A 139,366-nucleotide genomic window follows, 5' to 3' on the forward strand; every position below is an offset into this window, starting at 1 on the left:
GATTTGACATAGAAATATCTCCCACATGCCAAAACCTATAGTATAAATATGTGCGCAAATTTATTTCATTAAAAATCTTTTTTTTAATTTATTTTTACAATTTTACACCAGCTAGCTATATTTAAAATTAATTACGGTGGCATATCATTATGATTTCTCCCAAACACTCCCCATGTATAGATTTTATTTTCCTAATGTAATTTATTTCTATGTTGATTAGGGTTTTATATAGTAATATCTCCCAAAATCTATACTATAAATATATACGGAAAGAATTATTCCTAACTCTCTTACGTCTATTCCTAGTTTACTATTCATAAGCTGCCGTCAAAGTAATATGGAGAGAGATTCTTCCCAGAGTTGCAAGAAAGATTTGCGAGGAATATGGTTACCCCAAGAAATATGGAGAGATATCCTTGCGAGACTCTCGATCAGATGCATCATGAGGTGTTGCAGCATTTGTAAGTCATGGCGTGATCTTATAAAATCGGATGGTCTGCTTGCGAAACAATGCATGGCCTTCGTTCTTCAAGACGAGATGGGGTATGGAGTCGTTGATGAGGACGGCCAGCCACTTTTCCGATTCGACTTACCCTCTTGTCCAACTCCTCCTCACTATCGTTTGGTAATTAGTTCAGTTAATGGGTTGTTTTTTTTGGGGATGGATTGTATGATTATATTGATTTTCTTTTCATAGTCAATCCAATAACTTGTGAATATATTGAGCTTCCTCCTCAACCTACACATAGGTGTGTATATGGATTTAAAGTGAGCAAATTAAGTGGACAATATAAGATTTTATGTGTCGATAAATCTAGGTTTTGTCATGTGTATACTCTAGGAGGAGAATGTTCGTGGAGAAGGATCTCGGCACCACCGACAACTAGATTGCCTACAGTACCATCGTTGAGATTTACACCTAGACCATCACTTGTTTCTGCTACAGTTTATAACGGAAATATTCACTAGGTTGCTTTCGAGAACAATTTTTTGGTTTGTTGCTTTGATCTTGAAACAGAGCTCTCCACAAAACAGAGCTCTTCACAAGTTTTTCTCTTCAGCCCCTTAATAAGCAAATCTTGATTTATCCTGAGGATACACGTTTGGATTTATTAACTATGCATTTTAGAAGATCGGCTATGCTTATGCGATACATCATATCCGATTGGTAGTTGTCAAATTTGGAAGATGGACACATATGGAGATGCAAATTTTTGGATAATGGAATATAAATTGAATTACCAACACATTGTACCACTCCGATCAAAGTTTTGATGAATGGTGATTTGTTGTTTTGTGACGAATATGAATTATTCATCTACTCCAAAAGCACCAAAGCTTATGGGCGATGTAATTGTCTTCACCAATATTCCTATTATTACTTTCCTAGCATTAGTATTTACACTCCAAGCTTTTTCTCGCTCAAAACGTTGGGAATTCACAATGTTCAGTCATTATGTTTGCTTTAGGATTATTTTTGTACTTTGATAGATTTTTGTAAGTTTGTTTCATTAGGAAGTTGTTCTAGTTTTATAGATTTATTGTTCGGATTCAATCCAAATGTATCACAATATATACTTTATATTTTGTACTTTGCTTGGAATCGTATGTTGTGTTGTTTGCCTATATATCATAGATTGTTTTCTTATGTATCACAGATTACTTGCTTAGATTGTCATTTTAATTATAATGTCATCATAGTGTTCTGATTTCGTATTATTGTTACTTGGAACCTTGTGCTGAGTTGCAGGTTCCTTACGTATGTATCGCAAATATCACTTTAAGACGCCCATATTTCGAATTATACAATTACTATAATTAAAGAATGATACACAAATATTTAAAGATTCCATTAATTCCATTGAGTCAAACGACGTCGTCGCATCATAGAACTGGTCATTATCAGTCTTCACCACTTCCATTTTCAAGCAATTGACAGAAACCCTAAAGCTCGCATTTTCTCGATCTAATTTTGAAGATTACCAAATGGCGATGGCTGCTTTGAGGCGCGAGGGCAGGCGGATCGCTGCCCCTATCATTTCCCCCCGCCCTATCAATCCCCTCCGCTCTTCTATCGTGCCTTCTGAGTACGATTCGATCTGTTTTGCTTTCACTTATCACTCTGTATGTGGTGTTTTTGTTTTTGATGATAATGATATATATGCACTCGCGTGTGCGTTTGTTTGATTCCGCTTTAGCTTCAGTTTTTGGCTCTAGCTTCATTTGGATTTGTGCCATTCTTCGCCGTTGCAACCAATGTTTGGGGTATCTGATTTGTTCTTTATCGCGTTATTAATTGTGAATTTTTGTTATTTTTGCTGTTATGTTGGTAAAGCAGAAGATTTGGTGTCAATGTGGCACCTCTTGCAGCTTAATTGCCTACCTTCCCTGTCTCCGATTGCTAGTTTTTTGTGAAGCTCGCAGTTGTATTAGCCTATTCTTTTGTCATCTCTGGTTACCGTGTGTAGCTATGGGTAGTAGACATATAGTTGTTGATCTCATATGGAGAAAACTTTTTGGTTGATAATTTTGAGGGGTTGTGCCAGTGAAAAGAAGTATAGTATATATTTTTTCCTGTTTTACCGGGTTACACAGTTGTGAAATGTGCAGATGTAATGGGGTTCCTCACATTTGTCTCTTTGGCCTCATCTATTTTGTTGGGCCAGTGGCTTGTACCGAAGTTGGAAATCATTCTATTGTTGTTGTTTAGAACCTTTACTGAAGCATATCTTATATTCTGAATAATTATTCACATCTCAAATATATCAATGCTACGTGTATTCAGATCTTCTTGATGTTACTTGTTAGCCCGGGAAACATTACATCTAAGGATATTTTTTTGAAAAATGTTTAGTTTAAAGCAAAAGTATCATGCTCAAAGTATGGGGATAAGTTGTTTCTGATTATATATTGGAGGATAATGAGCTACACAATTATAGACCATGGGCATTGATGGAAAGGTTAAACCAGGATTTAACTGATACTAAAATCATAAGAGATAGATAGGTTCAAAGAAAATATTTGCGGATTACATTGATTAGATAAATTTAACAATATTGGACCTACGGGCCACATGTGACAGAACTTGCTGTGAATATTTTATAAAGAACATGTTACTCAAGGTGACACAAAGAATAATCGTTACTGTATATACCACTCCTCGTATGTTATTTATGGGCTATCAATTATTTCACTTTGTTTGCAATTGAAAAGTTATATGTAATATTCATAATCGCTTTTCACATCTTTGCTTCTGACTAAATATGCTCATGTCTTGCCAACAGGGATCAATCTTTCTTGGGAGTTCGATCTGTGTCAACTCAAATTGGTAAGATGACTCTTGAACCACTGATGATCCCATCAGCCAGTTAACAAAATATGACTTTTTTTTATGTTTGACTGAACTATTGTGATACATTTCCACAGTCCGCAATCGTATGAAGAGTGTCAAGAATATTCAAAAAATCACAAAGGCTATGAAGATGGTTGCAGCTTCAAAGCTTCGAGCTATTCAGTCAAAAACTGAAAACTCACGTGGTCTGTGGCAACCATTCACTGCTCTTCTTGGTGATCTTCCAAGTAAGTTTGTGTATAAATATTTTGGTTTCTGTGCATATTACAATGGCCTTGTTAACTTAAAGTCCATGGTGGCTTCTGCACATTACCTTGTCACTAGTGGAAACCGGGTAAATATAACCTTTCAAAAAAATCTGTATGGTGTGTGGGTGAATATTAATAGTTCAGTACAATTCTGTATCATCATATGTTTTCTATGTTTTGACAGCACTTGGATTCATCTCAAGACCATCACATTATTGTTTTTCTCATGGCATAACTTACCTATGACATTGAGCTGAAACAATCCTTAGCCACCCTAAAAACTATGTTTCCAAGCATTAGATGTCATTAAGATTACTTCCATCAGATTTTATGATTTGCTCATTAAGATTACTCATCACTGTTTGTCTCTGTCTCCACTATCTATTTAACATTGCCCTTATCAAAACACAGCTGACTGGCCTGATATATTTCCCGCATAGATTAATTCGCCTGGCTGCTAGCTTGCTCCTATTTAGTGCTTATCTTACATCCTTTGATCATAAAAGAAAAACCACAATACTGATTTGTTTCTATTGATGGTATACTCAAATCTCAAATTGAAATGCCTTTATCATCTCTTGGTAAACCCTTAAATGGCTCCTACAAATAAATTCTAACTTGTGCCTATTTCTTTAAATACAAGACCTCATTCTGTACTTTTCATGTCCACGTGTTTGAATGCATTAGGTGTTGATGTGAAGAAGACTGTTGTTGTTACAATTTCCTCCGACAAAGGTCTGTGTGGTGGTATCAATTCTACTTCAGTGAAAGTAAGCAGGGGTCTCAAGAAGTTAAATTCTGGTATCTTCTATCTCTCCTTTCCTTCCTTTTTTCCCTATTTGTACAGAGAAAATAAACCATAAGTTACGTGGTTTGGTTTAGGTCCTGACAAGGAATCCAAGTATGTTATTGTGGGAGAGAAAGCCAAGGCCCAACTTGTTCGAGACTCTAAGAATGATATTGAGCTAGCCCTAACCGAGTTGCAGAAGAATCCTCTAAACTATACTCAGGTTGTCTTTTCTCCATGCTTGTTTTGTCCCCCCCCCCCCTCTGGTAGATGCCTCTCCATCATATCAATCTTCCAGATTAGAGACTTCGGACCAATCTAATGCTGGAATTTGATTCTTGTTTTCTTGCCACTTCTTGACAGAACTTTCTAAATTTTACTGGTCTGTGCAGGTGGCCGTGCTTGCTGATGACATCTTAAAGAATGTAGAATATGATGCGTTAAGGATTGTGTACAATAAGTTCCAATCAGTGGTCCAGTTTATTCCATCAGTATCTACTATTTTATCCCCTGAGGTCAGTGATTGCATCGAATGAATTTAATGACAACTCATTTCATGAAAGTATACACATGCTGCATGCTAATTCCTTCCAATGATGGTATAGATTGTTGAGAGAGAATCTGAAGCTGGGGGTCAACTTGGGGAATTGGATTCTTATGAGGTCGAAGGTGCTGAAACGAAGTCAGAAGTGCTTCAGAATCTGACAGAGTTCCAATTCTCTTGTGTATGTTTTACCTTTTGGAATCTTATAAATATTGTATTCGACTGATTTCAACTTCCAATCTGATATTTAAACTCTTAATTTGTCTTTCAGGTTATGTTCAATGCTGTCTTAGAAAATGCTTGCAGTGAGCAGGGAGCTAGAATGTCTGCTATGGACAGCTCAAGCAGAAATGCCGGAGAGATGCTTGACCGCCTCACGCTTACTTATAACAGGTTTCATGCATCTCTCTTTGCATTATTATAAATACAAAGTGCAAGAGGGTGTTTGCTTTGCTGATTGGATGTTCATGCACCAAAACGATGCTAGCTAAACTTTCTGTTCGGGCATTGCATTGCTTATAAAGTAATCAAATCTTCGCCAACCAAACTAATTGCTCTTCTTTTTGTTTACAACCAGGACTCGTCAAGCAACTATCACTACAGAATTGATAGAGATTATATCTGGAGCATCGGCATTGGAGGGCTAATTCAGCAAAAGGATTCAATTGCTTCTCTACTGAGACATTGACGAATAATATTTCTTGTTTTGCACTTTTGGCGATCCCTCCATTTGAGGTTTCCAGATGCTTGAAATAATCCCCTTGCTACCTTTATGCAAGGGATACTGGTTTGTGCCTTTTAACTGTGAGAGGTCTTTTGTAATCTATTGTACTAAATAAAGTGTTCTTGAATTTCGATAATCTCCAGCATTTCATCTGCCTTTCAAAATACATCTTGCTTGTTTTCGACCATCGATATTGTGTGTTGGTGTGACTCTCGTAGAGTTCGTATTTTTTGCCAAAATATGGGGCTTGTACATACTGCATATAGTAAAGGCATAGCTTTAATCAGAAGTAATCACATGTATTATAAATACGTTATGGAATTCCATCTGAATTTTGATCAGTAAGAGAATTTTTACAAGAGCTCTTATGTAATGAGTGCATATTTTATACTCCATTTAGTTTTTTGAACATGTTAAAATGGGATCATGTATTTTACTCAAATTGAGGTAAAGATTGCCTTTGAAAAAGGGGCAGTATATTGAGTAAAAGAAATGACGCAATAACAATTGTCACATATGAAGAAAGTATACAATAAAGAGTGAAAACTGCCTTCAACCTTGTAAAGTTGTTTCATCAGGTTGCTAACTGTAATTTTCTAGGATAAATCCTGATTTTTATTAAATTAATCATAAATCATAATAAATTAAATAATTTATTAAGTTGACTTGAGATTAGCAAAGGAAGGAGTAATACTTTTTTCCGTTCATACAAACTATCTCACTTTTTTCATTTGGTTCTTCCACAAAAATTCATCTCAGTCATTTATAAAAAAAATTACACATTTTATTAATTTAATATTAAAATTATACAGTCCATAAATAAAGCTTTTTTTAGGAGGGAGCATTAAGTTGAGGTATAAATCAAAAAATTAAATTAGATTAGATTAAATAGATTCCAATTCACTTTCCCTTTCTTCTTTTTCTTATAAAAAATGGAAAAACTAACAATATTATTTTTAAAATAAAGAAATGAAAAAGTGGAGCTATATGGTTGGTGGGTTTAGAGCATCCACATGCTCTTTGGCATAAGCATGGAAGTGGGCTCGGATCCACTTTTATTCATTTTTTACACCCTGCTTTTCCCCAAGAGCACAACACCCACATCTATGCTCTTCCGCAAAGACATGCTCAAGGGTCTCACCATTCTATTATTCAATTTAAATAAAAACATTTCCACAATATTAGAATGCGTTAAAAATACCCGAAATACTAATACAAATTACTAAAAAATTAAAAATTACATAATTCAAATCCTAAAAATTAAAAATTACATAATTAAAATCCTAAAAATTAAAAATTATATAATTTAAATCCTAAAAATTAAAATTTACATAATTAAATTCATAAAATTAAAAAAACCACTACCCATGGCCGAATTTCGCCCAATGTGTTTGATTAGGTCTTCTTGTAGCTCAATGTGGGCATTGGTATCGCGCATTGTGTGTCTTGATTCGATCATCTCTCGCACCGTCGTACGCACACCTCGGCGTGGGAGAGACCTTGCGGTTGAGCTTCCGGCTTCATCCTCGTCGTAAAAGTTAGCCGCCCTCGGTCCTTCGTCGCAAGATAATACACGTGTACATGATGTCGGCAATATTCTTAGAGTACCACAGCCGAGACGGGGACTTCACAATGTTGAATCGGCCTTGAAGGACCCCAAAAGCTCTTTCGACGTCTTTCTGAGCAGACACTTGACGCTGCGAAATAAAGAATCTGTCTCTGGTCTTGCGGATTGCTGAGCGTCTTCACGAAAGTCGACCACCTTGGGTAGATACCATCGGCGAGATAGTAACACCATTCAAAACATCATTGAAGAGTGGTGAAGAATAGAGCACGTTCAAGTCGTTGTTGGATCCGACAATACCGAAATATGCATAGGCAAATCCATAGGCGGTAGTCGGCGATCGCTTCAAGGATAAACGTTGGGCCCCCGCCTTTGTGACCGCTTAAGTGTTGCCACCTCCAAGCATTCGGGCAACTCTTCTACTTCCAATGCATGCAGTCAATGCTGGCAAGCATACCGGGAAAACCGTGGACTGTTTCGTGAAGATGAAGCAACCGTTGACAATCTTCGATGGTGGGTGTCGTCGCAAAAAATTTTGAGGCATATGATTCAAGTTGACTCACCCACATGCAAATACTCGTCAAAGAGGTCAGCCGTTTGCCCAGTAGCAAGTTGTCGGAGGGCACAAGTACACTTCTGCAACGTCGAGAGACTTTGCCGACCAGTTGCGTCTCTACGTGATTGAAAGTATTCAACATGGGCGGACAATGTGTTGACAATACGCATAAACAATCGTTTTGAGATGCGAAAACGGTGCCGGAAGTAATCTTCCAGAAAAATAGTAGGCAACGAGTCTTTCATGGGCTCCCTCCCTGCACGAGGGATGTAGTGACGTTTTGATCTAGTTGGTTGAGGAGGAGGGGCGGGGGTGGCGGCGGCGACATAAGCTTCATAGGCGGCACAATATTGTTCATAGTATTCTTGGTCTTCGCGCTCGGCTTCCGCAATGATATCGTTGAGATCCATTTTTGAATTTAGAGAGGGTTTGAGTGAGAAAGGAAGATGTAGATGGGTTGTATGAAAAAATTAATGATGAATGTGTTGTATGAAAAAATGGATGATGAATGTGTGTATTTATAGATGATTTTAGGATTAAAAAATGTAAAAAAAATTTAAAAAACGGTAATAAAAAGGCTATATTTTGGGAATCCGAAATTTTTTTTTTAAATTTTTTGGGTATTATATTCGATTTTTTTTTTAAAAAAAGGAAATTACTACAGCATTGCCGTTGGTCAATAGAAACGCGCCACGTCGCCCTGCTCAGCGGCAGCCGGCATGTACATGCTCGATGTATCGAGCAGCACCGTGCCGTCGGCGTGAGCACAGTAACAAACACGGGTGTGTGAGTGTGTCGTGCCGTCCGCACGGACGCGATCCGCCCACCAAGCAGCAATGGGGATGCTCTTAGCATCATAAATTAAGAGAGCAAAGATCCCATTCATAATCACTCACCCTCTTCCACTGCAAGAGATCTACATTTCTAAGAAACGAAAAAAAGGGGTAATCTCTATTTCCCCAATCTCATTATTATTCGTTGAGATATTTCTTCAATCGGGTTCTTGAGCTTCTTCCTTTAATAAAAGATTCAATATTTTGGTATGTGAATACAATTCAAGGCGTAATTTGGTTTGAATTAGTGTGTGAGATTTTTGTTTAGTTACCACGAGCTGAGCTTGATTCAAACAAGCCTCTGCGGCGCTGCATTCTGCATTTTTCCTGAGAAAGTTTGATTCTTTATTCACAAAGTTATTATTTGGATTAAATTGTGCTCATTTTTTCCGTGTAGCGGATGGAAAAAGCCCTACTGAATTGTGTTTATAACTCCTAAATTCAGGAGCTTGTTAGAAAAAAATCATTGAAGGGGAATGTATTATCTACTGTTAGTGTTTGAGATTTTGAAAATATAATTTTCATGTGAATTGGCTTCTGCATCATGAGTAATTTGTCGATTTTATAGAATAAGGCATGAAGCTGAGCTATCCCGATCATTTCCAATGTAGCTATATGTATGTGGTTCTTATTTGTTTGGTACTTGGCTTGTGTTCCTTTTTTTCTTTTAGCCGATGGAAAAAGCGTATGTACTGAATTGTGTTTATAACTCGTCTTTCATGTAATAAAGTCAGGACCTTGGCGGAAATAATCATTGAAGGGGAATGTGTTTTGTGTAGTTACTAGTTAGAGTTTGGGATTTTTTGAAAAGACGTTTTTTCGTGTGAATTGGTTTGGTGGGGAGGGTCTAGTGCATCATAATTATTAATTTGCGTCGTGAATATATGAGCAATTTGATGATTTTTTGGAAAGAAAATATGGCATGGAGCTGAGCTATGCCAGCCGTTTCCAATGTAGCATCCCTCTCTCGTTTTATGAATGCATTTCCATGTGGTTCTTAGTTGTTTGGTTTAATGAGCATGAAGATTGTGTATGTTGATGGGCTCGGAAAAACATGTTTCAGGCAGTCTTAATGAGCATGAAGATTTTGTATGTTGTTTTTGTTTTTTTGGTGGTGTATGTGCTCACTTTTGATATGTTACGACAGATACTTTTGATGGAGAGTTTGATGTGTGCTCGGATCAATTTGACTCCGGTTCGCTCTCTCTGTGGTTGCAAAAACAACCCAATACACGTTCCTTTATTGGCTCCCAGAGTTACAAGGAGAATGTTGGTTTCTCCAACTGTGGTAATGGGAAGCCCAAAATCATTCAATTTGGTTGCTGCTTCTATTCAGCCAGTGGAGAACTCAGCAACGAGCCGTTTTGACAATACGTTACCTTCTAAAGGTACATCTAGACCTGGACTTTTAGTAGTCTTTTATTTGCTTTATGTTCAGATAGGTTTCGATTCTAGTAATGGCCAAAACGACTGCTTGAAATTCGGCACAAATTTAACGATGGTTAGTGCCTAATACATGATGTTATTAATTGCTTTGTTTTATTGTGTAAGAGATCCTTGATGTGTGGAGAAATGCCAATGCTGTATGCTTCGACGTGGATAGCACTGTGTGTGTGGACGAGGGAATCGATGAGCTGGCAGAGTTCTGTGGAGCCGGAGAGGCTGTTGCAGAATGGACTGCCAGGTTTAGTGGCTTTCTCTTCATTATCTTCTCGTTGTTTTAGTTTTGCCAAAAAAAGTTGTGAACCCAACAACGTAATCTGTATGTTGTTGGATTGACAGGGCAATGGGTGGTTCTGTTCCTTTCGAGCAAGCACTGGCTGCCAGATTATCTCTTTTTAGCCCATCCCAGTCCCGGGTTCAGGAGTTCCTCGAGAAGAGACCTCCAAGGTACAAATGTTTATAGTTCCGAAGCTTTGCTTTTCGAATTAATGTCAGATTTACTGGACAAGAGTCTATTTAGTACTACTCCACTAGTTTACATGTACATAAATTTCAAAGTAGGAGACAAAAAGTGCCATCGTTTTTTACGTCTCACTTGATCTCACGTACATAAATTCAAAATAGGCCGAGCTAATTAGTTTACCTTGCTGTGCTCGACTGCTCGTGCCATGCTTATCGCACAGCCTAGACTAACCTACTCCATATGTATTTATGAGTAAATTATGCACATTGCTATTACTTTTGTGAATGTTTAGAAGTAAACAACTTCCAAACATTCACCTCTCCTCTGATAATAAACGAGGCTTACTTGCTTTTCGTTGTGTAGGCTCTCGCCTGGAATTGAGGCGCTTGTGAAGAAGCTGCATGAAAAGAACAAAACTGTCTATCTTGTCTCTGGAGGATTTCGTCAAATGATAAACGTAAGTTGCTTATTATTTTAAGACTCATCTCTACTTTGCGTTTTTCCATTTCTAAGATATGTTCTACAAAAATCATTTTGAAGCCCATTGCTACACTCCTTGGGATACCACTCGAGAACGTATACGCCAATCAACTTCTATTTGGAAGCTCTGGGGAGTTTTCGGGTTTTGATCCCAAAGAGCCTACTTCAAGAAGTGGAGGGAAAGCCGTTGCTGTTCAGCAGATTAGGAAGGTCTGTCTATGATCTCACATTTTCTGCTTTCGATACTTCTGTCGTCTGTTTTCAGCCCTCGTCTCAAAACCTTCCCATTCCGTTTCCAGGCCCGAGGCTTCAAGTCTTTAGTCATGATTGGAGACGGCGCAACTGATCTTGAGGTGAGAAATATTATATCTCCCTAATCACGGTTTGACATTCTAACAAAAAAGTTTCAAAACATACATAATTAAACTACAAAATTAAACTTCACATATGAAAAGATTTACATGTCTCTGTTAGATTTTGTTAGCGTCTTTGGTTTAGGAAGCGAACGACGTTGCTTCGATGTTAACTCATATTTGTGTTGAAATCCCTGTCACCTTACATCATATGCAACCTTTCCCTGACCAGAGATTGAATTTTGGTTAATTTTTGTTAGTTTTGTGACAATCCTTTCATTAAAATGACTATAGTTAGGATACCTAATTTGTTATTGGACCCGTTCGGCTCCCACTATTGCTCATAATTAGAATTTAGAGGTCATGTTTATTCTTATCTCGGCCTGTCTCCTCAGTGCTAAGATTACATAGTATATCTGCCTGTCTCCACTAATTTAATCGTAGATAAAGTTGGTTTATCCTATATTGTATCTCGGTATTTCTTAGTCTAGTGCATCGAATGTCGCCATTATGTATAGTTCATGACTTCTATGTTAAAAAAGTAGTTTATGCATTAAATCATTATTTTCCCTATATTTGCATTTATATCTATATTTTCCTTCTTTCTAAAGCATATTTGTGTATCGTCGTATTTATCGTCTTGTGTTCATCGCTGTTTCAGGCTCGGAAGCCCGGTGGGGCCGACTTGTTCGTATGCTACGCCGGAGTTGTGCTCCGAGAGCCGGTTGCAGCTAAAGCTGATTGGCTGGTCTTCAATTTCAAAGACTTGATCAACTCACTAGACTAGTCATGGTTGAATAACCCTTCATTTTCTATTTTATTCATTTTTCTCTTTTTCATTATTCTACACTTATTCAGTGAGTTTCCCTATTGATGTTTTTATTCTTGCATATTTTGTCTGATTTTTTAGCCATAGTGAAGAAAATTTAGGTCCAGTTTTTGGACAAATGAATGTGATATTAGCTTATGATGATTGTGTTGTTAGCAGAAATAAATCCTGATGTTATATGATCTTGGACTAATGAAAGCTCAATTTGTTCATCTTTATTATTTTATTCATTTATTTGAAGTTATAGATAACACAAACAAATCAAGCTTTGAATTTTATGAATTTTGGAAAATTATTAATAATATTTTTAATATATTAAAATTAAACTAAATTTATAAAATGAAATAAATTAAGCTATAGGTGAATATCATTTATTCTTATATTGAATCATAAAGTGTACAAACAATTTATTTTTGTTATTTTAATACGTTTATAAATATTAATCACTTTTGTTTACAGACACTATCCCCAATCATATTATCAATAAAATATTTATGTATTTACATCTTTTATCATATGCATTCATATTTTTTTATATGGTGAGTTAATTTCTTTATTCTTAAAATCAGTATTTTAAAACTGGTGTACCCATTCTTTTTATAATATACTAATATTAAAGAAAGAAAGGTGAAGGGCACGTTTAAAAGAAAAAAAAGAAGCAAAATACAATGTGGGTGTCATGATTCGATTCATAGCCAACTTTAGTTGTTGGAAATTTGGAATGAAAAAGTTGCTTTGTGGTCTCATTATTTGGTTGGACTCTTTTAATGAGATCGACATGTGTATATGTGGGGTTGGTTTATTTAATTCATCAATCAATTCTCATGATTTAATTCTATTTAATTTTATTTAATTTATGTCGAAATCATAGTAATTCACTTTCTTCTTTAATTGTGCATTAACTGTAATTCCATTAGTATATAAACATGCTTAATTAATAATTATATTTGAAACTAACACACTTCTTTTTTTTCTCTACTGATGCAAGAGGTATACCAACTCGGTTTTAAGTCTAATTATAGTTCCTTATTTAGGTTTAATTAGTCAAATATTATATGTTTTTTTCCTTAATTATTGTGATTCTATTCCTAAATTTACAAAACATGATATACCTTGCATGATATTTTTAACATTACAATAATGAATCCAGATTATTCATATAGATATATTTAGTATTGTGTCATGCACTAGTTGTTTGGTGCACCCATGTAAACCGTAAGAAATAAAAAAATATATTTCATTCATTCATAAAAAATCTAAATTCTTGAGTAGTTGAGTTTTAATGAATAACTAAGTATCACTGCTATGTACAGATTAATATATTTTTAAAACATTAATTTTCAATTTTAAATTAATTAAACGAAATTAGAATCAATATTAACAATTAACAATATGAGTAATAATTTTTAGTTATATAAGAATAAAAAATCTATACAAATCAACATTGAAGCATAATATATTTAAAACAAATCGCATAATATAATGTTTAAACATTAAATCATAGAGTAGAAGATAAAAATCTATTTACTACAATAAAGAATTAAACACAATGGATAATTACTCATCATTTTTAAAACTTCTTTATACACTACATAAATTTTAAAATAAAAATCAATCTCATCATTATAAACTAAAACCTTCAATTCCTCACAATTCGTCACTCTTCAATCGAACTCATAGATAAAATAACTCGTTTGTCATCTTTAAAGCCACCAGCCTCACCTAAAACTACAATAAAATAAGGAACAAAAACAATTTGCAATACACAAAATCAAGAATCAATATGTATTAAAACGATCATCCGTAGAGCAAAGCATAAGATGAGACTCATGAAAGTACACAATCAAACAATTAACACCACATGCATTCGATGAAAGGACACAAAATATTTTTGTTTGGAATTCTAATCAAACGTTTAAACCAAATTTAAATGAAATAGTAAAACCTCACACTCACTCCACTTAATCACACGTTTAATGACCTTTAAATTATATATATTTAATTTAATACTGTATAATTTTTTAAATTAAATGACAATCTTGTAAATTTCTCCAAAACTCCCCTTTTATATATTGTATAGATTGACAAAGTATCATGCAGAAAATTAAAAAGAGGGAGAAACAAATAGTGAAAAGTTTTCATAAAAAAAATATGATTAATCTTGGTGGACAAACTTAAATGAAAAAAACTAGTACTCCTACTTTCTTCCTTTCATAATAAAAGTTATTTTTGACATTTTTTTTGTTCCATAATAAGAGTTATTTTTCATTTTTACTACAAATAAAAGTAAGTTTTACAATATACTTTGTAGGGGTATATAAAAGTGAGACAAATATTATATATTAACCTTTTCCATTATTTTTCCTCCCGTTTCTTTAAACTCGTGCCGAGTCAACTATGAGCTTCTATTCCGGGAGGAAAAGTAAATATCCATATGGTTAAAGCCCAGTGGGCCTACTTCCGCCTTCATCTCATTATCTTCTCGGCCCACTCTCCCTGTTTTTCTCTCTCTCTCTCTCTCTCTCACACACAGTCACACACAACATTTCTACCTCCGTCACCAACTATTCCCATTGTCGCTCTATCCATTTTTCTCATCAATCCCAGTCAAAGCTCGGTTCAACTCCTCATTTTCCTTTTTTCCAATCCGTTGATTGTTTTGTCTGCGTAGATTCGTCGCTTATGCCTTTGGATTAGATGTTTCAGTTGGCAGTTTATCGCGCGGGATTAATCTCTTTCAATGTTATTGCCGATACTTCAGTTTATGCTAATTCGAGAATTTTCGTGTAGCTGGATGGTCAGTTTATGAAAATCTAAGCTGTGGTTAGTTTTTGGCTTTAATGCTTGATGTGTGCGAGTTATTGTGTTAATCATGTTGACTCGTTTGAGGATTTGGATTTGGGAATTTAGTTGAATTTTGATGTGTGGTTTGTTTGACCTAAGCTACATTGGATTTGGCTTTGTTAATTTAGTTGGTGTTGATGGATTAGGAAGCTGAAATATTAGGGTAGAATTTGTATGGTGGTTTAGAAGTTTGTTTATTTGGGGAAAATGGATGTTTGGGTGGTTGCTGCAGCTGCTGGTGCTGGTTATGTAGTTCAGCATCTTAAGAATCTCGGTAGGGGTAAGAATAAATGGGTAGATTCGTCGTCTGAGAGTCGTAATGGTGTTAGACCTCAGTCCTCCCGTAGTAGACACAAGCTCGGGGACAAGACGGGTCCATTCAACAGTGTGTTGTCGAGGAAAAGTAATGGGGAGGAAATGTCCAACAGAGAAAGAGACAAGGGTTGTGAAGCTGTTTCCGACCTTGAAATCACTTCTACTAGTGGATTTGAAGATGATAACATGATAATGGGAAGCTCTTTAGCTCAGAATCCGGACGTTGAAGACACTCAAGGGGATTTGGAAAGTAGATTACCTTTAGACAGTAGTGGAGGTTTTACTAGTGATATGTCACCTCGTCGTTTATCAAGTGAGATAGTGTTTTCCTCTAGTTCTAGTAGGAGAAGGAGAAGTGGCCTGAAGAGTCGGAGATTTGATAGTCAATCCATAAAGGCACAGACTTCTCTCCAGAGTTGTCTTATGGCCCAGTTGTACGAGGCATGCGATGAAAGTGAAGAATATGCGCGCAATTCATTGGGGAAACCACGTTTGAGGCCATTTCTTGTCACTGATGGAAGTAGGATAATTAGCACAGCACCGTGTGAATCCCTCACTGAACCAATTGGAACAGCAGGAGGGGAACGGTGGGTAAGGAAGGATGGGTACTCACAAGTAAATTCGACTGTATGTGGCATTCCAGCACTGCCTAATATCGAACCTGCAGAGTTTGGGAAGAGAGCTAAAACTAGAGAGAAACAGAAGCATGGGTTTGAAGGAATTCACTCTAGCAAAGCTTCCCATGGTGATCACCACGCCAATGCACAAGGTGGTTTTTTATCGAACCGTTATCTCAGTTTCTGTTAGTGATAGAGAATAGGCATGTGGTTTATCTTTTAGGAGAGAATAGATTCAAACTTGCTTTATTTAACATGGTTAAGATTTAGTTATCCTTATTGCCTATGCTAATTCACCAATGGATTTCTCACTTTGTCAAATTGTTTTGTTATTGCATACTGCTTGTGGAATTTATAATAATAGAGCATTTTTATGCGATCTACTTTGAAGGATCAAAGCCAGTTCAGAACATTTTGTTTCATCACTATGGTTATGAGAACTGCTGCATTCTCCATTATGTAGGAACTTTTAAAGGAACTTCTGTCATGGTGGAATGAAATCTTGTTTTATTTTAGTATATGAATTTGCAGAATATAGCTTAATAGGGACCCTGTTCTAATTGTGACATTTTTTACCAGAAGTATTTGATTTAGTAAATAATCCACCATTCATGTTGCTATTTTAATGTTTGAAAATGTTATTCCTAATATCCTTTTCTTTATCAGGAACATCCAACAGGGCTCTTCTTTTCTATTTCGGCCTAACGTTGGGTGTAGTATCTTCTTTCATGGCAAACAAACAAGAAGTCGAACGGATGAAAAGCTTGTTGAAGCAGAATGAGAATCTGGTCCAAGATCTACAGGAGGAACTTGAGATGAAAGATTCCTTAACTGTAAAGGAGCTTGCTACAGATAATTACGAATCAAATGATGTACATAATGATTATTGCACCGATGATACAGTGCTTCCTTCATCTCTGAAAGAGAAATTTGATGAAGAATCTTGCCATGAGAAGCCCGAGGAGCAATCATTATATGCAATCGAAGCAGAGCTTGAAGTGGAGCTGCAGAGATTGGAATCAAGCATGAACTCATCCAGTTTGGAAGGGAAACTTTGCAATCTATCAGGGGTAAGCGCGTACATTTGTTCCTGCTGATTGCTGTCTTTGATCGAATAGTATGTCAGATAATATTGGTTCTAGCATCTTTGAATTTTAGATATTCTTGTGTAATATTTGTTGGATGCAGTCGATTGCTAACATGGGGTTTAAGATTATTTCTTCGGAGTGGTTTTTGACAGTTGTGTATTGGGGCTTAATATATTGCACTTTGCAGTTTGATCCAGACTTTGTATCAGATTTTCACGAGGGAAAGTTGAGGTCTCGCTCGTTTGCTGCCGAGTTTCATGGTGAGAGTGATGAAAGCCGAAGCTCCACCCCACGCTCTTGCCCGTATCCAGTGTCCCCTAGAGAGCTGAGTTTGCGTCTGCATCAAGTCATCCAATCAAGACTAGAAGAACGGATAAAGGAGCTTGAGACGGCGCTTCAGAACAGTCAGCAGAAGTCGAAGTACATGGGATCCAAGCATGTCCATCCCTGGGGGGAGCTATCAGGCTCTGGAACACGAAACTCTTCTACACGCGGCAGCCCAATTGCTAGAAACGGACACGAGCCCATGGATGAACCTGTCGTCATCAGTTTATCAGGGGAAGCACTGGCTGCCTACAACGAGGCCTATGACGTGTTCACAAAGGTCTCTGAATCAGACGAAGAAGATTTCCAAGCTGGGTTCGAGAATGGATGTCATGCCGAGCATGATTTGAATGAGGTTCAGGAAACAGTGCTTGATCAGCGAACGGAGGAAGATCTTTATTCCCCGCAGAACAATGCCTTGGGCTGCAGAAGGGACGAAGGCGAAGATTGTGACGAGGACGACGAGATAGAGAGACTGTTGATAAAGCAAATAGTAGAGAAAGCCAAACAAGGCTCTCCTGCAGTTTTGAAAGCTCAAAGAGAATTTTTGTTGTTGGATATTGAAAATGAACATTGACATAGAAGAGAAATAGAGAGGCTAATTTGCATAAAGTTTAATTGCTGAGTTTTCAAAGTTGTTTTCTTGCTTGATTTTTAAAATGATCATTTGAAGAAAAAATAAATAAAATCCAATCGATTTTTAATTTTAATTTTTGTATTTTAATTGCTTCCTAAATTAAAATTTAAATTAAATTACAAAATAAAATTGGTGAGTTAAGTGTAGCTTAAACGAGGCTCGTTAACATTGCAGGGAAATAATAATATTACTGTTAATAGTGTTTATTTTGATTCGAATATAACAAACCATCTTTACAATACAATCAATGTGATAATAGTATTTATTTTAATTCGAATATAAACATATCTAGTCAGTATAATCAAATCTTATTGACTTCAGTAATTCAATTAAAAGAAATTGCACTTAAACTGCTGATCATATCTTTTGATGAAACACAACCCATAACCACCACCATAGCCGCCACCACCACCTCCATTGTAGCCGCCGCCTCCATAACCACCTTGTTAAGAGCCTCCTGCTCCTAACGTCGATAACTCCGATCGACAAACGTCCAGCGCCCTTAGTACAGGGTCGGCGGAATCCCGAAGGGGCTGTGCGCGAGTTCTACTCGTCGGGCAGCGCAGCTTCTGGGTTTTCTTGATAGTGAAGCAACGAAAATAGGCCAAGCAATATTCTTATTATTGAACGAGATGATTTTCAATAATACAAATCTAAGCCTATTTATAATACTAGGATATATGATAGGATATGGTGAATCCCTAATATTTCTAAACTACCCTAATATATATAAACTAAATAATATAATAGAAGAGGCTCGTATCAACTCTCCCCCGGTTAAAATCCACCTTGTCCTCAAGGTGGAAACTACGAAGCAACAAAGTGTCGAACGCAAAAGCTTTGACGAGGTATCTCTGCCTGGATCAAAAACCCACCGAACAGTTGGATGTGTTACTTCACCTTTTCCATCAAAAATCATCAAGGTAGGATCCAAACAGTCGTCAAAATTGAGCGCTAATACGTGGAGCTTGTCGACACATCCATGAATTCCCAAACAAGTCGTGTAATTTCGCGGCGGGATCATCCGTGCGTCGATGGCAAGCAACGTAGGTCGATGAATCCTTATTGCAACATCACTATCACGCAAATCTCCAATTTCACCCAAACCATTCTCAATAACCTCTTGGGATGTCACTCGAGCAACGACAACCTTCTTTACTTCCCCCATGGAATCACCCTCTTCTTCGTCATCTAACGGTGATTCGTCCTCACCCATGATATAGGGGCTGCACGGCGAAGAGATCACGATGGGTGGAGGAGGTTCATCTAACAATCCACCCTCTTTTCCAGCGTCGTCGTCGGGGCTGCAAGACGGGGCTGGTTGGGGAAGATTCGAAGATAGGACAGCAGTTGTAGAGGGCGGTGGCGCTACTGAATGGCAGTGGCTCGTCATGCTCGAGCGTTGTGGTGATTGGAAATCCGACCTGCGATTGGTGTACTCGATGGTGCGTTGTCGTGGTGGAGCCGATGAGATGTTGGGGGGTAAACCCAACGGCACAAAAGGGACCATGGTATTTCTCGATGGATGATACGTCATCTTTCGGAGTGGTGCCGAAACATTGGGCTGATCAAGATCGGGCTCGGGCTGCAGTGATCGGTATGTAGGCTGCTTGGCGCGGCCATTATGAAGATGTTGGTGTCGTCTCGGATACTCCTCAAAACCCTGTCGCTGACGGTGGTCTATGCGATCGTCCCACCCCCCTTGATCCCAATTGTTAGCAATGGTTCGCGGATGGGGTTGGTCGTGAAAGCGCCCCCGATACCTCGCGTTAGGATGTCGTGGAGGAGTTGGTCCCTCTGCGAGCGGGAGCGGCGATGGGTCTCGCCATGGTTGTCTTGTACTTCGATGTTCTCCCCGGTCGGAAACTGGTTCAGGTCGTGGCGGAGCATATGATCTTCCGATACGACGATCCGTGGCATCCCACTTGTTCTCCCACTTATCAAAAACAGCCAGGATATGATCCAGCTTGGCATGAATCTCTTGGTCGTGTGCGGTCTCTGCTGTTCTAGGAATCGTCGAGAAGCTGTACCTGTACGGCTGGTCGAGCGGCTGCTGTGGGTGGCCGAATTGCGAAGGCTCTCCTCCCTCGGCCTTCCAGGCTGCTGGAACCCGTTTGGGGGGCGGTTGAAAGCTGTTAAACCCGCGTGGCAACGCCTTGCGATAGTGAAACTCTAAATCGGGCCGCGGCTGTGTATGCTTGTGAACGAAATGGTGATGGTGATTGTGTGTCATGATGACAGATCGAGGCGTTGCTGTGCGCGGAATGTTTTCCGTCGGGCAGCGGTGTCGCTTCGGTTCGAGATGGTGGGAGGGTCAGCTCTCAATGAAAGCACCAGTTGTTAAGAGCCTCCTGCTCCTAACGTCGATAACTCCGATCGACAAACGTCCAGCGCCCTTAGTACAGGGTCGGCGGAATCCCGAAGGGGCTGTGCGCGAGTTCTACTCGTCGGGCAGCGCAGCTTCTGGGTTTTCTTGATAGTGAAGCAACGAAAATAGGCCAAGCAATATTCTTATTATTGAACGAGATGATTTTCAATAATACAAATCTAAGCCTATTTATAATACTAGGATATATGATAGGATATGGTGAATCCCTAATATTTCTAAACTACCCTAATATATCTAAACTAAATAATATAATAGAAGAGGCTCGTATCACACCTCCTCCTCCACCATAGCCACCACCTCCAAAGCCCCCACCACCGAGTCCTCCGCGTGGCCTATCATTTGCATAGTTGACCTTCACTTGACGGCCATGGAGTTCCTAGAGGTAATCGAGAAGAAATTATGAAGATGCCAATGTAAGTAGTCAGATTGAGAAACTAGAACAACCTAACTGTTAGAGAACATAGCATTGTTAACAAAACTGCTGATCCAGAGCCTGAATGGCAGCTGAGGCCTCCTCAGCAGTAGCATATGTAACAAACCCAAATCCTCTCGATCTCTGCGTTTCACAATCAAGACTCACCCGTGCTGCATAAAGACACAATTATCTTCAATCATTTTACCAATACAGAAAGATGAACATGTCAACTAAAACACATAATTTAAGTCTCCTTACCAAAGACAATTCAATAAGCACAACCTGACGTTTTTCCTGAAGAACAACAATTAAGAATGCCTATTTCAAGAGTCATGCTATGAGCTTACCGCAAACATATACTATTGCTTTGAGCATGCAAGCAAAATGCATCAAATGAGTAAGAAAGATGCGATTACAATTGCAAGAACCTATACAAATCAAGAAAGTTCCATCGAGGCAGAAACGCAGTGTACGGTACAGGTTTAAAAATTGTCTAAAGCCTCTCTAAGACTGTTATCATCCGTCTGAGGTGGGCTAGGCTAGATTGATTTTAACTGTTTCTATACAAGTTTATAAAAGTGATTTTTTTTGTAGATTAGTTTTAAGTCTAATTGGACAAGTTGAAATGATCAAATCTCGACTTGAACAAGAATTTATTTTCTTGAAGACAATAGGAGTAACTAGAGCCGATTACTTGGTTGGGGTTTCGATGAATTGTTCGCGGTTTGATATTCTTGTGGATATGGTCGTGGGTTGTTTCTAAGTTTATGAACAAGCCTAACTGGAACCTCTAAGTGTCACCAAGTCAACCCATACTCGCTTCATTTCTCTTATGGGCTAGGCTAAGTTGGCTATACCTAGTCGACAATGCTATTTTTAATTGCGAATGCACCAATAATTGCTGTGTTCCATCCTAAAACTAATTGGTGATAGGAGGAGAGACCCATGTGATTTATATACTAGTTTCAGTTTTCTTTTAATACCGATGTGGGACAGTTATATGTTATTTTTCTAGTTTCAATTGCCAACAGTTATATGTTATTTTTCTAGTTTCAATTGCCAACACCCTCCCTCAAACCCTTCAAGGTGAAGGGTTGGACTTTTTTCCTGATCGATTGGACAACTGGCCCAATTTTTTTTCGATCGGTTGGACCACTGGCCCAAATTTTAAGCCCAAATATACTGTTGGGTCAGTCATTTTTTCAATTTTAGCCTAGATATACTGCTGGGTCAGTTAAATTTGACCAACCCGCTTTGATACCATGATAAAAATCCATGGGTTCCATCATAAAACCAATTGGTGATAGGAGGAGAGGCATATGAGATTTATATACTAGTTTCAATTTTCGAGGTGGAACAGTTATATATTATTTTTCTAGTTTTAATTGCCAACCGGGCGGGTGGGGTGAAGGCAACATCGATGGAGGTAGGAAGATGAGAGAAGAATATGTGTAATATGTACACGAGTGCATTTGTGTTATATCCAATCCATTCCCATCAAATTTGTTTTTTTCCTAAGAAGAAGCGGGCAAAGCCGGATCATAAATTAACGGACATAAGAAACACACAACTATAATCTCGTTCGATTAATAATTTTGCTTTTAAAGACTACATTAATCCTAAAATAAATGATATGTATTGTTAATGTGACGTTTCAAGCTAAAGTCACATTTAATTTTTTATAAAATGTCTTTTTAATCATATTTTATTGGATCTCGATATACTAGTATTATTTTATTTTATTTTACTTTACTTTATTATCTTTTCAATTAGTTTATTAAAGTAGTATTTTATTAATTCTTTACAAAATGAAATGCATATATCTTTATAAGTGGGCCGGCCCATATTAAGCAACATTTTATATCACTCTAAACCCTAATGTATACATACTTCGTTTGCAAACCGAATTTCTGCAGAGATCTACCTAGCAGTAAATCATGGTAGATGTCTTCTCCATTGTCTCGCGATATCTAGTTTTCTACAATGGCGTTTGTGTTGTTTGTTACTAAGGAATTAGTTGTTTCATCGCCTATTCATTTTAGCAATTTTCCGGAATTTCATCTTCGCTGGAATTTTTTTGGTAATAGTACTTTGTTGGATTATCGGAATTAGGATATGAACAGAAAAAACAGTTTGTATGCCAGTTTCGCCGAACTTGATGCCTCCGATTTATGTCGATTTTGTATTGGGATGGAAAATTTATTTAATACTACTATGTTCATTTTCGGTAGTTTGTGAAAGATATACTTGTTGAGCTGCTCTGTGAATAATTATTTTCATAGTTTAGATTTATTATCTGTTTGTTTTTGGTAACGATTCTGTTAATACATTCAGTGCAATTGTTCATTAGGCTTTTACATTGCTACCAATGCAAATTTATAGTATTGATTTTGTAAGGGGATTTTGTGACTAGTGCTGATTTGCTTGGGATGTCATGATATTAGTTGTGATTTCGGAACATTGACTTTCATTGTGAAGAACATGTCCTTGACCGAAATTAGGCATTCAATGCAGAAGATAAACTGGTGTGTTTTGCACAAGGGTTTAATAGCCATGCCTGAACAATATGCAATGTTTTGGATGTTTAGTTTAGTGTATTAGGTCTAGGTGGGGAATTGATCCCTTGTCCGTCACTGTTCTTGTATCGGCTTGTCATAATGCAACTTTGTTGTCTTGCTCTGAATATTCAGGGAAAGATTGATTCAATCTTTGCTTCTTAGTGTCAAAATTTTTAAATGGTTTCTAACTTTCTGTGTAGCTGGAGCTTGAGTTTTGCAATTCAGGATTTCTATTCGGCTTTTGTTTGAATATCGGTTATTAATCAATTATGATTTCAAATGTGCAGGTGAACGTTCCAAAAACAAAGAAGACTTACTGCAAGTCAAAGGAGTGCAAGAAGCACACCTTGCATAAGGTCACCCAGTATAAGAAGGGAAAGGACAGCTTAGCCGCTCAAGGGAAGAGGCGTTATGATCGCAAGCAGTCAGGCTATGGTGGCCAGACCAAGCCCGTCTTCCACAAGAAGGTGAAATGTTCATTCTTTGGTGTTATGTTTTATCAAACTATTATGCTCGGTAGCGACTAAGATAATGAAGTAAATATCATTGGCCCTCAATAGTATGATTGTGAACCGGGCATGTTAATAACAACGATTCTTGTCTAGGCCAAAACAACCAAGAAGATTGTGTTGAGGCTGCAGTGCCAGGGCTGCAAGCATGTCTCCCAACACCCGATCAAGGTATGTGCCCTTTTACACACATCTGCTCTGATGCATCTCTCTCCTCCTCGTGCTAATGGGGCCTCGTTTGCCATCTTTTCTTTGCAGAGATGCAAGCATTTCGAAATCGGTGGGGACAAAAAGGGCAAGGGAACTTCCCTCTTCTAATTTGGTAAATGGAATCGTTGGATTTGCTTTGTTATGTGGGATTATTATAGTGACATTTTTGTGTTTTTGCTTATAATGTTTGGTGAAATATGAGAAACATCATGTAACTGACATTGGATTAGTTTCTGAATTTATTCTATAAGTATTCAGCATCATTTTTCTTCAACATTTTGTTTGTTTGCTTAATTTTTTTTGTATGGGCATTTTGATTAAGTGCATTGGGTGAGGTTTTAGTATTATTTGTTAGAGCTTGATTTCACAAGTTTAACAAATTTTCAATCTTGTAAAGTAGTTGAAAAAGGTTAAAATTATCTTTCATCTCAATATTATGCAATTAGATGGGGTATTTAAACATAACAAAACATAATTAAAGCCTGTCTACATTTGTTTTACGACACAACTAATATGATTATAACTTTTGAAATTCTTGTTTTTATCATTTATGTATATCTATAATCTTATAATGATGAAGCGTAGGTTAGATGAAAAATGTTTTTTCCACAATTATTAGGCTGAGAGTTCGCGTTTATTTCCAGTTTGTCTTAGTGCTGTAACTCAGAAAAATGTGTATTTTATAATCTTTTTGAATCAAATTAGGTATCTTTTTGAAATTTATTATATGAGTTGACATGTATCATTCATTCTTCATAAGTTCTAATTTTACAACCCTAATTATCAATTTGGAGTATTCCCAATTGCAAAAAAAATATTTTATGTCTAATTTAACTGAAAAAACACCCTCAATGGCTAAACCGAGCTGGCCTTGCTTAAGCTAAAAACGGCCTAGTCTGGTGGAAAGCCTTGACCGATCAAATTTGGCCTGTCGAGCCTGGGTGAAATAGTCCGGTTCGGCCCGAAACAACGTTTAATTTTGTTAAATCAGGCTGAACGGGATTTCTAGGGCATGGAGAAAAGTGCAAAAGACAGATGATGAGCCCGGGTGGGAGACGGCTCCATGTCTTACAGTCCGTACGAATCCGTACTGAAATCGGGATCGTACTGGGTGTTGAAGTCGAAGGGCTGATATTTATCAGGGTCTGTACCCGGCTACCGTGCACCACCACCGAATATCGGACTATTAGGGCTTGGGTAATCACCTAGATTCATTTTATAGTGTAAAGAGAGAATGAAAGAGTGAATGGAGAGTGAAAGGAATGAATGCAGAGTGTATATATATATATATATATATATATATATATATATATATATATATATATATATATATATATATATATAGAGTCTCATTATTCACAAATCCACTCTTAAAGACCAAACTAGAGACCAAATTAGGGCCCTTAGATTTAGGGTTTAATGGATGAGATTAGACCATGCTATATTAATTTTGCTCCTTCATTAGGTAGACAATTTACTTCAATGCAGGGGTATTTCGGTCAAAACATATATGAGCTCATCTCCTACCCCATCTCATCTTCTCTTATTTCCTCCGTCTAAATCTCTCCTCCATCCATCTCTCTCTCTAAACAAAATTGAAATCCCCAGAACTCATCTTCCTCAACGCATTTGGCCCTCCTTCGCGGTACCGCTGCCGTCGCCGGCGTGAGCGGCATGTGCCGCCGTCACTCTCACGGCTGTCACGCCCCTTCAGCGCCGTCATGTGAATTTGTATAATCTTTCGCCAATCTCCTGATCATCCTCCCACTTTATCAATGGCTCCATCTCTTCATCTTCGCCGCCGCCTGACGACGGATCTGGATAGCCGGAATCCGATCAATGTAAGGATACTCATACGATCCACAATATCCCATCCCCTTGCACCAATCATGAAATCTCGAGAGCTCCTCCGCCTGCACGGCCGCCTTCCACGCAGCTCCGGTAGGGCATTCAGATCAAATTCTCCAAAACCTTATCCATCTCCGCCGCGTACCAGCTGATACTATCGCAGATCACGTGCTTCATCGCCGACCGCACCAGGAAGCTTCTCGAAGCCGCACCAACCGCCCAGCAGCCTATGGCATGATCGATTAGACTCTGAACCTGAGGCATAACTTCAATCGTGCTCGTCAATTTATCTGCATTGTCTCCATTGGTAGAAATGAATGCGTGTGTGTCTAGTGCTTCGTCGAGTAGCCTAGCGTAGGATTTAACAAAGGTGGTGTAATCGTCGGAGGCGGAGGAGGTGCTGTCACTGAAAGTGCAAGGGTAGAGGGATGTGTTGCCGTCACTCTCACGGCTCTCATGGCATTTGAAACGAAGTATTTGTAGAAGAATTTGGAGTCCTACTGGATGAAGTAAAAACCCAGTATAATGAAGTATTAACTTTTTGGAATGAAGTAATAAACCTACTGGAAGAAATTGTACTATTATTTATAGTGAATAAAGTAAAAAACCTTGTTCAATGAATTTGAAAGAAACATGTGTTGAATCATGTGAAAACCTTTGGAATGAACTAAAATCCTATTTGAATTAAGTAATGACACATTTGAATAAAGTAATAAACCTACTGATATAAAGTAAAAACATGTTCATTTCCAATTTATTGCGTAATGGATGGAATGAAGTAATACACTTACTTGAATGAAGTACAAACGTACTAGAATGAAGTAAAAATATATTCATTTTCAATTTATTATGTATTGGATTGAAGTAATAAACCTATTGGAATGAAGTAAACACCTACTAAAATGAAGTAATACCTACTGGAAATAAGTTCTGCACTGGTATTTTTTAATTTATTAGTACAATATGTTATACGTCAATATTAATAGTCATTTGATTCTTTTCATTTCTAATATTATTAATTCATTATATATTACTTCATTTAGCCAAGTTATTACTTAATTCAGATAGTTCCATCACTTCATCTATTAGTTTGTAATTTATTACTTTATTTATTTGTTTTTTGACAATATAATGATACATTTATTTGTTTGTAATTTGTTACTTTATTCCAGTAGTTTTGATACTTCATTTCTATGGTTAATTACTTCATTACATGTGGTTATAACTTCATCAAGTACGTTATTTAGTTCATTACAAATATAATTTTTCGCAAACTATGCATACAACACGGTTCAATTCATATTACTTCATTACTTGATGTTATTACTCCATCAAGTGCGTTATTTAGTTCATTAAAATTATAATTCTTTGCAAACTACGCAAACAACACAGTTCAGTTCATATTACTTCATTACTTAAGGTTATAACTTCATCAAGAGTGTTATTTGGTTCATTACATTATTAATTCTTCGCAAACTATATATACAACACAGTTCTCCATCCGTTCTTCCCCACTCTGAAAAATTCCTTCAATCTACCGCGATGATTTCCACCAGAAATCCTTCAAAATCAAACCAGATGATGATAAATTGTTCTCGAAGCTTCTCTAGCCCGAATCAAGCAATATATGCATTTCTTTTTCGAGCAATTCTCTCTAGTAGTATTTTATTTTCCACTGGATAACAACTAAACAATACGAAACAAGAAAGAATAAGAAACACATACAAAGATTAACACAACAAATCATGAATTTATTATTAGCACAGTGGCAAACAAACGATCTCGATCCATCAGAGCCGCAAGCTCCACCGGAATCTAAGCACCTCTGGCAGTTCTGGTTATCCGCTGACCACTGGATCGAGAATCCACCTCGAATAGATGTTCGCAATAGTTCGGCCGATGAATCGGGTGATAGATTTGATCCCAAGCTCGTGGCTGCAGATTGAGTTACCCAAACAGTAACTGCAGAGCCGGTGCATGTGAAACTACTTATCAGTTCATGTGTTGTGAAGAAGCAAGCTGCTCTGCCACTGCAGTCAAACAGATTGGGCGTTTAGGCTTGTGACGGAAGAACAGTGCAGCCACCGTAATTGCATAATATTGATCTACCAAAATTACCCTTTTGTTAATAAAAAAATCAGATATTTTGTAATTATTAATAACCATTAGATGTGATTAATGGGTGGATGAGATTTGGTCTCTAGTTCGGTCTTTAAGAAGGGTTCGACATTGATCACAACTATATATATATATATATATATATATATATATAAATTTCGAAGAATAAAAAAAAAGGAAAACGCGTTGCATCGTCCGCGTCGCCCGCAGTGGGGCGGACGATACCGCGGAGGATGCCTGGTCGAAGGCCTATCGTCCGCGGACGAGGCATAGGGCGCGGACGATGGATGTGCCATCGTCCGCATGGCTACAGTGGCGGACGATAGTTCGCTCGATGCATTGGGCGGGTCCGCTACACTGTGGATGCCCTTATAGGTTAAATCACATGCATAAAAATGTGAAGAAATAGTACTAAATTACTACTAAACGATGCAGGTGATATATATATATAGTGTGCTGTTAGGTTGAGATTATTTAGCTAAATTGAGAAATGAGATGCAATCTCAACCACTAATCCACAAGATTAATGAAATGTCAACAGCTATCACATTATGTCAATACGGGGGTATAAGTGTCATTTCATTAATAATATGGCAAAAAAAAATAAAATTGTATTTGAAATAATTTTCTAAAACTCTCTCTAAAAGTCTCGCTGAAAAATCTGTTGATCTTCATACAATTCACACAATTGTGCAAAATCGAAGACCTTCAAAATCTATGAAGTATACAGAAGCTAAAGAATTTGAGCAATACCGTTTTTACCCCAAATTGAAGCTGAAGAATTTGAGCAATTGAAACATGAATATAGGAAGTAAACAGAAGCGGAGAAGACAATTGCGATGGCGAGAAGGTAGGGGATGAAGACGAGTGTGTTGGCGATTAGATAGGAGGAGAGGCGGTAGACGCCGCTGGAGGCTTCTCGAAGGAGGATTGGGCGCTCGTCGATGAAGATCGAGAGGGTTTCGGTGGTGGAGGAGAGAAGGAAGGTGAGCGTGAGCGTGAACGCGAAGAGACCTAATCGCTTCTCGATCCCCAATTTGTCTAATCCGATGTTGATGTATGCCGAGCACGATTCCGACTCCTACGGCTTGCAATGTGTTGGTGACGAGCAATTGCTTCGTTCTGTAAATGATTTTCCAGAATCGGAAGGATAGGAGTGTGAATTCGTGGATTCTCGAGCTTCCAGATCTGATTTTGTGTTCAATTTGAGGAGGAGGGATGGATTCAATTGACATATGCTATATACTGCCCAAAGAACAGTAGTTATTTTGATGTTGGTACATCTGCTGTTCAAATTTACCATGCTTTCTCTAGGTTAAGCTAGTTATTATCCATCCTTTTGTCCTATGAATATTGTTAGAGAAGTTTAAATGCAGTGTATACCATGCTTCCTTTGGTTTGCTTTCTTGAGTTTGGTCCTTGTTTTCATGTTCCATTGAAAGTGCAGTTTATTGAATCTAAATATTTCTATTTTCTTTAAAACTATGTTTCTTTTCTTAAAAATATTTGTATGGCAGAGCATGTTGATATATATTTGAGATAAAGGATACTAACATAATAAAGAAATCCTCATGTAAATTTTGGATGTTCTGTTTCTTGATCATAACTTTCCTTTTGTGATGTATCCCCTGCCACCCTCCACCATGTCATATCATTTTCCTGCTCCTGCTCCGGCTGTTCCGGTGGTTGGAGGTTGGTGAGGATTTCCATGGCGAATTCGAGGAGATCGAGCTGAGGGGGACGGTGAAGCCGTTGGAGATGAGGAAGGCTTCGAGGGAGAAGATGTCGCCGTGGTGGATCTCGAAGCAGCAACAGCAGCCGCCGCAGGCGTGACGCCGGAGCTCTTCTCCGTGCTGCAGTAGGTGAAGAGAGCACCGGTGTCGTTCCGGAGCCACTAGCAGTGCAAGGAGACGGCGGAGGTGGTGGAGCTCGATCGGATTCTCCAGGTGTTTGATGAATTGATTCAGAAGGTGTGTGTGTTTGTGCGTGTCAAAGTTTAGAGTGATTTGTCTGGCTAATCTAATTATTAAGATTCGATTTTTTTTCCAGAAAAAAATGTTCTTTTTTCTTGTTTATAGTGATGGTTGAATGTGTTATGTTTTTCTAGCAAATGTTTCCTTTCTTTTAAATGAGGGATTTTTTTTTGGTGGATTGTTTTTCTTATTCTTGAGCTGAAATTGTTCTTAATGGAGTTGTTGTCTTAGTTAATTCTGCTGATTTTTTTATTGGTCTTGATATTTTACCATAGGTAATCTCTCTCTCTGTTTGCCTCTTGAGCTAAGATTTCCATAGCTTCTTGGTTCTTGTAAGAAACGTATTGATCTATTTAAGAGAAAGAGTGAGAATGTTCTTGTAAGAAACGTATTGATCTATTTAAGAGAAAGAGTGAGAGAGAGAGAGAGTGAAAAACATCTTGATCTTATGTCAACTACGATGTCAACAACAAACGTTATTTATGTCAACTACGATGTCAACATCAAACGTTATTTATGTCAACCACAATGTCAACATCAAACGTTATTTATGTCAACTATTATGTCAACAACAACATTTTACAAATAATTAATGTCAACAACAAATATTTCCATATCAACGACCTATATTATTTATGTCAACAACAAGGTTTTACATATAATTCATGTCAACAACAATGTTTTACATATAATTTATGTCAACAACATTTTTCATAAAATTTATGTCAACGACCTATATAATTCATGTCAACAACAAACGTTATTATGTCACCGAGCTATATAATTCATGTCAACGACCTATATAATTAATGTCAACATGTCAACAGCAACATTTTACGTATAAATTATGTCAAATAAGAACATTTTACATATAATTGACATTGTATATATATAGTTGACATTGTTTTCGTACTCAACAACAAACATTTTCATGTCAACAACTTATATAATTTATGTCAAAAATAATATTTTAGGCAATATCACAACCACCTTATCTACACAACTCACAAATTCCAGCAACACAATCGAATTAAAAACTGCATCCATATATTTCACAAATTAATCGTGATGGTTGGACGTCAAATAAATCGCCTTCTCAAATTCATCTACATATTTCACAATTTCATCTACAAGTTCAAAGCGGGACCCACAAACCAGAAGTGAATCCATCCCCCAATGTCACGCCCGCATTTCCTAAGGATAGGAAGTACGGTGGACCGCGACTAGGGGAGAAATTAAAGAAGCGGGGAAGAAAGGGGAGAATATGAATATTTGACCCAAAAACATTTAATAAGGGGGAGTTCACTTCAAACATTGTACTAAGAAGACATTACTAAAGTTAATGTAAACAGAGTTAAATAAAAACAATGTATCGGATTACAAAGCAGCGGAAAAGACCAAAAGACAGATGATGCCGGGTATGACGACACGACACCATCCAAAAGACCAAGTAAAACACTCATTTGGCTTTCACTGCTCAACATCCGTCATCCCCATCGCCGCTCAACCTGCACATTAAGAAAACAACATGCAGGGCTGAGTACTTATTGCACTCAGTGGACACACGCCAAAATCATAGTTTGTCATGCCACATCAGTGTAACCTTGGGGTTTTAAGTGTAAGAAAAATAACCCAAGTACACAAAATATATTTCATAAATTCGACTGCGCAGTCATTTTCAGATATTGCCACCCTTATTCCCACCATCATACACTATCTGATCCAACGGTGACAAGGGGCGTGGCCACACCCCAGGTCACTAGACCGGCCAACTTGCTCTCAGATGGCTCCCGATCTCGTGTACACTAGCCTGAGGGTTCGCAGCCCAACAGACCCGAATTCGATTAAACATATGTGGTAAACCACTTCAGATAGGTTTCAAATCAAAACAATTGGCAAGACAAACAGTTCACCTCCATAAACATTTCCGGAACAAAGTCCGTATTTAAAGATAACCCACATAAAAGTAGGGTAGAAAAGCCCACCTCGATTGCTTAGCTTTTAAAACAGTTCCCTTCAACCACACTTTCCTCGTAAAAGATCACCCTTTTGAAAGATAAATAAATCATGATTAGAGTCAGGGTAGACGATGTTTAACGACAATGCATGATTCCTACTTGGATGACTTCAACATCTAGCACGTTACACGTATACACACTTAACAACATGTTATAACAAACACACAAAAAAACACGTCCGAAACACACCACGCACGCACCCGACACGCATACCACGTACCCAAGACGCGCACACGACACAAACACAACACTCAAACTCCCGGAACACCCACACTGCACAAACGGCTCACCTGGCTCGGAACAGGTTCGGGAAAAAGGCTCGGCGTCTCGGCCTGGCTCGGTACCTCGGCCGGCTGTCTCGGCCGCCTGTGTCTCGGCACCTCGGCCGACCATCTCGGCCGCCTGCTCGGCACCTCGGCCGACCGTCTCGGCCGTCCGGCTCGGCACCTCGGCCGACCATCTCGGCCGTCCGGCTCGGCACCTCGGCCGACCGTCTCGGCCGCCTGTTCGGCACCTCGGTCGACCATCTCGGCCGTCCTGGCTCGGCACCTCGGCCGACCATCTCGGCCGCCTGCTCGGCACCTCGGCCGACCATCTCGGCCGTCTGCTCGGCACCTCGGCCGACCATCTCGGCCGTCCGGCTCGGCACCTCGGCCGACCGTCTCGGCCGCCTGTTCGGCACCTCGGCCGACCATCTCGGCCGTCCGGCTCGGCACCTCGGCCGACCATCTCGGCCGTCCGGCTCGGCACCTCGGCCGACCATCTCGGCCGCCTGCTCGGCACCTCGGCCGACCATCTCGGCCGCCTGCTCGGCACCTCGGCCGACCATCTCGGCCGTCCGGCTCGGCACCTCGGCCGACCGTCTCGGCCGCCTGTTCGGCACCTAGTTTACACCCCTTTTCCTCTGACCCCCGATTCTCAAAACCTATACGACAAACACACCACGCATTCTACATCCCAAAACACACCCAAACACCTGGGATCATCCCTTCCAGACTCTCCACAAAACTGCCCTAGGCTGAACCCTAAAACTCTCGGCCAACACACACGAAACCCTCGAACCAAACACTGATTTTCCCGAGCCATCTCTTGGCCAAACACACCCACATACTTCACAAAACACAACACTCCGAAACACACCCAAAGCACATGAAAACATCTCCCAAAAACATACAATTCGTGAATCTGCGCAGTCTACTTGCAAAAATCATAATAAAATCATACGACATCCAATGAAGCTGAAATTTACACACCACACCGAAGACGCATCCAAGTTTATACGGTTAAAATTTCGTACCAAAAGGAGATCGTTTGCTCAGTCAAAATGGGGTCGGAACCCACTGTCAGTTACTATCAAAACATGCTTGACAACAACACATAATCACAAAACCTATTCAGCATCTAAACCTTCCCAAAAACGTCCTACATGCATGTTTTTTCGAATTTAACAAGGGTTAGGGTTTGGGTTACCTTTCCCGGATAGTTCAAACGTAATTCGAGCGGTTTACTTCTTCCTCCGACTCCGATTCACAACGAGCGAGCGTAACACCTTGAAGAATTCAAGATGATGATGAGGGGGAATGAATGGGGAAAGGTAAACCGAGAGGGAGGAGGGCGAAAGAGCTTACCGGTGAGAGCACACTTCGAGAGAGATGAGCGCTTGAGAGAGAGACCGAGAAGAGAAAAAGTATGGAAAAGAGGGGGGGGGGGGTATCGGTTATGAGGGAGTGGGGGAGGTTGAGAGATTTGTGGGGAGAGAGGGAGGGTTTTCGAAAAAGAGAGAGGGAGAGGGAGAGAAAAAACCGAGAGAGAGGGGGGGGTTTAATTTATTAATTAAGATATTAATTTGCTTTTCAAATAACCATAAAACTAAATATTCACACCCATAAATAACATAAAACAAATAAAACATACCACACCATATCTTAAACAAGATATTCACAAAAGCAAACACCCCTTAAATAAAAAAAAACGGACATTACACCCAATCACGATGAAGATGGAAGCGTAGGCGAATTTGTTGAGCCAAAACAGCAGCCCTTTCTTGCCGACATACAACCCCACCGCCTTCTTACTCAAGCTCATCGATTCCCCATCCTTCGGCGCTTGCTTTTTCGCTGCCGTTCTGCCTCTGCCGCCGTTGCCTTCCTCCTCCACCTTTTAATCTGATTTCTACGGTCTCCGCCTAGACCTAAGTAAATGTTTTCTTAGATTTAAGAAGATTTCAGCTTATTAGCTTCACACACAAAGAACTAATCCACAGGAAACTGCCACTCTATTCTAAAGATGGCTGCATATCACAAAACAGGCTGCTTGAAGGAGAAAGCTATAATTAAGTGATTAACTATCAAAATTCAAAGCTATGCAACAAGAAATCAACCATCCCTACAGTATTACTCTCCTTCAATCTTTAAAATCCATTTCCAGCAATGAAAGCCTTTCAATTTACACAAACAATACACATTTCCGTCAATCGCCAAACCACTATTCAAATGCAAAGCCAAACAAAAGAATAAAACTACTAATAGCTGAGAAAGGTAAAGCGAAATTGCAATCAAATCAGTGAAATTTCTCCGAAACGCACCGGTGAGTAAACCTTGCAGAAGCCAGCGGCTTCACGAAATTCACTCCATCACTAATCTCAGCAGCACTCAACATCGATTTCGCCACCGCAACGCACTCGTTCTCCTTATTACACACGGAATCGTCGGTGCCGCTGACATTATCCGGCGCCGAATATTCACTCACGCCTCCGATTCCGCCTGAATCGAGCTTATCAGACTCCGATCCTCTCTCCACGCCTTCAAATTTTACTCCGCACCCAGACTCGTCGGAAATTCGGTTTCACCAATCTCGATAGGCAGCTGCTGCACATTCTACGGCGTTCAGATTCTACCCAGGGTTTCAATTTTCATCTTCTTCTCGATTTTCTGTATTTTCTGATCTCCAATTCTCACTCTGATGGAGGAATACAATCATGAGATGAGAGGGAGCTCGAATTGGAGGTGCAATTTTGTGTACGAAAGCGTATGGAAGGAACGCCTTAGAGATGGAGAGAGAGATCGAGAAGTAGAGAGCAAGAGATGAGAGTTGCTGAATTTTAATTACCTTAAAATTACCATTATACCCTTTCATAATAAATTAATTTAAAAATATTTTTTGTGTGGCAAAATCTAGACCACTCATTTAATAAAAATGAGTGGCTGAGATTGCATCTCATTTCTCAATTAGCTTAAAAAATCTCAATTGATCATGGACCTATATATATATATATATATATAGTTGTGATCATATGATAACCCCTAAATATCGTAATAACCCTATAACTAAATCTGGACCACACATATTTCTAATCTTGCGGCTGAGATTCAAAGTTAGATTTACTTCATAAAAAAAAGGCGGAGGGTTAAAACTGTCATTTCGCTCATTTAATTTCTGAATTTTGCCAAATATCACGTAAATTGATAAAATGATATATGTTAGATTTATTGCATAGAATGATAGTTTTGCAGGATAGAATGATACTCTGAGTTGATAAAATGATACTCTGAATGATAAAATGATACTCTGAATTTCGCCAAATATCACGTAAAATGATAAAATGATAGGTTTATTGCATAGAATGATAGTTTTGCCGGATAGAATGATACTCTGAGTTGATAAAATGATACTTTTGACTGACTGATAAAATGATAAAATGATAAAATGATAGGTTTTTTGCATAGAATGATAGTTTTGCCGGATAGAATGATACTCTGAGTTGATAAAATGATACTTTTGACTGACTGATAAAATGATAAAATGATAAAATGATAGGTTTTTTGCATAGAATGATAGTTTTTCCGGATAGAATGATACTCTGAGTTGATAAAATGATACTCTGAATGATAAAATGATACTCTGAATTTCGCCAAATATCACGTAAAATGATAAAATGATAAAATGATAGGTTTATTGCATAGAATGATACTCTGAGTTGATAAAATGATACTTTTGACTGATAAAATGATAAAATGATACTCACATAAGATAGAATGATACTTTAGTTGATAAAATGATACCTTTGGCGGATAGAATGATAGTTTTGCCGGATAGAATGATACTCTGAGTTGATAAAATGATACGTTGGCTTATATATGTTAGGTTTACAGCATACAATGATAGTTTTGTAGGATAGAATGATAGTTTTGCCGGATAGAATGATACTTTGGCCTATATATGTTAGGTTTACATCATACAATGATAGTTTTACCGGATAGAATGATACTCTGAGTTGATAAAATGATACTTTTGACTGATAAAATGATACTCACAGCATATAGAATGATAGTTTTGCCGGATAGAATGATACTTTGGCCTATATATGTTAGGTTTACAGCATAGAATGATGGTTTTACCGGATAGAATGATACTCTGAGTTGATAAAATGATACTTTTGACTGATAAAATGATAAAATGATACTCGCATCATATAGAATGTTTCTGAGTTGATAAAATGATACTTTTGACGTATAGAATGATAGAATGATACTCTAAGTTGATAAAATGATACTTTTGCCTTATAATGATAGTTTCGTTATTTTTTAGGTCGAAGTATCATTTTATCGGCTGCGAAATTAAATGAGCGAAATGACAGTTTTACCCCTCCGCCTTTTTTTTATGAAGTAAATCTAAGTTTGAATCTCAACCGCGTGATTTTAAAAATGTGCGGTCCAGATTTAGTTATAGGGTTATTACGATATTTAGGGGTTATCAATATAACGCACTCCTATATATATATCAGAGAAAAACTTGAAGCACCTGATCAGCTCCAGGATCAGAAGCAGGCTTCGCTGAGCCAGCATTGTTGTTTCCGCCTTTTGAGGTCACAGCAGGGGAGGCAACAGCAACAGCAACAGGTTTCTCATACTGGGTAACGTTGGTCACGGTGTTCCAGAAGTAAAGATTTCCAGTATTACCATCAACCAGTCCTTTCCATGGTTTGGAATTCAAGGGTCTTCTGGTACACCAGCCATCTCAAAGCTTCACTCGACGTACTCTGCAACTAATCCAATAACCACATAAAATTAGTGTGTATCCGACAAATATAGCATCTTTTAAAGTAACTTCAACATATAATAAATTAGTGTGTATCCGACAAATATAGCATCTTTTAAAGTAACTTTAGCATACAATAAATTAGTGTGTATCCGACAAATATAGCATCTTTTGTTGATTTAAAGAACCCTCCACACGCGTTCTTGGTCCAATACAAGATTGGTTGTGCTCTAAATATTACCTTATTATCATTCACATAGTGAGAGAGTTGTTAATCATGGCTGCTTATGGAGCTCTGGTTTCTCTTATGCATATCATCGATACCCTCGAGAAACATCCTTCTCCTCCCATTTCTATCGACGAAAAACAAGTTCAATCCCTCACTCAAAACATTACCTTCTTGCAGGAGTTTCTTGATTGCTATATTTCCCCTTTTGCTGATAGCCACGAAGCGGATCCATTAGAGCGTCGCATTGCTGATGCAGTTTACGCAGCTGAGGATGTTATCGAATCCCGTATTGTGGATCAAATTCACAGTGGATCCACAATCGTTGAAGATCATGACTTCTATCACAATCTACAGAAAGTGATAGAAGAAATGGATCTGATCAACAAAGAGGTGAAGAGCATTGCTGTTGAAGCTCAGACCAAGCAGAAGCCCGTTGCTGCCTTCTCGGCGTCTTCTCCCACTGTGAAAGAGAACGTGATCGTGGGCTCTGACGAGGTGTTTCTTGAAGTTTTGGATAAGCTCACCAGTGATCAACTCAACCGCCAGATCATCCCCATCACGGGGATGGGTGGCATTGGTAAGACCACTCTTGCCATGAAACTATTCGAGAATGCACTTGTTAAGGATCGTTTTGATATTCGTGCTTGGACTACAATCTCTCAAACTTATAATGTTAGAGAAACACTTAGAGAAGTTCTTTTTCGAGCTAGTGGAGGAGATTCAAGTAGTGATCTGAGTGAGAATGAGTTGGGAGAAAAATTACACAAGTTTCTGTTCGGTAGGAGATATCTCGTAATAATAGATGATATGTGGAGCATAGAGGCGTGGGAGAAGATAAAAAATTTCTTTCCTGATAACCAAAATGGGAGTCGAATAATCGTAACAACTAGGCTGTCTGACTTGAGTTCTAAGTTGAACGAGACTTGTATAATTGGCATGAAATTTCTAGATGAGGCTAGTAGTTGGGATTTATTTTGTAAGACCGTGTTCGGGAAAGTAAGTTGTCCAATTGAGTTGGAGAAGATTGGAAAGAATATTGTAGCAAATTGTAAAGGACTTCCTTTATCAACTGCTACAATAGGAGGTCTATTGGCAAAATCTGAGCGCACAAAAGAATGTTGGGAGCGTATAGAGCAAAATTTAAATTCAATTGTTATTAACAGTAACGATGGATTTTGCTTGAAAATAGTGAGGATGAGCTATATCTATCTGCCGAACTATTTAAAGCCATGCTTTTTGTATATGGGTGTTTTTAAGGAAGATTACCGTATCCGTGTGTCAATGCTTGAGAAGTTATGGGTTTCTGAAGGATTTTTAAAACCAAGGAATGGAAAATGTTTGGAAACACTTGCGCAAGAGTATTTTAAGGAATTGGTTGATAGAAATCTCGTTTTAGTTGATGAATTGGGGTCTACTGGAAACGTTAAGTATTGTAAAATTCATGATTTGTTGAGAGATATGTGTTTAAAAGAAGCTGAAAAGGAAAGATTTTACCATGTTACAAGAGATGATCCTCCAGCCAGTATTAGCGAACGTCGAGTCGTTCTTAAAACTGCAGGGTTGTTAGGATCTTTGTCACATACTCGCTCCATAATATGTGAGTACGACGAAACATCAAGTGAGGATAAGACAGCAAGTGAGGATGATAAAGTTCTTCTGACTCGCAATCTTAGATTGTTGAGGACATTCAGGGCATATGTTTCTGCTTTTAACAATAATGATTATTTCCTAGAGAATGTGTTTGAATTGGTGAACTCACGGTACCTTGCTATCCGTGTTCATGATGAGTCCAGATTCTCTAGTTCAATTGGTCTCCTTTGGAATCTACAGACATTGATTATTCGTTCATCCCCTCCGAACAATCTTCATGTACCAAACGAAATTTGGAAACTGCATCAACTTCGGCATCTTGAATTTAGGATACGCGAATTGATTCTCCCAGATCCTTCTGGTAGTGAGGCTGTTGTCATGGAGAATCTGCAGACACTCAGAGGAGTGACGAATTTGTTATTGAATGAGGAGATGGTTAAAAGAATTCCTAATGTGAAGAAATTGCGTCTAACTCGCACTTCGAATCAAATGGAGGGAGAAAATTATCTTCATTGCTTGAGTAAATTGGAAAACTTTTACTTCTCCATCTTTCGAGATTGTGATGACTTTTTGCTGAGGATTAAGTTCCCCAACTCTATCAAGAAGTTGTTTGTTAGCGCCATTTATGCCACGGAGTTGGAACACATATTGCCTAAATTCGGTTCATTACCTCTTCTTGAGAAGCTCGTATTAAAAAATGGTGTCTTCAAAACAGGCAAGTGGGAAACAATTGAAGGCCAGTTCCAGAAGCTCAAGTTTCTACAGTTGTTTGGATGTAGAGGTCTAGTAAATTGGATTGTGTCAGACAGCTCCCACTTTCCACTTCTCCAGAAGCTTACTCTCGAATATTTATCCGAACTCGAGGAAATCCCATCTGAAGTTGGAGAAATAGCAACGCTGAAATCGATTTCGTTGGATAAGTGTAGTGAAGCAGCTGTGGCGTCAGCGAAAAAGATAGTAGAAGAACATGAGGATCTATTTGGAGAGCAATTAGACCTTCTTGTCATGCGGAGATAGCTTAGAATGCAATTTGGTAAACATTGTACTGCAAAAGAGGTAATAAACATGCATTGTATTTGTTTCAATCTTTTTTGCATTTGATAAACATTGCACTACAAAAGAGCATTTACATTGCACCTCATATTTCTGTCAGTCTTGTTTGGTTCCTCTCATTGTGGAGCTGAGTGAGGCCAGACCCGAGGGACAGAGAAGAGGGAGAATGGCCAGAGATTGGTGGCGGCGTGGAGGGAGTCGATGGCGGGGGAGGGAGATTCTTCCATGGCTATACATAGTAGCAAATAAATGGAAATATACACTGTGAGGGCATATTATGTAATGCACATGAATTAAGCATTAGAGCCTCTATAACGGGGCGCTCTATGCTCCGCCACATCATCATTCTATTCTCCTACCCTTTCACCTGCAGTGGGACGCCCTAAAGTCCGCCCTATAGTTTTAACTACTATTTTGTTAATTAATTTATTATGTTTTCAAATATGTCATGCAAAATTATAAAAAAAGCACCACGATGAAAGACAAATCCTACGTTACTAATTAAAAAACATTACAAGAGTTAGAAATAAAAAACAAGTTCACTATAGATAATAGGCAAATCCTACATTACTAATTCATTCTCAGCTTGCGGCGCAGATCATCGATCATCCACTTGAGGTATTCGGCTTTGCCCGGGTCCTCGCACTGTATGAGGGCGTGGTGCGTGTCCAACAACGTCCTCCGGTTGGCGGCCGCCACCAACTCCGCGTAGGCATGTCCCACAACCGAAGTCGGGGTCGGGGCCGGGGCCTGTGAGGATGTCGCCTTCGCCTTGCCATTGTTCTTGGCAGCCTTGCTGCCGATGGGACGCCGGGAGGACATCGGTGTGCCGGAACTCTCATCCTCGTACATCGGCTGGTTGAGGTCCATCGGAGTTGCACCGCTGTTGCTGCTCGTATAATCATCGGTGGCGGTGTTCTTCGTCCACTTCGCCGTAGCCGATAGGGGCAAAATCCCTCCTTGGAACTTCTGCTTGTCCTTCAAGAAGAGTTAGGAGCTGTAATGCTTGAAATCGTCGTACAATGAAATGTACGACTCAAGCGCTCTATCGCGCACATCAGTCAAACTCTCGCCGCTGCCCTGCTCCCTCAAGCACTTCTCGTACTCCGACGAGAACAAATTGACCTGCTTCTTCACCTGATCCCAGTGCTTGCGGAGCTGCTCCTTATGGCGCTTGTAGATGGCCGACGGCTTGGCCTCATTGTAGCGATCAGCGATGCGCTCACAGTACACTATTTGCTTTTGGTTGTTGGCAAACACCGGGTCCTCTGAAATATCGATCCAACCCCTCGTCAAGATGATGGTTTCGTTCGGGTTGTAGTTCGTCCTCCTTGGGGCGAACTCTTCATTCTTCTCCGGAAGAGGCAACTTTTGGGCCCTTTGTCTGTTTCGCTTCTTCTTGGTAGCGGAGCCGAGGCGGCAGCGGCGGCGGGCCAGAGGCACGGCGGGTGGGGCGGGGGCGCGGCTGTGGTATAAAATAAAAATGGCATGTAGTTAGAGCGTCCACTATAAGGTGGACGCGGCGGTCGCCGCGAAGGGGGGCGGTGGGGGGCGGTCGGCGGGGCGGTCATAGTGGGGGGGTGTCCGCCGCGAGGGAGGACGCGGCTGGGGGGGGGGAGGGCGGAGGACGAGGCTTCGCCGCGTGCGGGGCGAGGACGCGGCGGGAGGAGCTATAGCTCGCCTATAGGCGCGGCTCCTATAGCGGCGGACAACCGCCGCGGCGGTTGCATCCGATTTTGATTTTTTTTTTTACACTTCAATTCACCTATAAATACACCTCACTCCATTCATTATTTTCACAACATTCCAATACAACATCTATACAAATTTCTCTCACTACAATTTTGGGTCGGAAATGAACAATTCGTGGAGGGACAACTGGAATGCTCTGATTCAACAAGTGCAACACCAGGCCGCCCAGGAGGTAGCGGCCCGTTTGGCGGAGGATGCGGAGGATCCGATCCCTCGCACCATTACTCATCGACGGACAATCCCACGAGACCACGTCGGTGCTCACCAACGTCTAATGGATGATTATTTCGTGGATAACCCCCGTTATCCACCCGAGATATTCCGCCGGAGATTCAGGATGTCGCAGCGGCTGTTCAACTATATAGCGACGAATTTGGCGGAGCATTACCGATGCTTCACTCTCCGGCGTGATGCGGCTGGCCGGATCGGGCTGTCCACACAGCAGAAGTGCACCTGCAATCCGACAGCTTGCCTACGCCAGACCAGCGGACATGTTCGATGAATACCTACAGATGGGTGAGACGACTAGCCTCACGGTGCTTAGGCAGTTAGGGGATCCGGGAAATTTTCGGTGGGGAGTTTCTACGGAAGCCCAAACCGGATGAGTGTCAGCGCTTACTGGATATGCACGGGTCGGTGCACGGCTTCCCAGGAATGTTAGGAAGTATCGATTGCATGCATTGGGAGTGGAGGAACTGCCCCGTGGCATGGAAAGGCCAGTTCACTACTGGATTCAAAAGCAAACATCCAACGATGATACTGGAAGCCGTTGCGGACTACCGTCTGAGGATCTGGCATGCGAATTTCGGCGTGGCAGGCTCGAACAACGACATCAATGTTCTTCAGTCGTCGCCGCTCTTCAACGAGGAGTGCCGCGGTGAGGGGCCAGAAATCAGTTTCGTAGCCAACGGTACGCAGTACAGTAGAAGCTACTATTTGGCAGATGGAATATATCCTCGGTGGCCCGTATTCGTGAAGACTGTCCGCCAACCAGTAGGACCGAAGAAACAATATTTCGCGCGCAAACAAGAGAGTGCTATGAAGGACGTTGAGCGGGCTTTTGGTGTCCTCCAATCGCGGTGGGCTATTATACGGTGTCCGGCTCGAGTTTGGCACGAAGATGATGTCGCGACTATTATGTTAGCATGTATCTTATTGCATAATATGATAATAGAAGGTGAAGGATTTGCGGCAGAGCGATGGGCGCCGAAAGAGGACGCAAGTACAAGTCACGGTGTCGCCTCCGCGCCGATCCAGATGGGCGTACCACACTTCGCGGATATGCGCAGGACCACATCACATAACACACTGCAGGCGGATTTGATTGAAGAAGTGTGGGCACGTAGGGGAGGTGGTAGCGTTGTGTAAACTTAAATTTAATTTTAATTTTAATTTTAATTTGTATTTAAATTTAAATTTAAATTTTATTTTTATTTTAATTCGTATAGTCGACTTCTTTTACGTACGTATAGCCCGATAAATTTGTTCGTAATTACTTGAAACATTTTAAAAAATGAAAGTTGATTATAAAATTTGGGGGCTATTGGAGGCGTCCACTATAGTGGCGGAAATAGAATTTTGGGGCTGTTGACAAAAAACTGGGGCTATGAACAAAAAACTGGGGCGGGGCTATTGGGCGTGTCCAACTTATAGTGGACACCCTTACAACTTGCAATTAGTTAAGAAAATAAATAAATAGAATCATACTAGTAGATGCAATTAATATGATAATAGCATATTCTTTGGTATATACTATATTAAATTATTAAATCCGGCTTACAAAAACAAGGTGCGGAAAAGCGGAACTGTCAATACCACCTGTAAATATAATTGTCCGTTCGTCTTCGATCTGCTTCTTCTCACAAATCACAAAATTTCCTTAAGGCCATCCACAATAGGAATAGCCCAGCAATAGCCCAGCCATAGCCCAGCCACTGCCACATCATCAGCACTAAAAATCCTCCTGCCACATCATAAATAGCCCAGCCATAGCCTAGCCACATCATAAATAGCCCAGCCACATCAATAGCCATATCACTAATAACAATTATATAAAATGACATAATTAACAATCACACAATATACGAAATTTAATTTACGAGACATATACGGGAAAAGTTTAATAATACTATTAAAATTTAAAAAAGTACAATAATTTAAAAAAAGTACATTAATTTAAAAAAAATACATTAATAAAAAAGAGTGACAATTCACTGCTCGTCTCCGTCGTCGTCGCCTCCGTCGCCACCATCGCCGCCGCCACCATCGCCGTCACCTCCGCCGCCTACGCCGCCGCCGCCGCCACCGGTCTCCCTCCGTATAGCCTCCAACTCGTCCTGCAGGCTCATGAGCAAGGTTTGAAGCACGCTCTTCTCCACGGGATCCGTCGCCACCCGCCATTCGGCCATCGTCTTGATCAACTGAGCGCGCGTTTGGGCGCGAGCGAAGAATTTGAGCTCCTGGGTGGATTGGCCAAGGGGGGATGCCGACTGGACCTCCTGGGAAGCTCCGGCGTTCCCTCTCGCCGCCTGCTGAGCGCGCTTGCGCCCAATCGGGCGAGGTCGGCCACCGACCGAACGCGGCGTGGGGAACTCTTGCGTCGTCTCGGGGAGGTCGTGGGAACCTCCGCTGCTGCCGCTGTAATCGCCGGTGTAGTTCAGTCGTTGCTTCTTCGGCCAGCCAGAGTCGACACCTACTCCATGTAGTACCCGGGCACCTGACCCCATGGGTACATGTTGTAGTACCCGGGCACCTGACCCCATCCACTTCCCACAGGGATCGACGGAGTTTGTGACCCGCTACTCCCGGAACTAGGCTCGTTGTTGAGATCCATTTCCCGTTGTTGATCTTGAACAGAAAGAAAGATAGAGAGAGTACTCGTTAAAACAAGTGGTGCGAATGAAAATGACGAGCAAAGCGCGTATATATAGTGTTTCGGAAAAAAAAAAATAATTTTCGCGCTGGGCGGGAGCTGCAATAGCGCCGAAAGGACCGCCCAGCGCCACGCCACCGCCCAGCGCTGCGCGGTTTCTCTCTCCAGTCAGCGGCAGGGCGGCTGCAATAGACCGCCCAGCGAACCGCCCAGCGCCGACGCTCGGCTGGGCGGTCGCTGGGCGGTTTTTGTGGATGGTCTAAAAGTAGAAAAAAAGGAAACCCACTGTATGTGTTTTAGGTTTTATATTTATTCAAATATCTTAGTTATATTTTTTTATCCCTTAAAAATAGATTTGATGGAGTGCGACACAAATTTTAATAAATAATACTTATTGATATATTGTGAATTAAGAAAGTATCTTGCTATTTTATCATTAGTTAGTGCTAGTTGGGACATATATGTAGATTAATGTAGACTATATAAAGTGGAGGCTTGAGTTTGAATTTTAAGTTATACTGTACTAGTCTTTTTATCTTTCATTTTTCATTAAATTGTTTAATGTATTAAGTGATGAAAAATGGAGAAAGGAATATTTTTTTATTTTAGAAATGTGTGACTTAGAGTTGAACATTCATTAAACGTGTTATTTTGAATATGACGGAAGTTTATACTCCATATTTTAAAAGTTTAATTTCATATATATTTTTTCTACACTTTTCTTCTCCAATTAATAATTAAGTTAAATATTCGAATCACCTAAAAATGATTATATTAATGTGTGAGTGCTTTATTTATCTGGTTGTAATATTTATGAACTCTTACTTGTTAAGGTGACCAAGAAAGATCGACTTTTTATTCGCCTTTAGAAAAACCAAACCACATAAATACATAGTACTCCCCCTGTTTTGCCATAGTTGAGTCATTTTATCATTTCGGGAAGTTTCTTCATAGTTGAGTCATTTCCATATACGGTAACTTTTCGCTCTCTCTTACTTTACTCTCTCTTACTTTATTCTATATTACTTTATTCTCTCTACTTTATTCACTTTATACTTTATTATCTCTACCTTTTCCTCTCTCTTACTTTTTTTATTATTTATTTAACACACCTAACATTACTTTCTAAAACTCCGTGCCGAAAAGTTCCGCCTCAACTATGGCGAAACGGAGGGAGTACAAAATAGTAAGAAAAGAAAAGTAAGATAAGAAATTGAATAGTATTTATAGATATAAAGGGACCACAAAAAATTCTTGTGTTAGGTAAAAACAACAGCATTGATATAACAAAAAAACTATATATTATAATAAAGAAAGAAATTTATTGTTGGACAAAGCAACCAACAAATCAACGCCTAATCTTTATCCATTAGCTTCTCATCTCTTTATATAGACATGTATCATTCATTCTTCATCTCTTTATATAGACATGTATCATTCATTCTTCATTGCCGCTCATCTCTCTCTCTCTCTAAAATGCAGATACATCTTTGGGCCGAGAGGTGAAATGGGGGTTGATTTCGGGCCGAAATCTGTCGGGATCGGATGGATTGGAAATCGAACTTGCAATTGCAATTGTCTTCTTAAATTTGATTTCCAACTCCACCCATTCCGACGGATTTCGGGGTTTCCCCTCATTTGGTCTCTCTGTTTTCTTCCTCATTTTTTTAATGTAAGTATTGTTTTCAGATGTCTTAAAGTTTGTGTTGGCACCTGCGTTATTGTTTAATAGTAGTATGAGATTGTTGTACGATTTTTTAGCCCCGTCGTAATTTAACTTAAACATTTTACCTTATAAAAAAATTGTATAAATATTCTTTGTTCAACTGAATGAATTTTATTTTTTCTCAATAAATTCTTTGTTTTGTGAAATCCTTTAGCAGCAATCTCCAAGAAAAATGGTAGGGTTTTACCCGTGAAAAAAAATCTATGATAAGAACCATAATAATCTATGATAAAAAAATCTTTCTAGACCAAAGATAAGGTCGGTTGACCCATATGACATTATATGTAACATGTGAAGAATTAAAATTACAAATATATCAATGGAGTTTTTCGGCCCTCGTAGGCTAGCGATAAGGTGGACTGACCCACCAAATATGACATAGTCACATTTTAATAATTAAAATTATCTATCATATTCAAATAATCTGGGTGACTCTTCGGACATTGGAAATTAATTTCGGTATTAAATTTAACAAATATAATTTAATGATGTTTAAATAATGTATTAGTACCAGTATTTTGATTAGACTAAATTATCACTAAATTAATCATCAATCTATGTGTTTTTCCTTCATGACGTATGTACAACAAAACTTCTAAATAATTTAGGGGTTGATTTAATTTGTAATTTTAATATGAACTTTGAAATGTTTTAATAATGGCCACACTTTAAACTTGTAGCAAATTAGACACGATCGAATTTTTTTCAACCACTCAAATTGGAGAAAAATCTATATGAGGACTATGTATGTCCCAATTCATCTCACAATATTAGTGGAGCAACAAATTGTAATAAATATCTACCTATGATCTTGAGTGGCTGAAAAAAGTAGGTGTATATTTTAACATTTAAAAAAATTATAAACTGAATTAATAGAGTATGAAGTGTATTTTGTGCTCCTTTTTCACGGACCAATTCGCTCGCAAATTATTCGGAGTAAGGCTTGATGAGAGCTCGTTCGATATTCGCTTATATAGTAATGAGTCGAGTTCAAACCTCAACTCTAGCTCGATAAGGTTGTCGAGCCTAGCTTGAGCCTTCCTGCGTCCGACTAAAATTTAAGCGATCATGTTCACAAATACTATGTTTATTAGCATGATCACGCGTCTGTTCGCAAGCATATTTGTGATTATTGCAAACGAAGCGAACAAATTAGCGAAAATGAAATAATTTTTCAAAATAATTTATGTCAATGATAAATTAACTATCATCACTAGTAACTAAACAAAAAGCAATGACAATTGATAGTAACAATAAATTTAAATTGTTTACACATTATTATAATAATATTATTATTAAATCATAAAAATGAAAAATTAGGCAATGAAGGTATGAAACATATGTCAAATGGAAACAAAAAATGACATGATTAATGCTCATGCTCCTTATTCTATGTTTTTGAGCTCAAACCTAAATTAAGATGTTTCAGTATAATATATGAGCTCGATCTTAAGATAAACAAATAATTGTCGAATTGAACTCGAACCATGTTCGAGCTCGTTATCCAATCGCCAAGCCGAGCTTGAGCCCAATATAAATTTCGCTAGCAGCGCGAGTCCAACCTTGATGGTATTTGGCTCGATTTGGTCTGCCAACAACCCTAAATAAATGTGGTGTGGTTTTATCCCATTATCATTTTAGCTTAGAAATTAATCTACATATTATTTTGAATTGACCGAAGGCCCGAAAAATCCTATTCTTTTTGTAATTATCAAACTTTTCACTTATTAAAATAAGCACAACAAATGATTACTTATGATTGGTAAAATCTTTAAACAATTTTTTTAGACTCATTGGTGAATGTAAGTTGAAAATATGATTGGCATTTTCAAATTTAAATTTGTTTTGATCCAACCAAGTCAAATTCATTTCTCAAAGCTGTGACAACTCAAAAGTTTGCAATGTAAAGACATGTTATTTTCTTTTTTATGTATTGCAATATGCCAAAGTTAAAAGATAGTAGTAATTTAGAATAGAAATGGTGAAATTAGATATTTCTCATTTCCAAACTCTCCAAACTTAAATGAGAAATTTTATTTAGGACAAGAACTAAGACAAATGTGTTTTAGTAAATTAAATGGAGATAAAATAAAGTAGGAGAGCAAATAAAATATAAGAAATTAAGTAAAAATGAAAAGAAACGATACATGCCTAGGTGTTGGGAACAAAATATCATTATATTGAATAATCTATACATAACTTAAATTGATCACACTAATTCCTAATTTTAAAAAAAATAAGCAAAAAATGATTGCAATTTATCAGTATGATAAAATGATGTAGCACCACTAAGACGTGACGCTAATTGTGTTTTTATTAAGTTCAAGTGTCTCATCTCTCCCTCCTATTTTCTCCACAGCCAATTATGAATTATCAAATTAATAATCACACACAATCAAATGAAATTTCAACAACTATTAGGTGTGACATGAAATCATTGGCCATACCAATTCATCATCACACACAACTACATAACTCCCAATCTTCATAAAATCACCAATTCTTCACTACTTAGAACCACTTGCAATAATAAAAAAATTCTTCCAAATGAATCAAAAAATATTGAAGCTCACCTTATGGGCTATATTGGTGTCCACGATCTTTTCTTATGCAGGTAATTTTTCTTGATTTTTTAGTACTCCAATCTATCTATTTTTTTGCAGTTTCTATCATTTCTTGAAATTTTACAGACTCGTATGACCCGTTGGATCCATTTGGGAACGTAACAATCAAATGGGACGTAATTTCTTGGACCGCCGATGGATACGTGGTGAGCCTCGTGACGTACAAGCATTACTCGTTCACAACCCTAATTTGTGCACACTAATAATGAATGGGTGCAATTTCAATTTATTAACATGGTACATGACTACAATCGGTATATATGTCGACAGGCGCTGGTGACGATGTTCAACTTCCAAATGTATCGACACTTCATGAGCCCCGGGTGGACTATGACGTGGGGTTGGGCTAAGAAGGAGGTGATATGGTCGATGGTCGGTGCCCAGACAACGGAGCAAGGCGATTGCTCGAAATTCAAGGGAAATGTGCCACATTGTTGCAAGAGGGTTCCCACAGTTGTTGATTTGCTCCCTGGGGTTCCGTACAACCAACAAATTGCCAACTGCTGCAAAGGCGGGGTCATGGCCTCGTGGGGCCAGGACCCTGCATCTGCTGTTTCGGCCTTTCAAGTTAGTGTCGGTCTTTCTGGGACCACCAACAAGACGGTGAAGCTCCCCACGAACTTCACCCTCCTTGGCCCCGGACCGGGATACACTTGTGGCCCCGCCAAAATCGTGCCTTCCACCGTGTACCTAACTCCGGACCACAGAAGAAAAACCCAGGCTCTAAGTAAGCATGCTTTTGCGTTATTTTATTAAAAAGTGTATTGATTTTTGTATAAAAATTATTCCATTATTTTATAGATTACATGTACAAACTAAAATTTCCTTCTCTCACGGTTTTTTTTTTTCCTGCATTTTTATCTTCACAAACTTGGGTATATTTTGTACTTCAATTATATGTGTATAGTTTTTACTAAATTTTATTTTATTGTATATTGAATTTATAAAATTATTTAAATATTTTTTATTAAAAGAAAATATTTATAATGAAGTTGAGTTGGGGTGACCCGTAGAAGTAAAAGTTATATGGAGTATTAGGTAATTAGGTTCCTCAAATCAGCTCGGGCCGGGTCGGGAAAGTTTCACCAACGATTGTGGATAACTAATAAAGTAATCGGATTCTATTCGTGTTCATGCAGTGACGTGGAATGTGACGTGCACTTACTCACAACTCCTGGTGTCGAGGCACCCGAGCTGCTGCGTCTCGTTGTCGTCCTTCTACAACGAGACCATCACTCCTTGCTCCAAATGCTCCTGCGGCTGCCGCAACAAAAAGGACTGCATCAAGTAAGACCTAAATCAACTACCCTCATCTCCTTGCATACACACACACACACACAAAATTGATAATTCTAATGCATAACTAGAGACCAAACCACGCGAAAATTCTATAAAACTATCTTCAATTCTTACCAAACTAATGCCTTAAAGTATTACTAGTATTACTACTATAAACAAAAAGAGTGGAGCCTCTTCCAATAATTTTTTTCTGCGCGATCACTGTTGTATACAGGCCCGATTCGAAGAAGCTGAAGATGTTGGGAATCAACACGCCAAAGAAAGACAACACCCCCTTGCTGCAGTGCACGCACCACATGTGCCCGATACGAGTCCACTGGCACGTGAAGGTGAACTACAAAGACTATTGGCGAGTGAAGATCGCCATCACCAACTTCAACTATAGGATGAACTTCACGCAGTGGACCCTCGTGGCTCAGCACCCGAATCTCAACAACGTCACCCAAGTCTTCAGCTTCGACTACAAACCCATCGTCCCTTACCAGTCCATCAGTGAGTCCCCTGTTACAAACTCTAATTTCTCACATCTCTTGTGTAAGTAAGTCATTTGTTAGGAACTCTAATGTCTTACATCCTTTGTGTAAGATGGCCGTTGTAGGATTTATACACCAAACGAGCCCCTCTCCTCACTTGCTAGTGTTTAGGGAGGAGTTCTTCTGTTTGGCCTATAACATCGATGCTTTTAATGAAAGTCCCAAAAAAGGAACCAACGTCGTTGATTCTGAAGGGGGTTGATATAATAAGACCATTATGTGAAGTTTATAAAGCAAATTAACCACTTGGCCTAATAAGTTAGTCTTTTGGGATAAATTTTCATGTTTGTCTATAACATACTCCACATATATCGATATAAGACAACTGATGTGAAGTTTATAAACGAAGCGGTTGATATTAGACTATTAGTTTGGAGTCAAACTACCAAATAGGCTCTCTGTACCAATAAGCTAGTCTTTTGGGATGTTTTCTCATGTTTGGTCTATAACTGATTAGTCTTTTGGTATGAATTCTCATTTTTTGTCCGTAACATCCTCCCTCACGTATATATAATATATGACATTATTTTCGAGTAACTACATAGTTGTTGGTTTGAATAGATGTCAAACGATAGAGCCATGTTCTACGGAGTTTACAAATCAAATGGACTCTATCCCTAATAGGCTAGTAGTCTTTTGGATGAGTTATAACATACTCTATATATATCGATATAAGACAATTAATGTGAGGTATATAGACCAAACGGGCTACTTGTCCTAGCGTGTCACTCGTTCTCTGTTTGGTCTGTAACATTATATTCTCCCACACGCAAATAACATATGGCCTGATTTCCGAGCGTGTAATTCATCATTGTGTTTGGATTGATGTCAGACGACACGGCCATGTTCTACGGGATGAAGTTCTACAACGACCTGCTGATGGAGGCCGGGGAGTCGGGGAATGTTCAGACAGAGATACTGCTGAAGAAGGACAAGGATGAGTTCACTTTCAAGCAGGGATGGGCTTTTCCGAGGAAGATCTACTTCAATGGGGATGAATGCATGCTTCCACCACCTGATGCTTACCCCATTTTACCAAACTCTGCATATAAAATTCTCACTCCATTTTCAAGATTTGCAGCTTTCTTGATTTTGATCATTGCTGTTTCACATTTTCTGTAGCATTCTCTGTGAAAATATCTTTTAGATTTGTATTGCAAAAGGTTTTATATTTGCTCTTCTCTTGATTTTTGAATATTAAAGAGTGGTTGATGTATATGATATGAATATGAAATTAATGATTTCTTTGAGCCATAAGCATACTCCGCTACTCACCTATTTTTTCAATTTCTTGTTATTTGTAATTCTTTCTTATTTATAAATTTCAATTAAATCGGTTTACGAATAAGCAAAAATTACTACTACTAAATAACATTAGAGCAATGAAAATTACATAATTAAAAAAAATTACGAATTTTAGTAGAAGGTGAGCTTGAATTCCATCGTATTAGCTGACCACACCTTGATACAAGTCGATGAGGTTAAATATAGCAGTGATTGCGCTTTGGTTTTATTGCTTTCATATCTAAGTTGATTGAGAAATTTCGAGAATATGCTAAAAAATAAACTTAGATTTTAAGAATGTGAAGGGGCAATTTAAAGAAAATGCGAAGGAGCAAATAATGAACTAGGGAATGAGAGTATTTACAAGTGAAAAGAAATAGATGCTCCATTGTGATTGGTTGTAGAATATGCACTCTTAAGAGTGCAATCGTCACGTCACGTGCTCTAGACTCTGCTACATCAACTCAATTAGAAAGAGACATGTTCGTGTATTATGTACATGACTTTTTGTCAAATTATAAATTTACATATAAATTGGCCAATGCAAATATGAACTTTCGTCAAATGTTGATTTTGCCTATTAATTGGCCATAGTCAATAAGAACTTTCGTCAAATGTTGATTTTGTCTATTAACTGAAGAGTGCATTGTCACGTGCCCTAAACGCTGCAATGTCGATTAAATTAGAAAGAGACACGTTTGTGTATTACTATATACATGAATTTTTGTCAAATTTTAATTTTATATATAAATTGACCTATGCAAATAAGAACTTTCATCAAATTATAATTTTATCTATTAATTGGCCATATATAGTTCCGTTAAATTTTGATTTTGATTAATTAGCCTTAGTCCATTGAAGCCGTTAAGGGTTTGACAAAATCCGGTGCAAAATATGAACAAATAAAACTAGGGGTGAGCATTCGGGTTTCGGTTCGGTTTTTCGTCTAAACCGAACCGAAACCGAAAAATCAAATTTGCGGAAAAATTTAAACCTAAAAACCAAAACCGAAAAACCAAAACCCGAACTAGAAAAACCGAATTAAACTGAAAAACCGAAATTGTTTTGAATTTCAACCAAAAACCGAAAAACCGACATTGTATGGAAAAACCGAAAAAGAAAAGAAATCATAAAACCCTAACATAATTAACATCCATCAACCAAAATTAACATCCATCAACCAATAAAATATAAATATTTAAGCCCTAACATCAAATACAACCAAAATAAAATTTCAAAGTAAGTGTTCACTCTTTAATATCTTCCAAGTTTCAAATATTCTATCGGATAATTTAGAGAATAAGGATGGCTGGAAGGAGACGAGTCGTCGGGTGGAGGGCGCCGGCGTGAAGATTGGGGTGGAGGGCGTCGACGTCGGGCTGGACTGTGGAGCACGATTGGAGGTCGGAAGCGACGGGTGGAGAAAAGATGGGCGACAGATGGAATTTGGAGGTGGAGAATTTTTGATTTTGGAGAAGAGGCGGACGGCTGAAGTGGAGAATTAGGGTTAGAGCTTTTAAGTACTAAGTAATACATATATAATTTATAATATATATTAAAATATAATTTGATTTTTTGGTTTTTCGGTTTTTTGGTTCGGTTTTTTACAAAACCGAACCGAACCGAAAACCCAAAATTTTAAAATATCAAAACCGAATCGAATAAAAAAACTGAAAAAACCGAACTAAATTTCAAATTTTTGGTTTGATTCAGTTCGAATATTCGATTTTTGATTTTTTTCTCACCCATAAATAAAACAGAGAGAAAGAGAATAAACAGAGTGTAAAAAAATGCGAAGGCAGCTCGGCGTGGGGCTGCTCACTAAAATAGCAAAAAATGGGTGTTTAACATACTCATTGCTGCCAAAATCCGCGTCTCCATCGCCATTTCTGAAGCCCGATTCGAGCCGATTTCATCACCAACGCTCTTTCTCGGAGTATTCCACACTCTCAAATTCCAATTTATGGAAAATATGCAGTTCTAATGGCGCTAGAGGGACGATCCAAAATGGGGGTTTTCCGAGCTCCCTCCTCGCAAAAAGGGTTTTTTCAAGCGCCCTTTTGCAGGGGCGATCGAAATTTCCTGTTGCGATGCGTGGCAGAAGATTATTCAGCTCGTTTTCACTCGACCACCGCCGCCGCAGGTACTTCTCTCAGTTTGAATTTGTTGAAATTGATGCTGAATTTTATTCTGATAGTGATTGAGATTTTTAGTGAATTGTGGAAGTGATTGAATCTCTCTTTCTTAGTTTGGATTTGTTGAAATTATGGAATTATTTGTTGTTAGTAATTGATTTGTAAATATGGTTAATTGGTGTGATCAGACATGTTTCCATCCAATGTTGTCAAATTAGAGTTTTGTGATAAACTTGATTTGTAAATCATGTACATATAATAATTTTTGTTTAAAGCTTTCTTTGTTTTTGATTATTGTTTTTATAAGTTGATGGATAAGGGAATTTTAATGATAATTTCACTGATGAAATGAGTAATTTCAAAATTGTGGGTAGCCTTGGGTGCATAACATTGTTAGCGTTTTAGTAGTTTCGATAGATAATAGATATTGTGATGCATCGAATGAGTAAGATATAGAGATCTTAGATATGAAACTTTATTGTACATTTGTAGTATTTCACAGTCTGTACTATAAAGAGGATCATGCTTCGTTTTGTTCTCAATTGGAAGAAAATAGTTTTGACGGAGACATCATTGGGAACTTCAAACATCATTATTCAGTCATCTTTGGCTATATCTGATTCTTCGTCATTGGTTCAACAATCAGTTATCCAACCCCGTCACGTTTCTCAACAGTCGAATTTCTTGGTTGTATACCTAAAATGTGTATATATGACTTGCTAAATAATTATGTTGATTGTCATTGTTCAAGACTTCAAGTATTACTTTACTCTTTGGTGATAAAGAGTGAGTATCTGTCTGCCTATGACTTCTTGATTCTATCTCGCATAGGCATTGAAATTACACGAGTAAGAAAATCATTGTTCTTTTTCACGTTACAGGGGTTCATTTTTCAGAAGATTTACAGCCGATGGAGTTGTGCTAGGATTAATAGCGACAAATGTTGCTGTCTTTATACTTTGGAAGGTTGCAGACAATTCGTTTATGGGGAAGAATTTTATGGTAGGTTGTTCATAGCATGTGTGTTTTTAACGAAGGCGACACTTGAATTGTTTATTCCGATAATTGTTACTTCTCAGATATCTGTAGACCACATTCTAAGTGGCCGGCTCCACACGCTAATAACCAGTGCTTTCAGCCATAGAGACGCGATTCACCTTTTTTCAAATATGATCGGACTCTACTTCTTTGGAACAAGTGTAAGATGAATTAAGTGCCTTCCGTTATTTAATTCAGTTCTTTCTTTGTCAGAATTATTTTAGTAATGTACTGTAATTCATTGTACAGATAGCACAAACTTTTGGACCGCAATATTTGCTTAAGTTGTATCTAGCCGGTGCACTTACTGGCTCAATATTTTATTTGGTATATCAAGCTTTCATAGCACCATCAATCTACAGGGTAAGGTTGTCGAACTCGTTGAAATTCATAGTTTTGTTGCAGTTGTGAATGTAATGTAGTTGTAATGAACTCAATCATAGTTTGTCCTTTAGCGATTAGGCTCTTCTATCGAGCACTTCTGTTTCTTCTCGTCTGGAAATTGGTATCACGGTCATCATGCAAACCGTTGTATAGAACAGACCAGACTATGCAATCTTGGCATTATTATATAACATGCTCGTTTATCTAAAGACCTTCGATGTACTTATTCTTGTTCATTCTTTTTTCATCTCTAGGATGATCTGCGAGGTGTTTCCCACTCGAGAGTTCCAGCGCTGGTATGCAATTCTAATCAATTTTGCCTTGTTTTCTTCTCAACCATGTTGTTTTTCCCATTCAAGATCTCCCGTGAAACTCTTCCAACTCTTGCATCCGTGAAACTGAAATCGGCCTTCAAATTTATTTCATGATGATAAATCTTTCTTTAAGCATGAATCAAACTGACCCCTTTTTTTATTTGGCTGAAAATGCTATTTTTATATAATTGTAGGGTGCAAGTGCTGCTACGAGTGCGATAATGCTGCTTGATATCTTTCTATATCCAAAAAGGATCATCTTTCTCGATCTCATTTTCCCACTTCCTGCTTTTTTAGTGGTGAGGTTAAGATTACTTCTCTATGAAGAAAAGGAAAAATGTCGATCCACTCATTTCTCGTCCTAATGTTTTTCCAGGGGGTCTTTATCGTTGGCAAGGACATTTTGAGGGTACTGCAGGTACGTTTACCATTGAAATTCGATTTATCGTCATAATACTCAATAGTTGAAACGCGTATTTATTTAGTAATGCTGGTCCTCCATCTGCTCGTGCTCATATAATTGTCTCATTGCATGAAACTTTGAGTCTGTTTGCTGCTCTGATATTAGCATTGCTGTCTTCTTTCATGTCAGGGCGACCGAGAAGTTGCCGGATCTGCTCATTTAGGTGGAGCGGCAGTGGCTACCGTTGCGTGGCTGCAGAAGAGGAAGGGACGCTTTGGACGATTCTGAGATTTCTACCTCATTATAGTGAGATGAGATGCATTTTTTTGCCAATTTTATGTTCTTTTAGGTTTGTATTCCTAAAGTTTCTTTTTAGAATATTAAACAGAGTATTTGATTTGACATGATATGATTTTTTGCATGAGCAAGTTCATTCAATGAAAGGTGAATTAATGTGGTTAATAACCGACTCTTATATTCTTAATTAATTGTTTATGGATGTTTTTGTGAATTTTAGGATATATATATTGTTAAGGTAATATATAGTGGGTCCTGTTAGGTTGAGATTTTTGGGCCTAATTGAGAATTAAGATGCATTTTCAGCCACTAATTCACAATTTTTGCGCGATGTCAACTACGGAGACATTATGTCAACTAGGGGGTATAATTGTCATTTTCGTGCGATGTCAACTATAGAGACATTATATCAACTACGATGTCGACAGCAAACGTTATTTATGTAAACTATTATGTCAACAACAACATTTTACAAATAATTAATGTCAACAACAAAATTTTCATGTCAACGACCTATATTATTTATGTCAACAACAACGTTTTACATATAATATATGTAGATATATGTAGTTGACATTATATGCATGTAGTTAACATGGATTATATATGTAATTGACATGGATTGTACACATAGTTGACATTATATGTGTATAGTTGACATGAATTGTATATGTAGTTGACATTATATTTGTGTAGTTGAAATGAATTGTATATGTAGTTGACATGGATTGTACACGTAGTTGACATTATATGTGTGTAGTTGACATGAATTGTATATGTAGTTGACATTATACGTGTGTAGTTGACATGAATTGTATATGTAGTTGACATAGATTATATATGTAGTTGACATTATATATGCGTAGTTGATATTAAGATAACTAAATCTTGAATCTAACTCTCAGCAACTAATTCCCAACTGAGAAATATCACCAAACACCTAGAGTGCATTATGATTAAGTTTGATTCCCCATTCTAGCTCACATCCAACAGAATTGATAATCCTAACCCTAAAACTTCTAATTCCATAAACGAATCAATAATTAAGCTTGCAAAAAGTTCAAATCCTGTAACAAAAGCAAATTTTGGAAAATCAATCTCTCAAATCAGTTCACATCCAACCCAATTGATAATGCAAAGCCTAATACCTCCAAATCCATACTCGAATCAACAATTAAGCTTTGAAAAAGCTCAAACATTGTAACAAAAAACAAAATTCCATCTTTACACGGTTGAAATCAATAAAAAAGTTTAATAACAATAATTTAGGAATAGAGAAATAATCATGTCTGATGAATAAACTAACCACAATGATGGAAGGGGATTTCGTCGGCGCCGAAAAGTTTCACCACGTTCTTCACCAAAATATAATCGTTGAATAAACTAGATAATATTATCAATTGAAAATTCAGTGAAAGTGTGATATAATCGATAGGCACATTGAAATTCTATATCATATTACATTATTCACACATGCAGTAATCAGAAGAGACTGTTTGATCTCCGTTAAAGTAGCACTAGTATTCATTGCAATCACACACATTATGAGAATGAGATACCGTAGCAGCTAGAGAGAGAGAGAGAGTACCAGAGATTCCAACAAGCTCGCAAAGCGACTGCCATTTCAGTCAGCTCAGTTGCGGAATTAACCGATTCATTGTGAAAATTCACATCAAGCTGGAGACGGAAACCAGGTCTGGAGTGTCTGGTTGGTTGAGGGTAGGAGAATCACGCCGGCGACACAACGGTGGAGAGAGAAATTGACGGAGGAAATGGGGAAAGTGAGAAAAGTTAGGGCAGCTATGAGTAATCGAGGCAGTGATCAACGACGTCGGGGCGGCGCCGGCAACGGGCTGACGGCTCCGGCGACAACGAATGGGAGGGGAGAAGTTGCTGCTCTTTGTTTTCAATTGGGGTTTGTTTTCAACTGAAATTACCATTATGCCATTTCATAATTAATTAATGAGTAAAGGTCAAAATTGGTCCTGAACATATAGCCATTTTACGATTTTGGTCATAAACATTATCTTTTGGATTTTTTGGTCCTGCACATATGGACATTTGATCATTTTGGTCCTGCACATATGGAAATTTGATCATTTTGGTCCTCCGTCAACATTTTCGTTAAAAACTAACGGTCAACATTATCTTTTGGATTTTTTGGTCCTGCACATATGGATATTTGATCATTTTGGTCCTGCACATATGGAATTTTGATCATTTTGGTCCTCCGTCAACATTTTCGTTAAAAAGTAACGGTCAACGGCCGATTTTTGACTAAAACAATGGGTTGGGTCGGGTCGTGTTTGGGTCGGGTTTGGGTTACACGTTAAGAAAAAAAATAATTATTTTTTATTAATTAAAAAATTATAAAACTTTAATTTTTAGTTATTTTTGTTGATTAAAAATATTATAACGACTAAAACATGATGTTATTATACGATTTAAACATGATATTACACGATAAAATAAAAAATTACCAAATTAAAATAATCATTTTTTAATCAAAATAATAAAATTAAAGTATACTAATATTAAATCTATATAATAAAATTAAATAATTAAAAAAATATTTTTAATAAAATCTAAGCATAATGTTTTCTTCAAATTCATGAAAAAATTAATTAAAAAATACTATACTTTAATTTTATTAATTAAAAAATATTAATTAATTTTTTAAGAATATTATGCTTAGATTTTAACGAAAATATTATGCTTAGATTTTAAGAAAATATTATTTTTTTCTTAACGTGTAACCCAAACCCGACCCAAACACGACCCGACCCAACCCATTGTTTTAGTAAAAAATCGGCCTTTGACCGTTAGTTTTTAACGAAAATGTTGACGGAGGACCAAAATGATCAAAATTCCATATGTGCAGGACCAAAATGATCAAATGTCCATATGTGCAGGACCAAAAAATCCAAAAGATAATGTTGACCGTTAGTTTTTAACGGAAATATTGACGGAGGACCAAAATGAACAAATGTCCATATGTGCAGAACCAAAAAATCCAAAAGATAATGTTTAGGACCAAAATCGTAAAATGACTATATGTTCAGGACCAATTTTGGCCTTTACTCTTAATTAATCATAAAATAAATTTCATGGGGCAATTTCTGGACTACTCATTTAATAAAAATGAGTGGTTGATAATGAATCTTAGTTCTCAATTAGGCCCAAAAATCTCAATTGATCAAAACCCAATATATAGTTTTGTTTTCAATAAAAAAATTAATATATGGTGATGGGATAAGACAATAATAATTCCTAAAAAATGAGTTATTTTAATTAAAATTAAATTTGATTGATTTCATTGCCTATATCGTTTGGCACATCAACGATGGGCATGTGCCCAATACAAGGAAAAAGAATTCGTGAAGTCAAACGCAATGAAAATTGATGTTGATGTCATATGTCATCGTTGATAGAAAACTGGAAAACTGGAATAGGATCCCATTCCAGAGCAGGGGATCTTGCACAGCAGGGGATCCCATTCTTAGAAAACTTTTTTCTTTTCACGATTGTGTCAGACCTAATGAGGTTTGAATTGAGATCATGCCTGAAAATGAAGGGGGCGACGTTGGAGATTGTATCCCATGCAACATGTGTCCCAATGGAGAAGATCTTGGGCGTGACAAATGTCAACTCCACTACACAAGCGCACATCTTCCCAGTAAAGCATCTCATACATACAAAAAATATCATACAATAGCATCTAAGCTTCTTTCTTCGTGCATTTAAATGATCTTAACCAAAGAATTAGTCATTCCTTACTGATTATTAGGGTGTGTGGTGTAACTACGATATCGTAATATCTTGTTGAGCACGGAACACGAGGCCTTTACAAAGTAAAGCTTGCAAATATGATATTGATTTGTATACTTTTGCATGCCACAATGTAGGCATCATTAATACTCTTACAAAATTACAATAAAAGTACATATTTTAGATAAGATAACTTCAAGATAAGGGAGTTATCTACTCTAGCAAATCGCCCTAGCATATTTAATTTTAACAGTGGCGGATACAGATAAAAATAAAGGATTACGAATATACCCCCAAAAGTCTAAATAGCCTAGTGGTAAATAACTCATCTTTCATGGCATTAACCAAGGATAGAGACCCAACTGTAGCATTTCTGGCTATTCAGTTCATTGGTGTTTATTTATGGTCCCTAACTAATGTTTAAAATAGTGAACTATTTTCATGTAATAACACTAAAAATAATACTTTTTATGCACAATGAAGGGACTTATTGCAAAAAAAAATTTAATAACTAAAGAATATAAATTTGATTGAATTTTATACTTCTAAGTAATTTTAATTATTTATCGTACACTCATTATAAAATTCCTGGATCCGACACTGAATTTTAGTACTACTATACCATAATAAAAGATATACTATCACTTCAAACAAATTAAACCCATTGTTAGATTAATTGGGCCGCTTGGAATATACATTGAACCCATGGATGATGGGCCGAAGGCCCAATTCATCAATTCAAACCGTTAATGGTTTGCAGAAAAGCCTCGCGCCAAAGTGTATTGAGAGGGGGAGAGAGAGACTGAAAAATGCGGAGGCAGCTCGGCGTTTACCCAGCTCCATTTCACTCGATCACCGCCGCTGGTAACCGATTCTTCTTTTCTGGAAAGAGAATGCTAAATCTTAATCCAATATTGATAGAGAATTTCCTCGTGAATTGTGAAAAGAGATTTAATTTGAGTCTGGATTTGTTGTAATTGTGGAATTGAATTAATTAGGGTTTTGTTGGTGAAATAATTTGTGAAGATGATTTGATTGGTGTGATCATACTAAATGTTTCCGTTTTGGTATTCAACTGCGGTTTCTCGAATTAAACACCAAAAGTTGTTTTCAATTGTATTAGTTATAGCATGCTCAACGGCGTCAAATTTTGGTTTGATGGCACAGTTTTCATTTTTTGTGTTTCTCTCTCTGTACCAACACCGAAATCTCCTGTTGTTTTAACTATAATAAGATCTCTCCTTATTTTTTCTCTCTCTCTCTCTGACACTCATGCATTCTAGCTTGGTTGTTCATGCTATAATTGTTTTACCTATCTATCCATGGCACTTTAGAGGTTTAAATCACTTTCTGAAATTCTATTTAAAATCCATTGCTTGCTTTGTCAATCATACATAGTAGAGAGAGAGAGACAGAGAGTTAACAGAGTGAAAAAAATGAGAAGGCAGCTCACTAAAATCGTTGGAAACGGTCGTTTAACCAAATTAATGTGGCCAAAATCTGTGTATTCATCGTCATTCCTGAATCCCCTATCTCACCAACGCTCTTTCTCGGAGTATTCCACTCTTTTGAGTTCCCATTTATGGAAAATGTGCAGTCCCAATGGCGTTAGAGTTAGAGGGACGATCCACAGTGGGGCTTTTCCCAGCTCCCTTCTTGCAAGAAGGGTTTTCTCAAACGCACTTTTGCAGGGGCGACACAGATTTCCTGTTAAGCATTGTAGCAGAAGATCATTCAGCTCCTTTTCACTCTACCACCGCCTTTGGTACTCTCTCTCTCCATATATATGTATGATATGCAAACTAGTTTTTGTTTTTTTGGAAGGGAGTGCTAGATCTTGTTCTAATATTGATGGAGATTTTCCCCGGTGAATTGTGTTTCTTTCTCAGTTTGCATTTGCTGAAATTATGGTGTACTATTATTTGAGTTTTGTAGTAAAATTAATTTGTAAAGATGATTTATAGGTGAGATCAGACATGCCTCATTTTGTTCTCAATTGAAAGGAAAATAGTTTTGACGAAGACATCAATGAAAACTTCAAACATCACTTTGCTGGACCGTTTCTTCATCATTAGTGAAGCTACTAGTTACTGTTTTTTTTGTAGTTGTCTAGTCTTGATATATTGGGATTGGCTTGTGCAAGGTGATGGCAATGATTCAGTTGAGTTTCTTAGCTGTGTACCCAAAAAATGTGTATATGTGAATGTTTATTGTAGACCTTCTTGATGCTATCTTGCATAGGCATTGAAGTGATATGAGTAAGAAAACCATGATTCTTTTTCGTGTTATAGGAGAAGGCTTACAACCAATGGAGTTGTGCTAGGATTGATGGTGACAAATGTTGCCGTCTTTATACTATGGAGGGTTGCAGGCATTGCGTTTATGGTGAAGAATTTCACGGTAAGTTGTTCATAGCATGTGAGTTTTTAAAGAAGGTGACACTAGAAGTGTTTATTTTGTTTATTTTTACTTCTCAGATTTCTGTAGACAACATTCTAAGTGGCCGGCTGCACACGCTAATTACCAATGCTTTCAGTCATATAAACCAGCTTCACATTATTTCAAATATGATCACACTCTACTTCTTTGGAACAGCTGTAAGATGACATGGCTTTCGTTATTTGATTTTCAGTTCTTCTTTGTTAGGGTTATTCTGTAGTGATGTATTTCAGCTGACTGCAATCTCATTTCACACATAGGAAGATGTTTAGGACCGCAATATTTGCTGAAGTTGTATCTAACTGGTGCACTTGCTGGCTCGATCTTCTATGTGGCATATAAGGCTTTCATAGCACCATTATTCCACAAGGTGAGGCTGTCGAATTCGTTGAAATTTGTAGTTTCTTCTATCGAGCTCTTATGTTTCTTCTCGTCTGGAAATTGGGACCACGGCCATGGTACAACCCGTTTATATGTTTCAAATCATAAAACGTTATATAGAATAGACCAAATTATGTGAACTTGACATTATTAAATAACATGCTTGTTGAGTAATGTCAACTGTGCAGTACTTGCTAACAAATTTTGCAAATGATGTCTTATTCTTGTTCATTCTTTTTTGTGCCTAGATTGATAAGCGAGGTTTTCCCCACTCGATGGCTCCAGCACTGGTACACTATTCTAATCAATTTTGTCTTGTTTTCTTCTTGATCTATGAGGTCTTTCCCTTTCAAGATCTCCCCGTGAAACATTGCCATGATAGATCTTCTTTTAAGCATGAATGAAACTGGCTGAAAATGAGACTGCGATTACAACATTAGTGATTCTGTCCCTCACTTTTTTAGGGTGCAAGTGGTGCTACGACTGCGATATTGCTGCTCTATATATTTCTATTTCCAAAAAAGACCATCTTTTTCGATTTCATTATACCAGTTAAGGTTAAGAAAGACTTCTATATGAAAACAAATTAGAGGAAAAATGTTGATCCACTCATTTTTCTTCCTAATGTTTTGCTAGGGGGTTCTTATCATTGGCAAGGACATTTTGAGGGTACTGCTGGTACGTTTACCGTTGAAATTCGATTCATCGTCGTAATACTCAATAGTTGAAACGCGTATTTGTAATGCTGGTCCTCCATCCGCTCATGCTATAATGCTAGCACATGTAATTGTCTCATTGTCTGAAACTTGTGTCCTTTGCTGCTCTGAATCTCTGATATTTAGCGTTGTCATCTTCTTTCGTATCAGGGTGACCGAGAAGTTGCAGGATCCGCTCATTTAGGTGGAGCAGCAGTGGCTACCGTTGCGTGGCTGCAGAAGAGGAAGGACGCTTTGGTCGATTCTGAGATTTCTAACTCATTATAGTCTAGATTCTTTGTGTTATTGGATTATCTTTCAGTGGCTATGAGATTTTAATTATGAAATGAGTTGCATTTTGCCAATTTTATGCTCTTTCGCATTCCCTGCTCGAGCTGAACTCGTGCCGGATCTAATATTAAAACGGGACGAGTGCTTCTAAATTCACGAACTTTCGCTTCATTCTAGTTTCACGCGTGAACTAAGTCTCTGAGTGAACGGAGATAACATTCATTTACATGAATATATTTTTATCAATTCAATGATTTTCTCATCCAATTTATGGAGGACCGAAGGGAGTAATTTTTTTACGATGTTGACAAACTTAATACTCAAAACTCATCAACACAGTCACATTTCAATATGAAAAGCAAACTATTACAGTGAATAATCTGCCATTAAGCATCCAGACAGCAGCAATTAACTTCTTCATTCGAGGAGCAAGGGAAGTAGCAACACTCGATTTTGGAAACGGAAAATAACATTATATTACAATTCACAATGTCTGAAGCTACTAGATGCCGGCTCCCTACATCAGATGGGAACTAAGCAAACACAGCAAACGACAATTTCATCTTTGAATTGGTAAAGGGGGCGAAGATACTACTTGCCATCTCCGAAAAGATATCCCAGCGAAGATCCGCCTCCTGGCGCAGCATGGACTTTGGTGGATGGTCGATCCTGCCAAACAAAGTTTATCGCACATCTTTCAGATGAAAACCTCTCAAGAATGACACCGTCACCCCCCACAAATATCATCAATTGCATCAAATTAAAAGTAAGAAGCAACAAATCCAAAGCTGAGATTATATTTGATGGGAATGTGTCATATAGTGATTCAAACAAAAATTTATGCAGGTTTAATTCAACTAAGCAACAAGCCAATAACCATAAAGCTTTGAAGGAGAACAAAGAGGTCTAAAAATGATCTACTGTGCAATGAGATGACGAGCATTCCAATTAAATGAAACCTAGCAAACCCAAATCAAGTATATCCCCGGATCACTTGCACACGGACAGAAAGCTTAACAAAATACTAACTTAAATGACACAATATGTTAACAGAGGCAGACATATACCGTGAGGAAGTTGCCGGTGTTTTGACCATCAGCGCGGAAATAGTTGTTGTTTGTCTGGCTGCCTTGGATGCCAGCTGGAATCTGCTTGGGGGCATCACCACCAGATGGTGCTGCAGCAGATGGCTTCACCGCAGTTGCTGGTGGGGCTGCATTCCTCGTAGGAGCTGAATTCCTAGTAGGCGCGGGCGCCTCCACAGTGGTTGCAGCAGGTCTTGGTGCAGGAGCTTCGTTGCCTCCGAATAGGTACCCCAGAGAACTCTGACCTCCACCGCTGCTAACTCCACGACCCATTATCTCTCAAAATTCCTGAACTGCACCGAGCAACCGGCCGAGATTCAATCAGTTCCTTTACCAATTAGATGACAGGATTCAACATGATAAACACAGTATTAACAGGAGAAACAAATAAACAAATGAAGCAACAACACAAATTTTCATTCAGTTATATACACAATTATTTATCTTCATATCAATCAAAAAATGGTACCGAATTCTGTGAATCAAACATTAATCCTTAAAACTCCTAATTATTTCCACAAAGCTTGAATTTTTTCACATTTTGCCTCTGATTTTCCACCAATCAGTAGTCCACAATTACAATTATTCAGCAAAATCAACTTTAGCAGCTCACACAATTTGTAATAATTTCATATTACCACTGTTGATTGAAAGAGGTCCACCAAATGACAAATGAAACAGCACAACTTTACATTCAACTATACATAATTATTTATCTTCACACCAATCAAAACTGGTACCGAACTCTGTGAATCAAACATTAATCCCTAAAACTTATTTTTTCCACAGCTTGATTTTTTTCCCATTTTGCTTCAGCTTTTCCACCAATCAGTAGTCCACAATTACAATTATTCCGCAAAATCAACTTTAGCAGCTCATAAACACAACTTTTAATAAATTTACATCATCACTGTTGATTGAAAGAGATCCACCAAATCACAAAAAAAGCGAAAAACGAAATAATGATGATAACATTAGTAATAACAAAATTAAACAAAAATATAGGCAATTAAAATATAATCAATAGAAAATGACAGCGGTTTCCACAAAATGTTGTCACATTAAAATCGGCACCAAAAACGGTAGATCTGGAAACAAACAGCTGAAACAAACGCAAATTGCAGCAAATACGGTTCAAATGAATAAAAATAGCAAGAGAGAGAAGCAGAAAGACGACTGACCTAGATCGAAATTCAGATCTACAGTGAGAAGTTGCAATCAAATGTAGAGAGAGAGAGATAGCTGTGAACTGAGGTGTGAGATGAAAGCTAACGCCACATGCATTGTATTTAAAAGAGATAATTTGAATATATTCCCGTTAGATTAAGTTGATTTTTTTAATTAAGTACCATATTGTAACTGTAAATATAAATGGAACACAGCTGCAATTTAAAAATTCAAATGAACTCATCCACCAATAATTTGATAAAATTATACTACTATCATTTAAAAAGAAATACTATGCGATTAGTTATATAAGAAACGACAAATCCGATTTTTAATTGTATAATATACTAGTTTAGATAATAAATTCTTAGGAAATTAATAGAGAATAAAATATAAAAGAAACAATAATCCCCATTATTCGAATCATTCTTTCATTCTGAAACTATTTATGTTTGCCATTTTGATAGCACTTTAAAAAATTTATACTACTAGTTGATTTAGAACATACTATTATCTTGAATATATTGAAAAGAGATAGTGTTTGTGTCTCTTCTTAGGATTATTATTTATAAATGAAAATATATCTAGAATATAAAATTAGATGTAATAAAAAATTGCTTTAATTGATACGATAAAGTACAAAGAATTTGATTCGCAAAATAATTATTTAAATTAATTTTTCGTTCTTTTGTAAAGGGGATTCCATGAGAAAACAGTGCTTAAATATTTAATTTTTATTAGATTGGAATTTTCAAACTTTTGAGTATTAGTTAGTGTAGCTGACTTTGACATATTGAAGGCATAATGTTAGTACTTGGTTAATGTCAAAATTATGTGTGAAAATTTGCTCCACTTCAAGTTATGCTATTTGTTGAGTGTATTTGCTAGAGAATAAAGTTATCATGTTTAGTTAATATCTGAAAAACAATAATGCCAAAAATATACCGATTTAATGTAATACATGAATAATATAGATGTGATTTGCGAGCATTCTAACACACTCGTTGATCGTCGTCACATATAGCACGTCGTTTACAACTACTCATATTACCCGGTTCGAATATTTACTTAATACACACAAAAATACCATGCATATTTCATTCTTTTTCATTTCGTGTAGTAGTAGTATATTATAACTAGTTGGTAAAATTTATTGAAATACTACCTTCATTAAATATATACAATATAAATAAAATATAAATTTCATAAAATTAGTGGAGTACAAAACCCACAAAATTGATACATATTTAAATACATTGGAGGATATTGTGGTCATATATCAATAATTATAATGATATATATTTAAAATTTAAAGGAGTAGATATTTACTATTTCCAGAAAAAGCAAAAATAAAGTCTGCACTATCAAACACAGTAAAACAACCGTCTTATGTTTCTCTCTTTCTATTCCCAGGAAATAACGTAAAACATTAGGTCCAATCTTGTACATGATTTTGATGACAGATTACCTACGAAAGTAACTATGCATATGTCTTCCCCTACTCATACCGGTTCAGAGATGTAAGGGACAATTCATTAGGTGAGTTCTATAATCTATGCAACTCATAATCTATGCAACTCATTATTACATAGGGATTACGTGACAAACAAATGTCTTATTTTGTCTTTCGTAGGACCAGGAGGGGATCTCCGTGTTTACTTAGAGGGGTTGGCCGAAGCAGAAAATGTTCAAGAATATGTAAAGCAAAACCTATTCGGCCAGAGGCCCAAATGTCGTATTTTGTCTTTCGTAGGACCAGGAGGGGATCTCCGTGTTTACTTAGAGGGGTTGGCCGAAGCAGAAAATGTTCAAGAATACGTAAAGCAAAACCCATTCGGCCAGAGGCCTATAACGGAGAAAAATCTTTCCTGGGGCTACTATCGCAAGGTTATCGCTGCAAACTCCACACCATCCCGAGAAACAGATATTGGCAGCCATCAATCATGAACTATGTAAGTCTTGATCCCTAAGCCTCACGCGTAAACCACAATACTGCCCACCATAGATTAATAGTTTAGTTATCGTAAAGCACCAGCACCAGCACCAGCACCAGCATCAACAATCTCTCAACTGTTGCTTTTGGTTTCTCGATTCCCTGCTTAACTTTTTTCTTTTTTCTTCTCTAAAAAAGTTTTATTGTATGTAAATGGATGGTTAGTTTAATGTAAGTTAGATAGATTTTTGTATGATGAGTTTTGAACTAATGTGTTATGGTGTACGATGAGATGTGATTTTCAATTGGAAGGCATAAAAAGAAACACTATAAATTGGTGGAAGAAATGAGTGATTGGTATGTCGTTTAAAAAAAATACTACAGTATATAAAATGATTTCAATGTGGAAAATTAGTTTACTAAAATTAATATCTCAATTACTGATTAAATTTAGCCATCATTTATTGCTGCAAGTAGGGTTTTTTTTTGGGCCTAAACAGCAGCCCAATTTTATTGTATTCACAATATGTAATACGTCACTGTCTTATACTCTTATTCCATATAATAGTCACGGTCTTATTCACTCCACAAATTATTTTCAGTTCCTTTTGTTGAATTCGATTTGAATGAATTCAGAGGGGATTTGTTGTTCTTCTCAGTGATGGAATTGTCTGGAAGAAAAACACAGTCACATTTTTTTGCCTCTAATGCTTTTGCTATAGATCTATCAAAATGATAGATTTATGCTTTGGACATGAATATCATATAGTGGAGTATTAATTTAGTCATTCAAATGTAAATGAATAACTTTTATTTGTTAGCCCCACCCTTTGGTAAAGATTTTCTATTTTTCTAATTTCTTGTATTTGGATATTTTTTCAGTTTTTTTTAATAGTTATTTTTTCAATTGATGATATAACAAAGGTTTTTGTAGAAAAAAAATGCGGGAACGAGGTAAAATTAAATAGATAACATTCACCAAATTGAATAACTCTTAATCTTAATCAAAAATTTCGAGCATGGTGATGCTCTGGGAGAAAATTAAAAATTTTGAGCATGGTGATGCTATGGGAGAAAGTGAAAGTCTATGGCGGTCCTAGGCCAAGCAGGGCTACACTTGCAACTACATTGATGATGACAACCGTCAGTATATCTTTGGTGGAATAGACCAAGACGGCCGCACTTCACTTGCAACTACATTGATGATGACAACCGTCAGTAATCTTTGGTGGAATAGACCAAGATGGCCGCACTTCGAATCAAGTTAGTGGATGGCGGTCCTATGCCGAACTGGGCTACACTTGCAAGTGCATTGATGATGACAAATGTTTGTATATCTTTGGTGGAATAGACCAAGATGACCGCACTTCGAATCAAGTTTACGTACTCGATACTTGTAGTTTCTCTTGTTATCAATTTACTTTGTCTTTGTTCTTAAAATGTGTTTTTACCTCATCATTATATGCACAAGTTGTTATCACTATGCACATCACTGAAATTTGCTGATCGAGATTCAAAAGAAACCAATACAATCCTCTAAATAACAATAACCACTCACATCGTTGAAATTTAAAGCCGATCTATCAACATTCAACTAGAACCAACCTCTCTCATAAATATTAGCAATCCATAACTAGAGTGATTAGCATTTACAAAAATAATTAAAAATAAAAACGATTCTTTAATTTTTTAAATTATAAGGTTTTTGTTTTAATGTTTTTAAATAAGCTATATTAAAAAATAAAAATAATGTTATCTTTTTCGAAGTAAAAATATTTACAACCTGTATATATAGATAAATTGATTTTTTTAATTATATTTAGTAGTATCATAATTAGACACGTACACAATATCATTCCAGATCATAACCAATTAACTACCTATTTAGTCAAAATTTATGAAAAATATAGATTTCTAACTAACATTTTTTGTCGATTAATCATTACAAAATTCAAAGGAAATCTACATCGAGAATCATAGATGGTGATATGTCAACATCTGTTATAAAAATTAAATCTGGTGATTTGTCTCTCCAAACTTTATTCTTATTTCAATTGGAGTGTAATGGGTCAGTTACTACTTTGCTATTGAAATACATTACCATGTCAAACACTATACATCGTTTAAAAATAATTTAAGACCACAATTTTCCTATTTTTTAGTTATGACCTTATTTTTTGTTTTTTTCCAACAACCCTTTGGCATTTTTTCCAGTCGATTTTTATAAAAAAATAAAAATTGTAGATTCAAAGTCAAACCCAATATTTTTAACTACTAAGTCATCATTTCCAAAATATTAGTGATAGCCATATGATAAGAGACATGATTGACATGTAAAGAATGCAGTAATTGAATCACTGTGAATTGAATTTGTTTTCATTTGATAGTGAAATTGATTGACGATTATACTGATTTTTTATTTTTATTCGAAATCAATATTCCTTTATCCCTTTCACTCTTCCTTTTTTTCCGCGGCTAACCATCACCCGTCACCGGTGCCAACATCAATTACTAATAGCAACGAAAAATTCTCAATTTCACATCAAATAAAATGTTAAAAAGAAAATCGAAATCAACAATCCAAAAATATCGAAAACACCAATTAAGAGACTTGTTCTATTTATGAAAACTTTTTCTCAACCTTTTTCTTTTTTTTCTTTCATATTCACTTTTTCTTTTTCATATTTTATTTATTACCCGTTAAAACTTGCATCATCCACATATAAAACTATTTCTAATAATTGAAGATACTATAAATATTTTTCTCTTTTATAGTACTTTTACTACTTTGTAATAGAGGATCTAAATTGGAAAATTGAATCAGTCATTGGTAAGGAGAGGGTAAGGCCATCCACAACGCTGTCTCTATACCGTCTCTTAAACCGTCTCTTAACTACTATTTGAGCACTATTTGAGGGCCCCACTGTCCTTTTTTCCTCCATCTCTTAACTAAGAGACGGAGGCTGCAACGCTCCGTCTCTTAACCGTCTCTATACCGTCTCTTAATTACTATTCATTCAATTTAATTTATAATTTTTTTTAAAACCCAATTCAATTTAAACAAACACACTTTATTAAAATTAAAACAATATTACAACTTAACATTAAAAAAGCGAAGACATAATTAAAATTCTAAAAAAATAAAAATGACATAATTTAATATTCTCCGCCAAAGTTTTCCCAAATGTGCTCAATTAGATCCTCTTGGAGTTGGGTGTGGGCGCTAGAGTCGCGTGTCCTTGCCCGAATAGCCAATCGTTCTTGTATAGATGGATGCGCTCCACTTCGCGGCGGACTACTTGCAGTTGAGCTTCTGGGGGATTCGGGGTCGAACCAATTTCCGGCATCGGGTCCTTCGTCTCGGACAATCATGTTGTGCAAGATTATGCACGTATACATGATGTCGACCATGCTCTCCATGAACCACGAACGAGCCGGGGCTTTGATGATGTTGAAGCGCGCTTGGAGAACCCCGAACGCCCTCTCCACATCCTTGCGCGCAGCCTCCTGCTTCTGCGCAAAAAGAGCCTGCTTTGGGTTCGCTGGCCTGCCGCACGTCTTCACGAAGGTCGGCCACTTCGGGTAGATGCCGTCGGCGAGATAGTACCCCATTTTATACCGTCGGTTGTTGGCGACGAAGTTGATGGCCGGCGCTTTACCATCCAAAACTTCGGTAAAGAGGTCGGACTGTTGGAGCACGTTTACGTCGTTGTTCGAGCCAGGGACCCCGAAGTACGCGTGCCAGATCCAAAGTCGGTAGTCGGCAACGGCCTCGAGTACAACGGTTGGGTGGGTGCCTTTGTGGCCGCTCATGTAGGAACCCCTCCAAGCCACCGGGCAATTCTTCCATTGCCAGTGCATGCAATCGACACTGCCAAGCATCCCGGGGAATCCGTGCACTTGTTCGTGCAGGTTGAGGAGGAACTGACAATCCTCCGTGGTTGGCCTCCGGAGAAATTCGTCACTGAAGGCTGCCCGGACGCCTCTGCAGAAGTTGAGCAAGCACAAGCGCCCAGTACTGTCTCCGATGTGCAGGTATTCGTCGAATATGTCGGCCGTTTGTCCAGTCGCAAGCTGCCGGATGGCTGCAGTACATTTCTGCAGCGTCGTGTGGCTGGGACGACCGACCGCGTCGAACCCTTCTCGGAAGAACTCCTCCCTGGCCGCCAAAGTATTCGCTATGTGGAGAAATAGCGGTTTCCGCATGCGGAAACGACGACGGAAATAGGTATCTCCCCAAATCGGGTTATCGCAGAAGTAGTCGCGTACTAACCGTGCGGCGGCTTCCTCCCGGTTCCGATTGATGTACTTCCGGGAGCGTCGTGGGGGTGGTGCGGCTTCCTCCGCCTCTCGTCGTCGATCTTCTTCGAGTGATTGTTCCATTAATTGGCGCATTTGCTCAAAAGGATCCATTTGTTTGAGTTGATTGAAGATGGAAATTGGAGTGATAGAGAGGATTTGAGAGGAATAGATGTGTGTTTGTGTTTGAAATGAGTATGGAATAGAATTATTTATAGAGTAAAAAAATTAAAAATTTAAAAAATGAAAATAAATATTTAACGGTAATATTACCGTTTGAAAAAAAAAAAAAATTTTTTTTATTAAAAATAGATTTTTAAAAAAAAAAAATGAATTATTGCGTCATCAGTGACGACGCCCACTCGCGGGCCAGCGAGTGGGCGTCACGCACGCATGGGGACGTGCCACGTGTCTCGGGCGCGTGGCGAGACAGCTCGTCTCGTGTCTCTCCGAGACGAGCTACGCGACGAGCCGGTCGCGAGCTGGAGACGAGATGGCCGCTGCAATGCGTCTCGCGGGGGTCTCGTCTCTCCGAGACGAGACGCGAGCCCAGCGCGAGACGCGTTGTGGATGGTCTAAACCTCTTTGTAAGACAAAATCATTTGTAGATGTTGACAGTTTTAATGGCGGCTGCTGAGCTGGCCTACTCATCTCCTCCCTCCTTCAATTCTTCACAATTTAATGCTACTTGCTATATTTTTCACTCACCTCAAATGTTCCTACCTTTTCTTTCCCATCATGCCTCCCTCTACGCATAAATCATAGTACCCCACACCTTCTTTCAACACCTGACCGCTTCGGCTCTCCGCAATTTCCCTCTTTTTTCCTTCACATTTCACTCACGCATTTCATCGAACACATTCTCTCATCGGATTCCGAAACGCACTGGCTGAAATCGTGTTAGGGAGCTCGATTATCTGTAGATTCTGCCACATTTCTTTCTAATTTTGGCGGTAAAGATCTGATTTTTTTTCAACATTGAGCTCAATGAGCTGAATTTTGAAGGGATTTTGATGGATTTGAGCTGTGCGTTGCGTTGATGGAGATGGATTGTTTAATGAAATGACAAATTGAGTGGAATTGAAGATTGCTCCTGTGAGCACCAACTGTTTGTATTTATTCACTTTTTTGGAGGTGTTTGGCTTTTTTGGAGAATATATCTGGTTTTGCAGAGCTGTTGATGACTAGGCATAGTTGGTAGCATTTTGTTTGATTATTGAGGAGAGAGATGGCAGCACAGTTCTTGCATTCTTTGATAGATGAAAAACAAGATTTGCAGATAGGGTGTATGAATGGGATCTTTCACAAGTTTGATCGTCAACACATGCTGAGAAACACCACTAAGAGGCTGCCTCCGCGTCCCGGTAAAGCTTTTCTTTGTGGAAGTTGGTTTAGGAAAGTTATCAAAACTGTTTATATTTTGGTTTGATTTTGTTACTGCTATTGCTATATTGAATGGCTGTTGTTGTTTATGTGATGCTTGTTAATCGTCTTCATAATCTCGTCTTGTGTTATTGTGAAATTTGCTTCTTCTGTTGCGGATTGATGTCTTAGCTTCGGATGGTGGTGTTTTGTGGCAGTGTTGTTTTAAGAAAGTTAGCATAATTGTTTATCTGCTTTACACATTTTGGTTTGGAATCGTCTTCTTAATCTTGTCTTGCATTATTGTGAAATTATCTTGTGCTATCAAGGATTGATGTCTCAGCTTCGGATGGTGGTGTTTGTGGCAGTGTTGTTTTAGGAAAGATAACATAATTGTTTATCTGCTTTATACATTTTGGTTTGATTTTCTTACTGTTAATGCTCTATTGAATGGTTGTTTTTGCTTATGCAATGCTTGTTAATCTGTCTTCTTAATGTCGTCTTGCATTATTGTGAAATTTGCTTGTGCTGTCGCGGATTGATGTCTTAGCATCGGGTGGTGGTGTTTGTTCAGGAAGTTCCCACATCAGCAGTAGTGATACATTGCAGAGGGATTCAAAGTCCTCATCACAGGTATTGCCTCTCAGTTTATTATGATGATAAATTTCGAATAGAATTAGGGAAATTGAAGTGTCTGTTCGTCCGTTTATCACGGCTGCTGCTTGCGCAAGGTCTTCTATGGTTTTCAAAATGCACTAGCTCTATTGTATCTTATGGTTTAGATACGAAAATGTGACCATCCTTCGAATTTGTGGTATCATTTTATCGCACCTTTCATATCGTGGTTCGAATAGTTATATGTGACATGATTTGCATCGTCTCATAAATTGTCCGAACCTGTGGAATTTTCGTTTCTTCCACCAACCATTGAAGGTGCCAATGAATAGCTAGACATAGATAGACTCTTCGGTTAAGCATTTTTCGTATGAGGATGGAATTGTGTGCGTGTCGAATTGATATTATGATATTTTGATGCTGCAGGATAAGAATCATTACAAGAATATGCAAGACCGAGGAAGTTACTCCATTGAATCATCAATGGCATCTTTCTCTTCTTCATCTCGTTCATCGTCGTTCTCTTCTCTAGACTGTAACAAAGCTGCCCAGATGGAAGCTGGATCGTTTGACAGAATGATTTTTCCCGAAACACCTTCAAGTGACTCGGCAATGATCGTGCAGCCCCAGTATAGGCGACACAGTCTTGACCTTCGAGATCTGGTGAAGGAGTCGATTTATAGGGAAACTCATGGTTTATCGATGAAAGCCAAGCCTACTGAGAGAGCTGCAGTTCCATTCGTGTCATCAAAAACCAGTGATGGTGGCGACAAGACGTCTGCTGATGTCAAGGAATCTCTGAGAATTCTCACTAAGCTTCAAGAAGTGCCTCGCTATAGCAATGAGCCCGGAGCACTTTTTAGATCATCGTCCCTTTCAATATCAAGAGACGCCACTCGTTTTTCTTATTACGGAGATGGTTCCAATTCTTCTTTGAAGCTTAGAGACCTTCCAAGACTTTCATTGGACAGTAGGAAGAGCTCGATGCGGAGTGTGGGTGTGGTCCAAGGGAAGGTTCAGTCACGCCCTCCGAGCGTTGTTGCAAAGCTGATGGGTTTGGACTCGTGGAAGGAGCCCATCTCGCCACGATGGATGAACTCTGATGGTTCAGTGAAACCTGTGTTGCGGCTTCCCATTGAGCCAGCACCTTGGAAGCATAACGACGGGACGAGGACTTCCCAGAAACCAGCATCCAAAAGTGCAAAGGCGCCTACCGTGTTTCCTTCTGTTTACAGTGAGATCGAGAAGAGATTGGGAGATCTCAAGTTCATGGAGTCGGGGAAGGATCTTAGAGCACTTAAACAGATACTGGAAGCCGTGCAAGTAAAGGGACTCTCGGAAACGCCAAAGGGGCTCTCGAGATCAGTAGACCAGCGAAAACTACCGGCTGATAAAGTGCTTGCTGTCGCAAAGAGAAAGGCCGTTGCTGCACAAAACCACGAGTCTCCTATCGTGGTCATGAAACCGGCTAAATTAGGTGAGAAATCTGGTATATCTGCTGACAAAAGAAAAGGTTCGAACAACAGCAGGGCGAAGTCTAGTGAACGAGAGAGTGCTCCAAATTCTGTCGGTATGAGAAACAACAGAACTCTAAGGACCACTCAGGCTAAAGAGGGGTCTGCAGGGTCGGGTAAGATCTCTGGATCAGTCGGCCCGAGAGTGCAAGAGAAGAAGCTCGAACCGGAGAGAAGGTCTCGACCTCCCACCCCTCCCAATTCAAGCAAGTCAAGAAGGCAGCCAAACAAGCAACAGGCAGAGTCCAATTCTCGCGGTGGAAGACCACGAAGACCAAAGCATAGTTCTCCTCAGAAAAGCGATGATCAGCTGAGCGACGTCAGCGTTGAATCAAGAAATTCAAGCTTCTGTGAAATTGAAGATTCTGTTGAGTCGAATGTCGAATTAAATAGCTCTGAAAGATCTCCGGGGGCAACCGGTTTCGATAGTTCATCTTCAAAGGCTGAATCTAGTTATGTTCCTCCCAAGTTCTCTAGCCCCGTCTCGGTTCTTGACAATGCAGTGTTCGCACACGACTCTCGTTCTCCTGTGAAGTACACAGGGAAGACCCTCAAATGTAATATCTTTAATTTATAATGCATGTGTTTTCTTGTAAGCTGCCATATATAGTAACTAGTGATATTGGTTGAACCCGCAGTTAACGAGAGGGATTCGAACGATGTGGAACGGAGCTCAACGGTGAGCTTCGTTTCCAGCTCCACGGATTCTGGCTCTGCAGTTGACTACATGAGGGAAAGACTTCTGAACATTGATAACTTAGTTCAGAAGCTCAGAAGGGTCAACTCCAGCCACGACGAGGCGCAGACAGACTACATCGCCTCGTTGTGTGAGAACGACGAGAACCCGGACCACAGATACATCTCTGAGATCTTACTAGCTTCTGGCCTCCTCCTTCGGGACCTTGGCTCAAACCTGACGGATTTCCAGTTTCATCAATCCGGCAATCCCATAAACCCCGAGTTGTTCCTAGTCTTGGAGCAGACAAAGGCGAGCGCTTCATCCAAAGACGAGTCCTTCAACTCCACAACCCGGTCGTCATTGGAAACAAACGAAAAGCTGCGGAGGAGATTAATATTTGATGCTGTCAACGAGACTCTCGCAAGAAGATTGGGTCCGGAATCCAAGCCTTGGCAGAGCCCGGTTAAGCTAGCAAGGAGGGCGTTGAATACTCAGAATCTGCTGAAAGAACTGTGCCGCGAGATTGAAGAGCTAGAGACGAGGAGTCCAATGTGCAGTTTGGGTGAAGAGGACGACGGGTGGAAAGCCATTTTCGGCCACGACCTGCTGCTCCAGTCGGACAACTGGATGAGGTTTGATGCTGATGTTTCAGGGGTCGTTCTCGACATTGAGCGGCTCGTTTTTAAGGATTTGATCGATGAGATTGTGCGTGGAGAGGCTGCCGGCTCGATCGCCAAACGAGGTAGCCGGAAACTCCCTGGAAAGTGATTTGCATCCTTGAGCTTGCTGGTGTTCTGCATTCTCTACCTTACATAGGAACTTGGCATAATGGATTGTAGAGATATATTGATTTTTATTGATTATAGAGTAACTATGAAGACTAACATTCAACTTCAAATTTTTTCAAGAAGACTATTGATTATTTGATTTTACTAGTTATGGTAGTCTCATTTGTGTGCTTGAGATTAAAATGGTATGTAAACATTCCAACATTGATGTGAATTACAAAAATACAATTCGTTACCCATCTAGAGTCGATGGGCTTGTTTATTTATTGTTTTTATATTAAATAAATGATACTTTACTCATCTTGATTCAATAGTTTTATTTTTTTCTAAAATTAAATAAATAAAATAAATTGATTTTTTTAGTTTGTAAAATAGCAATGTCAATAACAATTTGTAGGATATTAAACATATAAATCAAATCAAATAATACTATAGATTAAATGAACAAATACTCATATGATGTATTGATGTTCGATAAGTATGAAACATAAATATTTCTGTAGTTAACAATTTCTTAATATAGAGTGTTTTTATCTAAGATTACTATCTTAATTAAGTTTCTAAAATATCTCATATTATGCTAAATTTTGTAATTTAAAATAAATTAAAGGGATATCTTAGTTGAGTCCATTTTATATTAATATAAACCTCAATATTAATCAACTCTTAATTTAAGTCTTGATTATATTCCCCCTTTTATTACTTCGTCAATCCTAAAACCCTCAATTTGGCTCACTTCACTCATAAACCCTAAATTGCAATGTCTCTCCGCCTCGCTCTCCGTCGTTCCCGCCACCTCTCAACCGCCGCCGCCGCCGAAGCCGAGACCGCCGCCGCCAAAATTGTAAACATTTCCGGAGCTAAGAAGCGCCTCCGGAAGGTATACGATCCCGACGAGGCGCTCAAAGTCTACTCCTCCTTCTCCGCCGCCGATGACGCCTCCGCGCCGCCGGCCTCCGCTCGCCACATCCAGGAGCTGGCGGTCCGCCGCCTCGTCAAATCCCGCCGCTTCTCCGACATCGAGGCCTTCCTCGAATCGAACAAATCCAAGCCCCAAATCACCGAGGAGCCATTCGTCTCCTCTCTCATCAAATCCTACGGCGTCGCCGGAATGATCGATAATGCGGTCGCTACCTATAATCAGATGACCGATTTCGGTACCCCTCGCTCGACTCTATCCTTCAATGCTCTCCTCTTAGCTTGTATTAACTCCAAGGCTTATGATCGCGTGCCTATTTATTTCAATGAATTTTCGGAAAAATTTGGTTTAGTGCCGGATAAATTCTCGTATGGAATGTTGATCAAGGCGCTTTGTGAGATGGAATCGCCGGAGATGGCGAAGGAGACGCTGAATGAAATGGAGAAGAAGGGGGTTGAGGTTGGGGCAGTGTCGTTTAGCACGATTTTACACGCATTGTATAAGATTGGGAGGGTTGACGAGGCCGAAGCGTTTTGGGATGAAATGGTGAAAGAGAAGGGGATCAAATTGGATGCAGGGTCTTACAATGTGAGGCTTTCGCATATTCATGATAATCCGGAATCGATGAAAGCTTTAATCGAGGAAATGCAGAATGAGGGGATAAATCCTGATCCGATTAGCTACAACTATTTGATCACTTCCTACTGTGTGAATGGGATGATGAATGAAGCGGAGAAGGTATATGCCGATCTGTTGCAGGCGAAAGGAGTACGGCCGAACGCTGCCACTTATAGGACTATGGTGTTCCATTCGTGTAAGGCAGGAAGGTACGTGAAAGCATATAGGATCTTCAAGCAGAGTGTGAGGGTGGGCAAGATTCCCGATTTCAACACATTGAAGTATTTGGTAAAGGGTTTAACTGAAAAGGGGCGTATGGTTGAGGCTAAAGCTATGGTTCGGACTATGAACAAGAAGTTCCCTCTGGAATTATTGAAGGCTTGGGAGAAGCTTGCTGATGAGCTTGGGTTGACTCGTGATGGCACAGAGGAGGCTGGCGCTAGCAAGGTAGAAAAGGCGGAGGTTGACGCCAGCAAGGTGGAAAAGGAGGGAGCTGATTCTGGTGTTGAATCAGAGAAGGCAAGTGCATGAGTTTGGTCTATGGAATAAGTTTGAGTCATACTCTTTAGACCTGCCTCTGGTTGTGAGATGGTATGTATGAGTTGTCATAAAGCATCAGTTTCTATACTTATGAATATTGATTCTCGTGGCATGACTAGCCGAGGATTGTCCTTATAGCAACAACACCAGTCTCTTGCTGTTCACATGTCTTCTACTTTCCCAATTGATTTGAACATTTCTGTTGCTAGTTTTTTGCTTTATCTCTGGTATTGGTCTTAAAGTTGGCTGTTGTGTTGAGAGCTTTTAGCCTAACTAATCTCGAAAGTTCAAATATATCACTGCTAGGCTTCTTATATTCATTGGTACATAATTGATTTATGCTTTATTAAGCATCTCTTAAATCTCTACCCTTGTAAATCAGTCTACCTGTCTAGGAGGGACTCTGACCAATGTGGAGTTAGGCAGGGTAGAGGTAGAGATCCTTGGGGTTGCGAGATGCGACTGTAGTCTTTGTGTGCATATCTCAAATGCTGTTTTATCTACTATCTGGCACCCATTTGATGCTTATAGATGTTATCTAAGCTGTTTAAATGGGTGTCACGTGTTGGAGCAAACAATCTATGCATACAGAAGGATTATATACACGAGGATTGTATTTACATCCCGCAGCCTCAACCATCTCCACCTCTACCCTGCCTAACACCACATTGGTCCGAGCCCCTGCCTAGGTAGACTGTTTGATGATATGCGTATCAATGATATAGATATTTGCTTGTAAGCTTCATTTGTTTAGATTGTCAGGACTAATTTAAGTTGCTCAATGTGTTTGATTGAGGGGATTTTGATTAAAATCCATCTCGAGGCATTTATGAGTTAAAATGCACACATTTCGCGATTACTTGTTTGATTCTTCTCATGGTTCGAGAATGAACTTGGTCATAGGTTTGGGGGAGTCTAGAGATGCTCATTTTACATGATTTTCTTGTGTTTTTTGTTGTTATTTTTGTCTTGATGCACACATTTTATTCTTCTCATTATTCCAGACGAACTTGGTCTTCGGTTTGGGGGAGTTGATAGATGCTCACGTTACATGATTTTCTTGTGTTTTTTGCTATTATTGTGCCGTGTTTGTGCCTCGTGTTAGTAGTATTTTGGGTTGTTGCGTTTGGGTGTTTTTGTCTACTTTAAAACATTGTCGAGCACTGATAGAGTTGGAGGTTGTTTGGATCAAGATTGAAGAAGAAGACTAAGAATTGAGAAAACGAGCAGTTGGAGTGAAGTGCCGAGTCGAAGCCATCGGAATGACAACCTACGCAAAGGGTGGCCGTTTTTTTTCCAAAACGGGGACGAGTAAGGAGACGACATGGTTGCAGTAAGAATAGAATTTGAAGATAAAGGCTCGGTAATCCTAGGTAGGTATGGGATAAACGGAAGAAGATACAGAAACTTGGGAATTCAGTCTCTAAGTGGGAGATTATTGAAGTATGAAAAGTTAGAATGAACTGCACCCAAGAGCCCTAACCCGGTGATCTATGAGACGTTTAATCTAGCGATATAGAATGGTTAATGTATGAGATCAAAGTACGCATGTTCGAATTCATGTGACACACTTTCAGACTTAATCTTGTTATAATAAGTATAATGTGAGCTGTCGAATTTCAAGATACAAAAAATTTAAAAAGGGCAAGAAATAAATAGTAGTACTAAATGACTATACAGATTTGGGTTATGACAGTGAAGCAGAGTCCAACTGCAAGTGACGATAAATACAAATTCTGAATCACCCATTATTTCTTATTCATTTCTCTGCAGTTTCTGAATGCAATTGCGACCTTTCGAAACTCACGCACACGCTTTAATACAGACTAAAGGTCAATTTTGATTCTTAACATACTGCGATTTATTGATTTTGGTTCAAAACATTATCTTTTGAATTATTCGGTCCCTCACAAATAAAAACGGGTCACATTTGGTCTGAATTTGAATGAACCGTTAAAAGTTAACTGTCAACGAATCTTAATTCGATTTTGACCGGATTAAGTTAATAATTGTGTTTTATTAATGTCTAATATTTAATTAACTAAAAACTAAAAAATTATAATTATTTGTGCAAAATTCGTTTACCGTTAACATAATTATTTTTATTCGTTTACCGTTAGATTCGTTTAGACCAAAATTAATAAATTGCAATATGTTAAGACCAAATTTGTCCTTTACTATTTAATATATGTACTATAATAAAATTAAGATTTTCAGTTGATGAAACCAAAAATGGGACATCAAATAAATAGCATTTTACTGTAAATTATAAGCTTACCCGAAAATGTATGAGGATAAATTGAAGTTTTAACAGAATGTTAGGTTTCTCATTCATGTCTCGATTGAGATACATTAAAAATATTATTACGTTATTAATTTTACAATTAATTATTTCAATACAATTTTTGAGATAATAAATCAAAATAAATATATGAAAAAAACAAATAAATTCAACATGAACTAAACAAAAACGAAACTCATGAATAAGACCATTACATTTGTCTTTCTTCTGTATATATGGTTTAAGACCATTGACATTTTATTTATTGAACAAATAAGAGATGATGTTCAAGCAACTTGAACTTGAATTATTATAAGATTTACCATTTACTGGATTCCTACATTTTTTTATAATCGAATATAAAGGTTAGAAAAAACCTTTTTAAACTTATTCTTATGTGGATTCTTTTAGCTTGTTATAAAATACAAATATTGAGTATTAGTACTATGTAAGTATAATAAAAATATGTGGTCAATATAATTTTTATAAATGAATAAACATTGTTAATTAATCCATCTCAAAACAATTATTCTTTGTACTCCTAGACCATAATTGTTTCACAATAATATCATACCCTTTTAATATTATGGTATCGTATACTAGTTAGTGTAGGTGTACGACCTAATTTTGTTGGTTTGTATTTGTACTCTATCACCTAATTTATTCAATTTGTTATTAGTAATGGTGGTAGGGCTTGATTTTAGCCCACCTCAATGTTATACTACTTCTCTTGAATTATGTTATTTGTGCAACTATGCAAGTACTAAAAAAGTTGGAAAAGTTATTAATTTCGTCATGGTATTAATTTCTATACTAAAATTGCCTAGAAATATAAAATTTCTGATTGCCAGTGCCATTTATGTCCAATAAATATAATTGTTCATCAACCTTAATTAAGTTGCGATTTTTTTTTATTGGGGTGTAATTAACTATTTGCAGGATACAATTAAGTTCGATTTTAAACTTGAACATAACTATTTTAAAAAAAAAAATTAATGCAAGTTTAGTAAGGCGTGCACCCAGAACCATTTCATACCAAAAATTTAGAGAACAATTATTATTTTCCTAGCTAGTTAATTGATTCCACTGAGACATGATAATGATGCTACTAGTTAATTTGTAATTATTGAGATTAGATTAATTAATCGTAGATCATATTACTTTAATGAACTTAGCATACAAACTTTTTAGAATTTTTTTAAGAAAAAAAACAGCATTGATTAATTAGTTATGAAAATATCTAGTAAATAAAACATGTTAATTTGAGTAAACATGTCTTACAGTAAAATTTATAATTTTGACTATATATATGACTGGACTTATTAAAATTATACAGTATATCGTTGCATCGAATTTTTATGTGACAAAAAAAAAATTCTCACTTTTTATCCAACTAATAAAATGCCAAGTGCAATTTAAACATTTCAATCCGTAAATATATATACATAAAATAAAATAAAACGTAGTACTTGTTGATAATATAATTAACATTTATTTAATTCATTTATCGATAATGCCTATAAAGCTAAAGCATTACACAACTAACCTAATCATACATGCATTTAATCACTAGTGTATGCGCTTAACCGGAACTAATTAATGAACTCACACACATACATTTTTACTTCATTCGAGTGAAAATTTTAATTTCCCTTGTAATTAATCGAAACGTCGTGGATATCTTCGTTTTACATTCATGTCATGGTCCATTTGGAATATTTGAAAAAAAAATGATATTTCAAGGTTTTGAATCAAACTGGGAACTTGAGCAAATGAGTGATAAATATAGTGACAAAAAAAGATTGTAGTGAGAATTGATGATATAGTTTAGCAATGAGAAGTTGAGTGTCATATACAAAACTTGATTGGTGCATATGAATAGACTTATTATTACTAGAGTTTTGGTGCTTGAACACATTTGTCAAAAGTATTCAAATGATAGGGCTTTTTTTAGTATATTTTTTCCTAACAAATTACCAAGATTAAGACAAAACATGATTTGTAGTTTGTGCGTTACATATTATAACAATTTTAATTAGAGTAACATTAATTCATGTATAGCTGTGGGCCTTTAGTAAAGATGGTCATATAAACATAAAAGAACTACTAACATGTTATGCATGAAATAAACATAAAATGCGTTTATAATGTTGATATAAATACAGGTTTGGTCAAAATAAATTAAATTATAATTATTCTAAGAAAGTGGTTGGTTTCACTATGAAATTTTAGGTATTTGGATTAGAGGGTGGTGCCCAAGCTTCCCCTTTTCGCCAAGATCAGTGATCAAGATTTTAAGTGAAGTTGGGATTGAAAGATCAAGATTTTTCAATTAAAGGATCTTTTGTTTACACTCTTGAGTAATCTTTTTTTGTGTCGCGTACTACTTGGACTTGGACTTGGACTTCGTGAGTTTTGAACTTTTTATTTTATAAAAGAAATCATATAATATTCCAGTTATATCATTGTAAACACAATGTTTTTGCTCCCCAATATGCCAAGAGCGTGAAAGGAAAAAAATAAGAGAAAAGAAAGTAATAAGCAAATCTCACTGCAAAATTAAAAAGTGGTCCTCTGAGAAATAATCAGAAGCTTTAAAGAACCTCCCATAAAATTGGTCCCTCCTCTACTATACTTGTACATCAATAATCTCATCCACCACATCATCTTTCAATTACTCATCTATACCTATTTATTCATTTCATTTCTTTAATTTATTGAAGGGGATTAATTAATTATCTTGATAAGCCCTCATGATCATACAATAAAATTGATTGAACCATTCCCTAACTCTCATTTACCAATAAAATACATAGCCAGCATATATATATATGCATCTCCCTCTTTCCTATTATTCACCCAAAGATTATTAATTAGGGGGACATTAAGGTGGCGTTCGGTTGCCATGACTAATATCATGAGACTATCCATCTAGGATTAAGTTGAAGGGTTCAATCTTATGAACCAAATATGAAACATATTTAATCATGAGATTTAATCTTGCCAACCGAACACCCCCTAAGTGTACATGCTTGTTAATTAAGATATCTTGTCACTTCCCGATATCTACTTCGATTTGTCTCAATGTGATCCAAACGGGTCAAGTGCTTTAAGAGGTATTTATATATAAACGCTGGTTTATCAAGAACACTCAAGAAAAACACTTTGAATTGTTGATTAATCACCAAAGATGATTGTTACATCCCTGTCTTTGTTTCTATCTCATCGCATCCCTTTTTCGTTGTGCGAGATTTGAAAATTATCCTCCACACCTCAATGTAGGTCCTCGATAATCTAAACTTCTCACTAAGAAAATAGAACGTATGTCGATTTTTCTAGAAACGGTGCGGAATATATCATCAAATATCTCTAGATTTGAAAATTGAGATATGCTAAAGCTACACTTTGATTTTTGTGATCTACAATATGATGTATAAAGAAGTCTCTCTCTCTGATTGGAATGTATAATAATACATTCCATTCAAGCTAAGAAATATCGCAGCTGATAAAGCTAGTTGTAGTTGGCAATAAAGCAATTGGTGTTAGCTAGATTGGTCCCATTTAATTTGATGATGCAAGTTTAAAGTCCATCAATACCAAAGAATCATTAATATCAGCAGCATGAAAGTATAAGTCATTGAAATTAATTTTTTTTCCCACATTATTATTTCTTACAACCTAATTTCTTAGGTTATTACCAGATTTTATATGTGTCGTTATGCACCCACGCCACATGGTTGCAATTGCACCATACCTTTATCTTTTCTGCAACATGGACTGGTGAAATATTCCATCACCATCGCCGTCGTCGTCATCGTCATCTTCCCTCTCTCTCTGCCTAAATCCCCAACCTAATATTTTCCTTCAAAATATAGGGTTTTTCCTCTTCAAGAATATTGAGCTGAGACAGTTTCTTGCAACTCACAAAGAAAGCAAATTATTTTAGTTTCTTGATCATCCACTAGATGATGACAAAAGGTGAGTTCTTCAATTTAATTTTTATTTTTGTAAGTTATTTTTGAAATTCTTTTATTTCTTTCAAAATTGTGACTATATTTGTCACATAACACATATCGTATATGTCCATCACTTCCAAGAATTAGCTTTTTTTTTCTTGTTTAATTTCAAAGAAAAGAAAATGACCTAAAAAACTTTCCTCTTACAATTTTTTGAAAACCTAATTTGATGGTTTCTGCTTGCTGACACGATCTGCTGAGATTTTACCCTGCAGAGGAATGATGGACAACGACGTCGGCATCCAAGCATGAATTCCAACTCCAGAGAGAGAGATCTGACTCCGAGGGTGAAGCAAGAAGGGACAACGAGATCGCGGTGGTCGTCGACCCACAAAAACCCCCGAATAGTGCGCGTCTCGCGCGCCTTCGGGGGAAAAGACCGGCACAGCAAGGTGTGCACGGTCCGGGGGCTGAGAGACCGGCGCATCCGCCTCTCCGTCCCCACGGCCGTCCAGCTATACGAACTCCAAGACAAGCTCGGCCTCAGCCAGCCGAGCAAGGTCGTCGACTGGCTCATCGACGCCACGAAATCCGACATCGAAAAGCTCCCCCCTCTCCCATCCATCCCAGGAATCTTCCCTAACCTTAATCAAGAATTCCCACCCCAACCTTCATCCCTCTCCCAATTCCTAGCTTCCAAGCAAGGGATGATCAAAATTGACAATGAGAGAGAGAAGGAGAAGTGGATTGAGCAAGAGAATCATAGCCAAAATGAGGGTTTTGGGGGATTTGTGGCACAGAATCTTTTCCCATTAGGACAAGTGAATCAAAACCCTCAATCCCAATATTTTCAAAACCCTTATTTCCATTGTGATCAAATCTCCCAATTTGGACCTAATTACATCAATCCTTTGCCAAATCAAGAAGATCACCAATCATCATCACATCACAACATGATCATCAATAATCCTTCAAACACTCATCTCTATTTCAACATCCCCTCTTTCCCTTCCTACTTGCCTCCTTCAATGGAGCCGAATCCCGGCTTCTCGACGGCCCTCCACCTCACGAGGCCTTTCGCCTTCAAGCCGGCTGCTCAGCCGCACCATGGTGAAGCCGGGAGATCGGAGACCAAAGATGGCTGATTATGTATGCAAATACACACACAATTGGGAAGGAAATGGGATTCTTGCAGCTATACAAATGCTACATATACAGTAAGGAATATGATTTATTTTTCTGCCTTTTTGTATGTTTTTTTTGTTTTGTTTTCTGATTTTGCAAGAGATATACATTTATACTTGGAATTAATGTGTGATTAAATACTACACCTGTATGTGTTTGTTAAATGTCACATTTGTCAGGGTTTAATTTTGATTGATGTAATCAATAATTGAAGTTGGATCTATTCTCTTGAATTACATGAGTCATGTGAGATATATGGAATTATTTTGGAGGTATATATAATTTTCTCTTACTATTTTCTTTGATTTATATCATCCATACTAGTTTATAGTCTTAATCTGACTTTAATCTAGACGACGATGCACAATTTAGTTGGTAAGACACTTCCATTTCAACCATTTATAGGCTGTGTTCGAGTCACTACGGTCACAGGGCTATATGAAGACATTATTGATCATTTTAAATTTTTTGAAATAAACAGAAATTAATATAGGGAATTATGTATAATGTATATGGCTAGCTAGCTTTATATGGAGTTTTTAGTTAATTTAATTTGCATGACATTTCTCCTTTTCACTTCTATGTACTTGTGAAGATCAGACAAGTGTTGGTAGTTTGATTCAACATATTACTTGTTGCTTATAGTTATGGTTTCACATTTTTCAATGTGAAATGCATACATATATCAAGGTTTTTTGAGAGGTTGAAATTAAGTTATTACTACATAATATGCCTTAATTAAGATTCACTGCTTGTATATAATAAGCTGAAAGTATCTATAGAAACAATGATTTGCAGAGATAATCTTAATTTCATACCATATCTTTGTATTTCAAAGAGGTGTATTTTGTACATATCCTTAGATATATTTTACTTACAAGATTATTATTGTAGCATTTCGTGTGTACTGAGTTCTTTCTACTTTTACTTTAAAGGTCAATAGTAGTTTTTCATTCAAACAATGCAGTAGATGAAATTACTAGTACTATTAATTAGGAAAATGAAATTTGAGGTTGAAAATTAAATGTTTGAATGATATGAATTCCACATGCATGGTGAAGATAGGGTAACATGAATTTGTTTACTATTGCACTAGCTGTGACTGTTGTTGGTTTGTCAGAAATTCAGCTTTTAATTATCAGTTGCCAATAATATTGGGAACAAACATGAATTTCTTGTCTTCGTCAATTAAATATTATGGATATCAAAATACTGCAACAAAATGTTGATATTCAAAAAGTATTTTTTCTCTTTACTGCATGCATTCAGACTTTGGTTAATTGCATGTGATGCTGCTGCTGCAATGACAATATGTCTTTGGTAGTATATTAATTATTCAAATTATTTGACCATTTAAAATTAACTCCAATTATTGCTATTTATTCAAACATAATTTGTGGGTTTTGTAACATGAAATTTGATCTTAATATCTGCAACTGAAAAAAAATATATTGACAATAATTGAATGCAATCTCCATGTCATATCAATATACAAGACAAATTGTATATATACCAATAAAAAGAAGTGAACAGCAACAAACAGTGTCCCATGCAATGTATTTATGTTTGATGTCAATGATATCGACTAGAGCAAGAAAAAAGACAGAATGGAAGTTCAGAAAATCTGTTTTTTCTCACTCATTTTTAAATTATTTTTTAGATCATGTGACAGTGGCATTTCTCTTTCTTTGACAAGTGTTTTAATTTGTTCGTGCCCTTTTATTTTTTAATTTCTTATTACACCATATAATTAATAACATTAAAAATATAACAAAATTATGTGATCGCATTATGGCTTGCCACACAGTTATTTTAGATAAAATAATAATAATAGTTACTAATAATTTTAATTAATGTTCAATTGCTACTAATTTATTTTAGCTCATTCTTTTCACTAATATTATGTAGATAAACTATTATTGTAGTAGTTTAAAATATAAATTTTAAATTTTACATCACAAATTAACCTGAAATCTATTTTTTTTTCAAATTTGTCAAATGTATAAAAGTGTGTGGGCAGTCATAATGTGGATGATTAACATCACTCCAAAAATAAGATGAAAATGCATATTTCAAAAATAAATTAACAATGACAAACGAAGGGGTATTGTTTATTAGAATAATGAACTACTTTTAACATATTTTACTCAAACATGGATGTTATATATGGAAATTTAAGCTCAGCTGTTTAAGCAAGCGATATTAATTATTGTTGAAGCTAATTCAAACTATGAAAACCCTATTTGGGTAAAGTTAATAATACTTAGTAGCTACCTATATACCAATAATAGACATGCACGTACATATTTATTTAATAATAGCATAATTAGCTTTAATTAATGTCGACGGTTAAAACGTACAACACCAATGTGAAACCCTAGAAAGTATGTCAAGCTAGCCAAAAAAGAAGCATATAGTCTAGAGATAGAGAGAGAATCAAATAATTTCTGTAAAGAAAGTTTTTGATGAAAAGGAAATAAGATAATAAAGTGATAAGAGTGTGACTGCATTAATATTGGTATGTTATCACAAGATCCAAGAATATTTAAAGAATTGTACAGTCACAACTTGTGGCTCACCAAGCATACTTTATTAGTGGACCTATTTCATCCTAACAATATTTATTTCTATATATGCATTACACTATATAATGTACATATGGATAAAATAAATTTAGTTGTATAAAGTAATTATTACTTTTATTTAGATCACGAAGACAGCGTTCAATGTTCGGGTCATTTAGGTGGTAAAAATTTCAATTTTGAATTTGTCAATTTTACTAACAATCGATTACACTAACGAACTTAATTTACAACTTTCACATTATTACAAAAAAATACTACGCATTGTTTGTTGCGATTTTGTCTTTTGTTTAGCTTTTGTGTTGTTTTTTTGTCATTCTGCGTTTTTTATGTGTTGCTTAGATCACCATTTTTAGCAGCCTCTGTTCGCTGATTCTCGACTTTGAGTATAATTACACTCATAAAATTTTACTACAAAATCATTAATACTCCTACTATTTTATTAAAAAAAATATAATATTCAACCAGCTTGGTGGAAACCATTTATTTAATTATAACCAAACCCTATACACATATTGTATAAAGTATTCTTATAGTTATTGGAATATACATATGATGACTTTCATTTGGTTTTGTCATTTATGCATATGCGAACTTCGAAGATGTAGCTATCTTGATTGCTCTTGTCATCTTCGAATTGAAGTCAGCTTACTCATAGTAATTAAAATTGTAAGCTTTATTTATGCATGTATATACTACAATGTTACTGTATCATTATTTTTTGGGTGAATAATATATTTTCATATATGAGAAAGTATTTTGGGTGGCTTGGGTTTCAAATTGTGGATTTCATAACCATTTTTAGAAGAATAATCAATACTTGGTTATTAGATGAGCTTATTATATGTGAATATTGAACATTGCAAAAAAGAATTGAAACCCTATCAATTTAAGTTAGTTTTTATTACAACTTTGTCACAATAAGTATCAACTTTTTAATGTTTAACCATCCCAAAACTTTAATAGCTTATTATTAACTTTGCTTTAAAAAATAGCATCTTATCAATGGTAAATTAAACAATCTTGTAGTATAAAGTATTTTTAAATAAACTTAGTAACTACCTTAAGAGGGATTTCCTTAGGCTTATAATACACGATATACCCAATTTAGTCATCAACTTTGGCTTTTTTAAAGGGAATCGATAATGATTTCTATTTACTCCATGGTGATTCGAATCCCCGATTTCTCTAGTGAAGGTGAAGCGTATGACCAATTAAACTGCACTTCATCATCTTATCGCCAACTTAGGTTGCTCCAACATCCGTTAGAGATATGCATCGTAGGTAGTTTCTCGGTAATTAAATTAATGACGAAGTAATATCCGTCTTTAATTTTATTTTATTTTATTTTATTTTTTAAAGTGAAATACGTTGTAAATGTGCATAAATGATAATCACATGCGAGCTGCTACTGCATGCTTTAAAAAGTTTTATTGGGATTGATTAATCTAGCTAGGTGTGGGGAAAACCCTAGCTATTTCACTCTAAAAAGCTGATGTCTCTACTTATTGCTATTTTATTACTATGTTTCATTGCTATCTTAATTTCTTTCATCCACAACCCTACTTTTCTCCAGTTTCGTGTGTATGTATGTATATATATATATATATATATATATATATATATATATATATATATATATATATATATATATATATTCCTATTTTTTTATCATATTTAATTATAATTTCATAAACAAAAATCATGTCAAACTACTAAAGCATATTATAACGTACTTTTTTTCGAAGACATATATTTAATTTAAAATCAGTCGACTAATCAAATCATCTTCATTTTTACAAAGACTAAATCATCATATCTATGTGTGTGTTAAAGAGAGACAATGAGCATGCTTAGAAGACTGTCATCATCTTTATATAACTGCCACTTGAAGTATTTTCAGTCTCATCGACTCATTCCCATCACCATATATATCATTTATTCTTTTGTCATCTTGCTTTTATAACTATTCAGGCTGAATTAATGCATGCGTTGATTCGGGATTTCTGATTTGGGATGCGATAAATAATTACATAATCGGTCAGCAACGACACAATGCAGCAACAACAGTGTGAGTATCGGCTTTCTTTTTCTTTTATCGAATTAATTACTACTCTTGTCTCTGTTTCTTTTCTTGTGAATAAGTTGTGGAAGTTTGAATAAATAGACTATGGACTATGGATATAGATGATAGGTTGTGAAAGTGTGAATGAATGAGGAATAAAGTATGAATACTTGATAATGAACTTTTAGATTAAAACTTAAGACACATGATTTGATTTATAATAAATAATTTGTAATATAAAATACTCAAAACGACATCGATGTACTATACATTTGTTTCTATGCAGATCCGCCACTGATTCCACCTCTCGAACTATATGTATTAAACCAAATTTCATACACAAATTAGTTTTCGAAATAATAACACCAATAATCTTAACATAATACACATTAATCTATATTTTTTATTGTACATTACTTTTGAAGTTTTTGCAAAAAAAAATACTCACTTTCTATTTAATTTTTCAAAAAACTCCAAATTAAACACATGAAATTCTATTTGGGCATCCGCAACGGGGAAAAACGAAACGGATCGGGTGTACGATGTGTAGGTTGGCATTTCGGAGGTGTGCCGATCCGGGAGCTGTGGGATGAACCGATGTGGATGGTCTTATACTTCAAAAATCCTTTAATAATGGAAATAAGGGGAAAATTCGTTTGGGCCCAATTATTCAATCAAACGATCATTTTGGGCCCATTAAAAAGAGATTTTGGGCCCATTTATCCAAACAAAGATTATTGGGCCCGAGGGAGAACATTACTATAAAAAGGATTTCTGTATACAGATTTCATACTCTTCTCCTCTCTTAATTCCAGCGAAGTCAGCCGTCCAACACCCGCCGCCGCTGCCGCCGCCGTCCAGCCATCGCCGCCTCTTTGATCACTTTCACAATCCTCAGCTCGACATTCATCGGCTTAATTTAATTTCTCTTTCGAAAAAAGGTGTGTAATTTTCGCCAACACGAGCACTAGTTTTGGCTCCTCAAATTCGTTCGCTTTCCCAATCGCTCTTATTTTATTGTGCAAAACAAAGCTAATTTACGAGAATATATTTCTGATTTGTGAATAAATGCAGTTGATTGTTTTAATTTGGCCTTTTTAGAGCTAACTTTATCTAATTACTAGCGTTGGACTGATTAATTTGTTTCAAAATGCTTGAGAACTTTCAATCTACATATTGATTTAGGTCGTTTATTGGTTGTGAACATTCCAGCTTTTATGCTGATGTTGAGGATTAGTATCCTCTGTTGTCAAATTATGAGTTCATATTCACGATTACTAGTTCTAGAAAACGAATTTGTTTGTATGAGATAACATCAATTACTCCATATGTCCTCGAAAATTAGTATATTGAAGGGAATATGTTACAAATTAGTATCTATAAATGTAAAGAGACTATTTTTTGTGGCCGTATCAAAATGTCAAAAAAAGTTAGTAGCATTATATTTAGTATCCTCGTGTAGAGATTTATATTTGTTGATGCTATGCTGTTTTAGCAAGTTAGTAATACTGATGTTGAGGATTAGCATCTCTGTTAGTAGGTCTTTTCTGTTGTCAAATTATGAGTTCTTATTCACAATTACTAGTTCTAGAAAACGAGTTTGCTGGTATGAGATAACATCAATTACTACCTCCGTCATCAAAAATTCGTATATTGAATGTACAAATTAGTATCTATAAATTGAAAGAGACTAATTTTCGTGGATAGTATCAAAATGTCAAATTTTGATCAGCATCCTCATGTAGAGATTTATATTTGTTGATGCTATACTGTTTATTCAAGTTAGTAATGCTGCTGTCACATCCAACCTAGGCTCATTTGTAGATGAAGAAGGGAATTGCAATGGTCATGTATCTTATATCACCCTGTGATCTGACTTCCTTAGTAGCAAAGTTTGGTTTACCTACATATTCCTAGCATATCATTTATAGCTTTATTTATCTGTCTTTCTTGGTTCTAATTTGTTTGAGTCTTGTGCAATCCATTTTATTAAAAGAGATTCGTTTTATGTTTTAATTATTCCATGACATGCTAGCATAGGCGACTCTTCTGATCTTAGCTTTTGTTGATTGAGCTAAACACTATTCAACGATTTATTATGTTTTCAGCTGCGTGGTGGAAATCTGTCTTGACTATTGATTTTTTTGCTGATTCTATGGTGCAACATTAGGTGCTGGGCTGTCATTTTCTTCTTGGTTGTACATCTCAATGTTTATTCTCTGTTTCTCAGTGCTATGAATTTGCTCTAAGATGAATTAGATGATTGTGGATATTTTGAATGATCCATCTGCATATAGAGATATTAACAAACTGAAATCTTGTGCAGCGTAGCACAGAAAATGAAAGGAGGGAGGAAGAATCTCAAGAGAGCAGTCGAGGAAGAGATGATGGCACTTCAACACGGGCAAAACATAATGCAGGTTGTCGATTTGAGGGGCTCTAATCTTATTGAGGTACAGATCTGTCTAATCCTGTCTTTACTTCTTAGATTGAATGTTATTCATTATACTGATTAGCTCCATCTCCGAAGGTAATGGATGCAAAAGGGCAACATCTACTCGCTATATTCCCCGCGAAATTCCAGAAAAGCATGTGGATCAAACGAGGGAACTTTGTAGTTGTCGACGAAAGTGGGAGAGAGGAGGCCATCGAATCCGGTAGAAAGGTGGCCGGCATTCTCACACAGGTGCTTTACCACGACCAAGTCCCCCTCCTCCAAAAATCACCCGAATGGCCCGAGATTTTCAAATCCTCGCCTCAGGAGACCTCAAAGCAAGGCGCCTCCAATGAAGAAGAATGTTCGAGCGATGAAGATGAGGGGCTTCCGCCTCTGGAAGCGAACACAAACAGAGTGAACCCTCTGTTGTTGCATTCGGATACAGAATCTACATCTGATCATTCTGATACTGAAGAATGATATTCTTGGATCATCCAATTCTTTACTGAAACAACTTAATTATGTATGAATGTGAAATTTTTTGTCACATGAAATTGAATCTCAACTAGATTTCTCATTTCTGCAAAGTGGATACAAGATTTGATGCAGCAAAAGCAGCAGAGCCACCAACTATAGATACAAGAGCAACCGCAACCTGAAGGCCGATTTCCCATGGGTAGTCCTCCGGCACGAGGAACACGAACACAGGTCCCGATGCCAGCAAGAGCAGGCTCAGGTTGAGCAGTCCCGTCGCGGTCCCGGGGTCCGTGGCAGCCGAGAGCACCCCAAGCCCCTCCGCCTTCGAGAGGAGGCCGAGCCTCTCGATCGCTGACAGCGACAGCCCCGACTTCTCGGCCGCCGACAGCAGCCCTGCCCTCTCCGCCTTGCTCAGGAGGCGCAGCTGCTCGACCCGCGTCAGCAGCTTCGGCTTCGACGCCACCGTGCCCTGCAATACTATCAGATTAGACCACACATCCAACACACATTATGTCAAACAAGAGGGGGAGAGATAAACTTTTTTAGAGGTGACAGTTTTGGAAGCCATGGATTTGATGAGAAGAGGTGAATATGGTTTGGCAGAGGAAGCCATCATCATCTTCATCATCATCTATCTTTTTTTTCTCTCAACAAAATGAATCTTCACATTTATCAATTTCAGTGGTTCAAAAAAAGCAGCTGGTGCTACAAATAAAATTTATTCCACGTGGCGTTATTTCATTCACTGCTTTCATATTTCTATCATCTTTGTAAAGAGTGGAAATCTGGGCTTTATTTATTAGTTGCGAGGCCCGATATATCCTGAAGGGCCCAGTCCGATATCATCCGATTCCATATTTTTTTTAAATGCTTTTTTATTTTATTCTTTCCTTGTACTATCATTTTGAGCTTATAGTTTTCAACCTTTGCACCATCTATTAAAAATTGTAATATTACAATATAACGTAATTTTCATCTATTTTCATCCATCTTTAACAAAATAATCCGCAGTTCGATCTCTGTCTTTAGGTATGAAACATGCGAATACTCGTAAGAGTCATCCAATGATTCTTGGTATAATGAAAATTTGACAATTTTGAATTTATTAACAAAAATGAATATGCATACAACAAATTATGTGTGCAAATAAGAGCATGCATTTTGGAAATGGGTCTATTCATATTTTTGTTCAAACTATGTGCTTTAATACTAAAAGTATATTTCGATTCTATCGTTGTTGAAGGAAAGCTAAATTACTAAAGTAATGGAGTACATCATGTATTCATGCGTCATCCTAACAAGTTATTTAAAACAGAATGCATGATATATTGATATCTCCAAATGCAATAGAGAAAATGATTTATATTTATAAATCTAGAATATTTAATAGGAATAGTTTTGAAATATAAAAATGACATTTAATTATGTTTTCAGTTATTGAATGATTTAATATATAAAAATAGAACAATGATGAATCTAAGTATGATCAAATACTTAATTTAAGATTCGTAAAATCTAATTAGTCGTTTAGTTATATTTTCAAAACGACCATGGTATAGTTTGTGGGTCATTTTAAATTCTAAAATTTTGTGCTCACCCCACTTTTAACAAGTGAAAATTAGCTATATTTGAATTTTTAAAATATATCTAAATTTTAACTATAAAAAATATTACTCCTACTATGTTACTATGTGTGTGACACATATTTACTCGAGTAGTACAAATATATATATATATCAGATACGTCAATCCTGATACGGTCAAATTGATTAAGACATTTTTATTCTTCTTTTTTATGAATATTTGTACTATTAAAATTGATAATTAGATTTCATTGAATTATACTCATTACTTTATCGAATTGCTACAAATCTACTTTTTTTTTCTTTTTTTTCTCATCGTCAGATTACACAATTAGCATATGTTTATATACTAATCACAAAAGTTAAGCTATATTAATTCAATTGAGCATTGCATTATTTAGTTACTTTTCATATTTCTTGTAGCTTACTTTCAATTATTTCTTATTTACAATTTTCAATTCAATTAATTTATGTCACGTGGTATGCTTTGATTGTGCAACAAAGCTCGTGCCTATAACGTCCATAGAGCGGGCCGATGCGTGATTTAGAGCATGGACTAACACACCGCTGCTCTAAATACCACCATTTAGGTAAGAAATACAAATTAATCCACATTTTAATATAGTTTTCCATTATAATTTTTAAATAATTATTTGCAAAAACTAGAATATACAGCTTGTTTGCTTGAATTGGAAAGTTCATAACCCATAAACCTAAAATACGCATGACCAATTATCTTAATGTACGTTATTACAAACCATGCAATTTAATTGTTTGTCACTTCTATATTTAGTGTGCTAAAAAATGGTCAAAGCCACACACAACAAAAAGGCAGCATCAACACAACACTTGGTTCAAACACCAAACATGATCAAGATGTCATTCGGATCATCGGTCGTTCGAATTTAAGGTCATTCAAGTCGTCGGTAAGTTGTTCCCCAAGAGGAAAAATTATAGCACTAATTCTACGTCGAGAATGAAGACGTCAAAGTAATCGTTGCTTTACTGACCATATGGACTATGAGACGACATACAACATCGTTATCTACAACTCGTCAAAAGTTTGCTAGACGAAGAAGAAATGTTCCAACAAACACAATAATATTACCAAAGTCTGCTAAAGAACTTGCAGCTGAAATTGATGTGTTCTATAGTCTCTGACTCTTTATTGTAAAATACACATCGATAATCTTTAATTCCAAAAATTTTAAAACAATCTATTCTTGGTGAGTCTTTCTTGAAGAATGAAACAAACATGGAGTTTAGTACTCAACTGCATTTTCGTTATGGAAGTGTTTAACTGTATTTTTCTTTCTATGTTACCATACTCAACAAATTTAAAAATCACATCTAATTTAAGAGGTGGGTCATCTTGAATATTACATAGAGTATTATTTAAAATTTGATTGTTATTTTATCACAATCCTCTCTATATCCCCAAACGAAAAAAAATTGTGACCTACATAGAAGAAATGTAAATGGTAAGTTGGTGACAGGCAAAGTGGGCCTAGAGTGCCCTCTCCAGTTTGTACAAAAGCATTAAAATGCATGATTAAATTATATAAATTTTGCTACCAACATTAGCTAGGACAATAGAGATAACTGTCACATTACAACTGTGTAACGCATTAAAATAAATGTTGCAAATATTGAGCAGACAAATGATATGTCGACAACATAAAAAAAGTACACACTTTCACGTGAAATTTAGTCAATGGACCCAACACTAAACGACTAAGAAAGGAAGGCATCATCTAAATATATGATAACTAAATTGGTCACCCAATTAAATCCAAGTACCCAAACCATACTTTCTTCACTTTTCTTGTTTCAATTTTGTAATAGATTAAATTGTTATAAAAAGTCATGAATTTTTTGCCTTGATTATCACTTTCGACATGTTGTGCAAATTATTGTGATCATTGTAACACCTTTTTGTGGAACTTTTAAGTGATATAGGCATGCTCAAATATTTTTGGTGATAAAAAAAGTTCTATTAATGATATATCGGATTCGGTTGGAAAAATAAAGTATACTATGTCTATTTTGCGAAAAAGACACATGTTGATCGCTAAACACAACAGACAATAACAAATACGACCTGAAACGATGATAAGGTGCAATTTAGTTGATAAGAGGCTTCTCATCCATCAAATAGATCGAATTCGAGCAATCACAGAGGTAATTGTGGAATTACTATTATTAATCTTTAATGCAAACAAAGATGACCATAAAAGAAAGCACGGGAAGAAGAAATGGAGAGGCACCCAGGATTGGACCATATTCACAAAGATCGGAAGTGGACCACATTCACAGAGAGTTGGGGTGGAGTTGTCGCAGGATGGGATCGTTCGACTCCTTCGACTCCACATGTATCAATTTATTTTCCTAACTTTCTCACCACTTAGTACTACTATCCTTTTGGATTTTTCTCACCAAACACCTCACATATTTTGATCCAATCTTTGCGCCTCGGTACCTGAAGGCGCTAGTTAGGATGGACCAACTAGGATATCCTAACTTCCGTTTCCGACGTAGAGATGTGGGTTGATCTAACTCTTCTGGTGGTTGGTTTTGGTCTTTTTTCGTTTCTCCCTTTAGTGTATTTAATCATCTTTTTTTCCACTTGATAGAATGGATGATCTCGACTTGTGGGACCTCTACTTCGCATCTTCATATTGTTTAGATCTTAGTCACTTTTGGGCTAAGATCATGTTTTTGGAACATTAAAAAAAACATTTATGGTTATAGTGACCTTTTGATTTCTATTTTTCGAATGAAATGAATAGAAATGCATTTGCAATCGAAATATAAAGATCTATTTACGTGCTAGCATTTTCATGCCGTAATGTTGTGCCCAATATGAATATGGCAAATAGTCGATCCCAAAGTGCAACTTTGGTAGATACTACTAATAAACTACAAGCTACATAAACAGATTAATTAAAGAGGATATTATGTTAATTAATCATCTCTCATTGATAGATAACCCACAAGTATCCTTTGGTTGACTTAATCTATTTACAATTTCATGACTTAATACACTTATTTTTATTACTTATAATCTTTTATATTATAATGTATTGATGTAGGTAAAATAAAATATTTAGTTTATTAAGTCATCTACATCAGAGTGCTTAAAGTTTATCCGTTCAACATGCCACAACAGATGGCTAAAGCGTGCACTTCCTCTATGTTGATGCATGCTTAAGCACGCTGTGAAGGCAACCAATCGTGGCTCGCCACATCACATTTTTAATTCTCTTACTTGTTTCAAAAATCCAATTAATTATGTTTTTTAATTCTAAGATTAAATTTTTATTTATTTTTTATTATATTTTTCAAATATCTATTACTAATTCTGTATTTTTAAATGTTTTCATTTTTTGCTCTTTTAATTATTTATTTTTAAAATTTTAAACTATGTAGTTGTTTTATTCATAACTAAGAAGATTATTTCATTTTATTGTTATTAATCGACCAAGGACAATAAATGTTAATCACCATAATGTACAATTTACAACTAATTACAGACTCATTATGTATAACTAAACTAGGACAGTCTATTTAACCAACTAACATTAATACGTGATCTCACTACATAAATGAAAATTCCAAAAGTGTCTCATGAAGTTATAAATCTAATTTTAGGTGATTTCACATAAGCATTATAGAATTCAAGAAATAAAAATGCATCACAAAATAAAATTTACTAATTAAATCGAAAGGAGTTTTTCAACGACTGTCGTCTCCTCCCACCGCCTTATTCTGCAAAATGCATGAGAGATCGTCCCGATTTATAAACATCAAAATATCATTGAAATATTTTTTTTCTAGCATCAAAATATTACTCTAAGGCCAACCACAACGCTGTTCCTATACCGTTCCTATACCGTTCCTTAAACCACTATTTGAGGGCCCCACTGTACTTTTTTACTCCATTCCTTAACTAAGGAACGGAACCTGCAACCCTCCGTTCCTTAACCGTTCCTTAACCGTTCCTTAAATTACTATTCATTCTATTTCAATTTTTATTTTTATTTCCAACTAAATTAAATTAAATAAACACACTTTATTAAAAAACAAACATACTTTATTAAAAAATAAACATACTTTATTAAAAAACACACAATATTAAAAAAAATTACAACTTAAACTTAAAAAATTAAAAAAAACACACAATTCAAATCCTAAAAAATAAAAAACACACAATAAAAAACACACAATTAAACGTGGGAAAATAAAAAAAACTACTCCGCCGGCGAATCATCCTCCGGAGGCGGTCGAGGTTTAGGGGGAGGGGGAAGACCAAGTAGTCCTGCCATATGCACAATTCCGTTCCACCAGGCCGTGTATTGGGCGTACGAGAAGCGGGAAGTGTCCGCCATTGTGGCGGTTATGTACGCCACCATAAGTGTGTTCGAGCCTCCTTGTGAGCCCGATCCCGAGGCCGACTGGCTTGATTCTCCTCGGCCCTTCCTCGCTCTAGCCGCTTTCGCCGCCTTCGTCCCTTGCGGACGACGGCGCCCACGGCTAGATCCCTCGTACTCGGCGGCCGTAACCCCAACCTCCTGCGGGTCACGATCACTGGGCGCATCGGCGTCACCAGACGAGTACTGGCCGCTCGTCGTGTGCTTCGTCCGCTTTGAGGTTGATCCCGAGCTGGAGCGGACACCACCGGCCCACCTTTCCTCGTCCTTGACGAGCTGCCAAATATCAACATATTTGAACTGTACACCGGTGTCCTGGTGGAAGGCGCGCAAAGCCGCCCTCAGTATGTCGGCGCCCGAAGCTCCGCTTTGGTAGTGCGCCGCTTCGGTGGAGTAGATCCCGCAGAATTTTTTGACCTGTAAATCGACTCGGCCAAAGTGAGCACGAAGCATTGTATATTTGCGCTTCCGGGCCCCTTTCGGCTTAGTCTCGTGGTAGACATCACGGACCTTTTCCCAGAAGCACTTGGCGGCTTGTTGGTTGCCGACGATGGGATCATATGAGACGGTGAGCCAGGCGGTGTACACCGCCTTTGTTTCTTCGTTGGTGTAGGGATGCCGGCCCAGATCCTCCGGCTCCTCCTCCTCATCCTCCTCGGGTGCCTCAGACGCAGCCCTGTAGCTTCCACCGCCTCGGCCTCCTCCCTGAGTGGGTTCAACGGGGATATCCTCCCGAATCTGGGACAAACCCTGGGAAAGCTGCGAGCCGGAGCCTCGAGCGTAGGCATCCACATCGAAAGTGGGTGGTTGGTACCCACCCGGCGTCGCCGACCCCTGCGTGCCCGGCGTCGATGACCCAGAACCACCAAGTGTGTTGTACATGGTCTCCCAATCGCCGAACGCGTTGAGATCCCACCCTCCGGCGCCGCCACCACCGTAATTGCCGTCGCCGGACATTTTTTGAAGAGATAGAATATGAAAATTGGAGAGAAATTGATGTTGATGTAGGAAGAATAGATGTGTAGTTGTGTATAAAATGAATGAATTAGGTGTATTTATAGAATAAGAAAATAAAATAAAAATTAAAAAAATTAAGAAAAAGTTAAAAAAAACGGTAATGTTACCGTTTAAAAAAAAACTTTTTTAAAAAATTCGATGTTTATAAAAAAAAAATAATTATTGCGTCATTGCTGACGTGTCCCACTCGCGGGCCGGCGAGTGGGAAGCACGCACGCACGGGGATCGGCCACGTCGCCCAGGCGCGTGGCGGCTTGTTCCGTGCCGCGTTACGTGCCGTCGGCACCCGGCACGGAATGGGAACGGGACGGGAGCGGAATGCAGCGCCGCAACGCGTTCCGCGGCGAAACCGTTCCGGCGGAACGGCACGCGGAACGCCGGCGGCACGCGTTGCGGGTGCTCTAATGCCTAGTATTCATCACGATCTACAAAATAAATCAGAATATATATCCACATCGATCGAATTCGGATTTTCACATCAGTGTTATTCAGCCCCAATAAATTATAACGAACTGCTAAACAATTACTCTCTCCGTTCCATAGGAGTGGATGTCATTTTGTCATTTTGGTACGTTTCATAGTAGTGGAGTCATTTCCCTTTTTAGTAAAAATAACACGTTTTTTGTCACTTATTTTTCTCTCTTTCTTACTTTATTCTCTCTACTTTGTCATCTCTCTTACTTTATTATCTTTTTATTTAATACATTACACATCATTTTCTTAATCTCTATGCCGGAAAGAAATGTCTTCACTGCTATACAACGAAGGGAGTATTTGGTTTATTCATTTGTATTTGTGATTACTTGTACAATATTTGTAAATCGTGCCCAAAGATTTTTATTTTTCAATATTTACTCCCTAAACCATTTATAATTCAACCTAAAAAATTTATTGATAATTAGTCCCTAAACCTAATGCTATAAACCAATAAGGTATACCGCAAAAGCTAATTAGTAGGATCATTGAGACTTTTCTTTTCACGACTTTATTTTGAGTAATTGTCAAGTAAATTTCCACTAATCAAAATCGAAATAATGAAATAATTGTCGTAATTTAAAATACAGGAAATAAAGTCAGAGAAATATTCTGCGACCGTACAGAGCTCACGTGGCCGCACCGTACGGAGACGAAGGTCGCATGAAATGGAAGTACGACACGTAGACAAAACGCACCTCCTCAGCCAATCAGAGCGCGACAGCGATTTCATAAAACCACCTCCGGTTTTCGAAAACCGCTGTCGTCTACATCTGAGTACTGTTCTCTCATATATTCCAAAACACACACAACACACACATATACATACAAATAAATGCTTCTCATAAAGGCACCGAGATACATACAGTGAGTGACAAACAAAGTACATTCCGGTTAATTGAAGAGGAAAATTGCCCGAATAAATTGTGATTTTTGTTCAAATTTGAATGGAAACTTCAATAATCAATAGGGTCTAATTTGAATGGAATTGTATGTATTGTGGCATCTTAAAAATTCAATGTGAACGGGGTTGCTAGCGATTTTTGCTAGTGATTTTATCTTCTCTCTTTTTTTTCTACGAACATTGCAAGTAACTCAACCACGTTATCAATTGGAAACACGTACGACCTAAATCAACGGCATATTACAAATAGAAAATACTTCCATGGGAAAATTGAGTAAACTTAACCCCGTCTGTCCGTGAATACTTGTCCAACACCGACTAGGTTCAAATTTTAATAAATATAGCAAAAAAAGGATTAAAAAGTTAGTGATATAAACTCGCATTTTTATATATTCAAGTATGATAAAATATGAGTGCATGAGTTATTAGGAAGGTAAGATCCACTAAACTAAATAGTACTACTCCCGGCCGAAGGTAATTGAGACATTTTTTTCGAAAAAATTAAAATGATCAAGCCACAAGAAGGCGAGCCGTGCATCATAGAAAAACACATAGCATCAAAGAGTTCACGAGAAACAAGCAAAACAAATCCGGGGAAAGACAACCGTCGGACCTATCAAATTGAAATATGAGACATGTAATGACAGACATCTAAAAAAAGAAATACGAGACACATATTCACCGACAAAGGGAGTTAAAGTCATAGCTTACCCAACTGATTATCAAAATTACGAGACAAACCATAATTTGACCAAAATTTTTAATTTTTTTGACAATTCTTCCTTGTATATGTACATATATACAAAAAAATGCTCCTCACAAAAGGTACCGAGAGAGACACACCAACAAATTAACAACAAACAAGTGCATTCTTTTTACACGCATATATGTATATACTCATGTAATTTTATGAGAGAGAGATTAACTATATACTATAATGAGGAGTAATTATACATGTATGTATATGTGGCCTTTTTTACTAAAATGAGTGAGGAAAAAAAATATCTGAGTGGTGGGGAGTGCGACAGAGCATGTACATGGAAACGGTAAAAACGAGAGCAACTCCTCCTCATCATCATCTTCCCCATATATATATATAACATCCACATATATATATATACACATAAGTAGGTCACGCTATTTTCCCCTCTTTTCCTACACACACACATACACGCACTCAGAGTGAGAGAGAAATGGGGAGAGGGAGAGTTCAGCTGAAGCGAATCGAGAACAAAATCAATCGCCAGGTCACCTTCTCCAAGCGCCGATCCGGATTGTTGAAGAAGGCGCATGAGATCTCGATCCTCTGCGACGCTGATGTCGGATTAATCGTCTTCTCCACCAAGGGGAAGCTCTTCGAATACGCGACTGATTCGTGGTATGATTTTTTGTTTTTGTTTTTTTTCTTCAATTTATGCGGTTTTCGATCGATTGATTCGAGTTTTAGCTGCGTTTCTCTCTCACACACACGTGTTTTCGATCGATTGTTTGAGTTTTAGCTGATTTTGATTATCCTTTCTCGTTATGCAGTGTGTTTCTCTCTCACACACTTATTTCTAAAATTTTGGGGTTTTCGATCGATTGTTTGAGTTTTAGGTGTTTTTAATTAGTTTTTTATGTTTGATTTTGTTTGTGTTTATGCAGTTTGTTTCTCTCTCACACACTTATAGGGTTTTCGATCGATTGTTGGAGTTTCAGCTGTTTTTAACTGATTTTTTAACTGATTTTTTAAATATATTTGCGTTTGCTTCATTACTGTTTATGAGGTTTGTTTCTCTCTCACACACATATATGTATTCTGCGGTGTTCGATTCATTGTTTGAGTTTTTTAATGCAGTTTGTTTCTCACACAAATTTATATGTATGTATGGAAATTTTATGCATCTAAAGGGGAAAAATGCTGTGAATCATTATTCTAGTTACCTTCTTTTGCTGTTTTCTGTATTTTGTTTAGTTTTGGAAGTTGATTTAGGATATAGATATAGATATATAATTGAAAGTTTTGTTGGAAGGTATCCAGAGTAAAGTTTTTGTGTGTGTGTGTGTGTGTTTTATGTAAGTACATTATAACCAAATACTACTACTGAGTTTCTGATTGATACAAAGCAGACTGACTGTATTTTCATGCAAAACTTTCATTTCATTTCATTTTTATCGTTTTTTGTGCCATTTTTCTTTTATTCCTATATATTCATTTTTTTAAATAACACTCATTATTACATCATAAAATTCAAGCTTTGTTTGGTTTATTGGTGTATATATTAGTAAAAATATTTGAAGGAATTTATGCCAAGCATAACAAGTATATATATATTTATTTATCTTGGATTTGAGAAATTCAAAACAACAAATTAAACCATGTTTATTTTGCTTAATACATGGTTTTTTAAGAAAATGCACTTGAAGTTTATTAGTACTTGACTTCACTTAAGCTTTAAGAATGAATTTAATTATTTCTAAAATATTAAATTTATATGAATATTTGAGAAGGCATGTATACTAAAATTATAATACTACTAGATTTTGTATATACAGATTTTCTAATATACAAATGTTTTAGGGCACTGTCCCCCATTGGAATTTTTATTATAACTAGCATGATATAATATTTTATATTTTTTAAATTAAAAATTAGTTATTCACTTTGTTTTTTCCTGAAACAATCAAAGATTCATATTTTTTTAGTTTAACTTGACTTTTTTTGTTGCTCTTTAATACTATTTCTTTGCCAAATTAATTAGGTGAATTTGAATTTAGAATTACTATCAGTAATGAACTAAAAAAAGTACAATATGAGTTTTAAATGTACATTTTTTACACTCATACTTGCAATTTACTTTCTATGTTGGATTTTTAAAATAATTTGAAATTATAAGGTGATTGTAAATATATACTAGTATTTTATAATGAATTGCTTATTGCTCGATAATAATTTGAAATTATAAGGTGATTGTAATTATGTGAATTACTAATATATTATTCTTATTATACTTTGAGTGAATATTTTAGTTTTAATTAGTAGTTATATCAAACTACTACTCCACTTGGTAGTAGTACATTGGAATTCTTCGTTATTGGATATATATTTGTCTGTATGAACTTGTTAATGAGTATTTATTTTATTACCTCACATTCAAAGTGATCTACTTGTAACTGCTATGAGTAAAGCTTTTATGATAATTGTATAAATGCAATAAATATACGTGAATGATGAAAGATGCTACTAGCTGTTATTTTTTTTGTGTTGCACTATACTTAATAAAGTTGTGATTTAATTGCAAAAAGTAATTTTATTTGCAAACATCTTATGTACTCCTATATTATTATTTAAAATAATTAAAATTTTGGCTCTAAATCCTAACTCTTGTTTTCATTGGCTGTAGCATGGAAAGGATCCTTGAAAGATATGAAAGATGTTCTTATGCTGAAAGGCAGCTAAAAGAGCCCGACCTTGAATCACCGGTATAGATAAACCTAAATTATCATTGCATTATTGAAAAGCAAAGTGTTACATTCTTTAAAATACCATTATGTTTATGCATAAATACTAGAATCACTTTTCTACAATCTATAAATTTAGTTTTTCATATTAATAATGTTATGATAAATATCCTATTTGTGCATCTTTCTTGAGCATTACTCTGTCTAGTCCAAATTAAGTAACAACAACCATAGATCGATTCGTTCATTATACATAGCTATGTTGCATAATTTACATGAGTAGCATCCGTAAGCACCACTCTCAGTGTACATTGCACTGCGTGTTTGTTTTATACATTTAGTTCAATTCAAATACCTTAAAAATTTTATTGCCGGTATCAATTTATAAATAACATGAAATTCTAGATTTATTTATTCATTTATTGGCAGTTATAGGTAAAATGAACATATTAATCTTTAACTTGTAAGTAATTTGTAAATAAAATAAATAACCCTAAACATGAATTAAAATGGTCAGATAATGTGTGAATTATAACATTCCTCTATTTATAATGTGACATGGTATATATATACTTTGACTTTGATAGGTAAGCTGGACTTTGGAGCATGCTAAGCTTAAGGGTAGGGTGGAGGTTCTGCAGAGAAACCAGAGGTGGGTCATAATTAATTCATATATATTGGTTAATTAATTTATAATGTGTAGTATTAATTTTACTATATAAACACAATCAGTTTTATTTTATTTATTTAATTATTTGAAGTCATTATATGGGAGAAGATCTGGACTCTCTAAGCATGAAAGAGCTGCAAAACTTGGAACATCAACTTGATGTTTCTCTTAAACATATCCGTACTCGAAAGGTAAATTTTCAGCCTTTTTTGTTTCTAAAATTGAAAATTACATTCAAGTCATATGATGAAAAATAAATATGATATTTCAAGAAGGGAATAATGACATAATTATGAAAGATAATTGATGCTATATATTCCATATGTGTTTCTTGTTTGTAAATTGTAACCAAACATTGAAAATTGCAAGTGATATTTAAGTACAAGGATACTTAATTTATTTTCTATTATAATATATTAATATTAATATTTTATCTGATTTATTGGAAATTGGCAATATTAATCCATCATATGATAAAAGATTATTAAATTATATACTGTATAATGTAAATTCTTAAACTTTCATTATAATATGGCTTAAGTTTTATTTGTTGGGATTGCGATGTTAATTACATATACCACTTACAAGCGTGTTGTGCAAATCTTATATAGATTAGAAAGAATAGTAAATAATGGGTATCTCTCTCAATTACAATGATTATTTGAACATACTAAAGGATTAATTGTTTACTTTTATGATTAGTTTAAATAGATAAAATAGTATGGTAATTTTGGAATATCTCAAGGCTTTTAATTGCAATTTTATTTTTGAATTAATTTTACTTAATTTATAGCATTTCATTAAGAATACGTAATTGAAAACTCTAATAAAGAAAACAAAAATATTCAATTATTTATTTGATTAAATGTGAAAAGTAGCTTCCCCTAGTAGCTAAATCATCAACATGAAAATAAGATCATTATGTGAGAGAGAAAATGAAAGAGGACATAAATAGTTCCCTTGGAAATTGGAATAAAGAACTACTACTAATACTGTATTTAATACTTATATTATGGATTAAAATTAAATATTTGACAGCAAAGTTATAGTCATATCAAAGATGTCAAGAATGTATTTATGAGGTCAGGGTTATATGTCTAATCAAAGGTGTCAAGAATGGTTTTAAAGTAAATGAAAATTTGAAAATGGGTGGCCACTTGTCAAAAAATCGTTTCGCGTGCTCAAACACAAAGTCGCGCATCAGCCGCGTGCTTAGCGCATGAGCACACGAACGTTTGCTTACTTATCACAAGCTCACAACCACTAAGCACGCGACCATAGATATTTTTACTTTCATTTTAATTATTTATTTGATTATTTCTAATGCTTCATTTGTTCTTCACTTATTTATTTTATAATTTTTACTTTATTTTTTTCAATTTAACTCACTAAGTATCAACTTCTTTAATCTTGTATTCATAGGAATCGCCTTAAATAAGACAGGACGGAGTATAATTTATTTATTTATTATATGTTCTAAATTCTTACCTGCAGAACCAACTCATGAATGAGTCCATTTCGGAGCTCCAGAAAAAGGTAAGAAACGAATCCATGTTTATTTGTTAGAGATAAAATCCATGCATGCTTTAATAATAAATGTTTAGATTTACATAATATGAGTAAACAAAATTAATTCCTCAAGGAGTCTATTGAAATTTAAGAAAAAAAATGATGTTGGTCTTTATTAATATTTCAAGGGAAATTAGTATTTTTCATAAACTTTGAAAGTGGTCTTGAAATTCATAAATTTTAAGAATTAGTGTCAATTTTCCATGGAAGGTGGTTATTCTTTGGCAGATCTATAGGGCTTATTTTATCCTATTAGGCACGTACTATTATTCAACGTCGAATTTAAGAAATACAACGTCAAAAATAACGCCATTTCATGTATTTTCAAACTAAATTACATAGATTTCATGGCTAGTCACGGAAGTCCAAAATTTGCTGAAATTAATTGTTGCTCAAATTACTTTAATTTTCACATCAAGTTACTTTTTTATAGATGTATTTAGCAATAAAAATTGTCTCTAGCATTCATGTACAATAGATGTTTCTTGCCAACCCCAACTCAACTCATATAAAACCACTCTTGACCAAAGAAAGAGATTCAAATGTAGAAGTTTTGAGGTAAAAAGTTTAATTGAAGTTTCATTCTACAATACATGAGTTTAATTAGTTTAAATGTCACATTCAATTTGACCAAAAGCTTGTACTATATTTCTTCACATACAATCACATGATTCTCTGATGCAAACCTGCATTGTTTCAGGACAAGGCATTGCAGGAGCAAAACAACATCCTAGCCAAGAAGGTAATATTATAACATTATGGTTTAAGAATGGTGTGTTTCATGATTAAATAGTAATAGAATAAATTAGGAGATATAATAAATTAAAAGAGATTAAATATATTATTTGTCGTCATAATAAATGAAAATGACTCAAGTAATATAAAAACCTAAAGTGCAATCCGACTCAAATAAGTTTTAGATATTTATTTGAAAAGAACACAAATTATTAAAAGAGCAAAATCCAGCTTATAAACCTAATGTATGTATAGCTAGTCATTGTTTGTAGTGAAATTTAGCATTTTAGTTATTATGTATATACAGATAAAGGAGAGAGAGAAAGAGATGGCGGCGTCGGCAGCGGCCGCAACGACGGCGGCGATGGAACAACAGCAAAACCATGACTTGAACTCTTCTGGTTTTGGTCAGTCACAGCATATGGGTACCTTGAACATCAGGTAAATTCAATAAATGTTGTATACTATAAAGTCTATAACTTTCTTTTTGAAAAGAAATAAAATAAATAGGGGTTGGTCTAAAATATGGTTGTCACATTGATGAGCAGTCTAGGGTTCGTACTATATTACACTAGATTTTGTTGGAACTTAACGTACGGTCAGGTACTTTTTTGTTTTATAAATGGTGGGAGGGAATCAAATGTAATTATAAAATAATTAAAATTTTATAATTAAAAAATAATTAAAATCTAAATAAAAAAATGCAGCCAAATCTAAATATTTGGATGCATTTCTAAATGCAACCCAAATCTAAATATTTAGGTCATCTTTTTTTAAAATGACCTAAAAATAAACTAACAATAACCTAAAAATGTCCTGCGTATAATTTTATTCTGCGTTTTTTTATTAAGATTTAGTTTTGCATAGATTAAAACCCTCTTTTTTTCTAAATATAGGTCCAAATTTTTTGATTCGATAAACCTAATTTTGAAATGGGCAAAATTTATACTTCATTTATTAAGTTTTACATGTATTAGGGATGAGAAAAATATCTGAAATGTGAAAATTTGATCCGAACTAAACCGCATCGGATTTCTATTATTTACCCTCATCAAGAATGCTGGTTAATAGAAGTAAAATTACATCACTTGTGAATTTAAGAATGACCATTTATAAGTAAGTCCATATCATAGGCTCCTAATTGTTACTACTATATGCTATTCTACTCATAGGCGGACACAGGCAAAATCGGCCAGTTTTTTGAAGAGTCTTATGATGCATTCAATTTTTGTCTAATACTCCATATTACTCAAATGATCCTATCAATTAACCAATCAATTAAAATAATTTTTTGAATAAATTTTAGAATATATAGCTCCTGTCAATCTTTTTTCTGCTTCTGTTGTATTCACAGGAACGAGATTTACCCAATCGAAGGAGAAAACGGCGAAGCTAACGCTGGCACGACATTACACCAAAATCAATTTTCAAATCCGATAATACCCTCGTGGATGCTACACCACATAGATGGATAAAAGAAATATAGGATGATAAAATGACTTGCATCGATCCATCTTATTTATGTACTTTATTGTTGTGTTATTTATAATCCTAGGCTAAACTAGGAAAACAAATAAGAGAGTGTTATTAATTAAATTACTTGTATTTATTAAGGTCGATACCTTATTATGTGTGTGGTATAATATGTGTATAGAATTGAATGGTTGAGAACTTAAAATATGTGTGTGGAAATGTTTTTGATAAACTATTTGTTTCCCGTGGGCCCACTTAGTTTAATTTTGGATTATGTAAATTATCTTTGTACATTTGCAGCCTTATCCCAAAAAGGGGAAGAATTTAGAATAAAGCTTTGAAAATTGATCTATTATACATACTTTGATACTTTCAATTCTCTTTTCTATGTCTAGCTAGAATTTTGAACATAACTTCCTTGGTGAAATTGATTTCTTGGGTGGAAATTTAAGGGTTTAATTATGAATCGGGCTAGCCCGAACTCCTTGATGAAATTGTTTTCTTGGTTGGAAATATAAGGGTTTGATTAGGAATCGGGCTATCCCGATGGGCTGCGCATAAATATATTTACTTTTTTTTTCTATATTGCATTCTTTCATTCGAATCATTTCTCTACATTCTTTTCCCTGGAGAATATATGTCTTATACTATAAAGATGTACGAAATTTATAATTGTTCCAAACTAAAACGGGAAAAGAATTAAAATTTTCTATGTAAATTGGTGCTTAAGAATTACTCCCTCTATACGCGAATAAGAGTCTCGTTTTTTCATTTTAGTCTGTCCGCGAATAGGAGTCACGGTTCACTGTTACCATAAATGGTAATAGGGTCCCACCTTCCACTAACTCATTTCACTCACATTTCATTTAAAACTAATATATACAAGTGAGACCACTATTCCACTAACTTTTTTCCACTCACTTTTCTTAACATTTCTTAAAACTCGCGCCGCCCATAAATGGGACTCCTAATGGGCTAATGGCAGACGGAGTGAGTAATTATATTTCCTTGTTTTTTTCTTAATTTGACACATTTTCTTATATCAATCGTATATATTCATTTTCTATTTATAATTTATGCTAAATATATTTTTATTTTTATCGTTTATTTTGTTAAGGATGTAAATGAGTACTATTTATAAGAAATTAGAATCCTTACAATTAATAAACAAATATACGATAATTTTAATTAACGGTTTGTAGCTTGATTAGTCCGTTGGGTTAACACGAACATGCGGGTTGTAAATTTTTAACTTGATAAAATTTCAGCTCAATTAGCTCGTAATCCTCCAGACTGGCTCGAGTGACATCCCTATAAACTTTTCATTTTCATTTACTCATTTAAATTTATGAAATTTATCACGTACACCATTGAAATAGCTGCAAGATTTGAACGTAGACAAGATCTTCTTTTCTAGAGAGAATAAGTTTGGTCCCCAAAACACCATAATACAATGATTTTTCCATCAGTAGACTTAATAAATTTCCATACATTTCGGGTAAAATGAGGAGAAAGTAAATTCCAACACTAGAAAATAATTTGAAATGTTATCACTGATTTCCAAAAGAGAAAATGTGTGATGTCATTTTTTATGTCTTTGCTTTCCTTTTTTTTAGATTAATTTCTTCTATATTTAGTTAGGCAATAGCAAATTAGCATTATTAAAAATGTTGCACTTAGAGAGCTCTGTTGTACATCAAGAGATTTTTCTATCGATATACTTTTTGAATATTTTGAAATCTCAATTAAGTTCCATAAATGACCATGCAAAAATGAATTTGGACCACCATTGAATAATAAAAATTATTATTATATTAAGCATCGATTATCTGGCATTGATTTGTCTCATTAAGAAGCAAATCAGTTGATTAAAAAGTGGTGGATCATCTTGAATCGAAAGTTTAATCAAGGGGTAATAAAAGTGGCATAGGGTAGATCATTAGTCATTATCACGACAATATACTCTCTCCATCCACGAAAAACAGACCGGTATGTGAATGACACATGTTTTAATGAGAAATTAAGAAAGTAAGAGAGAAAATAAAGAGAAATTTTCTATTTTTGGAAATTAGACTACGTTTTATGGACAGCTGGAAATAAAAAAATGAGACTATTTTTCGTACACGGAGAGAGAATATGTCATTACAATTCGATAATTGACTAATTGTTATAACTGGTTTACCTAGAACAACCAACTTAATCATTATTTTCCGATCCAAGAGGTTATAACTTGTCAATACATATGCAAAAGGTATTAACTTGAAACATTTTGTTAGAGTGGTTGGAGTCTGATACGAGTTAATTTTTCTGTGCAAAGCTATCGATTTTTTTTTTTTACTTTCTTTTGTAATAATATAAATATCGATTTGTTATTTGTTGTTGGTTGTAATTGTATGTGTGTTCTTATTTTTCTATCTCGTGAACAAGTATTTTTTAGCTCTCTTAATTTAAGCATTTTGTTTTTCATATAGTAAAATATGTTATCAATTATATACATTATTGATTTTGATGCAATAACCTGAACCTGAGAGAAAAAAGAACGAAAGGGAGAAGAAATCCTAATTTCTAAAATTTTAGTTTATTCTCATAATCATAGTCATCTCTAAAAAACATTTATTGGATACTTCATGTCGAAAATTTTCTCTTTACGTATTTACAATAAAAATAGTAAATCACATAAATTATCTATACTTAAAACCTTGGATACGTGAAATTATATTTCATATTTTGAGTATTTGCCATCTTTGCTTTTCGATGTGATTTATGTCCCTTACCTTTCCAATTTCATTGTAATGCTTTCTTACAACGAATTTTTCAAACACTACATGCATAATCTAGTGAACTAAACCATTTTATCACAATTCACAAATAAAGTTGCTACATAATTTGAATCAAGGATTACTTTAATATCCCTGAAATCCTACTAAACAACGGGAATTTATTTCATCATATTTGCAATAAAAAAAGATAGGATTCAAGAAACAATAGTCACAATCATTACATACATCAAAATATATAGCCTTAATATTTTATTTTGGCAACAATTATACCAAGCTTGATTGGGACAAATGAAATACTAAATGAGTGGTGACCATGTGCACGTCTACCCAACAATTAATTAGGTAACACAACTTTGCTACAAAATTAAATTCATTCTACATTATGTATGCAATTTCACACATCATTTAGTAAACCTTCGATAAGAGCAATAATGAATTTGAGCAAAATATTGTAGAAAATCAAAAAACAAATTGTAATCTCACTCATCTTCCTCGCACACGCACAAAGATTTTGTGTTATATTACCTCCATCCACCAAATATAGTTATGATAATTGATATGAATATCACTTATTTTAAAGCCAGATTGATTAAATAAGAGAGAGATGAAGAGAAAAACAGAACTATTTTTCGTGAATGGAGGTAGTTTTTAACATAATAGAGTAGTTAGTATGTGAACACATAGTTACCAACATAATTAATTATGTATATAAGACTAAAGGAGACTCTCCACACACAAGTTTGAGTAGAACAGAAACAGAAAGATTTGAGAAATAGAGACAGAGAGAGGTGCTTCTTACAAGAGATGAACTAAACTGGGAGAGGAGAGGTACCTGGCTTCAACATGGACCCTGCCGTGGCGTGTACCCCTGCCCGTTCGCCTTCTCAGCAGGACCAGAGAACCATCGCAAGCTTTATCGAAGCACAAGGTGAGACAGATTGGTTCAGTGAGTTCAGCTTCAACCCCGAATCCGAGTTTGGGAACAAGGTGATGGTCGTTGTCGATAACAGCCATGAAGCTAGAGTGGCGCTCGAGTATGCACTGTCCAAGGATCTCCAGAGCAACGACACGATTGTTCTGTTACATGTTGCCAGAATAAGTACGACACCGGGTATTTTTTCCCTTCCAAATTGAACCTTAGACAGTATTTAACTGAGCGATGAATATACCGTGTTGCAGATGAGAATACGAACAGGGAGATTGATCCAAAGGCATACGATCTTCTGAACACTAGCAAAAATATATGTCAACAAAAAAAACCTGAGGTAAGTGTAGAAAGTAAACCAAATGATTTTTTCACTCAAGCAGTCAAGCTATTCAGATTATAACGATGAAATCTGCATTCAATTCACACAAAAATGTATCAGATGCTGAGGCATTTACTAATAACCATAAGCTTCTTTCGTTCAAAATGAAACAGGTGCGTGTGGTGATGACAGTCAGGGAAGGGGTGGACAAGGGGGCGACCATTGTTGAAGAAGCAAAACAGGAAAGGGTCTCGTATTTGGTTCTTGGACAAAGAAAAAAATCATTTCTAGGGCGACTACGGATGTTTTGGGCATACAAGAGAAACGAGAGCGGATTCGTGGACTACTGCATCCAGAATGCTGAATGTAAGACATTCTCAGTAAGAAGGAGAAACAGAAAAATCGGAGGATTTCTTATTAATACCAAACATCTCAAGAACTTTTGGCTTCTGGCCTAGGATATCAGTACATTCATATTTGGAGCTTCAACGAAATACAGTGATATCAATCACCATGCTTGGAAAGAAGAAGATTTGAAGTGAAATGATTTAATTATATGAGTAATAAATTCAGCAGCAAATTGTTGTTATGAAATATTAGGAACAAAATCAAGCACAAGAGTTGACTATGAAATATTGTTATGCATTATTTTTTCCTAGTTTAAGTAGGATTTCATGGGATTGGAACTAATAATTAGGAATAAATTAGAATAAAAAAATGATATGTAAACTCCTATATATATATAGGATTGTATTCAAATCCTTTTTCCATATTTTCTCTTATTTCCTTCTTGATCTCAGCCCCACGATTTTGTCATCCGACGGTTAGATTGATGCCACGTGTCATTTAATAATGCAGATTTTCAGTTAAATAATACACACCGACTAATAATGCACCGTTATAGTGTAATAATGCAGATTTTCAGTTGAATAATGCACACCGACTAATAATGCACCATTATAGTGTAATATAATGCAGATCATCTGGACCGTTGATGAATGAGATCTAACGGTCCAGATTAAGAAGGAACTTAAATCTAAGGGGAGAAAATGAGTTTAACACTACCCTATATATATATATATATATATATTCTGTGGAGGATTGGAAGAAAGCATCGAAGAGGGATCAAATAGTTGGTGGTGTAGAATCGAGGCCTCGGAGAGAGGATCATTTGGCTTCTCCGGGGAACTGGTTTCATTCATTTGTTTCAGTCTTTCAAGCTATTTTGTCGAATACTTAGAGAACAATACTCTGTATTCAGCTTCAGTTTATACTTTATATCGAGTCCAATTCTTATTCCAAGTTATTCTCTTCCTTCCTTTCACTCAATATCACATTCGTATTTGGAGCTTCAACACATGTGTACCATTGAAGGAAAGTGCTTTTAATGCCAAATGCAACCAACTGTCTAAAACAGAATGACAACTTATTTAATTTCATAGTGTACTATATTTTTGTCATAAAATTTCCAAGGATTAACAATGCAATGTTTAATTAAATTGGATTACATTATCGTACACATACCTCATATCAAGGTCAAAGTCCATATTCGAAGTCTACAAAGTCCTGCAAAAAGAGAGATATTTAAGTAAAGTGAAAAGCAGGAAAGGAATTGAAACTACACCTAATCTGAGCATGTTTAGTCATAGCACAAGTGTTGCGAGGAATACAGACCGGTGAAACAAACTATCAATGCTTGCAAGACATACACAGAATTAACCAGAATTGAACACAAATTGAAAGTAACAATAATCCTCTCGTTAGGCCACAGACTAGCCGCTTACAACTACTAGCACAAGACTCCTAAACATATCCTAATCGAAAGAAAAAAGATAAACTAGAAGACTATGAAACAAGGGACTCTTCAAAAGATAACTAACAAATTAAGTGCATGTTTGGTAGAGTAGATAACTCATCTAGGGATGAAATTCTATGAACAATAATGTCAATGGAATTCTATGAACAAAAATGTCCTTTTTGTTCATAGAATTCCATCCCTAGATGAGTTATCTAATCTACCAAATATGCTTTAAGGACAGAGATAAACAAATTGAAGTTATCTCCAAGCTGTTGAGCTATTCATAAGCTGTGAACCCTCTTGGTCCACGCCTGTAAACACACCATGCCATCGGTATCAGTCAATAGTTAAGAGTGTGTAACAATAGCAAGATAAATAACAGTGCCATTTTCATATTGTGAAAGTGTCTGCACCATGCTTGCTGTAGTAAGGAAATTCAAACTGCAAAAATGCAAAATTGCAAAAGAAAAAGGGAGGAATGGTTTTGCAATTTAAATATCTTATGCCACAGTTAAAAGAGCTTCCTACAGTATAATGTCCACACAATGGAATACGAGAACTGAAGATAAACAAAGAATGGCTGGATAAATCAATATTCTTTTGCATCATAAGACTGTACATAGAAAACAAAGATTGCCCAGGGAATCGCTACACGTTATATTCATCTATGATTCAGCAATAGTGAACCAAGTTATTGTAAGAGGGAGCAGTCAAGGAGATTCAATCAGAAATCTGATGGCTGAGAGCTGCATCCAGCGTACTTTCTCAACTTTTGTAACTACCAACATATTTTCAACAACGGCCTCCAAGTTGAGTAACACTCGTGAGAATTAATTACTATAAGAGATATGGGGTTCATTTGAAGGCTTTCTGAGAGCTTAAGCTATACTTAGGTCTATTTACAATTCTGTACAGCTTATCATATCCAGCAAGTACTCCTGCCCCAGCAACACCTAGTAGCATGTTCGCTGTGACTCCTCTATATAGTGCTGAAAAACCTTCAACACGAACAATTTCAACAAACGCTTGCCTGGCGCTATGGTACTTGGCTGATTGTCCAGACGTGAGCATCATTCTCCGCCGTAGAGTGTCAAATGGGTATGCACATACCCCAGAAACAGTGGTGACACTCCAACCCAAGAAGAAGCTAGCAACAAAATTGTCCTGCAATGTTCGGATTATGTTCAGTTCTTAGTTGAACAAGTTTATAAGAACCAAAGTAAAGCAGGGAATTTATAAATACATATTACAGCTCAAAATATATTGTTCAGACAAGTTAATGCTTTTAGCACGTAACTCGCTGAAATTAAGAGGAGTGACCTTCTCCAATTCCAGCTACGGTTTTAGGTTATTTGATTATTATTCAAATTAAAAGAGTTCGGCGAAAAGAGAAGTTTCACTAACATAAAAACAGAATCAAGTATACAGAAAACTTCGCGGATTTTTATCTCAAACTCCATAGCTGGCAGAAGAAACAAGTATCTTCACATTAATCATTCTTAACCAATAGCAATCAAATCCCACCAAGGAGAAATTCAAGTACAAGTAAGATTCACTGACCTGAAATGGTCCAACCAAAACTACAGGTTTCATGGTGTCATAGATCCCAAAATACATTCCACGATAAAGAGTAATTCCCAATATTGAAACCCCAAATCCTCGATAGAGACCTGGCATTCCATCACTTGACAAGGTTTTACGATAAACATCCAATAGCCCATTAAATTGGTGTTTCCCATTGATACGGCACTCCCTAGCATCTGTCGCCAATCTAGTCCTTGCATAATCTAGGTGATAAAGAAACAAAGAAGTGGTAGCTCCTGCAGCACTCCCCGAAGCAACATTTCCAGCAAACCACTTTAAGTATCCATCTTTCTCTTTTGAGCATCCAAACAGGCCTCTGAAGTAGCCTTTAAATGCAAAGTTGAAGGCCTGCAGAAAATTAGGATAAAGACATTAGTTTTTCTTACGAATTTTTAACACATAAGTTTTCTTAACCTAAAAAACAGGCAAGTCTGAAACCAAACAGTTTGCATATACACAAATGATTAATGCAAAACGGGTAGGGAGGGAGATGATTACATAAAAATTTCAATGCACTTTTGAACAAAGGATATTAACTGAGAGTTTATTCAAGAATAGAACAATGCAGTGGAAGAAATTGTCCCCAAGGAATCCAAAAAAACACTTAATGATTCATTCACTGCAAAATTTAGAACACCTAACTGGAGACCAAATAAAGAAAATTCCAGATTCTTTAATAATATCTATGTTTTACCAACATGAAACAATTAGCAGTGTTATAATTTCATTCATTAAAGAAAAATGTACCAGAGCTTTCCAAAAACTACAACAACAGAAACAACACCATAAAATAATAGTACTATAGTACCTTTCTATTAAAAAAAGGAAGTAAAATCATACCTGTGTGGGGAAATATCTTATAACGTTGGCCTGATTACCCCTCCAGAAGGACAAGACACCTTCCTCCCTGTAGACCCTCTTGAAGCAATTACCAACACCCCCATAAGGTCTTTGAAGGTGTCCTCTCTTCACTAACTCTCCCTGGTTCTGCAGCAAAAGCTTCACTCTCTCAATCGGTGCAGCAGCAGATTTTGCTGTTATAGCTGCAGTCCCTCCTAGGACGAAATCTACTGAGAACTTCTCTGAGTTTTTCGCCATAGCAGACCCTTCCCCCCTTTGTAGTTTCATCCCTGAGAAAACACAAGCACACATCATAACTACACATGTATAGCTTCCTACTTTCTCGGTCAATTCTACGTAAATGTAGAATTGAAGAAAAGGAATAGGAAATTCCTTAAACTGTGGTGGCATGGTAACTTGATACTTCAAAACTGAAAGGTGGCAAGTATCTCAAGCAGAAGAAGCAAGTGAATTGTCTGCTTTGAAGTGTAATCAACATCCAATACAAAGAAAATGGATCTCTTCACTGCATCAAGAAACTAAGACAAGGTAACACAAAGGAGGATCGTAATACGATTGGAGAGCATATAGGATATTAGATCTCCTGAGGACAGCGTTCAAACACTAGCACGGCCAATTCTACGTAAATGCTTTTTCATCTCATAACATGGTGAAATCAATAGTGTATGTACACTTAGAAATTTGATGGGGCTGCTAATTGAATCTAAAATCTTAAAAAAATATTAGAAAACAAAAACTTGGTGTAGTCATATAGGATGATAGGAACACTGATAAATAAACAAAAGTGTTTAACAAAAATTTACGATTATGTCTGCAAAAGTCTACCGAATCGCAACATTGCCATTGGAAACCTCCAGATTTCAATGTTTTCGGCAACGTTGTGGAAAATTAAAGCTAAATTGCATTTCTACCCCAACATTAGAAGTAGTCAGATAAAAAAACAGATTGCAAAAGATCTCGAGCTAACGCCACGAGTTTATCTAGTGTTTTCAACGAAATACAAAAACAGATTGCAAAATATCTCAAGCTGACAGCCATTACATCTATGCAGCTATGAAATTAGCTTATTCCTTCGTTACTCAGAAACAATTAAATTTGTTTGCGAAACTCTAGAGCTAAATCATATATTTTCGCTGGTGGCTACACCAATCCATTCACGTCGTCTCAAAATATTCTCAGTAACTCTTCATATCCTAATCCAATTAGCAGATTCACCGTTGAAAAATCTATCAATTATCACCGGAAGAACATCCATGGTTTCGTAAAATAGAAGCTTAAAATCAGAATGAAAAAAAACTGCATATACATGAACAGAAACACAAAATACAAATTGAAAAGCAATATGAAAGGAGAGGATTTTTACTTGGGGCAAAGGGCATGCGAAGTAGATTCTGTTCGTCAATTCTTCAAGCTTCAAATTTTGTGCATTTTTCCAGTTTTGCATTATCTTTTGATTCTCTGTGGTTTTGTCATATAAAAACAAATGGACAATAAAAATAAAAATAAATAAAATTGTGCACTAATTTTTTGCTATGCATTCGCGCCTCATTTCAATATTTGTTGGAGGTTTTGTTATATTTTATTTAAAGGATAATGTCGATGACGTTACATAGCATACTAATCACTTAAAAATTCCCATTTATATCATTTTTTTGAAAAAAATTTCGTGGTTTTGAATCTTTTGATGAATTTAATAACATTGAATTCTAAGAATGCTGTTATGTAGTTGGATATATTGGATTTGAAATTTAATCTCGAAATTATACTAGGATTAGTCTTGTCATTCTCTTAACAAAATTATTTTTTAAAATTGTTGGGTCAATTTAGTTTTGGTTATACGGTGAGTAGGGGAGTGTTATATTACTAATTCAATACTTAATACTAACTACAACTAAATAATAGTCATTAGATATTCAAATTAAGGGTCTAGATCATCTACCTCGGAACGTCAATACTATCAAAAAAACGTCAATAAGGGTATTAAGGTCAATTTACAACAAACTAGTTGTAACTAACTTTTGAAAATATCTCATAACTTTAAAACGCATATAACTTTCTCGATTTAAATTATTTTTTCGCATAACATATATCAAATTAAAGATAGTTTCATAAGGATTCTAACGATATTTCACTTGCATATGTTCCGATGTCAAAATTTGAAAATTTTCAAACATTTTCAATTTTTTCGTACAGCAACAAATGTCAACATAGTATATAAAATATGTCAATATAATACATGTAGAATGTCAATATAAGCAATGTGTTAACATTCTCAAAGCATTGTGTTGACATTCTCAAAGCATTGTGTTGATATTTTCGAAACACTATATTGACATTTTTCATCCAAAACCCTAATTTGGTAGTTTTTTTTATCTTGTTCGATTTAATTAATAAAAACGAAGATTACACGTGGCAAATTGGAGACCACAAATTTTCAAAATTCTATGGTCTTAAATTAGTTGTAGTTAGCAATTAAATGATGAGTTAGCAATTGATCACTCTCTACGGGGAGTAATACTCTCTCCGGCCACGATTAATTTGTTTAACTTTCCTTTTCCGTCCATCCACCATTAATTGACACTTTTTTTTATTTTTACTATTTTAAAAATGAATTTCACGTTACTATACGCATCTCACTCGCATTGGCATTGGCATTGGCAAGGGAGTATTAAGAAACTGTGTATTGGATCGTTTATCACTCCGAAGTCTCTCTATCATTATAAACTAGTAACTAATTACATAATTTATTTTAAATTTAATTAATACGGAGTATTACTTTATTAGTTTCGAGTTATGTTAGCAAAACTTGTACACATTAATTTGTAATTGTAGTTTTAAAATCACAATTACATCCATTAGTTAACTATTAAAATTATGTATATACATTCACTAGTTTATACACCATGAAAGAATAATAAAGTAAAATAGTCAAGATATTAAATATTGCCAACTTAATAAATAGGTGGAAGAAGTATGCTATTACAATCACTTCTTCATTTGAGAAAAAACTAACAAAACCATGTATTGTTCAATTACAGTACCATCTCAACATACAGCAATACAGTTTCTTGAAATATATATTCAATATAAATATCATCACTCATTTAGATATATTAAGATTGTTGAGACACTAGTGACTGCAGATGAAACCTTGCTCTCGCGGCAGCCAAAATAGATTCTTCGTTTCGCAATTCTTTCGTAGCTGCCACAGCAGTGATATAAGCTGCCCTTGCATCTTCCAGTTCCTGCATATCCATTTCATCATCCTGCAAAATTATATGAGAAGATTAGCGTTGATACAGAAATTGGCATCATAATTCATAAACTACAGAAATAAGCGACTCAAATCGCTAATGTGGGAGAGAATAAAACAGAAAGCAACACGAGTGCATCTAAAGTGCAGTAAGAAGAAACTTAGTTTCTAGTTCGAAGTTCATAGTGATGATTGACTTACAATTTCGTGATTCTGATCAATAGGATAGAGGAAGTTGTCCTCGTAATCTCCAGGAGAAATGGCAGAATCGTTCCTTGTCAAGCCTTCTATTAGTAACATAAAAGATGATATCTCCCCTTGCACCTTGTCTAAATCTTCCTGGAGCCTCTCCACTTTCTTGTTGGAAGTCATTGCCTCCCATTGTAACTTCTCCAAAGCTGCTTGTTTGTCAGCAAGCTTAACCTGTGAAAAGAAATTTCCCCCCAGAATTCAAAAATAAAAGAACAAAAAATCAATTTTGTTACAGAATATTCAGAGTGAGAAAGAGAGATATTGAGAGCAAGCATATAACAGGTATATCACATTTTATGATGTTAACCCTAGTCACATTCAACTTCCATGAAGAAGCTCGAGTTAAATAGAAATCAAGAAGTTGGTATTTATCATGGGAAGGATGAAGCATCTTTACATGCTGCTAATTTTCTTCATTCTTTCAAGGCCATATATATGATTGAAAATTACTAGAGGTATACAGTAGGTTCAGTGTTTGGATATATAAGATTTGATGAATTTCGTAAATCTAAAAAGAAGAGAGAGTGTAGGGTTAATGAATGGCCATCCAAGACACCATAACGAAGGATAATTTGGAAAACCAGTTCCAAGAAATAAACTCAGCAAGGTTCAGAACACAATAATATACTACTATATCTGTTAACAGTAACTTTATAACTTATAACAAAGGCCATACCTTTGCATCGGAAAGCTGGAGTTGAGTGGACTTAACTAGCGAGTCCTTTTCTGCAGCCTCGCTTTTAAGTTCCTCATATTTGGTCTGAACTGAAGCCATCTCATTCTTTACATGTTCCGCTGATTCCAAAAGTTCGTCTTTTTCTGATAATTGCCTCTTTAGATCCTCTACTTGGTCCCTCAGTGCCACCAGTTCTTCTCTATCCTTTTCAGACAGAAGCAACCTCGAGGAAACTGATAAGTCTTCCGTGTCTTGGCTGTTGGCTGCATTCCTGTCTCCCTGGTCCCTGGGCTTTTTTGTAGGAAGAGTGGCACCCTTTCCAGCTGTCTGCAACATATACCAACAACAGCAAATAAATTAACGCTTTAGGCGAAATCATAGTCAATAACTGAAGTCAATTAGGAAAAAATGTACAGAAGATCTAAGTTCACTTACTGAAATAGTTAGATACTAAATCTTACTATAAGTTTTTTATGTTTATTCAAGCAATGAAGTTCATTAGTGGAAAACCGTGTTGTTCTTTTTTCTGTAGAAGCCAAAAGAGAAATAGATATTACTACTGTCTTTTCTATTTTCTTTTCATCCTTTTCCTTTAAATTTTTCCCTCCACTCATTATTTTTTTCCTTTTATCTTCTCTGAATGTTTTTCTCCAGTCCAGATTTTTAACTTGTTCCTCTTATTTCTTTTCTCTCTTCCAACTGTGCCTGTAGCAACCAATAGCACTGTCAAAACTACTTCGTCAGCATCTAAACAACTACAAACTCAACATTTTGTTACTTACTTTTATCTTTATTTCCTTTATGTTTTCTAGTTCATTCCTTCCTTTGCTAGTTTTTCCCCCCATTTCCATTTTTACGGGAGATATGGCATCTGCACCACCTCATGTTCGAGGAGTATAAGAGTTTTGTAGCCGTCACATCTTAACAAATACTAGTACTAAATAAGGATACCAACCACCTAGCATCTACATCCAAAAGCTATGTCTTAAACAATACCAACCATCTAGCATCAAGAAGTATAGTTTGGATATAAAATGATACCAATAAATCAGTCATTCCATAACTAAGTACTAGTATAGTAGTATATAAGTTAAGTTATAACTCTTCTTTCCATGAAAAGCACCTCATCAAAAACTAAGAAGTCTCCTACACCACATTGCCTGCCCCAATACGGATGCAGTAAAAGGGTCGAAGCTGCTAAAATCACAGTGATAACAAATTCACAGAGACATGAGCACTAACTAAAGTGTCTGGTTTATACAGAATATGAACAGATGCTCATATAGATTCCACTTAGTTAAGCAACCAAATAATTTTAGCTAATTCACAGAGACATGAGTATTAAGTAGCTGGTAATTCCTAAATATGAATGGATTCTCATATAAATTCCACTTACTAAGTTAAGCAACCTACTAATTTTAGCTAATACAGTCAAACACACTTCCATTTTGTGGATAAGTATTTGGAAGTTCATACTGTTCAAACTTAATACATACTGAATTTGAAATTGCTTCAATTTACAAGCAATTCAATTAGCAAATTCAACATAAGGCACAGCTACTGCAAGTTCACACACACACACAGTAGAGGGGGAGTATTTCACCTTTTTATAGAGGGCTTCTCTAGAAGGCTTCTTTGTGTAGATCACAGAACCCCGCCGTGTAAATGATGAATTCGATTTCTGATCCTACCGTTGCAAAAAAAACATCAAATTAGCAACAAAAAAAGAAAAAAAGAGGAACAAAGTGAAATAGGCGTGGTTTGTTACAATTAGCGATTGGACGAGAGGGACCATCTCCACGAGGTCGTTGAAGAGCACCGGATCGACGCCTCCGGTGGCGGAGGAGGCGGCTGCGGCGGCGGAGAGAGAGGAGAACGTGCGGCTGAGGTCGTCGCCGGAGAGCCATGACTTGGGGTCCGCGCCGAAACCAGTGCTGTCTTGCAAATCCAACAAATGCTGCGGCTGAGATTCGTACATCCTCCCCTCCATTGATTTCGAAATGGAGATCGATCGATCAGTTGAATTTCCTCTTTCTTCAAGCAGAAGATGGAGCTGAGAATTTTGAAAGCGAAGGCTTGAATTTTGAATTTCTTTTTGGGGCTAAAAATCTTTAGCCAAATTAATTTATCCACGGCGGGAATATTTTATTTATAGTAGTAATATATATTTTTGAATATACCATCAATTAAACTTCAAATTATTCGGTATTATTAGTACATCCTTGATTATTAAAGATTTCCCTTTTCAATCATGAGCTATCAATTGGTATTAATTGAATAGTCGGATTGTTACACTACTATTCAATTATCTCTTAGAGAAAAAAAAATATATTTTTTGAATTGGAGAAACAGCATGACAGATTTGAGATACATGGATTTTTCAAAACAGAGAAATGAATGGAGACTCAGTTAATAAGTACATAATTAATAATTAGTCATTTTAAAAAAGAGAAATTGCAATATAAAATAAGATTGGCCAGTTTCTTATTAATATCTTAAAACTTTTTAAAATATCGATTTTATCATAATTTTAACATTTTCTCAATTATTTCATTGCCAAAAAATCATGTCATTCACAATCTTCATTTTTTATGTGTAGTACTATGCGTTAAGCAATTTTTCTTGCATTGTAAGTCAATCTTTAGACACTCTAGTAGAAAAATGTCTAAAGACAAACTATACATAAAAAATAGTATAGATTTTTTTTGCTATGAGGCAATTGAAAATCCAAGTTATGATATAAACGATTAATTTTTAAAGTGCGAGATTGACTATAAATTGATCAAATTTAGTGATTTTTTGACAATTTTTTTTATTATTTATGATATACTAGTAAGTAGTGACATTAAAATTAATATAGCACTGTACTAAACGGAACGTATGTTTTTAGAGATGATTATATTATATCGTAAAATGTTTGGTGAGCTATTGCTTCAAGATATAATCAAAATTTGACTAGTGTGGCATCACATCACATTCAATTTTATTAAGAAATTAAAGCTTTAGTTTGATTTGAACTATAGGCCATCCATCACTATTTTTAACAAATGGAGTAGTACAATAGTGTTAATTAAGTTAATATTTCAAAATCACTTGATTTTAAATTTTGATAGTTGTTTCCCATAATGCTTGTGTGAAATATCATACCATTACATTTATTGTATAATAGAACCCAAATAATTAGATTTAATGGTTTTTTTCTTGAAAGCCCAACAAATGTTGCTGTTGGGCTTTTCTTGGTTTTTAAATATAGATTATAAAGAAAAATTAGATCTCAAATCAAACCTTTAGTGATCATATAAAATGATTAGCTTTAATATTAAAAATTTAATCTAACTTTGAACTTATAGTAATTAGTATCTGACTTGAGATTTCATATAAAAATATTAGGAGTATATAATTATTATTTCTCCAACCAATGTAGCTTTTTACTAGTAGTATTTGAATTTGCCATCTTATAATTAGTCTCCATCAAATAAATAGTTACTTATTTGCAATGTATCCTTGTTTAATTTGTATTCACAAAGTGATTTAATTTATATCTTTGTCACATAATAATAACTTCATTAATATATCTTATATACAAAATAAGAAAAAATAGTATTAAATCACACTTAACATTATAAAATGTGAAATACTAATCGAGTTTAATCTTTCATTCGGTAAAGAATAATCTTGTAGTATCTTACATATTTTCTCCATCGTATATAAATTTTCAACTCATTTAAAGGGACGTGACATAATTTAAATGTAATGAATAAGACAAATAAATAAATTTATTAGTAAAAAACAAATGAATTTTTAAATAGAGAAATTAATTTAATACGATAATAATAATAAATAAATAGAGCAAATTAAACTTTAATTTCCCGGGAACAAAAGAAGCGTGTATATATATAGAGTTCCACAAATTACGCTACTCATCAATCGAAGCATCAAAATATCGCAATGCAATCTCCATAGCCAAAACTCTCCTTCAATCCCATCGCAAAATTCCCCAATTCGATCGCATTCGCATCAGATTCGCCATGGATTTCTGGCTGAGAGCTCGCGCATTCGCGGAGGAGGCGGCGAGGAAATCGCAGCAGCTAACGCAGGGGCTCGGCTCCACCAACTTCTCCGGCGTCGTCTCGGAGGCGTCGAGGCGATCCAAGGAGCTGGCGGCGGAGGCGTCGAAGCTGTCGCAGGAGTTCGCCGCGGACGCTATGAAGCGCGCCGACGAGATCAAGGCTCACATTCCTCCTCCCGCCGTGGTTCTCAACAATCTCGTCGATTCCGCTCAGAAGGCGGCCTACAGCCCCGCCGATCTGGAGATTTTCGGTGTCACAGATGAGCTGAGGGAGTTTGTCAGAGGCATTACGACGAATGCTTTCCGTGATTTCCCCCTTGAAGGTGTGTTGTTCTCTGATTCACTTACTGATTGTTGATTTGAGTTTTACGCATTCTATGTTGCGTGATCGAATTATGGTTTACTGTTTTCGAGATTTGATGCAGTCTGAATCGCATAATTCGCATTATACTGCATTTGTTATCCTTTGTTGAGATGCGTTCTGGACAATGCTAAAACAATAGCTGTTACAAAATGCAATTGCTATACAAGATAAGAATATGCGTGAATATAGCGAAACGATGAGAAATGGGGAGAGAAGGGAGGATGGTGGGCACAGCACAGATATATACTATCAACTTGTCATCAACTCATCATAAGATTAGTCACCAGATAAATGGTCCAATGCCGACTGGAAACGTATAATCTGATCCTATAGCAGATAACTACTAAAGTACTAAAATTTATTTTCAGCAGGATACAGGAGAAAACAGTGGAACTTAACAGAAGTCCAACAAAAGGTTGATTTAATGAAATGAAAACTCTGCTTTTAACTTTTACCCTTTCGAAAACATGAGAATATGATCCTCCGGTGTGAAGAAGTTTACTGGTGGCCCCGTAGATGGGCATCAGATCCTTAGAAAAGCAATAGTTATGCCCTTGTGACTCTGTATTCTTTTAGATTTCTATTTATGTACTCAATATATGATTGGCCTAAATGAAGATACTATTCCTTACTTAACATTTAGTTATTCCCCTCCATTCTTTGAGTGAAACTATCTTAAGAACTTTCTAAACCCTTTTAGTTAAAAGAAGATAGGGGCACTTTAATGACTCTTTGAGTTGCTGGGACTAGATTTGTTTCAGTTAGAATAAATGTTTCTGGAATAATATGCATGCTTTGTAGTTTTAGAACTCTTAATCTCTTTAAGATGCCAACAATAATTCTTCAGTACCCACGCATCTCAGCATCTAATGCAAATATTTACATCTGGTATCATTCTTATGGCAGATGAGTCAAAAGTATCTCATATTCATACCGTCTCAAATGTTCGGCAAGATCTCACAGAGTGGCAAGAAAGGCATGCCAATCTTGTTCTTTTGACAGTGAAGGTTAGAGCCTTCATGTATATAATCTACACTTGCTTTGGAGAGAGAGGATAGGAGGAATCAATCTTCTGGATAACTACATGTTTTATCTGCCTGGAAGTAGAAAGCTCCTCTTAGGATATATGATACGATCTTTATTTCAACTCTCGTTTGAAATCCTCTGACATTTCAAACCTAGACTTTGAGTTCATGTTAGGGGGGCTAATCACATATCCTTAAAGCAATATCTTCATAAGTGCACAATATGGATGCTACTAATGATATACTGTATATCTTTGACTCTGTACCTGATAACAAGGTAGGTTGGTGGTGGAACTATTAAGGGGGTCTAAATGACTCTTTGTTCTATATTGTTTGTCTCACATCATGTAGTCCTGCCCAACCTTATTAGTTTGCCGTTGTTTAATACTACAATTGAAAATGAAAATTAAAATCATGCTCGAATCACATATGCATAACTATTTGTATTTGCTTTCAGGAAATCTCAAAGCTAAGGTATCAACTATGTCCACGTGTGATGAAGGAATGGAAGTTTTGGAAGATCTATTTCATTCTTGTAAACAGTCATGTGGCAGCGTAAGTAAAAGAAAATTTTACATTAGTGACTGTATTTGTAATGAGTTGGCAATTTTGAAACCAAATGCAAAGATGCAAAACCGATACTAAGTAATTTATTCTTTTGTATCACTTTAACTCTTTACCTCATTTGATCATTGATTTGATTTAATTTACCTATTTATATGTGGCCCCTAGTAATGTATCTTTTTTGTACTGCTAAGCTGAGCTTTTCTAAAGCTTTTTCTTGCTGCTTTAGATTAGCATAACTTTTTATGTGTCAAATAGGTCTTGTAGATCTTATATTTGTAATTTTATCAAAAGAATATTTTATAAATCTATGTGGATTTATATAAATCTAACACCAAAATCTATAAATCGTATGTTTTGGAACATATTTGACAAACAATGTACATATGATTTTATTACTTTGGTGTGATTATGTTTAGGTTCCAGATATTATGAGGTTGTGTTGAGATCACTATGAACTCGTATCCACGTCTCTTCTGTTTCTGTGGCTTGAATATATGTGTATATGCTCTTAATATAACATGTCTATTTTTGTTAGATATGAGAAACACTATATGGAAGTTGTAAAGCTCAAGGCAGCTGAAAATGTTACAGATGCTGAGGTCGAGGGGACTTCATCAAGTGTAAGATCTGAAAGAGCAGATGAGATGTCAAAACCCAAAAGCAGTGCTCAGAAGTCAGCATCCATCGACAAGGATCTGGATGTATTTCTTCTTGGAGACCTTGATGACAATGATGATGATGGTCCAGGTACGATATGCTTAGCCTAGTAAGCTTTAACTCTTAGTTAGGGAATCCACTATAAGGCGGACACTTCCAATAGCCCCGCAGCCTTTTTTGTCCACAGCCCCAATTTATTTGTCCGCGCCCACAAAAAAAAGTGTCCGCAGCTATAATCGACACTTTTTTAGCCACTTTTCATTTTATTTCATTTATTTTAATTCAATTATAATTAAAATTATCGGACTATACGTAATTAGAAAAAAAATGGCTATAGTTAAATAAATTAAAATTAAACACTAAATTTTCATCGTATTAAAGTAATGGAAAAATTATACAACGAAAATTTAATCAATAGAAAACCACAATGTTCTTCACGCTGCGCCACCTCCCCTACGTGCCCACACTTCTTCAATCAAATCGGCCTGGGGTGTGGTATGTGCTGTGCTCTTGCGCATATCAGTGAAACGTTGGAGCAAATGTTCATTACTGCGTGGTACACCCATCTGTATCGGCACGGAGGCAACACCGTGACTTGTACTGCGCCATCTTCCGGTGTCCAGCGCTCTGCAGCAAATCATTCATCTTCTATTATCATATTGTGCAATATGATACATGTTAACATAATATTCGCGACATCATCTTCGTGCCAAACTCGTGCCGGGCACCGTATAATGGCCCATCGGGCTTGGAGCACACTAAAAGCTCGCTCAACATCCTTCCTAGCAGCCTCTGGTTTTCGCGCAAAATATTGTTTCTGCGGTCCAACCGATTGGCGAATTGTCTTGACGAATACGGGCCACCGATGATTTATCACATCTGTCAAATAGTATCCCCTACGGTACTGCGTTCCGTTGGACTGGTGTGAAAATAATGAAGGGAATAGGGTGTATTTATAGGTAAATTAAATTGAATTTATAAAAAAAATTAAAAAAAAATTCGTCCGCCCCAATCCGCCGCGCTATAGGCCGGCGCGCCTATCGGCGCGTCCTCACACTCTTCTCGCCGGAGGGCCTTCAGCCCCAAAAATTGCGTCCGCCCCGAGGCGGACGCTACCCACACTATAGTTAGGCGGGGCGACAGCGGCATGGGGGCGGCCGGCGCACCGCCCCTATAGTGGATGCCCCTATGCAACCCTTGTTCAAGCAGATTTTATATTACATTTCTCCACTTTTTGATACTATTTATAGTATTTCATTTTTTAATCAATTTTATTCATAAGATATGGTATAATTTTTGTCCTTTGTTAAGCTTCTCAAATCTTGATCTCCAGCTACCATATTGTTAAATTTATCATGATGATTTGCAAATAGCAAATCAATTTGGTTATATGCACATAACTGAAGGTCATAGCTCTTTTCTTTGGTAAACACTTCAACGTGAACACATTATAGCTCTGCTTTTTATTGTACATTATTCATGTCTTCACTATCCTGTTTTTCCTAAGTTAGAACTTAATTAGCGATGACAATTTGTTTTAGTTGTTTCCATAGCATGTTCATTGTGTTTTTAATTTCGCAGATGATGGGCATGATGACTCAGATGATGATGGCTTTGAAAAACTATAACTAGGTAAGTGCAGTAGTTGTTTGTCATTCCTTTTACCTCTATTATTATTGTGTTGCCATGAGATATTTTTCATGAGAAAGTTGATTTTCAAATGGATTTGAGTATAGTTGCTCTATCATCACAGAATACAAAAGGGATCATAAATTAACTGACTAAAGCCTCAGAGATGAATATATTGTCAAATAAGTGAAAATTAGCTGTAGGCTGTTATCATCCTATCCTTAGACCATCAATCAAGCTAGCACATTTACTTGTTATAGTAATTTTTAAATTTCTACAAGCATTATCCTTGCCTAGCTTTGCCCAAGTGTTAGGCATTATAATGGTCACTGTTTGTGACATTATTTTTGGCATTAACAATCAAATTCAACAACAAAGTTGGTCATTAGATAATGCATAATTGCATATAATTTTGCTTGCCTCTCATCTTTTGAGCTTAATTTGATACCAACTCAGTTATTTTTATTGTATGCTTTTAGGAGGATGATAAAGAATCTCACGGACATAATAATATCGGTGCTTCTTTGAGATGAGTATCGAAAATATTCTAAGGTAAGGGCAGAAATCACGATGCTACACATAATTCAACTGTTCCAAAATTTATCAAACTAGTAAATCCCATCTCCTCTTTCGATCTCAACATCTCTACTTAATAATATTGGGATTATTAAGGATTGTTGGGAGGGGAGCTTGGGATTTGATAGTCGATGTAATCTGTAATTCATGCACATCCTTGACCTATTATACGAGAGTTATAGGTCGAATTGTCCGCGTTTTTTGGCTGGTTCGTAGCACCTACATTTATCATCACCAAATTTACTAGGAATAATAATAATCTTATTTCCATCACATTTTAAAAAAAAATTAGTTATGAAATTAACATCTAACGCATTTATGATGGCCTGAAATAAACATGTGGGACTGCAGTATACATTGCTATAATCATAGTCTCATTCTTGTTCAGATTCTAGGCTCTCTTGGTAAAATTCACTACTTATGTAGTTTTAGTATTTAAATAAAGGGCCTTTGGAATGTGCAACTTTCCAGTACTAAAAATGTTTCTCCATATTAGCTGATGCATGTGATATTCATAAATGAATAGTTTCTCAATTTATGTTACTTTGAATTCTATCCTAGAATGCTACTCCATATCCAGCTAGGTGTTGTTGTCCATACCACCGTCGTAGAACCATATACGATCCGATATCTGCAGTACGACTCTTTGTAATTACATCGGCTCATGTATAAGCAACAATCTGTTTCAGGTTTAAACTGATCTGATCTTCTGTAACATGGCCTGTTAATTCTATTAGATTCGCTCGAGTTCTTCGCGTCGCCTTGTCGTGTGTTTGCGTAACTATTCTTTGAAATGTAGGCCGCGATACCAGATGAAATCTACAGGTTGAAGGAAAATGATGAATATGTATGCAGAAGGCGATATGAACAAAACATTGAGGTGAAAGATTGCTTTGAAATGATTTAATGTTGACATACCTTGTACGAGTAACGGTTTATTGTTAATCTCTCTGTTATCGATAGTAGAAAGTAATTGTGTTATATATTGGCAAAACAATAAATAATTGACGGGAAGAAATACGATATGGTGGGCCGGAGGGAATATTATTTTTCTAAAAATCATGATCGCCGGCGATGATAGGCGACTCTTCTTCCCTCGCCGGCCGATGCATTATTAATAAAAATAAGACATTTTATATCAGGACAAAGGGAAACTGGAAACACTGAATAAAATGCATGTTTGTAAATGCAACTATAGTTAAAATTGACAAATCATAGTTTTTTATATATATTAGACCAAAACTATAGTATTTTATTATTACAAATGTCTACTTCAATATAATCCTGCACGACTGGGATACATAGATAAGTTGGGGTGTCACAATACAACTTTATTGCAATAATATCATTTACTAACTATACAAATTTCTCGACTAGACGTAAGTAGAATAATTTTCACTTCGAGCATTCTAGCTCGAGGATTTTTTTTTCTTTCTAATTTATAAAAATAAAACATCAATTTACGAGGCTCAGTATCCTAACTCTTGAATTCAATAACAAATATAAAATAAAATATATTCACTTTATAAATCTGAAAATATGTCATCTCTATTATATTTCCTCGTGAAGAGCTAAACTAAATGTCCAAATCCAAAATAGACACGATACTAATAAAGAATGAGACATGTGCATTTTGTTCTTTTCAGATTTGGGCTAAGCATCATTATTCATGGTGGGCCCGTGTGTATTTATGGATGTAGTTCCTAATTTCTATCATTTTTATTCAAAAAATAGAATCATTTATTCCAGTTTAAGTTTCTCAAAATAAAATCCATACTGATTTATTATGGTCCAACCGACACTCCCACAATTTCTCATCTCATCGTCTCTCCAGTTATCATCTCTGTACGAATAAAATTTAAGTTCAGCTCGATGCCTTTAAGAATATACGAAATACATGCCAATGAAAAAGAACATCATCATGGAGAAGAAAGAGACGGAAGCTATTTCTATGCTTCAATTTTGATTCCTTTCTTTGATACTATATTTCCGTCTGGCAACAAGTGTAATGTTTTCTTATTTCAGTCTGTTCATCAATGACAATTTCAATTTCATTTTTACTATAAATAGCAAATAAACCTTATTTCCATGAACTCATTTAACTTATTTTACTATAAAATTAATATATAAAAGTGTGACTCATATTCACTATTTTTTTCTTTATATTTATTAAAATTCATACATAAAATATATGAAATTCCTAATATAAATGGACGAAATATTATTCACCTATTATTTAAAATAATATATACTCCAATAAACACATTACCAAACAGTACTAATACATTAATCTACTTAAAAAGTTTTTCACTTTTGAAGATTTAAATAAGAATTAAATAAAATACGAGTACATTCCTATATAAAATGAAGGAAGACATTATATCATCTTATCGTAGCGCGAGATGACAGGAGAAATTGTCGGTTTCGGTATCTTTGATTTGACAGACAATGATTGGTATGTTGTCGTGTGATCTGATACCGCCACGTGGTGATCCATTCCCGCTCGATCATTGACACGTGTGCAAAATCCTTTATCATTGTGGGGTCGACCTTAGCTGGCTCTATTTATTGGCTGATTTGCCCATAGATTCAGTTCTAATTGGCCAGAGCGATTATCCGCTGTGGTTTACCTCACCAACAACAACTAAACCAATCACCAATGGCTAGCCTATGTGAAAATATAATGAAAATAAATATTTTTTGCTTCAATGTTTCTATCCATCTTGTTCTTGCTTTTATATATTTATTAGGATATTGGTCTCTAAAATCATAAATTTTGTCCAAAATTTGGTATTTTTCATAAATTTTAAAATTAGTTTAGAATATCACAAACTTTGGACTTTGTTTGGTATTTCTCACGGCATGTTTATCACCATATTTCACTAACTTATGAGGTTTTTTTTATTATACTTGACACAATTAAATCAATATCGTTTTTTACGTAACTTTTTATCCTATTTGTTATGAACTTAAAAAATAGTTTAAAATACCATAAAATGTATCACGGTTGCTCACGTAAAATAAGATTTTGATAAAAATATCTTATTTAGGTCAGTTTGGGAAATACCAAATAAAATGCAAAGTTTGTGGTATTTTAGACTAATTTTAAAGTTCATTTCCATGTTTTGATAATGTAGTATTACATTCTAATCCTATTAAATATTCTTATCTAAAAATATACTCATTTATCCAACATTTACTTATTTATAGTCCATATTACCAAAATGCCTAATTCTTGATACTAATTTTGTAGATAATTATAACTATTATGTTGAAACTTTAAATGATCGATACCTTGCTCATCTTAAATTTAATATTTACTTACTATATATCATATTTAGAAAAATCAAAGCTTACTATAATCCTAATCAATGGCGGATCCAGAAACTAAATATCGTGGGGTCGAATCAGATAATAAATATTAAAAAAATTATTTAAATTAAATAATTTATGCAAGTATGGATATTCTGAAAACAATGTACTTCCTTCGTCCTGCCATAAGTGAAGCGTTTTACTTTTGTTGCACGCAATTAAAGAAAAATGATATATACAAGAAAAAGGATACGCTGACACCTATGGTGAGACAAAAAGAGTGTACTTTTTCTGTAACAGCTCAAATTTTTAAAAATTAAAAATATAATTGTAATATGAATGATAAGGTTGAAAATATAAATTATAAAACTAAAATTAGAAGAAATTAAGTCATAGATATTGTTTATTTAGATAAGTTGATTTATTGATATATGAAAATATATATTTAAAATTAATTAAAATTATTAGATAAGAATATATTTTTAATGCACTTCTTAGAATTAATACAACTTAATAAAGAAAGAAAACTCAAAATCCATAGTATTAAATTTTAAAATTAGAAAACTAAGATATTTAATTTTTCAAAATTTAGTCAAATTGTGGGGCCATGGACTGTATCTGTCTTGATGCATCGTAACTAGGTAAATATTGGGAAGAAAAATTATGTGACATATCCATTCTCTCTCCTCATTCTTCACCGAACCCAATTTCGTTTCTCTCCTCGCAAAAAAATTGAAAGCGCATCCCCAGCCGCGATCTGCCAGGATATTCCAGACGTTTCCCTTCCTCACTTCCTTCCTTTACCTCTGTTCAGTCTCATCTCACACTGCGTGAAGCGGGGCGGAGACGCGAACGGCGTAGGGTCGGAGGCTGAGGAAATGAACTCTCCGGCGGCACTCCGTGGCCGGTGGTGGGGTCGGCCGACCACACTCGACCCCACCTGGATCCGCCGCTGATCCTAAGAGCATCCACAACCGTGCTCTTGCCAGCGGCACGGTTGTGGGCCCGGGCGGTACTATTCATGCCTGCTCTCTGGCAAGAGCACAACACCCACAACTGTGCTCTTCCGCAAGGACGAGCACAATTAATATAAAATTCAATTAAACAAAAACATTTCCATAATATTAAAATCCATTTAAAAACCACAATAAATATTACAAATTATAAATAAAATTAAAAAATACATAATTAAAATCCTAAAAATTAAAAATTACATAATTAAACTCCTTAAAATTAAAAATTACATAATTAAAATCCTAAAAATTAAAAATTACATAATTAAACTACTAATAAGACTACGCATCCGGCAGGATCAACCCCAATTGTTTTTGGAGACCTTTTATCATGGTCTCGTGTGTTTCAAGTTGCGTGGGGGTCATAGATGACCTATCGACCATATTGAGTTGGCTTAAGAGCATCCACAGCGAGTTGTTCGGGGGTGGAGGTGGCACATAGGGAGCGGGAGTGGCTTCGGGAGTCGAGCCGCGACGACGGTTGGCCGCCACCTTCTTCCTTCCTTGGGGGCGGCGTTGGGAACCGCTCGGTCCGGCGTCGGGGCTACCCAAGTTAGCTCCGGCGAGTTGGCTAGCCACTTCTTCCGAGCCGGAGTCGGATAGGGCTACCGACCTTGATCGTTTGGAGGAGCCACTAGAGGAGGATGTTATGCCTCCCTTATACTTCGGGTGCGTCCGCGTCTCCTGCCAAACGTTAAGATATTTGAATGACTTACCATTCATGGATTGGTAGGTGCTCAGCGCGGCGGTGATGATGTCGACCTCGCTTCGGCCGCTCCCGGCATTCCGGGACTCCTGGATGAAATAGCCGTTGAACTTGCCAATTTCTTCGTTGGCTCGGCCGATGCAGTTGCGCACCATACTCTCGTTGCGCTCGATCATTCCCGGCGGCCGGTTTGCATTGTACCGGCTAGAGACGCGCCACCAAAAGTGATCGCCGGATTGGTTCGTTCCAAACACCGCATCTTCGGAGATTTCCAAGTACGCCTTGAACAATCTTTCCATCTCCGCCGGTGAGTACAGTGTGCGGACACCGGCGCGAGATGGAGGAGTCGGCATTTGGGAAGGGGCGCGAGGCCTAGGCTCCGGTGTCCACCCGTAGAACCCTTCGGAGGCACCTTGGTCGTCGATTGGGTATGGACGGTAGCCACCCGGAACGCCCGAATCTTGGGTTTGAGGAGGGGCCGAATATTCCGTTTCCGGACTAGGAAACGGTTGTGAACCGAACCATTCGGGGTTCCAACCGTGGGAGCCCGAAGGGTTATCGTCTTGGCCGGACATAGTGATGTTGTAGGGTATGAGAGAATGAAGATGAAAATGGATATGAGAGAATGGAGATGAGAATGGATATTGGAGAATGATGATGAGAGTTGTGTAGTTTGATGTGAATTTTTGGGGTGAAATTGGGGGTATTTATAGATGAAAGTGTGTATTTTTGGGGTAAAAAAAATGAAAAAAAAATTAAAAAGGTGTAAAAAAAGGTTATAAACGGATATATTTTTTTGGGAAGTGATTTTTTTTTTATCGATTTTTTTAATAAAAAATCGATTTTTTTTTAAAAAAAATAAAAAACGTTTAAATGCAACGGCTACGCCGTTGACGAATGGGAGCGCGCCACGTGTGCGTCCGCTGGCACGGACGTGCTCGATACATCGAGCAGCGCCGTGCCAGTGGCGGCGGATGGCGTCTGTGCCAGCGACGCGGACGGCGGTGGCGACGGACGCCACCGCTGCGCATGCTGTAATACTGTACATAAGAATGTTTAAACATAAAATACTACAAAATTCATAACTAATCAATAATTATAATGATATTGAATATTTCGGGAGTATCATTTTATTTTTTAAATTATAATTGTACATTTTAGTATGCCCAGTTATATTATGAATAAATAGTAGTAGTATTAAAACTTTTTGACCAATTTATCTCAAATGCGGCAATGTGTATCATCTTTAGATCTCACCATATTAAAGTATGATCATAAATGCACATCATGTTTTACCACAATTTTAGAGGTGCAAAGGATAAAACTTTTTCTTTTGTTATATCAACTGTTTTTGCCTATTTTTATTATAGATCGGTTATTGTTTAATAATGTCGGTGTCTGCTTATAATATTGCTTGTCAACGAGACTTTACTCATTTTGATTCACCCATAATAAAATTTAGAAAAGAAAATTGAAAACCACCTTAAATATAGTATGAATTTGTTAGGAGTTGCATTGACCACATATTCAGAATTATTATTTATAGGGTAACAAATAATTTTATAAAGACCAGGAGATATATCTATCTAACACTAGACATTATGTTTTCATCGAATGATCATCGGTTGACAACGTCATAACACAGAAACAACTTTTATTCTTTAATTCTTTTTTATCTCTCATTCTTTATCCAGCTCACTCTCATCTCTTTTTTCATAAGGAAACAAAGATATAACCATTCCATCTATATTCACTTATTTCCTTAAAACATCCTAACAAGTTTATCTACACCTATTTTTAATTCAATATAATGTGAAAATAAATATAAAAAACTTTTTTCGATGGACTTGTGAGATGACATAATTAAAAAATGCTCCCTCACTATGGTAATATAAGTCTCGTTTTGCAAATATGAGTCTCATTTAACTTATACTACTATCAAAGTTAATTATAGTACTTTATTTTTCGCTAACTCATTTAACTTAAATTTCATTATAAAACTAATATTCTTCATCC

At 36.4% G+C, this 139,366-nt stretch overlaps 19 protein-coding genes across 33 annotated transcripts; 15 read left to right on the forward strand and 4 right to left on the reverse strand.

Moving 5' to 3' along the window:
- Window positions 1–1,888: 1,888 nt before the first annotated feature.
- LOC121779337 (ATP synthase subunit gamma, mitochondrial-like) lies at window positions 1,889–5,791 on the forward strand. Its single transcript, XM_042176657.1, has 9 exons — window positions 1,889–2,087; window positions 3,285–3,328; window positions 3,427–3,579; window positions 4,288–4,401; window positions 4,483–4,610; window positions 4,780–4,902; window positions 4,993–5,112; window positions 5,203–5,324; window positions 5,509–5,791. Exons 1-9 carry the CDS (start codon window positions 1,987–1,989, stop codon window positions 5,576–5,578), a joined length of 975 nt encoding a protein of 324 aa, XP_042032591.1. The 5' UTR covers window positions 1,889–1,986; the 3' UTR covers window positions 5,579–5,791.
- A 2,780-nt stretch (window positions 5,792–8,571) lies between these two features.
- On the forward strand, window positions 8,572–12,394 carry LOC121778159 (phosphoserine phosphatase, chloroplastic-like). Of its 2 annotated transcripts, none has more exons than XM_042175460.1 (8): window positions 8,572–8,719; window positions 9,756–9,996; window positions 10,160–10,292; window positions 10,391–10,498; window positions 10,878–10,971; window positions 11,055–11,204; window positions 11,294–11,347; window positions 12,009–12,394. In XM_042175460.1, the coding sequence occupies exons 2-8, from the start codon at window positions 9,765–9,767 to the stop codon at window positions 12,132–12,134; spliced, it is 897 nt and encodes a 298-aa protein (XP_042031394.1). In that variant the 5' UTR covers window positions 8,572–8,719; window positions 9,756–9,764; the 3' UTR covers window positions 12,135–12,394. The 2 variants fall into 2 exon arrangements, with proteins under 2 accessions (XP_042031394.1, XP_042031396.1); XM_042175462.1 differs by having other exon boundaries at window positions 8,662–8,815.
- Window positions 12,395–14,680: 2,286 nt separating this feature from the next.
- LOC121778528 lies at window positions 14,681–18,074 on the forward strand. Of its 2 annotated transcripts, none has more exons than XM_042175898.1 (3): window positions 14,681–16,107; window positions 16,619–17,022; window positions 17,228–18,074. In XM_042175898.1, the coding sequence occupies exons 1-3, from the start codon at window positions 15,228–15,230 to the stop codon at window positions 17,939–17,941; spliced, it is 1,998 nt and encodes a 665-aa protein (XP_042031832.1). In that variant the 5' UTR covers window positions 14,681–15,227; the 3' UTR covers window positions 17,942–18,074. The 2 variants fall into 2 exon arrangements, with proteins under 2 accessions (XP_042031832.1, XP_042031833.1); XM_042175899.1 differs by having other exon boundaries at window positions 14,681–16,104.
- Window positions 18,075–22,645: 4,571 nt separating this feature from the next.
- Window positions 22,646–24,356, forward strand: LOC121778380 (60S ribosomal protein L44). The gene is made up of 4 exons (XM_042175726.1): window positions 22,646–22,745; window positions 23,651–23,830; window positions 23,969–24,043; window positions 24,131–24,356. Exons 1-4 carry the CDS (start codon window positions 22,743–22,745, stop codon window positions 24,188–24,190), a joined length of 318 nt encoding a protein of 105 aa, XP_042031660.1. The 5' UTR covers window positions 22,646–22,742; the 3' UTR covers window positions 24,191–24,356.
- Window positions 24,357–37,305: 12,949 nt separating this feature from the next.
- On the forward strand, window positions 37,306–41,375 carry LOC121779480 (putative late blight resistance protein homolog R1A-3). Of its 2 annotated transcripts, XR_006045824.1 has the most exons (3): window positions 37,306–39,951; window positions 40,049–40,212; window positions 40,534–41,375. XR_006045824.1 is itself a non-coding variant. In XM_042176809.1 (2 exons), the coding sequence occupies exon 1, from the start codon at window positions 37,354–37,356 to the stop codon at window positions 39,910–39,912; it is 2,559 nt and encodes an 852-aa protein (XP_042032743.1). In that variant the 5' UTR covers window positions 37,306–37,353; the 3' UTR covers window positions 39,913–39,951; window positions 40,049–40,296. The 2 variants fall into 2 exon arrangements, 1 of the variants encoding a protein (XP_042032743.1); XM_042176809.1 differs by lacking the exon at window positions 40,534–41,375 and having other exon boundaries at window positions 40,049–40,296.
- Window positions 41,376–48,755: 7,380 nt separating this feature from the next.
- Window positions 48,756–52,011, forward strand: LOC121779999 (COBRA-like protein 4). Its single transcript, XM_042177513.1, has 6 exons — window positions 48,756–48,912; window positions 48,989–49,068; window positions 49,193–49,649; window positions 50,062–50,209; window positions 50,436–50,713; window positions 51,587–52,011. Exons 1-6 carry the CDS (start codon window positions 48,846–48,848, stop codon window positions 51,874–51,876), a joined length of 1,320 nt encoding a protein of 439 aa, XP_042033447.1. The 5' UTR covers window positions 48,756–48,845; the 3' UTR covers window positions 51,877–52,011.
- A 1,149-nt stretch (window positions 52,012–53,160) lies between these two features.
- On the forward strand, window positions 53,161–56,774 carry LOC121780000 (RHOMBOID-like protein 12, mitochondrial). Its single transcript, XM_042177514.1, has 9 exons — window positions 53,161–53,544; window positions 53,799–54,181; window positions 55,055–55,175; window positions 55,253–55,372; window positions 55,461–55,574; window positions 55,850–55,891; window positions 56,104–56,208; window positions 56,286–56,327; window positions 56,502–56,774. The coding sequence occupies exons 2-9, from the start codon at window positions 53,829–53,831 to the stop codon at window positions 56,598–56,600; spliced, it is 996 nt and encodes a 331-aa protein (XP_042033448.1). The 5' UTR covers window positions 53,161–53,544; window positions 53,799–53,828; the 3' UTR covers window positions 56,601–56,774.
- A 5,749-nt stretch (window positions 56,775–62,523) lies between these two features.
- LOC121779259 (RHOMBOID-like protein 12, mitochondrial) lies at window positions 62,524–64,257 on the forward strand. The gene is made up of 8 exons (XM_042176572.1): window positions 62,524–62,555; window positions 62,669–62,777; window positions 62,855–62,974; window positions 63,109–63,186; window positions 63,446–63,487; window positions 63,662–63,754; window positions 63,834–63,875; window positions 64,064–64,257. Exons 1-8 carry the CDS (start codon window positions 62,524–62,526, stop codon window positions 64,178–64,180), a joined length of 633 nt encoding a protein of 210 aa, XP_042032506.1. The 3' UTR covers window positions 64,181–64,257.
- A 243-nt stretch (window positions 64,258–64,500) lies between these two features.
- LOC121778097 (protein SPIRAL1-like 1) lies at window positions 64,501–66,592 on the reverse strand. Of its 2 annotated transcripts, none has more exons than XM_042175378.1 (3): window positions 66,450–66,592; window positions 65,251–65,561; window positions 64,501–64,852 (listed from the first exon to the last, which is right to left on the reverse strand). In XM_042175378.1, the coding sequence occupies exons 2-3, from the start codon at window positions 65,539–65,541 to the stop codon at window positions 64,775–64,777; spliced, it is 369 nt and encodes a 122-aa protein (XP_042031312.1). In that variant the 5' UTR covers window positions 65,542–65,561; window positions 66,450–66,592; the 3' UTR covers window positions 64,501–64,774. The 2 variants fall into 2 exon arrangements, with proteins under 2 accessions (XP_042031312.1, XP_042031313.1); XM_042175379.1 differs by having other exon boundaries at window positions 65,251–65,596; window positions 66,450–66,528.
- A 6,755-nt stretch (window positions 66,593–73,347) lies between these two features.
- On the forward strand, window positions 73,348–77,887 carry LOC121780152 (protein LONGIFOLIA 2-like). Its single transcript, XM_042177670.1, has 4 exons — window positions 73,348–74,031; window positions 74,604–74,662; window positions 75,071–76,715; window positions 76,797–77,887. The coding sequence occupies exons 1-4, from the start codon at window positions 73,896–73,898 to the stop codon at window positions 77,603–77,605; spliced, it is 2,649 nt and encodes an 882-aa protein (XP_042033604.1). The 5' UTR covers window positions 73,348–73,895; the 3' UTR covers window positions 77,606–77,887.
- Window positions 77,888–78,326: 439 nt separating this feature from the next.
- LOC121778652 (pentatricopeptide repeat-containing protein At4g36680, mitochondrial-like) lies at window positions 78,327–81,280 on the forward strand. 2 transcript variants are annotated; one of them, XR_006045703.1, is made up of 2 exons: window positions 78,327–79,753; window positions 80,896–81,280. XR_006045703.1 is itself a non-coding variant. In XM_042176037.1 (1 exon), exon 1 carries the CDS (start codon window positions 78,386–78,388, stop codon window positions 79,691–79,693), a length of 1,308 nt encoding a protein of 435 aa, XP_042031971.1. In that variant the 5' UTR covers window positions 78,327–78,385; the 3' UTR covers window positions 79,694–79,943. The 2 variants fall into 2 exon arrangements, 1 of the variants encoding a protein (XP_042031971.1); XM_042176037.1 differs by lacking the exon at window positions 80,896–81,280 and having other exon boundaries at window positions 78,327–79,943.
- A 4,359-nt stretch (window positions 81,281–85,639) lies between these two features.
- LOC121778575 (transcription factor TCP17-like) lies at window positions 85,640–87,295 on the forward strand. Its single transcript, XM_042175943.1, has 2 exons — window positions 85,640–85,961; window positions 86,215–87,295. The coding sequence occupies exon 2, from the start codon at window positions 86,248–86,250 to the stop codon at window positions 87,082–87,084; it is 837 nt and encodes a 278-aa protein (XP_042031877.1). The 5' UTR covers window positions 85,640–85,961; window positions 86,215–86,247; the 3' UTR covers window positions 87,085–87,295.
- Window positions 87,296–92,575: 5,280 nt separating this feature from the next.
- Window positions 92,576–94,785, forward strand: LOC121778236 (probable RNA-binding protein EIF1AD). 2 transcript variants are annotated; one of them, XM_042175552.1, is made up of 3 exons: window positions 92,576–92,712; window positions 94,098–94,224; window positions 94,302–94,785. In XM_042175552.1, the coding sequence occupies exons 2-3, from the start codon at window positions 94,111–94,113 to the stop codon at window positions 94,686–94,688; spliced, it is 501 nt and encodes a 166-aa protein (XP_042031486.1). In that variant the 5' UTR covers window positions 92,576–92,712; window positions 94,098–94,110; the 3' UTR covers window positions 94,689–94,785. The 2 variants fall into 2 exon arrangements, with proteins under 2 accessions (XP_042031486.1, XP_042031487.1); XM_042175553.1 differs by having other exon boundaries at window positions 92,582–92,712; window positions 94,103–94,224.
- LOC121778237 lies at window positions 94,763–95,375 on the reverse strand. Its single transcript, XM_042175554.1, has 2 exons — window positions 95,224–95,375; window positions 94,763–95,154 (listed from the first exon to the last, which is right to left on the reverse strand). The coding sequence occupies exons 1-2, from the start codon at window positions 95,314–95,316 to the stop codon at window positions 94,783–94,785; spliced, it is 465 nt and encodes a 154-aa protein (XP_042031488.1). The 5' UTR covers window positions 95,317–95,375; the 3' UTR covers window positions 94,763–94,782.
- Window positions 95,376–104,138: 8,763 nt separating this feature from the next.
- On the forward strand, window positions 104,139–111,213 carry LOC121780286 (truncated transcription factor CAULIFLOWER A-like). Its single transcript, XM_042177833.1, has 8 exons — window positions 104,139–104,471; window positions 106,477–106,555; window positions 107,122–107,186; window positions 107,296–107,395; window positions 108,699–108,740; window positions 109,474–109,515; window positions 109,816–109,949; window positions 110,863–111,213. Exons 1-8 carry the CDS (start codon window positions 104,287–104,289, stop codon window positions 110,981–110,983), a joined length of 768 nt encoding a protein of 255 aa, XP_042033767.1. The 5' UTR covers window positions 104,139–104,286; the 3' UTR covers window positions 110,984–111,213.
- Window positions 111,214–113,827: 2,614 nt separating this feature from the next.
- Window positions 113,828–115,641, forward strand: LOC121778350. Its single transcript, XM_042175682.1, has 3 exons — window positions 113,828–114,860; window positions 114,941–115,026; window positions 115,182–115,641. The coding sequence occupies exons 1-3, from the start codon at window positions 114,605–114,607 to the stop codon at window positions 115,464–115,466; spliced, it is 627 nt and encodes a 208-aa protein (XP_042031616.1). The 5' UTR covers window positions 113,828–114,604; the 3' UTR covers window positions 115,467–115,641.
- On the reverse strand, window positions 114,702–120,762 carry LOC121778349 (ADP,ATP carrier protein ER-ANT1-like). 5 transcript variants are annotated; one of them, XR_006045663.1, is made up of 7 exons: window positions 120,615–120,751; window positions 119,231–119,520; window positions 118,367–118,738; window positions 117,837–117,970; window positions 116,533–116,574; window positions 114,931–114,984; window positions 114,702–114,838 (listed from the first exon to the last, which is right to left on the reverse strand). XR_006045663.1 is itself a non-coding variant. In XM_042175680.1 (5 exons), the coding sequence occupies exons 3-5, from the start codon at window positions 119,516–119,518 to the stop codon at window positions 117,662–117,664; spliced, it is 969 nt and encodes a 322-aa protein (XP_042031614.1). In that variant the 5' UTR covers window positions 119,519–119,520; window positions 119,624–119,756; window positions 120,615–120,762; the 3' UTR covers window positions 117,358–117,661. The 5 variants fall into 5 exon arrangements, 3 of the variants coding, with proteins under 3 accessions (XP_042031614.1, XP_042031615.1, XP_042031613.1); XR_006045662.1 differs by having other exon boundaries at window positions 114,931–114,991; XM_042175680.1 differs by lacking the exons at window positions 114,702–114,838; window positions 114,931–114,984; window positions 116,533–116,574 and adding an exon at window positions 119,624–119,756 and having other exon boundaries at window positions 117,358–117,970; window positions 120,615–120,762.
- A 1,423-nt stretch (window positions 120,763–122,185) lies between these two features.
- On the reverse strand, window positions 122,186–125,543 carry LOC121780394 (protein MICROTUBULE BINDING PROTEIN 2C-like). The gene is made up of 5 exons (XM_042177988.1): window positions 125,201–125,543; window positions 125,036–125,119; window positions 123,433–123,759; window positions 122,706–122,927; window positions 122,186–122,517 (listed from the first exon to the last, which is right to left on the reverse strand). The coding sequence occupies exons 1-5, from the start codon at window positions 125,420–125,422 to the stop codon at window positions 122,365–122,367; spliced, it is 1,008 nt and encodes a 335-aa protein (XP_042033922.1). The 5' UTR covers window positions 125,423–125,543; the 3' UTR covers window positions 122,186–122,364.
- Window positions 125,544–127,318: 1,775 nt separating this feature from the next.
- LOC121778747 lies at window positions 127,319–133,300 on the forward strand. Of its 5 annotated transcripts, none has more exons than XR_006045720.1 (7): window positions 127,319–127,824; window positions 128,772–128,872; window positions 129,348–129,445; window positions 129,993–130,204; window positions 131,696–131,746; window positions 132,223–132,295; window positions 132,881–133,300. XR_006045720.1 is itself a non-coding variant. In XM_042176151.1 (6 exons), the coding sequence occupies exons 1-5, from the start codon at window positions 127,461–127,463 to the stop codon at window positions 131,740–131,742; spliced, it is 822 nt and encodes a 273-aa protein (XP_042032085.1). In that variant the 5' UTR covers window positions 127,320–127,460; the 3' UTR covers window positions 131,743–131,746; window positions 132,223–133,300. The 5 variants fall into 5 exon arrangements, 1 of the variants encoding a protein (XP_042032085.1); XR_006045718.1 differs by having other exon boundaries at window positions 127,320–127,824; window positions 132,223–133,008; window positions 133,119–133,300; XR_006045721.1 differs by having other exon boundaries at window positions 127,320–127,824; window positions 133,009–133,300.
- Window positions 133,301–139,366: the final 6,066 nt, after the last annotated feature.

This window comes from Salvia splendens, chromosome 19, assembly GCF_004379255.2.
Source record: "Salvia splendens isolate huo1 chromosome 19, SspV2, whole genome shotgun sequence".
NCBI lineage: Eukaryota > Viridiplantae > Streptophyta > Magnoliopsida > Lamiales > Lamiaceae > Salvia > Salvia splendens.

Excerpts from the sequence above, each read along its gene's own strand:
- LOC121779337 (XM_042176657.1), top strand. The coding sequence starts at position 1,987 with ATGGCGATGGCTGCTTTGAGGCGCGAGGGCAGGCGGATCGCTGCCCCT. Across the intron at positions 4,611-4,779 it reads ATCCTCTAAACTATACTCAG|GTGGCCGTGCTTGCTGATGA; the intron begins GTTGTCTTTTCT and ends TGGTCTGTGCAG. Across the intron at positions 4,903-4,992 it reads CTACTATTTTATCCCCTGAG|ATTGTTGAGAGAGAATCTGA; the intron begins GTCAGTGATTGC and ends ATGATGGTATAG.
- LOC121778159 (XM_042175460.1), top strand. The coding sequence starts at position 9,765 with ATGGAGAGTTTGATGTGTGCTCGGATCAATTTGACTCCGGTTCGCTCT. Across the intron at positions 10,293-10,390 it reads GTTGCAGAATGGACTGCCAG|GGCAATGGGTGGTTCTGTTC; the intron begins GTTTAGTGGCTT and ends TTGGATTGACAG. Across the intron at positions 11,348-12,008 it reads ACGGCGCAACTGATCTTGAG|GCTCGGAAGCCCGGTGGGGC; the intron begins GTGAGAAATATT and ends TCGCTGTTTCAG.
- LOC121778528 (XM_042175898.1), top strand. The coding sequence starts at position 15,228 with ATGGATGTTTGGGTGGTTGCTGCAGCTGCTGGTGCTGGTTATGTAGTT. Across the intron at positions 16,108-16,618 it reads CCACGCCAATGCACAAGGTG|GAACATCCAACAGGGCTCTT; the intron begins GTTTTTTATCGA and ends TTTCTTTATCAG. Across the intron at positions 17,023-17,227 it reads AACTTTGCAATCTATCAGGG|TTTGATCCAGACTTTGTATC; the intron begins GTAAGCGCGTAC and ends TGCACTTTGCAG.
- LOC121778380 (XM_042175726.1), top strand. Across the intron at positions 23,831-23,968 it reads AGCCCGTCTTCCACAAGAAG|GCCAAAACAACCAAGAAGAT; the intron begins GTGAAATGTTCA and ends ATTCTTGTCTAG. Across the intron at positions 24,044-24,130 it reads TCTCCCAACACCCGATCAAG|AGATGCAAGCATTTCGAAAT; the intron begins GTATGTGCCCTT and ends TTTTCTTTGCAG.
- LOC121779480 (XM_042176809.1), top strand. The coding sequence starts at position 37,354 with ATGGCTGCTTATGGAGCTCTGGTTTCTCTTATGCATATCATCGATACC.
- LOC121779999 (XM_042177513.1), top strand. The coding sequence starts at position 48,846 with ATGAATCAAAAAATATTGAAGCTCACCTTATGGGCTATATTGGTGTCC. Across the intron at positions 48,913-48,988 it reads CACGATCTTTTCTTATGCAG|ACTCGTATGACCCGTTGGAT; the intron begins GTAATTTTTCTT and ends GAAATTTTACAG. Across the intron at positions 50,210-50,435 it reads AACAAAAAGGACTGCATCAA|GCCCGATTCGAAGAAGCTGA; the intron begins GTAAGACCTAAA and ends TGTTGTATACAG.
- LOC121780000 (XM_042177514.1), top strand. The coding sequence starts at position 53,829 with ATGCGAAGGCAGCTCGGCGTGGGGCTGCTCACTAAAATAGCAAAAAAT. Across the intron at positions 55,176-55,252 it reads TTATGGGGAAGAATTTTATG|ATATCTGTAGACCACATTCT; the intron begins GTAGGTTGTTCA and ends GTTACTTCTCAG. Across the intron at positions 55,373-55,460 it reads TCTACTTCTTTGGAACAAGT|ATAGCACAAACTTTTGGACC; the intron begins GTAAGATGAATT and ends TTCATTGTACAG.
- LOC121779259 (XM_042176572.1), top strand. The coding sequence starts at position 62,524 with ATGGCAATGATTCAGTTGAGTTTCTTAGCTGT. Across the intron at positions 63,187-63,445 it reads TAGCACCATTATTCCACAAG|ATTGATAAGCGAGGTTTTCC; the intron begins GTGAGGCTGTCG and ends TTTTGTGCCTAG. Across the intron at positions 63,488-63,661 it reads ACTCGATGGCTCCAGCACTG|GGTGCAAGTGGTGCTACGAC; the intron begins GTACACTATTCT and ends TCACTTTTTTAG.
- LOC121778097 (XM_042175378.1), bottom strand. The coding sequence starts at position 65,541 with ATGGGTCGTGGAGTTAGCAGCGGTGGAGGTCAGAGTTCTCTGGGGTAC. Across the intron at positions 64,853-65,250 it reads ACACCGGCAACTTCCTCACG|GATCGACCATCCACCAAAGT; the intron begins GTATATGTCTGC and ends TTTGTTTGGCAG.
- LOC121780152 (XM_042177670.1), top strand. The coding sequence starts at position 73,896 with ATGGCAGCACAGTTCTTGCATTCTTTGATAGATGAAAAACAAGATTTG. Across the intron at positions 74,032-74,603 it reads GAGGCTGCCTCCGCGTCCCG|GAAGTTCCCACATCAGCAGT; the intron begins GTAAAGCTTTTC and ends GTGTTTGTTCAG. Across the intron at positions 76,716-76,796 it reads CACAGGGAAGACCCTCAAAT|TTAACGAGAGGGATTCGAAC; the intron begins GTAATATCTTTA and ends TTGAACCCGCAG.
- LOC121778652 (XM_042176037.1), top strand. The coding sequence starts at position 78,386 with ATGTCTCTCCGCCTCGCTCTCCGTCGTTCCCGCCACCTCTCAACCGCC.
- LOC121778575 (XM_042175943.1), top strand. The coding sequence starts at position 86,248 with ATGAATTCCAACTCCAGAGAGAGAGATCTGACTCCGAGGGTGAAGCAA.
- LOC121778236 (XM_042175552.1), top strand. The coding sequence starts at position 94,111 with ATGAAAGGAGGGAGGAAGAATCTCAAGAGAGCAGTCGAGGAAGAGATG. Across the intron at positions 94,225-94,301 it reads GGGGCTCTAATCTTATTGAG|GTAATGGATGCAAAAGGGCA; the intron begins GTACAGATCTGT and ends CCATCTCCGAAG.
- LOC121778237 (XM_042175554.1), bottom strand. The coding sequence starts at position 95,316 with ATGATGATGAAGATGATGATGGCTTCCTCTGCCAAACCATATTCACCT. Across the intron at positions 95,155-95,223 it reads AAACTGTCACCTCTAAAAAA|GGCACGGTGGCGTCGAAGCC; the intron begins GTTTATCTCTCC and ends ATAGTATTGCAG.
- LOC121780286 (XM_042177833.1), top strand. The coding sequence starts at position 104,287 with ATGGGGAGAGGGAGAGTTCAGCTGAAGCGAATCGAGAACAAAATCAAT. Across the intron at positions 109,516-109,815 it reads ACAACATCCTAGCCAAGAAG|ATAAAGGAGAGAGAGAAAGA; the intron begins GTAATATTATAA and ends ATGTATATACAG. Across the intron at positions 109,950-110,862 it reads ATGGGTACCTTGAACATCAG|GAACGAGATTTACCCAATCG; the intron begins GTAAATTCAATA and ends TTGTATTCACAG.
- LOC121778350 (XM_042175682.1), top strand. The coding sequence starts at position 114,605 with ATGGACCCTGCCGTGGCGTGTACCCCTGCCCGTTCGCCTTCTCAGCAG. Across the intron at positions 114,861-114,940 it reads GTTACATGTTGCCAGAATAA|ATGAGAATACGAACAGGGAG; the intron begins GTACGACACCGG and ends ACCGTGTTGCAG. Across the intron at positions 115,027-115,181 it reads GTCAACAAAAAAAACCTGAG|GTGCGTGTGGTGATGACAGT; the intron begins GTAAGTGTAGAA and ends AAAATGAAACAG.
- LOC121778349 (XM_042175679.1), bottom strand. Across the intron at positions 118,739-119,230 it reads TAAGATATTTCCCCACACAG|GCCTTCAACTTTGCATTTAA; the intron begins GTATGATTTTAC and ends AATTTTCTGCAG. Across the intron at positions 117,971-118,366 it reads TTTTGGTTGGACCATTTCAG|GACAATTTTGTTGCTAGCTT; the intron begins GTCAGTGAATCT and ends CGAACATTGCAG.
- LOC121780394 (XM_042177988.1), bottom strand. The coding sequence starts at position 125,422 with ATGGAGGGGAGGATGTACGAATCTCAGCCGCAGCATTTGTTGGATTTG. Across the intron at positions 123,760-125,035 it reads GAGAAGCCCTCTATAAAAAG|ACAGCTGGAAAGGGTGCCAC; the intron begins GTGAAATACTCC and ends TATATGTTGCAG. Across the intron at positions 122,928-123,432 it reads TCCAGCTTTCCGATGCAAAG|GTTAAGCTTGCTGACAAACA; the intron begins GTATGGCCTTTG and ends TTCTTTTCACAG.
- LOC121778747 (XM_042176151.1), top strand. The coding sequence starts at position 127,461 with ATGGATTTCTGGCTGAGAGCTCGCGCATTCGCGGAGGAGGCGGCGAGG. Across the intron at positions 127,825-128,771 it reads CCGTGATTTCCCCCTTGAAG|ATGAGTCAAAAGTATCTCAT; the intron begins GTGTGTTGTTCT and ends TTCTTATGGCAG. Across the intron at positions 130,205-131,695 it reads CAATGATGATGATGGTCCAG|ATGATGGGCATGATGACTCA; the intron begins GTACGATATGCT and ends TTAATTTCGCAG.